The 122,330-nt window shown below is 39.7% G+C and overlaps 4 protein-coding genes across 8 annotated transcripts; 2 read left to right on the top strand and 2 right to left on the bottom strand.

The window, feature by feature from the left end:
• Window positions 1-3,800: 3,800 nt before the first annotated feature.
• Window positions 3,801-43,302, bottom strand: PRORP (protein only RNase P catalytic subunit). Its single transcript, XM_059849902.1, has 8 exons — window positions 43,191-43,302; window positions 41,281-42,685; window positions 40,147-40,194; window positions 38,663-38,795; window positions 28,258-28,365; window positions 6,719-6,867; window positions 5,899-6,094; window positions 3,801-4,192 (listed from the first exon to the last, which is right to left on the bottom strand). Exons 2-8 carry the CDS (start codon window positions 42,279-42,281, stop codon window positions 4,064-4,066), a joined length of 1,764 nt encoding a protein of 587 aa, XP_059705885.1. The 5' UTR covers window positions 42,282-42,685; window positions 43,191-43,302; the 3' UTR covers window positions 3,801-4,063.
• Window positions 43,303-43,336: 34 nt separating this feature from the next.
• Window positions 43,337-56,159, top strand: PPP2R3C (protein phosphatase 2 regulatory subunit B''gamma). 2 transcript variants are annotated; one of them, XM_059849909.1, is made up of 13 exons: window positions 43,337-43,511; window positions 44,190-44,317; window positions 45,406-45,510; window positions 46,096-46,208; window positions 46,994-47,091; window positions 48,633-48,703; window positions 49,427-49,559; window positions 50,653-50,708; window positions 50,781-50,856; window positions 51,462-51,598; window positions 53,192-53,329; window positions 54,958-55,017; window positions 55,717-56,159. In XM_059849909.1, the coding sequence occupies exons 1-13, from the start codon at window positions 43,463-43,465 to the stop codon at window positions 55,903-55,905; spliced, it is 1,353 nt and encodes a 450-aa protein (XP_059705892.1). In that variant the 5' UTR covers window positions 43,337-43,462; the 3' UTR covers window positions 55,906-56,159. The 2 variants fall into 2 exon arrangements, with proteins under 2 accessions (XP_059705892.1, XP_059705891.1); XM_059849908.1 differs by having other exon boundaries at window positions 43,420-43,438.
• Window positions 56,160-56,689: 530 nt separating this feature from the next.
• LOC132329146 (signal recognition particle subunit SRP54) lies at window positions 56,690-92,346 on the bottom strand. 4 transcript variants are annotated; one of them, XM_059849907.1, is made up of 17 exons: window positions 92,191-92,346; window positions 88,606-88,714; window positions 87,182-87,273; window positions 86,520-86,604; window positions 85,485-85,589; window positions 83,777-83,843; window positions 83,633-83,690; window positions 82,793-82,943; window positions 81,751-81,899; window positions 80,292-80,392; window positions 80,099-80,185; window positions 79,620-79,693; window positions 79,308-79,416; window positions 78,353-78,523; window positions 77,794-77,889; window positions 59,945-60,042; window positions 56,690-59,131 (listed from the first exon to the last, which is right to left on the bottom strand). In XM_059849907.1, exons 2-17 carry the CDS (start codon window positions 88,681-88,683, stop codon window positions 58,919-58,921), a joined length of 1,734 nt encoding a protein of 577 aa, XP_059705890.1. In that variant the 5' UTR covers window positions 88,684-88,714; window positions 92,191-92,346; the 3' UTR covers window positions 56,690-58,918. The 4 variants fall into 4 exon arrangements, with proteins under 4 accessions (XP_059705890.1, XP_059705887.1, XP_059705888.1 ...); XM_059849904.1 differs by lacking the exons at window positions 56,690-59,131; window positions 59,945-60,042 and adding an exon at window positions 76,703-77,166; XM_059849905.1 differs by lacking the exons at window positions 56,690-59,131; window positions 59,945-60,042; window positions 92,191-92,346 and adding exons at window positions 76,703-77,166; window positions 91,769-92,174.
• A 377-nt stretch (window positions 92,347-92,723) lies between these two features.
• On the top strand, window positions 92,724-113,896 carry LOC132329148 (uncharacterized). The gene is made up of 8 exons (XM_059849910.1): window positions 92,724-92,844; window positions 103,427-103,548; window positions 104,753-104,891; window positions 105,729-105,850; window positions 107,576-107,686; window positions 110,990-111,096; window positions 112,475-112,565; window positions 113,686-113,896. Exons 1-8 carry the CDS (start codon window positions 92,748-92,750, stop codon window positions 113,800-113,802), a joined length of 906 nt encoding a protein of 301 aa, XP_059705893.1. The 5' UTR covers window positions 92,724-92,747; the 3' UTR covers window positions 113,803-113,896.
• Window positions 113,897-122,330: the final 8,434 nt, after the last annotated feature.

Raw genomic sequence — 122,330 nt, 5'->3', positions numbered from 1 at the left:
GAATATAAGTCTTTTGCCTTTCAGCATCTTGGAGTTCCCCTGCTCTTTGTGGGAAGGCATTTTTTAAAAGCTGGTTATTAAAACAGTTGGAAAAGCTGCATTCTGGTATCCACAGCTCTACTTGGAACTTTTTATTAGGTTATTCTTTGTTGAAATAGCAGAATAAAGTTGGATTTTGTGTATGCCACACATTAAAAGTCTGTATTCTCAAATTTTTCAAAATACTTCTCCTTGTTTATTAATACAATGGAAGAATAATGTCCCGCTGTACATTACAAGACTCAGTCTGTCCCTTTTGTTAGGGAAGGGCTTTGCGGGCAGACACGGAAAGTTTGAAGGGTGCTGCAAGCACGGGAACACAGAACATAAACACGTATGACTGCGTCTGCTGGGTCAGAATGGAGCCAGTGCCATCCAATGCTCTCTTCAAATGTGGCCAAAAGGGGGATACCCAAGAATTTAAGACTAGAGAGAACCTTTGATGATACACTCCCTGAATCCTCTCCCAGTCTCCAGCCATCTGGAGAGAGTTCCCAAGGTAGGGAAAGTGTCAGGTTATTTAGGAACCCTTGCTGGTTCTCTTTCATGAACTTTCTGGTCTCCCCTTGAACCCACCTGTACTTCTTGAATCCACAACATGCCATGGCAAAGAGCTGGTCAGCATAACAACATGTCGTGTGATTTTACCCGAAACCTCACCTTTTATCTGAACCTTCTGTCTGCCAGTACCATTTGATGCTTTTGTACTGACACAGCCAATGATAGATCCCTAGGTGTTCCTTCCAGAACATTTGTGATTCTTATGACTTCTGTGTCTCTTAAGACCAGTTTCTCCAAGATGATGATCCATACCCTTACAGTTTTTCCATCTACAGAGCTCTTTGATTTTCTAGAATGATTTTTTTTTCCCCTGAGAAAAAGGGCATGAGAAAATCTAAGTAAGTATCAAGTGTTCAGCCTGATTGCCAAATAGTAGCGAAGAAAATCCTTACTTTTGGAATCAAAGATTCAGTATTTGAATTAGATAAAGGAAAGAGTAATAGTTGCTCAATACCATGGACATGACAGAGTGGAAGATATGCTACTTTCAGGATACAGCTTCCATAGTACAGCGTTGTTTCAGAAGAGCAATCATGCTTTTGGTTTAATGTTAAATCACTTCTGATGAGTATGGGTATGGAGTCAAATTCTGTGTTGCAGGATCCTGAGGAAAGCTGTTCTCACTGTCATCTTTTTAACATAGTAAGCAGTAAGTGGGAGATCTTGGAGGTGATAATAGCTGGAGTGCAGGCTGAATCAGTTCTTTCTCAACTCTATCTTGCCAGTGTGTCTGTCTCCATGGCACACAGCAAGCTAAGCTAAGGGCACATTCCTTCTGACTCCCATTGTCCTCACTCAGTGTGCAAATGGCAGTCAGTGTTTCTTTGGGGATACCAATTGCTGTACTGTTTGGAAGACTTGCCTTTCTGGCATTCAGCATGAACCCATCTGTGTAATAAATTACCTTGAATTTTTACTGTACCTCTATACAAATAGCAGTAGATGTCAAATAGATCTGCTATTTGTTACCGGCTTTGGTTTGGCTCTCACATTTATTTTTATTGCCAGTGAAACCCCCAGAATTCCTTTTAGATACTTGGAAGCAAATCCTCATATTCCTTGTTATCTTGAAATGCAGTATTTCAGTAATCTGAAATTTGAAGACTTAGAGCAACACAAAAGAAATGTTATTTCACAGATGTCCTAAATAAAATTCAAATACTTAACCTCAGAACTGAGCCTCTGGATACCATCTGCATCTATGTAACAGGTAGTATACACCTGTAGAAGTCTGTAGGGTCATCCCTAATGTTTCCTCTTTGGTTCCAGAAAGGCCGTTAATTCCCTGTAAGGATCTACAGAGAAGTGTATCAGCAGCAAACATAGAAAAAAGAAGTCACAAATCTGACATCAATGTTGCAATACCTTCCAATTGTAAATTCCATATTCTGTTCCATCATCCTCTAAATATACTAGTAATGGGTATTTAGGAGTGTTATTTTTAGAAGGCATTACAGTATCTCTCTAAGAACAGTTTTTGAGGTGAAACCCAAGTGATTGATTAGGGACATGTCTTGATTAAAAAGGAAGTAGAGGATGCATTTGTGACAGTTATATGTGGATATTATGCATGCCTGTTAATGACCAGGGTAAGGGAAAATATAAAATTCAAGGGCAATGAAATGGGTACCCTGAAGGTGCAGTTTCTGCTCAGCTAGGGCTGACCTAAGGCAGAGCTGCTGCAGGGACCCTCCTTCTGCAGGCTGACATTTGAACCCTGCTCCCACACAAGTACCAGTACTTGTGCCATGGTGCCAGTACTTGTGCCATGGTACTAGTTGAGAGCAACAATGCCAATTCTGACCTAGCCAAAACACAGTTTTAAGACCTGTCTCTGCATTGCTTTGGGCTGCACGACCATCAGAGCCAGGACCAAAGGAGGATTGAAACAGCACTGATTGACACCAGCTCAGGCCATGCCCAACTTCAAACAGGGGTGTGGGAGCCTCGAACAGGGTGGCAGCTGCTAACTAAGCAGTCCTGCACAGGAGCAGACACCTAATTTAAAAGCGGTATGTCCACTTTCAAGGTGATGTGGCACTTCTCTAACCTAAAGAATTATAAAAGCAATCTTCTGACAAATAAGTATTGAGGAATGAGAAAAGTAGATTCAATCCCTCTGCTTTTCCTGCTGGACTCCATAGGAGTTGTCATGTTTTTTCAGGAAAAGGGTGTGTGGTGAACACTACCAACAATATGATGAATTTAAAGCCAAGCTTTTATGTTACCTTAAGAGGCACCCAGCTCCTCTACACTTTCTGCACAGTGTGAAGGACACTTCTGATGACTGTATGCAAATCACACCCGCTGGTTTACAAACTCATACCAGAGGTAGAACATGTATCAGGACTGTCCTGGAAAAAAAATAGCAGGGAACATGCTGGTATGCTGAGTCCGGAGGGAGCTTGTCATGGGGCCTGCAAGAACTCAGAACTGTGAGTTCTATACAAAAAGATCTTAATGTTTCTTCTCCGTTTCAAACAGAGGATTTTTGTATGAGACAGATGTGACAAGCCCAGGATATTTCATCTGAGATTTATGTGGCATTTCTACGTTTTGGGGGGGAGAAAGGTTTGCACTAATGTTGTGAGTGCAATAAACAAACACATTTACCACACACACACTTACAAATAACTCAGAACAGTTTTACTGTGATTTATACTATTTGTTTCCTTTATAACCTGGGACAGATTTTATAGAAATGTACAAGAATGAATTTTGTCCTATTATTGTCTTTAAGAATTTCTAGCTATCCATTTATCCATTCTCATTTTAAAAATCCATGCATTTCCATCAGCAAACTATTGCAGTAATGCCAAATCCTGTCAGAAATGGCAAATTTAAGAGTGTGGAAGAGCCACAGAAAAAAGCCACATTCCACTGGTTCCTTCCTTATTCTTCCAAACAAATGATTGCTATATGTTCCTCTAACCAATCTGTTGCATTCTGTGTGATCAAACAAATTCTAATTTGAGTGAGGAAGTCTTAGTTCTGTGTGTGTCTGGTGAATGGTAAATGCACCATTGTCCCCCTTAGCTCCACTGAATAGAGGTAGACATTGTGCAACACTCATGCAAGCTCAGCACCACAAACTCTGAAGGTACTTTGCAAGTCGTGCTTGATTTCTTCAATGTACAGTTTATTTCAATGTAGATGAAAAGCTTGAGAATAAATAAAAGATAAAAATGCCCAAACTCTAATTCCAAGAGAAAAAGGCAAGTTTTAATTCAAATCACAAAAAATGCCTGTAAAAATGGAAATAATGGACATAATTCACCCCCACTGGACCACCGCTGATGTTAAGAGATGTATGCAGGAATGATTTTGTCAAAAGCAGTCACTCAGTTTTCTTTAGTAACACACCTCATAACTGCCCTGCTGAATTCTCCTAGCCAGCAACAGTTTAAAAAAAAAAAAAAAAAAAAAAAAAAGGCAGCTTCAGCTTATCCAGTTACATTCCTCATCATTTCTGGTGAATGCAGAGCCATTTTCTTGGTACTTGATATGAGTATTTTTCCTCAAAAACATCTTTATAGGGAATATGCCATGTATCACCTGTAGTCTGTACCACACAGTCGTAACGGAAAGCAGGCTGTTGGGAATAACAGAGAGAAAACATTTTAGACTTTGTACAAAGTATTACTAAAATATCAGAGTTACAGCTAGTTAGTTACAACCTCCAATGCTTACGTTAGAAGTCTCCACAGTTTTATCTCTTAACAATTCTCATTTTATTTTCCTATACAAAACAAATTCTGAATTTCAGTACTGAAGGAAAAACTAAACTATCTTCTAGTATTTTGTGGTCTAGGTGTCATTATAAATTCTGTCTTCAATCTGCACTAGATAATAATGATTTCAGGATAATGCACTCAATTACTAGAAATGACAAAATGATTGTTGTTCTGTTCAGTTAAATGAAATCACATGGGAATTACTCAGGATGTGGAGTTTATAGGCTTGAATGTAGGATTTAATGACATTACTGACATCTTGTATTTGTTCTCCCAGTGTCTCTCTTTATAGAGCTGACTTGCTCTGTCCCAAGGAGAAGTAAGAAAAGGAGATTTAAGAAAAGGGTTTATCACTAACACTTTCAGAAGCATCTGGTTGAACAAATATAATAAACAATCTTTCAGGTCTATTATGTTGCAGGTACACTAATTCAACATATATAAGACAAATACAAAAGAAACATTACTGGTTGGTAATTATGGTTCCCAGGACATACTATCACTCTATATGTATAGTCTTGGAAGTCTGCTTTACTTTGGTAGCTTCCAGAAAAACTTAGAAGACAGCTATGACTAGGAATATCAATCCCAAATCACTTGTATAGGAATTAAGATGTGAAAATTAGTAGTCCCTTTGTACAAGAGAAAGAAACAGCTAAAGCTTGTGGTAGCTTTAGCTCAGGTGACCCACCATTCATTATTTGGCTCTATAAGAAGTAATGTATGTATGGCAACAAAGAATGAAAGGCTCTCATTCTTACAAACTGGTATCTCTGTTTGTAATCATGAATGTTATTTTACAGTTTTAACCAGCAAAGAAAGAAAATGAATCTGCATAGGTGCAGTAATCCTTTAAGCAGGCAATAACAATACAGACAGAGCAGATAACAAAAGAACGGCATATAGAATGTCACATGATGGATTTTTCCCTAGAAAAACCTTAACAGCTGCATTCCTGTTAATGTACTGTTCACAAGGATACATATCTCCTAGACAATAAGAGTAGTATTCTGCCATAACATGACATTACTGCAGTTTCTGTAGCTGAATACTAACTATAAACCTGACTGTTATGGGCTTTCCCTCATGAAACTTTACACCTATGTCAGGTTACTATTATAGTGAATACTGAAATACCTGTATTTTTCAGCTTCTTTAAAATAAAGATGAAAGAAACTCTATTGTAAAATTGGAAGTATGATATTTTATAATAGTGCTGCAGAGAAGAATAGGGGTTTCAAAGTTTAAAATAAATTAAAACATTGGCACTCAGGGTTTACTGAGGCCAGTAATGGTTACAGAGTTTCCAGTACTGGGAATATTTGTATACATAAACTTTTATTTACATTTACATTTTAAACATTTAGGTAGCATTTCTTGGCTCTCTTATAGTTTTCTGGTTTGTGGCATGCTTTGTGAATCCAGTGGATTTTCAGTTATCATGAGCGCACTGGTTCAAATCCATTTCTTAGGCTTCAACAAGATATTTTGTCTTCCAGTTTGAAATAATCTATCTTCAATGAGTAAGTTCTGTGTGTTTTCTGACTGCAGTGGGAAAACTTACCAAAAAATTTATACCCCTTCCTTCTGCAGAAGGGAAGAACACTATCTGGTGCCCGCGCTGCCACTTGCGGAACAGGTGACGTGTCAGACTGTCGGAGAGACAAGCCTTGTGGTCCCGCAGGAAGTCTCTGCTAACAAACCTGCAATGCTTGCCTGAGCGGAGAGTGGCGTATAACAAGAAGGGATCATCTTCAGAGCTTCACAAAACAAATGGAAAGGACAGACGTCATTCACAAGGCAGTAAGTGTCTGCAGGAAGTGATTCAAATGCTGATCAAGATTTATTCATCAGCAACACTGAAAATTCCCACCACTACTCTAGTTCCCTGTAAAATAAAAAATTGTTTACCACAGGGCACCAAAAGCTCGAGCGCAATAAAAATTAATCAAGTGCTACTTAGAGCACTTTTTTCCTCTTCTCACAATCTGATAATAGAACAATATAATCTCCTGCCACGAAGTTTAACAATACTGTGCTATGTAGAACAAAACTGCTAAAACTCCACAGTGTACCCCCACACAGCAGCAGACCACAACTCTACACTGATGCCACCCGAAATGCTGTAGTTCAGGACACTATGCTCTTGGCAGTGATTTTCTCAGTCATAAATCATAATAAACCACACAGCTGTTGATATGATTCTAAGTGATGAAAGTCTCCCCAAAGCAACTTTTTATGTACTTTTGAAGCAAGTGTAGCAAGGGATGTGTTTCTTTCAAAGGCACAGATAGAGATACTAGTAATGGTACTAAAAGCTAGAGCAAAATGCACTTAAATCAGGTGTTGGTCTCTATTATATTGAGCCATTTTCTTCAACTTACATATTTTCAGCAAAGAAGAAGTCTGCCTTACTCTGCATCTCCTTCATAATTTCTCTTTTCCAGTTTGAAGAGTTTGTCAGCATATGTTTGCGACCCAGCACAAGCAACCGGGCATTCTCTTTTGCCAGGCGGTTGACAGCATCAAACAGCTGCAGAAAACAAAGCAAACCCAAAGATTTTCTTAGCTGTAAAAACAGAGTGACATGGAATACTTTCATGTGTGTCTCACCTAAAGGGACTTCTAGACTACTCTCATTCATACCATTCTTAACTGCAATGCAAATTAAGCAGAAAACTATTTTAATTCCCTAATCACAAATTTAAAAAGACACAACAAACCAGTTCATTGAAGGAAGATGCTCTCAACCACACAGAAAATACAGTGCTTTTATACTCCAGCTCTTGCAGTTCAAATGACATGAAGGACCTCGGGCAGAGTTGTATGTCAGAAGTTCCAAGTCAGCCGAGGGAAGTGAATCACGCTGGATTTAAGCGATACCCAGTGTGATCAGGGAGCACCGGGAGCCCTGAGCACATGGCCTCTCCAGCCCCACCTGCTGGAGCTGGAGACCTCCACGGCCCGCGCTGCCCTGTGGGGAGGCGGCGAGCAACACGACATGGAAATCCGTGACCTCGGGACTAAGGCTTTATGAAAACCACATCCAGATTAGCCGCCCGCTTGTGAACCAACATACCGGTGGTAAATTCACTTCAGAGAGACTTTTCAGCAGCCTCTCAGGACTGTGCCTCTTCTGCAACAAGTGCTTATCAGGACAGGCCCTTGTGCCTGGGACTTTCCCTCCCTGCTTCACCCAGACTGAGCTCAGGGAGGGCAAAGGTTCTGGCTTTCAGCATCCAGGTTATTGCCGTGGACTGCTCACAAAACAATGGCATTTCAGTTTGATCCAGAAAGACAGAAGAATTGTTTCTTGAGAGTCATGCATCTTTCATATTTGAAAGACAAGGACAGTATGCTCAATGACCAGGGAAAGGTATTTCCTAATTTTTACCTGCATTTGCTACCACTATTTGCCAATATATAATCTCCTGATCATTCTTTAATCCTTCCTGCTTTTCTAGCTACTTCCCTCTTCCTTGTTACTTTTTCTCCCTTTATTACCTTCAATTGCCCTTCTCCTTCTCTTGCTCTTTACCCTCCTTTCCTCCTATTTGTGATCCTTCTCATTTTTGGTAAAATTTGCTTTTGATTCAGGGGCTAGAAAGAATTATTCATGCAACTTTTGTGTGCCATTTTACAATATATTTAGTTTCATCTACCTGCAAGTACCAAGAGAAAAGGGTGGCCCTACTAAAGTCTTCTCTCAAGCTGCACAATCTCACTACTTCTCTTGTGTCAGATCCATATCACAGCTACACACGAGCTCACTGGTCCAACAAAAGACTTTTGTAAGGCTGAGCAGCAACCCAACAGATAGACTTCAGTCAGAGGTTCAATGACTGACGGGAACACATCACTGGAGGTGGTGAGGACAGGAAGTGTGGGACTGCCTTTGACAGGAAAGGACCTGCAGATGGCTCAAATGAAATATGCCATGAATCTGGATCTGAGATCTGGGAGAGGAAGCCGGAAGATTTTCTACATTAATTTTAACTGTTGAGCTGTAAGCTGCTGTAGTCAATATTGATTCTGAGGGACTAAAGGCTCTGTTTTCATACAGATACAGGACCTCGGTGCTAATGAAAAGCACAAACACCTAACAGTACCTATTGGAACTGACTTCCTGCTTCCAGGAGATCACACTGGATATTGGCTACACATGGGTACAATCTACTCTTCCCTGGTTGAAACAAACAAAATATAATGTGAGCAGGAAAAGGCCGAATGCAATAACTTCTCATGCACTGAACTAGTCCTGCGAATAGCTGGATTCAAATACCAAAGGAGAATTAAGTTGGTTAATCAGTGTTCATTAAAGCTAATTAAACTTAGGAATGTAGCTACTGCATCCACATTTCTGTACATTTTCATGTAGAGAAATCAACAGTGAAGAAATAATAACAATGGCTAACTTTAGCAAACCCTTACAAATTCTCAATGAAAATATTTTTTCTTTTTGCCTAATGTTTTGCTACAGTAAGGGAATGAACAAAAAAAATCACGTGAAAAAAAAAAAAAAGTTAAAAAACAGCAGCTCCAGATAGACTGGTCAATAGTAGCTATTCCCAAGTATTCTTGGATTCAGCTCCTGTAGGTCTTTCTTTCTGGAAGCTGTAACTAGTGGGAATTTGTTCCTGTTAGTCATGTGGACTTTCTTGTCCTACATATTATTAGCATATGAGGTTTTCTAGTGTGAAGTGCTTCTGGGAGAAAATTGAGAGGTTGGTATAAATTAGCTACAACAGTGGAAAAACTCAAAGGCTTAAAATGTAGTGAAATTAAAAGGAGTCAGCACTTTAAAATGTTGAAACTCTTGCTTACATAACAACCCTTTGTCCCTCCTCTATTTAACACAGAGATTAACCTTACTTCCACCACTAAAATACAGAAGATAGAAATTATTTTTGTTTTCGTAAGATAAAGATAATTTTGTTCTGCACACCCCCCTTACCTGACACAACTTCACTAAAGAGCCTTTTCTCTCACTTTAGGCTTGGGCACTTAATGGGGATGGTCTACAAGGAGTCACAGAACTTACATGGGGGGTTTCCTAAGTGTGCCTACTCCCACTCCTGGCTGCTTCTCAAGAAAGGAAGATGTGAGACACAGTAACACTTGTTTCAGTCACAGAGGAAAGTAACTGAACGTAATGGTGTTAATACAAAACCAGCAGTAGTGATCTCTCATTTAAAAAGTCAAGGGTATTTTATTAATCTAGTATTTCCAGTAGTTGCATGAGTGTGTAATGGAGCACAAGGAAGACAGATTAATTACTCTAACTCATACAAGGAACTATGAGCACAGCAGGATACAGCTTTCCTAAGACTTCACTGCCAGTCCCTTTCTGATCACTAGATCATGCTGTGCCATGTGTCCCCAGTTTCAAAGCTTAGCTTGAGGTAGCTTTCTCATTAGGTACTACTGGTAGATTCCCACTTGTGAAATGGGAAATCCCTATACACTGCTGCTGGGAGGCACACCACTCAGTGATTCAGCAAAAGGTGACTCACCCTTATACACACAGAGCATGAAGAAGTAACCACCAAAAATATTTAAATCACATTTTTTATGAATAAATCATGTTTGACATTGCTTAAACATTTGGGTTCACTAACTGCCATTTAAAAGCAAAACTCACCTACAGGTTATCTGCTAATAAGAGGAACAAACTGCTCTATTACTGCTCTTTTCACCTATTGCTAGTGCTGCCTCCCACCCAACCAAAGCAGTGAAACTGCAGAAGAAACCCCAACACAGACCACAGGTTCAGAGCTGCCATTGCTGTACTGTCCGGCAGGGCTGAGCATGATCATTGTCTCCAAAGTTTAGCCAGCAACTGGAGCCAGTCAAAAGAGGTGATTGTCCCACTTCACTTTTCACTGGTGTGGCCTCACCTTGAGTCCTGGGTACAGTTTTGGCTGCCACAATATTGAAAAGACAGTAAGCTGTTAGAGAGCATCCAAAGGAGAGCAATGAAGATGGTGGGCTGGAGGTGAAGCTATATGAGCAGCACAGAGGTCATTTGGTCTGTTCAGCCTGGAGGAGACTGAGGAGAGAACTCACTGCAGTTACAACTTCCTTGGCTGGAGGTGGGGGAAAGTGGAAGGGCAGGCACTGATCTCTTTGGTGACCAGTGATAGCACCCAAGGGAATGGCCTGAAACTGGGTAAGGGGAGGTTTAGACTGGACATTGGGAAAAGCTTCTTCACCCAGAGGGTGGTTGAGCACTGGAGCTCCCCAGGGAAGTGGTCATAGTACCAAGCCTGACAGAGTTCAAAAAGCAATTGGGCAACACTGTCAGGGACATGGTGCAATTCTTGGGGTGTCTTGCACAGGGCCAGGAGTTGAGACTTTGATGATCCTTGTAGGTCCCTTCCAACTCAGGGCATTCTATGATGCTATGAATGAATTCTTGTCACGAGTACATTTATTTGACTTAAGAGTTTCACCATTTTTGGTTACCTTTTTCCATACTGTAGATCAAGAAAATAAGCTCAATAAAAACCTCTTTACTTCAGTCCCACATACAGGAGAGACAAACAATGAGAAGCCAGAGATTTTTGCCACAGCCAGTTACTCAAGGAAGGTATGTGTGCTGCTTGCAAGAAAGGCTGGTAATTTCACCAAACCACATTCAAGATCATTACCACAGCACCAAATACAAATGCTTCTTATATTCTCTACATTATTATTGATGACACAGTGTAAATTAGTCTCAAGTCCTCTTAACTCAAATACAGGGGCAGTATACACGTTTCTCCATTTCTCTGGAGTTTATCTGTTCCTGATTAACACAGGCGTAGCTACTTCAAAGGGAAAGCAGTGATGGATGAATAAGTAACAGTCACTAAGATTAATCAACCTGGTTTACTTTCTGTTCTTTAGACAATCAGCAGGTGACTCTTGGGAATTATCCCTTACAACACCAAGGATCTCTGCAATACTGCAGAAATAATATTGCTGGGAATATTTGTATCCTGTGTTACAGTAAGACTATTGAAATTGATGTAACACATCATCATGCAAAACTCTACCAGTGACAGCTCTTCACACATCTGTGATGGCTATCACACAATGTTTAACGTGTTTTAACCTGTCTGCATTGACTCGGCACCTGGAATTGACTTATCCTCTCTTGACACATTCACTAGAGATATGTCTTAACTCCTTATCACAATTCATTAAAATTTGCAGTTCACTTTTAGATGTTAGCTTTTACTCTTAACAGTCAACACTATTATTCAAAGGCAGATTATTGGTTGAGCAGGAAAACTGTCGGAACTCAGGACATCCCTCTGGGAGTCCGGAGTTTCCTGGGACCCTTGCCAGGGGGCTCAGAGACCCTGGCACACAGGCCAGAACACCAGTGGGTTCGATTACGAACCACGGAGCAAATTGTCACCTTTATAGAAAGAGATAAAAGCCACAATAGTGTAAATAGTGTAAGAATAAAATAATTACAGAGTGTAAATGTAGGTTTTAGGATTTTTGGTATAGGGGTTTCTGGGGACAAGATGGAGGGATTTGGGCGTGTCTAGCCTTTCTTCTTCTTCTTCTCTACCTTCATCCTGTCTAGTGATGTTGGCACTTTTAGATTGGTCTAGAGTAGAAACCCACTGTCTAATATAGAGGATAGGTATTGGAAAATAACTGTAAATATTGTACACATAGTTTGTAGTATATAAAGATAACACTGCCCTGGGGGTGGGGGAGTGCCTCTGACTGTCCTGCTGAACCGATCTCGGTTGGACAGGGAGAAAGAATTTTATAGATAAGATGCAATAAACAACCTTGAGACCGAAGAAATGAAGAGCCCTGACTCCTTCTTCAAGCACCGGGCTGGGAAAAGAAACTTTCGAACTTTTCTCGGGGTCACTCTGACCAGCTAGAGAGAGAGATCCCGACAGAAAACTAAACCACAGAAGCAGATTCCCAAATTGATTTAATATAGATTGAGGATGGTACAGTAGCCTCAGTTTGCTCAGATGAGACAATACCTAAATACAGCTGTGCTACTTGCAGAGTAAGCCTGTATTCAGAGACTGAAGATGCTTTTGCAGCCAGGTCCAAACTGACTGGTACCAAGTGTGTACCCAGACACCTGATGCTCCTGCACAATCCAGTGCTCCCACTGCCTGGAGGACTTGGCTCAATTGTAACACTGGCTGAATGTAAGCACATTACTTTCAGGTCAAAACTGACTAGAGCAATACCCATGGACTGTGACCAAACTAATGAACCATCTTGAATCCTGAGTAGTGGGAAGAATGAAGCAGAGTAACTGTAAATATATTCAGATCAGATACAGAAGCATTAGCACAATTTATATTTTTCTGTATTCATGATGCCCTGGCTGTTATGCCAGTTATGGGGATATCTTTAATTACAACTCCATTTGAATTCAACTGAAGATGCAATCTGCTCAAGACAAACCCTGAAACAATTCTGAATGTAGGAGGAACATGTTTGTAAATAGTCTCTGACACTCCATTCTGCTATATTATAAACTGTAGGTAAAGTTTCCAATTTCAAACAATCTTGAAGAGCCACCCCTCTCTTTTATTCTACCGATGAGCTCAGAGAACACCACAATACAAACCAAAATTGTGCAAATCAATCTCAGATTTGGTAGGAGTATTATTATTTTCTCCTGTGCAAATAGGGCACGACAGGTGCCTATCCTTCCCAGCAGAGCCATATAAGAAAAAAAGTGCTTTGAAATAGGTATTTTCTATCTAATTACAGTCATATCCTGCTCTGTCTTATTCCCTAAAGGCACAAGTAATCTGATGGACAGTGAAGCAGTATTTCCTACAAGAATTAACAGAATCACAGTGGGATGCATGCAGAGAGTAAAGACATATACACACAATTTAAACATGGAATTTAAGTGTGTGTATGACATGATGGATGGGGAGGTAGGCGGGGGATCATCAGGTGGAAGAGCCATTAGCTTTCTGGAAGCTGGTGTTTTAGAAAGGATGTCATCTTTAAAAGATCTCAGCCACTTTGTCAGACATTACACCTGAGAAACCTTTTAGTGTCAACATTCATGATCAAACTTTTTGAATGTCTCTGCTTTTGAAAGGTAATATTTTTATCATGATGATATACAGATGAATGAAGTTCATCCACAAATAAAAAAATGAAAAATGGGTAGTGACAATAGTTACCATGCTATTAAATGAACAATGCAAAGAGCTCTAGAAATTATTACTAAAAAAGATATGGACATTTGAAGGAATTTCTGAATTTCATAGTATAAGTTGCAAAAGAGAAGAACTGGCAAATTGTTCTGACTCTTACAATTCAAGAAATACACAGACAAACAAATATTCTTCAAATATTGTCTAACTGCATTTTTGGAAGTTGAACACTGTAAGTTACTTCAGTGCCAGTCAAGTTTCTAAATTCAAAAGTTTTGTTAAGCAACTATAATACATTTTTCTTTCCCAATCACTTACTAAAAAATGTAATGTTGATTCAAATGTACAAGCAGACCCTTTGATGTTGTGTCAGCAGTTATGAAGTAGGAATAATGATGGAAGAGAAGGGGTGAATCTGAAATCCAAAGGAACATTCTTCTGGGTAGCAAGTGGGAAATGTCCAATTCACCATTAACTATAGCCAAGTACTAACAACTAACTTTTTCTACTTTAATTAAAACTTAACATGTTCTGTTGCAGTTGTGGGCTGGCAGTAAAGCCTTTTTGTTCATGAATTTGAATTTTCTGAACGTCTTCCTTTCTAGAATCATGTAAAAGGACAAAGGACAAAAAAAATTTGTCTTTTTATGATCTTCTCTGAGATGTTTTTTCTCCATAGCTTATATCACGGTACACTTTTATCTCTCCTCTTCATCATCTTCTTTCTTGTAAAAAAGAATAAATACCAAGGCCTTGACAATGCATAAGGGGCAGCTTATGTCTGGTTTTTATCCAGACATCTCCTGAGAAACTACTATTTTGTACCAAAACCTGAAGATTTACAAAACATTAAAAAGTCTCAACCCTCCACACCAAGAAGAGGAGTTAGATGATACGGCCTATCTGTGATTATACAAAAGTAGGAAAAGAAACATGTAAAACCTGAAAGTGTTCCCTTTGCATTTCCACATATCAATACTATCCTTTGTTCCCATCCTTGAATTCTTTCTGCTTGCACTGCTGTTTCTTTAACAGTATTTTCTTACTGATTACTACACATTGCTTCATTGCACCAATATTACACATACATCATCTTTATATTCTTGAGGAAGAAAGTCAAATAAAAATGAAAAGGTATGAGGTTTTACTTGTTCTTGCATAAGATTCAGATGTGAAACTTCACCTGTCAGAGCCACTGACTGTAAATGGAGTAATTTTCCCAACTGAAGCCCCAGCTTCAGGGGTCTGCCTTCTTTCACTGGAAATCCAGTCTTTGCAATTACATTGATACTCCTGCTTTTCTACTATGATCAGAGATACAAATTATACAAAGACTTTACGGAAATAAGGGAGTTTCTCCTACCATGTTTCATTTTTTTCATTTTAGAAACAATGTAAAAATGTAATCATCAGAAATGAACTAGAAACAATGTAGCTACTTCAAAGGGGCATTTGAGAGCCCAATGGAGCTGTGCCAGTCTTAAGATTTTCAGCGTGGGTCAGAAGCTATATTTAAGTACTGAAAATCCAAAATGTGAGCAGGATCTCTGGGTGGTGGTGGCAGCAGTGGCAACGGGATGTTGTGAAAATGAAAGCACAAGCTTGACTGATCCTTTCCATAGATAGGAAATAGGTCGGGGCAGGACTGAAATCGGCTTTGTCAGACTGAAACTGACAGTTTAAAAGGTACTAACACTTCAGCTCTCACCACTGTCCTATGCAGATGTCTGTACAGCGTGACTGACCTTGTCTGATGCTATGTGTTTTCCCCAGGTCCCAAAGTCCCAGACAGTACTTTTGTCCTTTGAGGAAAGGTCCTGCAGCAGCTGGGGACATCACTGTTACAGCAGGTATAGAAATGATGCTGTTATGGTATATTAAACCTATGCTTCTGCAGAGACATCCCACATTTTAATAAACTTGACAGTTCCAGAAACACTTTAACATAAAGACTATTTCTAAGCTCACAGACATCCAGACAGAATGACATGATAACCAAGGAAACATCAGTAAACTGACAACCTGCAGTTGAAAAATGCACCAGAGTACAACATGCAGCAAATATTTATAACACAATTTTCACACTGTATTTCTGCTGTTTCTCAGTAGTACTATTTTCCAGCTGCCTGCTATAGATTATTATACAGAGGTTACCTTCAAAACTTTTATACACCTTCAATTGTTTCAATAAGAACCTTTGCAGCTCTTAACACATAAATACATTAACAAACACTACCAAAATGAGTGGTGATTTCTCTGTGAAGGTCAGAAAGAGGAAAATTTTGTTTAATATGAAAAAGAACATATAAAATGTTCTTCTTCAACACTACAAAAATCAGCAGAAGCAAACTAAAGCACAAAGGTCTGAGATGGAGGAGCAGCTGTGTGGTCAGAGTCAGACCTATCTGCCCTAGGCCAACCATGAAACCAAAGCTTTCAGCAAGGAGGAACCTAGGAGGGAACCTGTTTATTGCTAAGAGCATAACTGGTATTTACCAGATTGGAAAAAGCTGAGGGGACTTTCACATCCATCAGCACACCTTGTACTGTAAGTACCACGAGGCAGAAGTGCAACTGTCCCAGTTGGATCAAGGCTTACCCTGGCAAGAAACTCACTGTTCCTACAAAACCAACAAAAATCTGATGCAGTGAAATGCAGCTGATGTAAAATGTGGGTCAGCATTATTTACCTTACACAGCCATTAGTTTTGATCATTGCAGACTGATGCCATTTTACTACTAGTAACACTGCCAGTAGTGTCCATGGCTGGACATCCTAGGTAGTGAAAGTCTGAAAGCCCATCATGATAGCTAAAGTCTACAAGATCTAATTTTTGTACTTTGATGCTTTTCATGTAAGTATATTGGTAGCAGTCTGCAATACTCAATAGCTAGACACTGGGCAGGCCACTGTTTTATCTGAAGTATTTTTCTTCAACTTTAAAGATACAGCAATTTGACAAATAGATTATACTGTCAGCTTCTACAAATTAATTATAGATGATATTTGGCATTTGTCTAAAGGCTTGGCCTCCTGGGAACAACCAGTTATTTGAAAAACTTTGTATACTTAGCCATTTTTTATCCATTGTCAAGAGAAACAAGTTTGAGAATATGAAAATATGACCACCAGAAAGGCTTGGGCAACAGAAGCCAAGTAAGAACCACTCCCAAGCCCCAGCCCTACTTCGTAAAAGGATCTATTTTCTAAAGTAACTTTTAGCTTGGGGACTCAGAATTACAGTTTCCAGGTATCTATACGACTACATCAGCCAGCACTTTTGATGAACTATATTGCACCTTGCCCTCTTTTGTCCCTTTCCATGGAAAAGATGCAGATACCCAGCTAGCAACTCTGGAGCATCCAGGACTGAACATCAGTGCTCGAGTTCCAAACAGAACTATAATTTCAGAAGTGTTTTGTTTACCAAATTTATCAGATAGCAAATGGTTAAAATTGTGTTTTATTACTGGTTATGTTAACTAGGCTGGTAGACTAAATAGGCTTGTGGAAATGAGAGTGGGTGGGATGACAAAAAAGAAATCCCTAACCTATAGCATTCAAATCTCTGAAAGCCCATTTGGGAATGCCCATTCAATGGAAAGTTAAGAGATTTCACTCTTAAAGGCATGATATGCAGATACATACACATAAACTAGAAGTGAAAATGTCAAAACCCTCCAATTCTTTAAGACACTTCCTCTCACTATTGAGATGTATGGCCATTCCACACAAACTGATTTACAGAGCACAGTGCAGTGTTTTACAGGGACATGGAGTACGTGACTTCTGATGATGAAAGCAGTGCAGTGACATTAATGATGGATGAGCCCAGGGTAACTACTCCTCACAAGGAGCACGGTAAATCACCATCAAATCAACCTCATTAAGACTGTCTGGTTCTCTCTATGATTACTTGCAACCCTCTTACTACTACTTCATTTTATTTATTCAAATGTGTGGCAATTTAGGGCTGTGGTAGAAGAAAACTCCTATCAATCAATCAATCAATCAATCAGTAGTACAGGCAGTATTCAAGAAATAGGTAGTCCAATGTTCTTTTCTTAAGCTTGCATTGAGTGTAGAAGCTCAAACTCCAAAGAACCACAGCTTTAACAAACACCTGCATCATACTTTACTTTTTTTTTCTAGTGTACAGTGTAAGCACTATCTAGTTTACCAAAGCATCACACAACTGGGAAATAAAAAAGGAGAGAAGGCACCAGCAAGGTTGATATTACCACACTGGTATACCATGTAAGTCAGGAGCAACTTCTGAATGACAACTACTTCAGAACCTGTGGAACTGAACAGGCTTTTAGCTGCTGTTAAGAGAGCTTATGGCACACACTGTACACAGCTTACTCAGCCATGTCAACTGGACTCCTTAAAAGCTCAAGAGTCAAAAATTCAAAATATTAGAGGTAGAAGAAATATCACTGCAGACTCACTGCTTCCTTTTTGTTGAGCATAGAAGCGAGCAGGTAAGTGGATAAATGCTGGACAATAAGGAAAGGCATAAGCATCACTAATACTTTCTGATTTATCTAAAAGGTATATTAACCATGTGAAAGGAGCACAGGTTCAGTTTTAACAGTCATTACAGGAAGCATTGTGCAAGGATAGGACAACACAGCAGCTGGAAATGGTAGAAACTATTCAGAAAAAATAGAAGAACGAATTAGTTCTTCATTAAACTGGTTGGAAATAGAGTACCTAATGTTTACATAATTTTGACAACTGCTTTAGCTTTTGAATCACTATAATTCAATGCATACTTCCAGCTAGAACTGTGAAAAGAACTATTCAGATCATTAAAGAACTGACCAGTGAATAATAAATCAGGAAGAAACAGCATCACAAGCTAGCACCTCTGGGTGAAAAGGAAAAATCAGTAGATGCATGTGAAGATTAGTAGTAAATATGTAAAATATTTGAAATAGAGAATTTCTCATTAGGAAAAAAGTTTCCTAACAATGATATGGGGCAAATAGTCACAATGCCAGAGATAAACCATTCAAAGTGATTTTAAAATGTCATTTTGGGGAATCATATTTAGAAATAATTACAGAATAGAAGATTTCAATGTTTATGGAGATCTACAGAAAAACGAGAACACCAACACAAATTATGCTTTATAAGGTTGTTTCTTCATCTAATGGTTTGCAAGTACTAATTTTTAAGATCTTGAGTTAGGCATTTTTCTTGAGGGATGGGAGTGAAGATTTCTATTGTATAACAGTTACTTTCCTGAGAACTTGAAGAACAGCAGCAGCAAAGGTAGACATAGTTATCTTATTATGTCCTTGGTACTGGTGCTCTTACTGCACTCCTGTTCCTCACATGATACCAAGCAACAAAATTGTTTCAAGTCTCAGAATGTACAATGCCAGCTTAATGGCACCGTCCTGGTAGCAGTCCTCAGAGAAGTGACAGATATCTGAATGAGATGTCCTCTTTATATTAACACAAGTGAACATATTAGTTTAATCTAATTTGATCTTATTTAAATTAACACCACACATAAAGGCAAAAGTCTGATTAGCATGGGGACTATTTTATTTCGAGCCTTAGGTTTTTTGCCTTGCCTCATTTCCCCTCCCTTATTTAGAAGAACTGCACAATGTACCCTTAAACAAAGTAAAAAGTAGCATAGGGCTAGCCTCTTCCCTTTTATGTCTGTATCTGATGTACAAAATCAATACCAGCAAAAGGTGAGGTTTGCATTAAGAAGTGTTTGATACAGAATGTCACCTTTTAATGGGCAACAGTATTTTGAGTAAGAAGAGTTCTTACCATTTTTCATAAGTTCAGTTTGAAACAGGAATTCTTGTCAATTGGTTTTAAGCAAGAATACTGCCAGCATGATTGTCATCCTCAGAATGGAATTTTAATTCTAGTGAAAACAGTCTCCCAGATTCAAATAGGAGTTCCTATTTCCATGTTTCAGACAACACAAAACAATCAGTTTATGAAGAGATTTAGATTAAAAGCTGTTTACAATTGTACTTGATTTTCTATGAGTCTAGATTAACAAAAATAAAATAACTTCAGTTTTAAACTTCATTGCAGGTTATAATAATTTAATAATCTCAATTTAATTATATTTACTTATACATAAATGTCTCTCCTAATCCTGCTTTACAAATAGAATACAACTAGAGAAAAAAAAACAAATGTAGCTTAACGGATTGTTGGATCATTAAACATGATGTCAATATGTGGAGATCCCTAGCAATAACATACTGTTTAAAAAACTAGGTTTTCATAGCTTCATTTATTAATCCAAATGGATTTAGGCTTTTGTTAGATTGTACCTTTTTGCATTCAGATAACACAACTTTCAAATATGTTTTCTTTCCTACTTTTACTAGAAATAGTTTATTAAATGTGAAAGCCAAGCGTGAACCAAAATTGGTTGCTTTTCAAATATATAAATAAATCCAGGTGTACATGAATGAACACAATCATTGTCCTGAGGATTACCTATGCTGCTTTTAAGATGACAGTGAAACCAGCACTTCTCACATCCAGATCAAATATTTGTTCCTTCAGAGGACTGGACTATAGTAACCCAGCCTTCACATTTTCTGGCCTGCTTCCCATAGCCTCTCACTACTAAGGAGACTTTTCATATGAAAATCACTTCTAAAGAAGCAGTTCAGTTCCCCAGAGACCAGGTTTCCAATTTGGAGGCCCAGCACACCTCTTACTGCCACACTGGTAACAATTCATGATTATGTGAAGCAGTTGAGCTGCCCAAAGAAAACCTCCATCTTCTAGGTTTCTAAGGGACAAAGTGAACACAGCAAGATAGAACCTCATCCAGTTCAGAAGACAAGTGCATTTGACTTTATCACCTAGATTTTAGACTTCTCTACAACATACACCAACCTGTTTGCTACAGTTACTAAGTTCACTGGGACATGAATCATCAAGGCAAGTTCACTCTGCCCTGCTGAATTTCAAGCTTATATTCCTAGTGATTAGAAGAATCTTATTATGAAAGATGTGATGCAAAGGTAGGAGTGGTGCTTGGGTGCTCCTGTACTTACATTAACTTTTGATTTGCTATTATCACCAAATACAAAGGTAAAAATCATAAACACCAGATGGAAACCAATAGAAATAATTAATTTAACCACATGGGCTTTTATTAATTTTTTAGCCAGAAACAAAGCCTGCAAATAATAATGGGAGGTGACAACAAGAAGAATCTGACTCTGAGAGAAAGTAACAGGAAGAACCTGTCAAATTGCCTGATAGTCAGATTTCTTTAACTTGATCAATTTCTGCTGCTCTATTCTCACCAGGAAACGCAAAACTAGAGTGGAAACCTCTGAAAAGAAAAATAATTGTTTACAGCCAACTGATGAGCCATTTACTCAGGGAATCCTGTCAGCTTCCCCTCCCCCATTTCACAATGTAGTGAATTTAAAAGTTTTGAGAAAGTTTGCCCTGTATTCACAAGTCTGACCTTGCGTTTCCCTTCTTAAGTTGTCCCAGCTACCTCCTACTCTCCTGTCCCAGTGCTGCAGAAGCAGTGAGGGACATTGGAGCACACTGATATGGGAAGAGCCAGACTTGGTGGTTCAAGGTGTGTAGGAAACACAGGCGTTTCCTGGGTGGAAGCATCCATGCCAACCAGTTGTAGGAGCACTTCTGGAACCTCTGACACATTGATGTCCAATACATCTGCACTTACAGTCTACAGGTATACAAAGCTGAATATATTAAATGCTCTCTTATTTCTCTTTTAGCCACAATCAGGAACTGCCAGGTTTCCAAAGAGCTGCAGGGAGAGGAGAACTTGCAGGCCAGGCCTTCCCTCTAGGTTTCACTGGCAACTGAGTCTATCTCCTTCAGCTCTCCTGGGATGTTTAACAGCCTTGTTCTTCTGCAGCTGGTGACCACAATTCTTGAGCTTGAGCTATGCTATTTTAGGATGGCCCCAACATAGAAAGAGAGGGGACAGATTTCAGCAGATTAGTATTGATCTCTGAGATGTGTCTTCAGGGGAGAACTGAGTTCTTCTGCTGGGAACTCAGCAGGAACTCACCAAGGAACCCCCAGAAATTAACTGATGAGATATGGATGCAATGCTGAATATTTCACTCATGAATCTCTAACACTAAAAATAGGGGAAGTTTCAAGAATACCCCTTACTGCTTGACCTTCTTTCTCTTCTAAGATCATGGTACACGGACAGTGAAGGTGATTTTCAATGAAAATACCAAAAATCTCCATCTTTACAGTTTGTGCAGTACTTACAGGAAATGAAAGTACAGGTCTAAAGAATGAAACACATGTTGCAAAGATAAAAATCTCTTCAATCTTGAGCAACAGGCCAAATGTTTTGTTATCATGGAAATGCAAACTTGAACCACCATTAGAAGACAGCGGGAAAAAAAAGAGATGGAAAAGGCTGAGAGCAAATGAACAAACACGTCTGACTGCTTTGTTGAGTGGTAAGACAAGAGGTGGTCGGAGGCAGAATTGATGAACTGTCACAGTATGACAAATAAGACCTCTGTTGGATGTATTGATTCTGAACAGAGAATGACTCATGGATCTACTTCATTCTTGCTTCATTTACAGACAGTAAAGTACTTGAACAAATCACAGATGCTGCCAAAGGAGTCAGAAAAGAAAAAAATTCTTTCCCATGGATGAGTTTTTGGGGTCAAATTTATTAATAACTGCTTGTTATGTAGGACAGCTCATGGAGTGGAGCTAATGTTTTGTACAAAGTATCACTGTCTCAACAACTGTACAGATGATTTTTTTTGCGTATTGCACGGTTAAGTCTGACTTGAAGACTCCAAAGATTCCCCCATGAAAACCTGAGCATACTAGTATGTGTACTTGTCAACTATACTTGTACGCACAGGAGCTGATTTTTCTGTGTGTCTCATGGCCTAAAAAATGGTTTAGTTACTGGAACTCGGGAGAGAAAGTTGTATTCACTACTTTTCTCAAACACTACAAGCTCCAATATGTTGTTTGCTCTCCTTGTTTCATCACAGAGGATTTATAGGCATTACACAGGGATTTCAAAGAAGCAAAATTATGTTTCAAAATTGATTTGAGTTATTAAGATAGATGCCCTGTTTTTATTTTTTTTCTTCATTTTAAAAGAGAACTCTTTTGAAGAGTTCTGGTTTTCTTGTCTTAATAATTGTCTTTATATTTGGAAAACAAGCCTTGCAAATTGAAACAGTACATACCAAAGCAATGGGTCTGAGCTGAATTCACGAAGTGTAATTCATCAAGGTTCTTTAATTCTGTGGCCAAAGTTGGTTTTTTTTTCAAAAATTTAACTGGATCATTCACCATTTTCCTGTAGACTACTATCCTATATCCTATTTTTCTCCCTTACCTTGATAAAACTTTTTTTCCACTACCAGCTTTCCTTTCAGGACTGCGACCTCTCTCTATCCACTCTTTTCTCTACTGCTAATGTAGCCAGGAGTCCAGCAATAACTATACAGAACTACTAGAATAACTAAAATTATAATGTCAGTTTTAAACCTTGAATCTTTCTGTTAAATATAATTTTAGACCTTTAACATACAGAAAAAGAAAATGCAGTAATATGATTACACACAAGTATCATTACTGCAAAATTCTTAGTCCCTTCCCCAGTTCAGATGGCAATCTCCACTCAACAAGCCTGCTGCTCTTTCCCAGGAAGAGACAAGAGACAGATGCAAAACGTGAGGTGTCCCCTGCACCTGCCACAGAGCACTCCCAATTACAGCAGCCACAGCTTGGCTTTTTGTGACAGCCTGTGAGAGGTGCACAGGGGCAGGTCTGGTGGCTTTCCTGGCAGGAGCTGACTGCTGCTTCAGGCCAGAGATGTGGTATGCTGGCTGCTGCCAGCAGACTGGGATGGGATGGGAAGGAACAGCAAGGATCTGGCTTCCTCAGCTATTCTACAGGCCTAATGCAATTTATATGAGAATTACAAAAACTCATGTAGTCCATTTATAGAAGTGCTGATTAAGTTTAGGAGGAACCACTTTGAATTATCTGCCAAGAGCAAAAGCTATTCCTTTCTGCATTGTCAGCCTTGAGTAACTCAGTCTGGAACTATTTTACCAATCGTTTAGATGTCTGAGTTTAATATAGAGATTAGAGAGGGTAAAGTTAGGGCAGAGCTGACCCCAACTGCCAAACTGCTTGAAGAAGGGAATAGTGAGTTAGCTTTGATCCAACACACATTTGAAATATATATTCAGTTACTTCTAACACCACATGGGTACAGCTAAAAAAAAGGACCTGGCTGCATATGTAATTTACAACATACCAAACTCATTGTAAATTAAGAATAGCAAAACACTCTTCAGACTGTTTTTGCAGATCATGCTCTCTCACCTCCCACCCTGGTCCTCCACACTCAGGGGTAGCTGAAGAACAGCAAAGTGTCTTCCCTCCCCTTCTGCAACCCAAGAGCAGTCTCTAGAGCCTAGCTATCCCGCTTGCACTGGGATTCCCTCTCATTTCAAAGGAATACTTCTGCAGAAAATTGTCATAATAGGAAAACATCCATTTAAGAACTATGTAACAGTTTGTTTAGTAGGAGAAATGGACAGTTAGTGTTTGGAAATTCCCTCTCTTGACCTTTACAAGGTGAAAGGTGAGAGCACTACAGAGAGTACCAAATGTGATTGTGTTGGGTAAGGATTTATGTAATTAGATACATCTGGAGGAAAGGATTAACTACACGTCATGACACAGCCTGAATCAACTTTGCTTAGTTAAATTGCCAGGAAATCTGTTTATAAGTCACATGTTTGCAGTACTGTGACTGACTCAGTCAGGCAAAACCCATCAGGTACAGTCTTATAGCAGCAGATGACAAGGCTGAACTATTTTAGACTTTAGGGAGGTTTGGCATTTTTTTCTATTGATTATATAGCAAAAATAATTTCCATTCTACAGTATCTTTTAAAAAGGAGTCAACTTTAATGTCTACTTTAATGTGCTACAGTAAGGAAGCAAAGGGTTGAAAGGAGGTGCTGTCTGGTGTTGCAGTTTTACAGTCACTATGTGTGCAGTGCCTTCAAATCAAATGGGCTCACCATTCCCTTGCCCTCAAAAATATTTAAAAAAGAAATTAAAAAAAAAAAAATCTTTTTTCCCATCTTCATGCTGCCTCCTTTTTTTTTTTTTTTTTTCAGGAACTGAGTAATTGATGCAGCCACATCATAATTTCTACCAGGAAACAGACCGAGAATAAAACCCACCTGGACAAAAGGGGCATTTGGGGATTATATTTACAAACCAAGAGTGTCATAAATCAGAGAAACTGCTACAGGATGTTCCAGCACATGTGTCAAGTCAATAATATTCATGATGATTTGCTAAGTGCTGGCTATGAGGACTGAAGTTGCCTGGGAAGTCACATATCTAGCTTTCTAGAATGTCAGAACACTTTGGGAATTAAATGAGTAAAAATTTTGCCTTCAACTTTTGCTTTTTTTCTGTCCCCTCTTATCCCTCAAGGTACCTGTGCCTTGCCACACAACCCAGCCACTCCCCAAGATGCCTAAGACATGGAATTACCAATGTTAGGCTGTTTGAAACAGAGAGGAAAATTTCATCAATGTATTCTTATTCTAATCATATGACTAAGAGTTAGCTAGAGTCTTGGTCTTCAGCAGAACAGCTGCAGTTCTGGAAGTTAAGTCATGAAGTTACACAGCACTTTTTATTAAATGTAAATTAAGACCAGAATGCATTTAAATTACCATGTTTTTGTCACATAAATTTTAGGCTTCTCTTGTGTTTTACAACACCCTTTATTTGCCATTCTCTCTAAATCCCATAAGGGACAGGTTCCAAAGAAACTAATAATTTGCAAATAGTAACACTTAGGAGTGTGTTAGAAATGCAGCAACAATCTCATTTTCTCTTTCAACCATGCTGCATACTAACTACATACTCTAACAGAAAAGTTTATAAAACAATATCCTGACTGGGTCTAACAGATGCAGTAATCAACCCTTGAAAAGGACACAGACTGATCCATACCTGGAGACTCAAAATAACTTAGCTTTTTGACAAGTTATATAATTAGCTCTTGACAGGCTGGACAGCTTTAACATAGGTCCTCAGAAACACTGCTCATTTACTACCTCTCTAGTCAGGCAGAAGTCACAGCATACCTCTCTTCAAAATGGGACTGTCATGCTACCCTAGACAGCCAGCTTGACCTCAGTTGCCCTCACTCTTGGTTTTTTCCATCCTTTGTGCTCTGCCTCCCACTTCTCTCACATTATTTCTCTTCTCCATCTTCTCAGTTCAGCACTGTGTTTCCCTGTGCAGACTGAGGAATTTCATAAGGCAGGCTGTAAATGCCCCATGTGTGCCACTCCACATTTTCCATTTGGCTGTCACAGGCATGAGGACAGGAGCCTCCAGAAGAGGACATTTTGTGGCAGAGCCAGCCCTCAAAGGACAGACTACAGCATTCCAGGAGGTCAGCATTCACAAATGGGAGACTGCTTGGCAGCAACACCATAAGCAGAAAAGCAACACATGAACAGATTACTGTGGCCTTTCCTTCCCTCATCTGAAAAGAGTCTGGAGACAGAAGAAAGGATTGCTCTGCTTTGCGGGTTTCTTTCTGTTTTTAGCAGTCTTGAAAAAAAAGAAAACAAGAAAGCATGCTTCTTGTTAGAAGGACCCAAAATAAGAACAAAAACATAGTCCTTTTTTGACATGTTACAACACAGAATTTCAGAGTCATGAAGAAATAAAACAAGATCTGCTAGCATCCAGAATGATCTCGCATTTAAGCTATGTTTCCACTTGGAAAAAACTATAAACTCTATAGTTAACACTGTAATTGTGTATAATGACATCTAGCATTAAAAAAATTAAAAGGATCTCAGTTAGTTGAGAGGATCAATGCTGGGGAAAGTCTTTAATAGTCCATGTGTCTAGAAGATTATTTCTTTTGGGAAGTGAAGCAGCTATTTTGTTGTTTAGAGTGCAAATATACACTTCCCATGCCAAAACAGGTACTATTCAGTGAGTATCTACAGGTCTATGGCAGAAATAATGGGCTTCTCCAATCTCTCATGTAATGACTCCACACTCCCAAAAAAGAGGATCCAGAAAACAGGAGCAGAAAAAGGCTGGCAGAAACCCCAATGATTAACTTTTTTTGTGCATGACAAAATGTAATAATTATTCACAGCAACCTAACTCAAAGGACAAGTAAATTTTAGCTAAGAGAACCCTCTTCTGGATAAGATGGGATGTTACTGTTTTGTTGTGTAGGAGGAAAAGGCAGGTCTTCCCAAAATCCTCCTAATCAGTAAACAGCTGATTAGGATTCAAGAGAAATTTGACCTGTGCCTATACGAAACAACCTAAATGAAAGTTGATGCCTCCACAGAATCTTCCTGGAGCTCTTTGGCACCATGGATCCCAAACTGCTTCCATGACAGCCCAAGCTAAGGAGAAACCCAAAGGCAATTTATGCTGTTCAGCATGCTAATACCTCCTAGTAAGATTTCTGATCAGAAATCAGGAGTAATTACCTGCCAAAATCAGGTTGGCTCTTTGCTCGATTGCCTCCAGTTTCTACAAACCATTCAGAATTCTGTTTAGAGCTCCCACAGTGGGAAAGGCATGCACTGAGGAAGGATATTCTTTTCCTCTCCTCATCTTTGGCAGCATAGATCTGTCTTTCTACATGTTAAAACATTTTGCCACTATGTTCTGCCTGGAATTCTTCTCAGATAATCAAAACTTCCTCCCTGATCCCACCCAAACAACTTGTCAACTTTTTTTGCTATTTTTGTAGTAAGTAAAGTGCTCTCTTTGTGAGACAGTATCTCATTAAACTACACTGCCACTCTGAAACACCTTTCAGCAAGTTTATCTAACCTCCCTAGCTCACTATTATCTACATAGATGAGTATACATTACTTCCTAACAATAGCTTTAAAGTAATTCTTAGAACAAAAATGTATTTCTTGTAATGAATGAAAGTGAATTTCTTCTTTTATTATCAAGCTCATTTATAAATTCATTTCAATTTTGAGAGTGAGAAGATTTAAATTCTGGCTTTGAAACATGTGTGAGCAGCTACTTTGCTGCTCCTAATTTAAAGTAAATTTGATTGACAAAAAACCCAAATAACCTTAAGCCAATTCTTAGTGAAGTGCTACAAGGGAGTATCAAGAATTCTCAAACATAGGCATTGACAAAAGAGCAAGATTTTTCTTCTCCAAATCAGATGGAAAGAACTGAAGCCAGTTTGAGCTATCCTTGTTAAACAGGACTCAAGTCTCAAAGCAATAGGAAATGAAATAATGTTGAAATGTGTACAGGATGTGGTTTGAACTAAGCAAGGGACTATTTTAATGACAACCTTTACCAGCATAACTATATTAGACTAAATTTTCTACACAGTAGATTTACCCAGTTCCCCCAAATCCCTATTACTATGAAAACTAACACAATCACACAGAGTTTGTATAATTACGTTATTATTGACACGTTAGCTGTACCTATAAACATTGAATATATGGGGAAATATATGACATTTTACAGCTAATACAGGCAAATATATAAGAAGAACCATCTTCCCACTAATAATTTTTAATTTGTGAAACTTAGATAACTCTTTGAACTTCATTGTAATGTGCGACAAAGTATTTGCTCATTTTCTCTAGAGGATAACTAATAATGAGGCACTCACTGTTTTACAATCAGTATAGACAAAACACTTAATGAATATTTAACCAGCACTTACATTTTCACACTGCATCCTTCTGGATTTTATGTGGGAAACATTGAGTCCATCAATAACAATATCAAACGGAAGTCGATTTTCAACAAATGTTTGAAAGGCCTCCAATTCCTGAAATAAATAAATAAACACAAGGGAATAATATGTTGAATTTAATAGAAAGAAATTCCATTCCATTTTTATTTAAAAAGGAAACAAAGCCCAAATGTCTCACTTTTCCTTTGTTGGCTACAGTTCACATCATTATTTGATTATTTCCTAAAACAACCACACCAAAAAAACCCACCCCATCTTTTAAGCCGTAAGTCTTACACTGGATACGTCCAATAAAACCATTACAACCAAAAATTATGTTACAACTGAAACCCAAATCTTTAGTTATCCAAATTTTCAAAATGACAATCTGAACTGTACACTTCTATAAAGATACATGCTATAGTCATTGTCACACAGCAGCTGCTGAACAAAGCAACTTTACAGTCCAGTAGATTGTTTCACCACTACTAGCTCTTAACATATCCAAATGAAAAATAATGATCATACTTAGGTTCTCTGAAAGAATTATGAAATCTCTGAATGCCAGTCAATATTTAAATAAACATCCACTTAGAAAGACAGTACTCCATCTGTGAGAAACACGTGGCTTTAAGGCTAAAACCATGAACTTTCTCACTAGGTCAGAAATGTAATGCACTGATTGAGCAAAACATCCAGTTTTTCCCTCATAAGGAAACCGCAACTACTTTAGGTTTGAGAGTCCATAAGAGAAGAACAGACTACAAAGCTATAATAAAATCTTCAGGAATTTCTCCATTGATTTTTGGGGAAAGATTTAGTAGTTTTTTTGCAGACACTTGCATAAGATTTGTACTTTTTGCTTCTGACTATTTTTAATAAGACCAAGAACTCTGCATTATCCTGATGGGCAGTGACCTAGTTGCATAAATTACCTTTCTAGTAACAAGTAAGATTTATTTATCACTGACAGAGTTTTCACAAACCAGGCTATAAATTAACTTTCATGGGAACTCAAAACAATTAATATTTCATGTCTTCTGCAAAGGATTCAAGAAGTACTCTTCTAATCTTGCCTTCTTCCATGTAGCAATATGGCAACATACATCTAAATAAAAGCCACTGCTTCAGCATCTAAAAACACACAGAGCATATACAATTCTTCCTTGGAGAAAGAAATGAAAGAAAGAATTCATTTTTCCAGAAAATACAACGCTGTCAGGCAGTAACAAATGATCACTTCAGATTTAGTTGGAATGCTTATGACAAATTATACTAGGAAAAGGGCTACTTGTACTAAGAGTACAAACCAAGCAAGATAAGATGGCTCACTCAGCTATTAAAATTTCAGGAATAATTTCCAGGCAAACAGAGGTGTACCAGTCAAAAGCACAGAGGAAAGAACATGGACATCACAAGGCTCAGTCTAACACCCCAGGAATCAATCACCTGTTATGTGATCTTTCATTACTCCATGGCTTAAATAAATGTTACTACTGAGAAAGTATAAAACGCTGGACAAGGAAATTATCATCTAAACCAAAAATAAATTGTTGGCACTTGTGACGTATTTTCCCCACTCCCCTGCCCTAATCTCAAGGTATTTTCCATTGTTGAATAAAAATTGTCGTTGCTATCTGACAAGGACACCAAGACACAGAAGGAAGTCACGAGGAACGGCAGTGGCAGGGATAGCACGTAGAAACAAGTGCAAAACCAAACAATAGATATTCCTGACTTCTGGGCTTACACCACCCATGGACCTGCCCATGGTTCAAAATCTGGTGAGTCATCACTGCCATACTGGGTGGCTGTCTGAAATGTGGGAGATGAAAAGAAGCAAAACACATGCAGCCCAAATGAAATTAAGATAGAAAAGCTCTGAGACAAAGAGGAGTGAAAAAAAAAAAAAAAAAAAAAAAAAAGGAAGCAGGTGAAACATGTGGTAAACATTCCAACACAGCATTATTTTCTCAGTGCTAACAATTGGCAACATTGTTTGAAGTAACATAGTTACAGTCAAGCCATTTTTAAGAAGCAAACTGTACAAGTAATCTTGTCTTTATGGACTCAGTTCAATACAAAACAAGCACTTTGAGAAGAGAATTTTTCAAGTGGTATTTTATTTCAAGTGGCAATGGTTATAGAGCAGTTCCTGAAAAGGTGGTTTTCCCTGATGGGCAGAGTAGACTGTATTCTTCAGGGAATACTATAGCATGAGCTGGGGAAGCAGCAGAGGGGTTCAGTAGGTCTGCACTCTCCTCTGTCCACTCTTGGCTTGGATCCCTCTCATCTCCCAGAAGAGCAGGTAGTGCAGGGCTGCCAGAAGGGTCCTCCTGAGAGACACAAGGAAAGGCTCAGCACTCCTCAGAAAGCCATCTGGCTCTCTGGGGTTTACTCCTGGAGCTGGGAGATGCTGCAGCTTTTCCAGTGTCATTCCTTTGGCCACTGCACATTTCTGCACCTTCTCCTCCTGTCCGTGCCTCCTGACATGCTGAACAGATGCCTGCCAGACAGCATGCCCTGCCAGCCTCCCAGAGCAGCTCAATTGTTTTGCTTCTCTATGCATAAACTGTGCAAAACAGGGAGGGAAGGTTTGCTGGTGGCAAGGAGTCTTATTCAGGCAGGGAAATGAGGAGTTAATAGCAAAGTGCAGAAGACAAATGGCCAACTTTAATTCATGTCACCAACTACAGAAGACTCCAATAAAAAGCCTCAGACAGACTAAAATCCCAAGGGTCAGTTCATTTTTTCCTTACCACCCATATCTCCCCAGCAATACATGAGAGTGTGTTCTTTCTTTTTTCAGAAAAAAACCCATTAAGAATGACAGAGAAGGTCTCCTCCCCTGAGAGACAGTTTTTGAGCTGCCATATTTCTCATCTTCTCTGGACACAGGAAAGGAAAAGGGCAAAGCCTGGAAATAAGCAGCAGGCTACCTCATCCAGACATAATACAAATGCCCAAAGACTTACATGGTAGGAGTGTACTGGGTCTGGCTGATCTGGAGTTAATGTTCCCCACAGCATTAAGGCCATGTCTCCAACATTCCCCCTTATCAGTAGGCTGGTGGTGGGCAAAATCTTGGGAGGGGACATCCCCAACACAGCTGAATCAACCTGACCAAAGGGATAGCCCATCCATATGACACCTCCTCAGAACAACATCCAAGAGAAAGACGGGGGCGAGTTGAGGGTGTTTATTATTATGACCTTTGTTTTCTGGAACAACTGCTATGCATACTGATGCTCTACTTCCCAGGGAGTGGCAGGACATCACTTGTCACTGAGAAGTGGAGAATAAATATTTTATTTTTCTTCACTTCTGCATGCAGTCTTTGCTCTTGCTTTAATAAACTGTCTCTATCCTGATTCACAGGTGTTTTCCCATTTCATACCCCTACACCTTGTCCTGTTGAGAGCAGTGATAGAGCAGCTTGGTGGGCACCTGGGGTCCAACCAAGGCCAACCCACTACAAAGAGAGAAAGCAGACAATTCAAATGATGCTGATCTTTTAAGGATTGGAATTTGTCACGATTTTATGCAGCTCTTACTTCAGCCACAGTAGTAAACAGATGATTCATCCACAGTTCCCTAAAGATATCTCCCTCATTAGCTAACTGTTGGAAGAAATTAAAGGCTTTCTTTCTAAGCAGTAAATGAAGCAGAGCACAGCTGCAGTTAGGGTACAACTAATCAAGTGAACCCAGACACAATGGCTATCAATGCAGTACAACGATGACATGAAGGTTACAAAATCCTAGGATATGCTGAGTTGGAAGGGACCCACAGGGATCACTGAGTCCAACTCTTAGCCCTGCACAGGACCATCCCCAAGAGTCAGGCTGGTTTAGGCAAAAATAAGCAAGCTATTCACAAAGGCTTACCCTTCCAAATGGAGACTGCAACACGGGATCCACACACACTTCAGGTGGCGTATGCCACAGGAGCATTTACTTGGAAACACCATGCTCAACAGGACAAGGGGCACTTCTGATGAATTCCTTCAATAAGCCAACAAGTAACAAAACACATCTCTCTCTCTCCTTCCCTCCCCACCCCTCTCCAGGTAAGAGCACCAAAATAAACACAGCAAACCCTACGCTGATTTCTAGATTGTTCTGACTGAGTTCTTCTCACAAAGTTTTTAAGGAAAAGTCCATCTTCCTTATGGCATTGAAAACATGACTCAAACTGAAGGAACTAAACTAAAACCACACTTTGTATTGCTTATTGATGTGACCCTCCATAAAGCTCAGGTTCTGCAGAGGAGTACAGCAGGGCTGTTACCTCACTGCAGGACTTCCCCACACACACAGCACAGCACTCACAGTGGCTCCAGTAATATCCTGTTTCACACCATGAACAAAAGAAAAGGGAATTTTAAAAAACCCACCTGATTTCATTCATTGCCTTACTGGGAAAACAGGGGAATGCCAACCATGCAACCTTTAAAAATGATACACTGCACCTTTTATTAAAAAATCTTTTCTTCACAAATGGATACACATTGACTAAATCAACTAAAAGAAAAAGCCAGCTATAACCAAATCCATGATGGAATTTATATTGATGTAAAGAATTTAAGAGCTTTTAAATACTTTATTGTCTAATCACTAGGGTGTGGGTGGCTCAAGTCCATTCATAACCTGGCAAAAGCACAAAGAGTTGCATTTTTTTCATATTCCACACCAGCTGGGTGGCTCATGCACTATTTCACCACCATCTAATACTGGTATGTACTGGCGCTGGCCCAGAAAGGGGTGTTGCCTGTTTCCACGTTCTCCCTTTCCTCAGCCATTCATTCCTGGCTTTGTTCCCTCACCTACCTATGCACACATCTTAGCACATGGAGAAAGACTCAAGTGGATGAACTTGGCCCATACAACAGTTTTTAGTCTCCACCAGTCCCTCTGCTGAGGTTACAACACAGAGGTCTGTCTTGGCATGAAAATGCAGCCAGGAAATGGAATGAGATTGGTAGCAGAGACTACTGGGATCACCTTTTCCCACATATAGCCCTGACTATGCTAACTGGCTAAATGATGAAACAACATTTTATGAAATGTAACTCTCAGCCTGGACTATTACAGCAAAGCAAGAGAGGTTGGTTGTAAAAAAACAGAACTATAGGAATTATCGTTTGAAAAAGCAAGCAAGGAAAAAATGACTAGTTTTGCTACCTTAATTCATTCATTTAAAGTTTTTTTTTAAAATAAGTGTACCTTCAGACTTCAAAATCTAGTTTACACAGCGAGAAGTATTTGAAAAAGCAGCAGTAATAAATATGAAAATAGTACTTTTTGGTAAGACAATACTATTTCAGCTTCTGTAAATATGTTCATAGATTTATAGAACAGAAATATAGAGTTCAAAAATAAGAATTAAAAAAATCCCACACTAAAACATTCAAATCACTGCAGCAAAGGCCATCTGTCACTTCCTCTGAACAATAAAGTTTTTGTTCACTTCAGGAATGATGGAGAGACACTAGTTATATTAAAAAATGCAAAACTACAATGCTCAACATAAATCTTTTCCAGAAGTCGCAATACTTTAAGCTTCGTACAGCAGAAAAAGCAGTGCTTCCTCTCTCATTTAATGACAACATCCCCAAGGAAACAGCAAATTCTGTTTAATAGAATATTATACTGCACTTAATTATAATGTAACTACCCCTATTATCAAACAGGGTGTACTTTAGAGAAGTGAAAACATTCAATTTTTAACAGTTTCATAAAACAACACGTTTGGGGTTGCTTTGTTTTCAGCAATGTTTCTTGGTATCAGAAGAAAAATACAGGAATGAACATTAAGCGTGAGAAATAAAATTCAGATTTCCAGCTGAAATCCAGTTCTTTTTTTAAGGCACCTTGGTGGACCACTCTTAAATCTATTTGCTGCTATGCCTGAGGGGTTTGAATATTTCCCCTACAGTTTCAAAGCTTGGAAATCCCCTTCAAACCCTTCTAAACAGGATGGCTTTTCTCAGTATTGTGTATGGTATCTCTGTGTACTCTGAGTTGCACACAATTTGTTTGGCCTCTGAGTTTACAAATAACCCACGAGTCAGGAACTCCTGCGGCTGTAGCCTTGGGAAGCACTGTCAGGAACAGGAAGGTGCTTGCAGGCACTCACTGTGATGTGCACGTGCACGGTGCTGCCCATTCACAGCCTCTGCCCACAGAAGGCACTGCCGGTGCAGGACTCAGCTAACATCCATGGGAACAGAGGAAGAGGAGGGAAATTGCACACTTATCCCGGGCTGTGGCATATATTGTGCCACATTCACAACAGGACTGACATATACCCAAAGCCCCCTTTGGGTCACTTAGGCCTTTGGGGCAAATCATGGAGTTGGAAAGAGAACCAAAGCTTTACAGAAAAAAAAAAAAAAAGTATCAATCTAAAAGGTAAGAGTTGGAGCTTAATGTTCAAGGTTCCTTGGAAATAACATTGCCTCATTCAGGTGCAAAAGAACACTAAGATGAATGGGCTACTTCCTCCTTGTCGTCCCCTTATGTGCTAGGAGAATATGTAAAATCCCTGCTTAGCACAGATCTAGTGTGGGAATTCACATGAGCACAAACCCATCTCTTCCTGCCTTCTTGACAGCACATACACATCTCCCATGAGCTTCCTTCCCACTGCACACCAGCCCTTTCAGGCTTATCAGAGGTATGTAGGAGCCACAAAGGGAATGAAATTACAGCATTTGCGTAAACACCCAGGAGCAGCTGCAACATGAAAGTCATCGCAGCAAAAGTTGATTCTGCCTCTCAGCACACCAATTATGTCCTCTCAGGCTCAATGACATAGCTCCCAATTAAATGCAGCCAGGGTAAACAAGCATCTGACAGAAAAATATCACGTAGAAATTTGGTACAAAAGGTGACAGTCTTATTATAACTGTTTCCTTTCTATGGCAGCCTGCAAGGTTACAGCTCGCTGTTTTAGATCATCATACGACATCCTAACAGACCTTCCAGAAGTGATGCAAAAGAATCTGAATTGATGCCTATTTTTAATGTGTAACATTTCCTTATCACAGATAATCAGTTTTATAGCTCAGGCAAGCCATCTTTTCAATATATTTGTAAACAGTGTTCACTACTATTCTGCTGTACAAACCTATGTTGTTTGATTTTCTTTCCTAAAACTAATTACAAAACAGACTTTTTTTTTTTTTAATCTCTGCACAACAAACTACTTTTGGGGCATCCTCAACAAACCAAGTCTTTGCTCCTCATTTTCTACTCTTATCACATTTATTCTTAAGAGACAGAAATAAAATAAAGCAATGATGCTGTTACAAAAGTAAGACAAATAACTATTCCTCTGTGAAGAAAAAAACAGATTCCAAAAGCACTTATATATTCAATTTGAAACACTGTTGGAAAAAAATATTTAGAGCTCAAAGCAACTCAAACTGTTTCCCTGATTAATCATTTCATTGCAGGAAATATAGATCCACTAAAGAAAACTAGTTAGGAGAAAAGAAGGAATACAAAGCTAAAGTTTCCTATTTGAATTACAGCCACTAGAAAAAAAGTGACTGACTGGAAAATTAAATTCCCCCCACCTTCTCAGATGTATTTACTCACATCCTTATTTCAGCCTCATCACCTAGTTCCCCTCTGGAAGCCCCTGGCTGCAGAACAAGTCACACAGTCTGACATGCCTAAAATGGGCAGCATATTTTCATCACATGTCTGCTTTCATAGCACAAAGGCAACTAAAAAGTCCCAATTTTATTTCTGGAAACATCATGATAGATCATGACATGTTGCCACTACCCCCACATCCATGTCCAAAATTCACTGAGGAAGCAGACTTTAAGCTGTACAAGCAACAGTAAACACACCAAGTTCATCTCCACTCAGGGATTACCTGCTGATACAGAACTGGAGTGAGATCAACTTGAAACTAAAAAGTAGGTGGCTCCAGCGTGATAAATGATAGAATTTCAGCTATAACACAGTCTAACAGAATCTACTGACATCAAAATTTAATATAGTGTATTGAGTCTTCGTTTCATTAGATTGTATGCATTTAATCAATCAGGCTCTCACACAGGTGGAACATAATTTCTACTACTCTTCAGCCTGTGTGTGAAGGTCCTGTTACCCAGAACTCCTTTCCTAAATCTCTCCACCTTCAACTGGTATTTCAAATCTAGCCCTGTCTACTTGACACATTTGAAATTTTCAGGCCATACAGTGTTCAATAAAACACAGCCTTTTGTTTATTTTATAATATTATAGAACACCAGTACCTATTAAATACTTAAAATGACTGCTACATTTTTAAGGAGAATTTTTTCTCCTGTACAATTTGCAGCTAGATCAGATCAAAAGTCCTGAACTGATAATAAGATCTATGTGGAAATTAGATGTCTGCACAATAGGCTGCATGTATTACAAATACCCCAAGACTGTTTAAAGTTTCTGCAACTGATAAACATGTTTAATGTCTGTGCCTGCAGAAAGCCTGAAGAATAAACCCGGTGTCCTCTTCCATATTTTCAAAACTGGTGAAGAACTGAGGTGCCTGCAGCAGCAAACGCCCAATCAATACTCAAAGATAAAGCAAACCTGCCCCAAGATGTGGTGTGGGCTCCATCTAGTGGGGCTCAGCTTTGGTCTGTATCACTACCACCAAATCTCCTATCTCCACACAATATGTGTCAGAAATAGAACCATGGAATCATTAAAGTTGGAAAAAACCCTCCAAAATCATTGAGTCCAACCTGTGACTGATCACCACCTAGTCAACTAGGCCACAGCACTCAGTGCCCCATACAGTTGTTTCTTGAACACCTCCAGAGACAGTGACTCTACCACCTCCCTGAGCAGCCCATTACATGTTTTACCACCCTTTCAGTCAAGAAATTCTTCTTCATGTTCAACTTCAACCTCCGTTGGCACAGCTTGATGTTAGGTCCTCTTGCCCTTTTGCCGGCTGCCTGGGAGAAGAGACCAACCCCCACCTGGCTGCAGCCTCCTTTCAAGTACTTGCAGAGAAAGTAGGGTCTCCCCTGAGTCTCATTTTCTCCAGGCTGAATAACCCCAGCTCCCTCAGTTGCTCCTCCTATGACCTACTCTCCAGACCCTTGACCAACTCCATTGTCCTTCTCTGGACATGCTCCAGCACCTCAATGCCCTTCTTGTGGTGAGGGACCCAGAACTGGATGCAGGATTAGAGATGTGGCCTCCCCAGTGCTCAGAACAGGGGGACAGTCACTGCCCCCTGGTGCTCCTGCTGGCCACACTATTTCTGATACAGGCCAGGATACCATTGACATTCTTGGTCACCTGGGCACACCCTGGATCATGTCCAGCTGCTGTCAAGCAGCACTGCCAGGTCCTTTTCTGCTGGGCAGTTTTCCAGCCACCTTGTCCCCAGCCTGTAGCACTGCCTGGGGTTATTGTGACAGAAGTCCAGGACCTGACATTTTGCCTTGCTGAGTTGGCCTTGACCCACTGATCCAGTCTATCCAGATCCATCAGCTGAACCTTTCTGCTTTCCAGCTCATAAACACTCCCACGCAACTTGGTATTGTCTACAAACTTGCTGAGGGTGTATTTGATCCCCTCGTCCAGATCATCAGCAAAGGTGTTAAACAGGACTGGTCCCAGCACTGAGCCCTGGGGAACCCCACTGGTGACCGGCTGCCAGCTGGGTGTAGCTCCTTTCACAGCCACTCTCTGGGCCTGAGCACCCAGACAGTCTCTCACCCAGGGGAGAGCATACCTGTCCAAGCCATGGGCTACCAGCTTCCCCAGGAGAATGCTGTGGGAGGCAGTGTCAAAAGCTTTACTGAAGTCATAGAACGGCAATATAGTGTAGCATCTGAAATTGCACCCTCTCATATGTTTACCATGACCTTTGAAAAGCTTGATACTGCATACTGTAATTATATATATGAAAGTATATCTTTAAAACTAAGGAGTAGTTGATAGGTTGGTGGGTTGTAAAAGGTGACAGAACAAAACTATAACCAGCTTTTGTACTTTTTTGCAAGCTCAAGATGTCTTATTTTGTTCTATTCACTGGATTTTATTCCATATTTAAAATTCAGCTTTCAGAAGATCAAAAGCTTTTAATTTTTAATGTAAAAACCCCCCATATTTTAATTATTTCAGCATCCATTAACAGCTGGCTGAAAATGTAAGAACAAATAAAATATGAAAGATGTTGAGATTTAGATGCAAATTATAAACACAACAAGATAAACACAGGATACTATAAACACACAGGACACTTCATGGCCTATCTAATCACATACCAACGTTTAAAGCAAAGGAAAAAAATTCTGGTGTTCTCAAAGTGCCTGTACATTACTTGTATATTATCCTTCTAGCCAATGAACCTGACAGTGTACGAGACCTACCTCTGGACTTGTCTTTCTAAAAGTGTCAGTTCCATGTATCACATCCTTTATTATTCTCTCACTGAGATGACTGTATTCCTCTTCGGTGAGGTTACTGTCCTCCAGCTGATGGTTGCAAACTGGGCATTGTCCACTGCAATAATAGTGAAACAAGAAAATAGAAAGAAAAAGGCTTTTAAATAAGAATTTCCTTAAATATTACTAACTTATCAAGTGTCTGTATATGAGCACAATTCTTTAAAAGAACCCCAACACAGTACAATCATCAGAAAATACGTTGTACTATTTCTGCGATGCAACCAAAGCCTACTAAAGTCACTAGCTATTATACTCTTTTTATTTTCTTGAAAGCATTTCAATTTATTCAAATACTTATCCAAGTAGGCTACCCCAAACTTGTTTTGGTTCAAAAGAAAGTGTTCTTATAGTTCTACCAAAATAACTACTATGGAACCACTTATCACCATTTTGTTCACAGATTCTTAACCCATGATAAAATGTGAGGTGATTTAAGTTAGTTTAGCTCTCAAAATATTTAACTGTTTACAGACAGTAAGACAAAAAACAGACTTACTTCTCAGTCAAGACAATTGACTTTAGAATTTTAGAACTCTTAAAGGCTGGAAAAGGCTGTCTAAAATACGATGAATTATTGTAACAGAGTACAGTACCACACACATTCTTACATAATAATAATTTATTTTATAGCAAACAACTCTTAGAAGAGTGAGCTATCCTGCTCTTTCAAGGGCTTCAAAAACTGTGGGCTCTGTATGTGCTTTTGCTTCACAGTATGCAACATAGTGTATTTTTATAAACCACCTAAAACTCCCATAATCCATTGGAGACATTCTCATAATTAATACATTTATAATTGCCAAATTGCTACAAAAGCATAAAACAAGATTTCAAATAGAATAACATTTAAATTAGCAGTTTACAGACATTAAGAAAACTGCACTGTAATAGAAACACACACCCAAATATACCTGTGAAAAATCTAAGAACCATTTTGTCTTCACTGAAAATGAGAAAGGGAGAAACCTTTCATTGGTACAAATTAACTACAGTGTGCAAATAGTATCAGTTTTCAAAAAGAGAAGATTTTACACACTAAAGCTGCTCTGCTATAGATCTTGTTAAACAACAGTATCATGAAGCCAACAAAAAAGAAAGCCCTTAAATTCTAAACAGGAGACAAATAAGCCACACAGTAAAATGGCACCTCTTATTTTTTACTGTGTTTTTCTGTCTTGGCTCTGCTAAGCATAATTCTTTTCCAAATGTGCATGCTGGGACTTGATCAATGTATGAGTTGGAAACTGGAGTTTGTGAAATCGTATTTCACAACAAAGGTTCATATTCTCAAGGACTGAAATACTTTTGTATATAAGGAAAGCCATTTTTAAAATATTTTTGAAGGAAGAGATCAGTATAGAGTAATCAAGACAATATCGCAGTTATAAATAGAATGTTGCATTTACCTGTCTTTAATTTTGGTCAGGCGTCCTCTCCAGTTCTCTCCCGGTAAACTAATATGTACAGAGGGAAAGATAAATAAAAAAATTAGGTAGGTTCTTATTGAACAACATCCAAATTACATGTCAGAATAATTATATTTTGGTCAACATTTAGAAATAAAAAAACCAAACAATCATCTACCTTACAAAGAAATGATATAAAAATCCACATTAATTTAGTAACGCCTGGAAATATTATATAAAGAACCAGCATTTAACAACATGCAAAAAATTAACACCATCAACCTCAGCAGTTTATGCTGTCCTCAAATTTTAAGAACCACACAAACAATAAGTGTGCATTGACAACTTCTAAGTTACTGCCCTACACATTCATAAGCCATTCCAATAATGGTAGTACATTCCCACTGCCACATTTTCCATCCAGGAAGACTAACATGTAAAAAGGCTCTGTAGCTCACATAAATCAAAGCCAACAGCTAAAAAATCACAGATGGGCTCACATCCATCCTCATGACAAATATGGAATGGGCTCAGGTGAACCTCATTGTGCCTGTGCACTGTAACTAGTTGTAATCTGCAGAGTCTGACAATCACTAGTCATAACAAACCATGTGACCAGCTAAATCCTGTGCTAAAACATAGAGCCTCCTATTAAGATTGTATAGAATACTAGGAGATGAACAAAGTCAATGAATTTAATCTTCATTTTACCTAGTGGAATTTGCTGCCTCTTTCCTTTAAAGAAAGAAACTACCTAACTTTCAACTAGCTTACTACTTCTACACTCCAATAAATTACAGGAAAAGGCCTCATACACCTGTCAATATTCCTTATCTAGCACCTCAGAAAGAGATGAAGTCAGCTATTTTGAATTGCTATGACCCAACATGATTTCCCAATTTTTGTACCAAGGAATAATATTTAACAGGTAAAAGAAAAGGTGAAATCAGTAAAAATTTTAAACTTTCACAGTAACTTAAGAGCAAAAATAAAATGCGTATTTTCATGACAACATGTCTCTTGTGGAGAAGCAAAAATCAAAATGAGATGTTGAAGGATCTCAGAGTTGATCTGTGGGATAATCTGAATCCCTCCTCCTCATGAACAGCATCTTGCTACTGAAACTTTATTTACCTTTCAAACCAAAGCTTTATACTCCGCATAAATGTTCTGTGGGGGTATATTTGGTTCTCTCTCAAATATAAGAGGATACCAAAGAGCTCTTTTTGCAATTCGGCACCTTTCACACCCCTGCTGTAGTCAAAAAACGACTGCAGGACATGCAAGGTTGGGACCACATCTTTAGCCAACATCTCACTGTACAGTTCAAAGGCGAGTTTCAATTCTTGGTGACGGCTGGCTGCTTTGATACAAGATTCATAGCACGTCCGTGAGGGAATCATAATCTTTTTTACTTCTTCCAAAACAGTCAAAGCCATTCTCCACTGATTTGAATTGCTCAACCCCCTGATTAGAAGGCTGTAAGCCCCACTTTCTAAAATCTTAAACCTGACTTTCATTATGTCGTACACATCACGGATTTCTGAAACCTGTCCCTGCTGGACACACAGTGTCAGGTATTTGACCAGCATGTTGTATGCAACGTCACCATTACGCTTTGCAAGGTGGGTCAGCAAGGACTTGGCCACATCAATGGGGCTGTTGCACCTGATCATACTGTTCAGCATCACCTCTTCAAATATTTCAGGTGATTGGAATTCTTCCCTTAGTTTGTTCCATTCCTCAGCCTGCAAAGGTTTTTCTGGAGGTTGTACAATGCTAAACTTATGCCTTGACACAACGTGACTCATTGACCATTTCTTTGCAGCTCCAACAGAGGAAGAAAAGTGGACTTTGCCTTCACGTGTTTCTTTAGTCTCCTCATCTGATCCTTTTCCTTCTTTGCAATCAATTTCAGACCTTTTCTTGGCAGGTAAGACATCAGTTTCTTTGGTGTCCACTGGTAAAGCAGTGCCGGAAGATGGCATAGAACTGAAATAGTTAATTTTTTCCCTATTAGGGATGCTGAAAGAGGCAGGAAACAGTTGCCGGCATCTTGATACAGGCCAGAACATGTGACATTTCCATAGCAAAGCCTGAAAACCCTGCTGACTAGTTTGAGAAAAGAGTGCCATCACAACACCAAACTGTCTCACTATTAGCTCACTGTATCTGATGAAGCTATAAAATGAAAAATACAGTTTGCATGGGGATGTTTACTAAGAGAAGCCCAAGGGCTGTCAAGCTGTATAAGCTTCTGTTTCCAAATGCTTATTCTGTGAATCCTTTTTGTCTCTTATGGACACAAACAATGGTAAAATCTTTTTTCACAAAAATCGGTCTTTTAGACTGTGAGGGCAATCATCCAAAATGAGGGTATCATTCTTTCTAGAGAAGATGTTTTACATATTCCTGTTTGTTGGTTACAGCAGTGATGTGTACAGTCAATGTTGTACACAGAAAGGCAACGTTGATGCAGCTACACAAAAAGCACGGGGTTTTTCTTCCTGTCTTTGTCCAGGTTAAGTCAGCAGATTTCCTAAAAATAAAAATAACACCACGACATCAAGACCTGCTCTGTGGTTTCCTGTGATATTTACATCTGCACGCTAGCAAACACGAAAATCAAGGTAGCTCAGGTGACGATTTCAGGTGAGAAATCCCAATCCTGATCCTTCAGGCAGCTCCAGGACGGGACTCCTACACTGCTTCCCTCACATTTTTCACCTGGTGACAAACTTCCATTTAACTTGATTCCTAATCCTAAATCCTTGGTAACGCAGTCGACAAAGAGGCAGAGCAACACCGCGGGCGGTAATTACACTGAAATGCCAGGGACACGTTAGATTACACAGGTAAATAGCGGGAGGTCCGCAGGCTGGTCCGCCTTACGGGGAAACTCCGCCGGGTCCCACGTCCCTCAGTCGCTGCCCCGCAGACCCAGCCCGGCCGTACCGCAGAAGCCACGGCTTTTGGGAAAGTCTTTCCCGCTCGCCCCTCTCTTCCCCATCCCCTCTCTCCCTCATCCCCCGCGAGGGGCCCACCTGACGCTGCGCGCGGCGGCCATGCGCGGCAGGCGTGTACCCCGCGGCCGGGCGAGCCAGCTTCCCATTGGCCCGGAAGCGCGTGGCGGGCCTGTGCCCGCGCGTTGAGCCAATCGCGTCTCAGCGGGCCGGACGACACGTGATCCGAGCGCCCCGGTAGGAGGGACGGGGCTTCTCCGCCATGTCGGGTGCGGGCAAGAAGCCGTGAAAGCCGGGGGCGCGTCGCGCAGGGCAGCGCGCATGCGCGGGTAGGCGGCAGCGGGCGCGTGCCGATGGACTGGGAGCGGAGGCTGCGGGCCCGCCTGGCCGCGCGCCGCGCGCGTGAGTGCTCCGGGAGCGGGATCGGGAGCGGGCGGGGAAGTGCCTGCAGTCACCAGCGGGGCTGGGGACAAGGCCGGCGGGGCGAGCGTCGGCCTCTCCGCTACTGCCGTACTTCGCCGCGTCCGGGCTGCCGCAGGGACCGGGCGGATCCCGGAGTTGCCCTGCGGAGAGCCAAACTCCCGCGGTGCAGGGTCGGGCGGTGAGGGCGGTGAGACTGCGCGGCCCGGCCCGGCACACGGCCCCGCCGCAGCCGCGGCTGGGAGCGCTTCGCTCGCGGGTGAGGCAGCCAGCGCTGGCGCAGGTGCGCGGTGGCAGCCCCGGGCCGGCACGGAAGGAGGTTTGAGGGGCGGCTCGCACCGCGCAGCTGTGTGTCAAACTGTGCTGCTGCTCTGCCAGGCATCCTCGCGGAGCTGCTGCGTGAGCTGCTCCACACCTTGCAGCGAATCGGGTGTGGGCAGTCTTTGAAAGAAGTGCTGTGACCGTACTCAAAATACTTATGGGGCGTATTCTTATGTAATTTTTGTAACTGGTCTGTGCTCCACTCATTTCCACCTCGTATTTGTGTTACCGAACATCACAACCAGATAAGCCTCAGTATTAACTCTATTTTTCAAGCCCCTTGTTACGTTAGAACTCTCTTTGGAGTACAGTGTGAACATTCTTTTCTGTGTCAATCAGCCAAAAAGAGTGAACAAGAGCTAAAGGATGAAGAAATGGAATTGTTCACAAAATATTACATGGAATGGAAAGGAGGGAAAAAAAGTGACAATGTGTCATATGCAAACATACCACGATTTTACTACAGGGTAAGTGAAGTATCCAGATAAACTTTTAACAAGAAGCTATTCTATGTTACAAAAAAAAGTTATTCTCACTCACAGGGACCCTGCAGTTTCAGAAGCTAAAGCAGATTGAAGTCTGAGTGATGTGAATTGCTTAGTCTAATTTTTTTGTTTTGTATAATTGTGAATTTCAGCAGCTTTAAATAAGTACTGAGAATCTTATCAGAGTCAGTGAAATGTTTTGCTAATCAGTCTGCTTGGTAAAGATAGGAAGCTGTCTTTCAGAGGCACTTAAAGTTCTAACTAAATTTTGACATACTGGTGTTACACGTATGTATCTTCTGTTTCCTGCTCAGACACGATGGGATGCTGCCTCATGAAATGGTGGGGCATTGGTCTTGCAGACTAGAGATGGATCTGTTGCTCACATAGTTGTGAGAATGAATCAGATCAGGATGGGAGCACATGTTGACATCTTGATATTGCTGGTACTCAACAACTTGACCACTCAGCTGCTGCCAAACTTCTCATGGTCACATGTTCCTTAAGGTCTCACGTTTCTTCCAAGGTAGTTCTCAAGTACCTGTGTTTCAGTTAATGGACACATGTGCAACTCTTCAAGTTCCAGTGGTGCTGTACAGTTTGGCACGTAAATATTGGCAGAATTTTCACACTAGGTGTTCTTTCAACTTATTTGTTGGCCAGACAAGTCTAGTAGACTTTCACACTTTGGAGAGTCAGGCCTACCACAAAACATAATGTTCTGTTTCTCCTGAGTAAAACACAACAGTAGATGTCTTTTATTTGTGAGCCCTCATACCTAGCAACCATGGGAAAGTGCTTACTCAATGGGTTATGTGGTATGAGGTACTTCTCTCTCTCTCCTGTTAAAGATATCCTCCTTTAGGTAAGTGGTTCATTATTGAGATGGTTTGAGACAGTATGCAAGTGACATCCCTTGCAGCAGAAGCAAGTTTGGTAGACTGGCTATCTTCTGTCATGTGAACAACTTCAATCAGAGTGTGTGACTCAAGACTACCTAGGAATACTTGCTGGATGTGTAGTTTTTGAATGCTCCTGTGCTGAAAATTAAAATGCCACAATGTTTCTAGCTGCCAGCTGAAGATGAGGTCTTGCTTCAGAAATTAAGAGAAGAATCTCGAGCTGTCTTTCTGCAAAGAAAAAGTAGAGAACTGTTGGATAATGAAGAGCTGCAGGTAGGAAAATAATTTCAGTATGTCTTGTAATGGCTTCTGAATGGATTTAGATTATCTCCTGTCAGAGTTTGATCTCCTTTCTGCCCACAGAATCTTGTGGTAAGGTGCTTTGTATTTGGGCACACAGTACTTGGTAAAGCTGAAGTGCTGCCTAGCCTTGGGCTGTAATGCCAGTGTGAAGCTTCCTCATTATGGTGTATGTGAGGATTAAATTGATGGCTTCCAGTTTTCCAGCACGTTGCAATGATTTCCCTGGTGGGCCCAGATGATAACATAAGTTCTGTTTATACGTCACTGAGACAGACTCCTAAGATGGATGATTTTATTATACTGCAAAGACAAAAGGGGTGTGACCCTAGAAATGCTAGTGAGGGTGGGAGAGTGTGCATGTGTTTATCATTTAGCTTTTAAGGGAATGAAGTCGCACACACTGACTTTTCTGGCTGAACCGACCATGTGTCCTGATTAACTGAGAGAACCTTGCATCAAGCCCACATTTTTGCTGAGTTTCTTAAATGCTGTATCTTAAGCACATTAACATCTCTAAAGAGATATCTCCTTAACCAAATATAAATGCCTTTTAAGAATCTATGGTTTCTACTGGACAAACATCAGACATCACCAATGATTGGGGAAGAAGCAATGATTAATTATGAGAACTTCTTGAAAGTTGGTGAAAAAGCTGGACCAAAATGCAAGTAAGGCTTTCTTCTCTTGTATGTGCTCATTTTGACTAAACCTAAGTGCTACTGTAACTTTCAGTTGCTAAAATAGATAGGAACAGTTTAATGGTGAGAAAAAGTCATATCCATGTTGTTACTGATGAACTGGTTACTTTACATCCTTGCAAAGGTGTTCTCTGCCTCTCTGATGTGACTTGTAATAGAGGTGCCTAAAACAATGCTAGTGCGTCCTTTTGAAGAAAATTTTTTATCGGTGTGAACGTTTTTAGATGTTAGTGGTCAGCAAACAGCACATTATGTAAATGAACTGGAAATCATGTCTCCAGTGATATTGCTCAACCTTTCCTAATATCTTCTGATGCAGAATTTCCTGCCAGATGTGCACAGTGTGCAGTGAGTGGTAGTTCTTTATGCTCCTTTTGGAGATGGCTGTTGTGCACATAGCTTTGTGATTGAAATTTGGGCAGAAGCCAATTATTTGTCAGTACTGGCAGTTTGTTTTATGTGCATATTGTTGTAGGAGATTGGAAGCTACCAAACACATTGTACTAAAAAGAAATTGAATAAAAGCTCTCAAAAGTTCTACATCACTGAAGACTCTCATGAGCAGAAGTAGCTGCTTTTTATTGAGTTTACTGTTGTTACTTGGTAGGATTCCACCTGATGAGTGTAATGTAGCATATTAACACATTCTGTGTTAAAACATTATTTTACAGGATCTGTAAATGTCAAATACTTAACTGGATCTGTCAGTGCAGTGTAATCAGATGCATAGAAGTAGCTTTGTGTTTGTTTTGCAGGCAATTCTTTACAGCAAAGATCTTTGCTAAATTACTCCATAATGATCCTTATGGGAGAATCTCTATCATGCAGTTCTTCAATTACGTCATGCGAAAGGGTTAGTGAGTGCTTCTTCTGTGTTAGTAGTTGTTTCATTTTAAGGCTTTTTCAGCTTTATTTGTTACTTGATGTTCCCTTCAATAGCAGTGAGATCTGTCCTTAACTACAAATGCTGGTTTTTTTTGAGGCTTGGGATGTTTTTCTTGTTACTAGAAGGTGGGAGTCCGTCATACCTCTGAAATCTGCCTCTCGCCAGTCGGAGATGTGCTTGATCTGTTTGTTGCATATATTGTAATTTTAATTTCCTTTATTCAGGCAATACTGTGAAGTGCAAAGCAGTACGGTTTCATGGCAGGTGCTATCTTAACTACTGTGCTGGGGCAGATAGCTTTGTTTGCAGTTTGTCCTTCTACAGTGCTGTCTATATTTTCTGTTTGTCAAATATGTCAGTATGTTTCTGTGCGTGTCACTTACCATGTTTGCAGCTATTTTTTACTATAAATAGCCACTTGGGCTGAAAAATGCCCTTTTTTTTAATATGTATTAGATGTTGTTTGAAAACACTAGGCTGGCTAGCAGAAAGGAAAATTGTCTCATAATCTTTTGCCCTGGCTACTGCATTCTTAGGTCTACTAAGCAGATCTAAGAGAACAGCACCTTTCTCTGGGCAGCTCAGCCTGCCTAACTTAAAATCTTGTGGTGCAGGGGATGAGAAATGTGTTGAGCAGGAAGCATGATGTGCAGGTGTGCACAGTATGCAAGAAATGAGTAATAGACCCATTTCCAGCAACAAACCCAAAAGCTGCAGGATAGGAGACTTCAGTCAGCACAGGAAAGATGTGAGCCTCTCGTGTGACCACAGGCTGAGAGAGTTGGGGTTGTCCAGCCTGGAGAAGAGAAGGCTCTGGGGGAGCCTTCATTGTGGACTTTCAGTACCTAAAGGGAGCATATAAAATGGAGAGAGTGACTTCTTAGCCAGGCAGATAGTGGTAGGTAGGACAATTCAGCTTTGCAGTAGGTAGGACAATACAGTTTTATATTAAAAGAGGAAACATTTAGTGTAGATGCTAGGAAGAAATACTTAGAGGGTGGTGAGGCACTGTAACAGATTGTCCAGAGAAGTTGTGGATGCACCATTCCTGGAAGTGTTCAAGGCCAGGTTGGATGGGGCTTTGAGCAATCTGATCTAGTGAGTGGCATCCCTGCCTGTAGCAGGGGGAGGTTGGAACTAGGTGATCTTTAAAGTTGCTTCTAATCCTAGCCATTCAATGATACACCAAATGAAATGTGGTGTCTGCTCAGCCATTTTTCACATCAGTTATTATAAGGCAGTTGTGACAATGGTGTATATTTATATTATAAATAGTATAAGTTTATGAAGTGTATATTTATAGTATACTGCAAATGACTCCTAAAAATTTAGAGACTGAAACAGTGTTTCTAAGCAGTACATGGCATGGCTTTGCTTAAAGCTCAGAAAATGGAGAGAGGCACTTAAAATCCAACTGCCTTGTGGCCTCTAGAATAACATCAAATTTTGGCATGAATTCAAAAGCCCCATAGGCTTCTTGCATTGTAATTCTGTTTTCTGTTTCACAGTATGGCTTCATCAGACTAGAATAGGTCTCAGTTTATATGATGTGGCAGGACAAGGCTACCTCAGAGAATCAGTAAGTAAATTCTTGATTAACTAAATGTCTCTCTTTAAATCAAATGACAGAGCATCAGAGAAATCCTTTTTTTTTTTTTTTTCTAGCCTTGTCTTGTGAAAGCTTATAACTTAGATTTGGGATGGGCACATTTGTTTGGATAAATTGCAATTCATTTATTCAAGAGATGTGGTGAGAGTGGTGCTAGCCTTTTAAATTTATGGGTAATTTTCTGAAAAAAAGATTGTATCTATAAAGATTTCATGTCATTAGCACTTTACTAGATTTAGTAGGATGTGATAAAAATCACAAATTATTCTTCAGTGAATTATTCTCCTGCTCTAAGGGGAAATAATATTATAAAATAAATAAAAATGTCCTAGTTACCACTCAAAGGAAAAAGATATATTAAAGAATATTAAGCAGTGGGATAATCCAATCAGGAGTTATGCTCCTGATATTTGAAAAAGGTACAGTGGAATGCATTTATATTTACATATAAATATCATCTACTTTGTTAAATTCTGATTTATTAATGGGTTGTTTCAGCCCTAGAATAATACATGCATGTATATAATCTGGGATTTCTTACACACAGAAGCTTTTTTACCTGCTTTCATGCTCTTTTCTGCATTGTTGCAGGATTGTATTTTTAACAAAATACACTTGAGAGCCAGGGAGGAATATAGCAAACATGGAACAATAGTAATGTTCAATGATTGTTTCCTTTATTTAATTCTGCAGGATTTAGAAAACTATATTTTGGAACTCATCCCTACTTTGCCACAACTGGATGGCTTAGAAAAATCTTTTTACTCCTTTTATGTCTGCACAGCAGTTAGGAAGTTCTTCTTCTTTCTGGATCCTCTCAGAACAGGTAGGTCTCTTAAAATGCTTCCACTGAAGCTACTAGTGTTTTCCAAGCAATATGTAGCTGTCCTGGTAGGCTTTTGTTCAGCATTGAAGATTATTCAAGAGCCACTGAAGACCATGGCACTTTATTGTGGTCTAATAATCTACTTTTACAGCTATTGAATTTCTGTGAGATACCTATCAGTTGAGGTACTATAGAGTTATCTCATAGAAACTGACAAATAAGATTCTGTTTCTTCATGATGAGCCATTAGCAGTAGCTAATTTTGTAAGTGTTTGGGGTGAATAGAAAACACAGCAACCAACAACACAACTGCTTGTCAGAACATGCACAGAGCTGTGAAAATGCTCAGGGATGGTTAGAGTGATGTGCTTTTCCTACACCATGTAGACCCACTAGAAAAGGTCTGCAGTTAGGTCTGATAATGCTTGTTGCAAGTGTAGCTCCCTCCTATGCCCTCGATTTAAGTCACAAACTGCATGTGTTTTCAAGGTCCAGCTGTGCCCCTTGTAAAGGTCAGAATTGTGTGGGCAGCAGCCTCTGACAGAGGTAATTACAAACGTTTGGAGAGGGTGGGTGGGAAGTTTTAAGTGCCGTTATTTTGCACAGCTGTTAGCACAGTGTCTGTGCACCAGTCAGAGCTGCACCAGCAGAAGTGCATTCTGCTACCTTGGCTTTGTGTCACAGCTGTAGTTTTGAAGGTGTAAGAATATCATGTCAATTAGGAGACTTACTATTTCATCAAATGTTTTAAGCATGCTTTCTTTGCATTTTTATTTTACATTTTGAGTACTTGATGTTGAACATTCACATTTTATTTTAATCTATTTTTCTGACATGTAAGGCTTCAGGATAGCTCCTGCCAATATCAGGCTAGTTTTGTCCAAACATTTTAAAAGGTATTTTATTTTGTCTCTGAAATTAGAGTCTTATCTTTGATGTTAGATATGGGTTTTGTTTAGCTTTTGTTTCTTTAAAGGGCATATTTTTCTGCTCCAAATCCTTCTTTCTTAAGTAGAACCACCTAAATGAGAATAGTCAAATGGATATGTTGGCTGAGCAACTGTTAAAAGGTATTTTCTTTTTCTTTCTGCAGGAAAGATAAAGATACAGGATATTTTAGCTTGCAGCTTCCTGGATGATTTACTAGAGGTAAAGATCTCTAATATATACTGTTGTATTTTAATTTACTCTTTCTGAATTCTAACTTTATGTTTCACTTAGTTAAGGGATGAAGAGCTTTCTAAAGAAAGTCAGGAAACAAATTGGTTTTCTGCTCCTTCTGCATTAAGAGTTTATGGTAGGTTCCTTTATATGCCAACACTTTTCTTCTCCTCTTTCTTGTATGACTTAGTCACATTATTAGTGCTATTTTTCCTCTGCTTTTGTCATGTTAAATCCTCCTGCTAACTTGTCTTTTCAAATCCTGTATTCACTCTTTCATTTTATCTTCCTGACTTTCTTTATAATTTTGGTTCTCCACCGTTGCTCTTTATTGTGGTTTTAAAATCTGTTGCACAAGGTACAAGATTCCTCTCTAACCTTCTCTTCTGGCTCCATTCATGCCTTTGCATCCTCTTTAGCTCTTTATTAATGCTAACAGCATATTTGTATAAAGTAATATGCTCTTAGCCTTCTGCTCCTCTCTCAGTATCCACAGCTATTAACTTATGTTAGAACTGCTGACAGTTCATTATGGGAATCCCACTTCCTCTCCCTCCATGTTCTGTACTTATTTCTGATGCTTTATGAATATGATTGTGAATCTAGTAAATTCTCACTTAACTGTGTCAATTTTATTATGGAAATTGGAAAATTTAGCTTTCAATATTTATTTTTCTCTGTTGAAAGAATTCTTTCCTGATAGAGGTATATTATGGTTTGCTTTTCTTATCTCCTTCCTAGGTCAGTACTTAAACCTTGATAAAGATCACAATGGCATGCTCAGCAAAGAAGAACTGTCCCGATATGGAACAGGGACTCTGACCAACATATTTTTGGATCGTGTCTTTCAGGAATGCTTAACTTATGATGGTGAAATGGTAATTACATGTTTTCCCTTTGTCCACAGCATAACATCTTTGGTTTATTGAGTTGAGAAATGTCTAATAGTCTGTATCTTTAAAGAGTAGCTTGAGGTGAAGAAACTTTTGTTTATCATTGTGCACACAAATGACAATGCAACATATTAGCAAATTAATTTTCTTAAGAGCAAGGTGTTTGTAATGTGGCCTAAAATAAATTACTTGTTTGAAAAAGCAGAGGTGATAGAGAATCCAGACAGCCTAGGATAAAGCCACTTGTAGATTCAGTTACAAAAGTGCATGTTGAAAAAATGTATAGATGCAGCAATATTTTTTAGTAAAATGTAATGCTTTAAAGAGAACCAAAGACAATGGCACACTTGAGATTAGTGCAAGTTAGCTAAGCTGTCAACTTCTTCATGAAGGCAACTCTGTTTTTCATTATTAGCTTTCCATAGCTGTGAAAAATGAGAAGTCTAACTAATCTAAAGTAACACCTTATATCCATATTTTTTGAAGCTTTACTTAATGTTCAGCCACAATTCTTGTCTGCAGTCAGATGACTGGAATGTGAAGTGATGAGTTACAAATTCACTATACAGCCCTTTTGCCACCTGAGCAGTCTTTTTGTTAGAATCACATAATTATTGAGGTCCTGAGGGATCCTCTTAATTGTTCTGTTCTGGACTTGCAACAGTAGGTTCATCTCCCTTGTATTGGGGAGACCAGGGCAGGACCCAGTGCCGGGATGTAGCATCAGCAGTGCTGAGTAGAGAAGGATCACTTCTCTCAGCTTGCCACCAAAGCGTTTCCTAATGCAGCTGAGGGTGCTGCCAGCAGCCTTTGCTGCAGGGGCCTGTTGCAAAGCTCATTTCTGATAGTCAGTCCCCAGCTCTACAGGTACATGGGGTTATCCCTCCCCAGATGCAGGATTTTGCCTTCCCTCTGTTGAACTCGGTGAGGCTCCTGTTAGCGCATTTTTCCAGGCTGTCAAGCTCCCTCTGAATGACAGCACAAGTCCCTGGTGTTACAGGTAAACAGGGTAATTGTACACACAGGGCTGTAGGATTTCTGTCCTTGTCACAGCTGTATCTTGATTGGAAAACCAAGAATCCATACTAAGGCAAAAGTGTGATATTTACTTGGAATGCTAACTAGTGTTTCTGGCACGTAATTTGCCAAACCACTGACTCTGGTTTAAGGATTATGTACATAATCGGCCATATAGTTCACTATTTGGTACCAGTAGACATTTAATTTATGATAATGAGAACATTTTATATGTTTTTTCTTCACAAGTTTGGTATGTTCAGCAGTTTAAAGATGATATACTAAACATTGTATAAAAGCATTTATATGGCATATTTCATTTGAATTTATGCTTGGAATGCTATTTTGCCTCTAAAGTGGCAGGATTTCCCGTTATTGGCAGAGTTTAAAAACTAACTTTTCTGTGCACATTAGTGGTAGCAGCCATTTTCTATTTCATGTTGTCTTTTTCAGAAAATAAACTGATCCCCTAGAATGAAATAGCTGCCAATTATAGAGTTCCTGCTTGCAAAATCAATTTAGAAAGAAGACTGTAATAAACGTGATTGTATCTACTTCTAGGACTATAAAACCTACCTGGACTTTGTGCTTGCATTAGAAAACAGAAAAGAGCCTGCAGCTCTGCAATATATTTTCAAACTGCTTGATATAGAGAACAAAGGACACCTGAATGTCTTTTCCCTTAATTATTTCTTTAGGGTAAGTCTCTTTATACAAGTAGGCCATTTTCTGTGTTTATAGTGTTATAGCCTATGTGCTTCTGCATGCAGATCTGCAGGAAATCACTTTAAATTACCTATAGCCACAGGCAGCTAGTAACGACTTCTAAGAAGATTTAATTTTCTTTTTTTTAAAGACTAAAATTGGAAAAATCTCAAAAGGTATTTTCAGTAGTTTATCTGCACTTGAAATTAACTGGTTTGATTTTGAGTAGAAAAAATATTTTCTATTGATTTGGGGTTTTTTTTAAATAATGAAAATAGTCCTAAGATTATGTGATGATTACCTGTTAAAATCTTTTATGAGAGTTCTAATTGATTATTGCCCATGGTTTTAATGTCAACTGTAACTGTAATACTGAAATTCACTAAAAGAAATGACGATAGTGAAATTTATTGATAGGCCTATACAGCTGTGGGATTTTTCATTCAGTGCTTTGCTTGCAAAAAGCTTATTGCATTTTTCATAGTGTGCATTTGTACCTGTTGCTTCCAGAATAGATTTAAACTAAGCTTAATTTTTTTTTAGTTGCTGTTAAAATTAGCATAAAATTGTCAAATCTTCCTCCCAACTGTTGTTTGTGTTGATGGGTTTTTGTTGTTTTGGATTTTTTTTCTTCTGACTAGTGGCGATTTTGGCTTGGAAAGGGGGCAGGTGTTTTGTTGTTTTGTCTTGTTTTCTCATCGATACCTGAGGTATCTTGGGAAGTGCTATGCAGTAAAATAGTATTTTTGCTGTGATGGTTCCAGCTGAGTTATGAGCTTTATGCTTTATCCATGTGCAGGATTCCCTCAGTAGTATCTATTCAGACACAGGGACAAGCACTCCAAAGTTTGTTATATGGATCTCTGTATTATAACTGTGAAAATAAATAATGTCAGTGCGCTTAGCTGTATGCTTGAAGGATGTAGAACAAGGTTCACACTTCAGAGAGTCAGTAAAGCATTCAGGCCTGCTCAAGGCAGGATCCTATACACACCTTCTTCCTGTATTGTAACGAGTCTTCTTTTGGACATGGAACGTTCTGAGTTTTCCTTGAAATCAGAGCAGTTCCTCTTGACTCTGTGAGTGATTGCTTTTCTGCCAGCATTAAGTGTGAATAGGTCTGCACCTACAGAGGCTGTGCTGACAAGGCTGTGCAGCTTGTGCTAGTGAAACAGTTTCGTTCACAGCTGTTACTTGCAGATGTAGGTTTGGTGATGCAGGTGTTTAAATAGTTGATTTGTCTTTCTGCTCATTGGTCATTTTCCTTATGTCTTTCCTTAGCCTATGTTGCATACTGTGTCAGAAATGTAGCCTTATGGTTCAAGTGTAATAATATCTTAAGTTTTGAGTGTTGAGGGACAATGTACAAATTGCTCAAACACTGGTCATAATGAAAGTGAGATTCATATCATACTTATTAAGAAGTGTGAACTTAGAGATGTATATCATTGATAAAGCCTTAACTCACCCCTGCCTCACATATGGAAGAAAAATTATTGCAAGCTGTACCATGAATGCTTTGTTAGAGGGCAATACAGCTTAAAATGCAGAAGCATTTAGTAACTTTCATACATTGTCAGCATAATACTGCACTAGCCATTCCTAACTTCTCTTTTTTCTAGGCTATTCAGGAACAAATGAAAATTCATGGACAAGAACCAGTTTCTTTTCAGGATGTCAAGGTTAGCTTTACCAAATGGAGTACTGTGTAAAATCTTTGAACAAGCATTTAGTAATTTAATTGTGTTACATCGTAATTTCTAGGTTGCTGTATATTTACTTGGAGAGTACTAGAAATGAGCTGACTTGTCCTACTCATAGGTTTGAAAATGCCTTTCTAGTCAGCAGTTGCTCTGTAAAATCACTGATGTGTTCTAGTAGTTTCCTTAATAATAGACAAATTACCTGTTAAAAACACGTTGCTGTTTCTTACACTTTAAAGTACTTGCTAAGTCCATTTTACACTTCTGAGGGTCATTCCCTGAGGGACAGGGGGCAGACTGGTGACTGAAACAAACAGCCTATAAGACTGATTACTGCCGACTGTGTATTTAGTTTCAGTACTTAAAGTACAAGAGCCTCTACAAAATTTAGCTTATACAAGTGAACTGAGATTCATTTTGCCACTTTGAGGCTGAAGCCTCTCCAGAAAAGCAAATTCTTACTTGAGATGTGGGAGCTGAGGACCCTGCTCAGAACTGTAGCCAATCAGTCAGTGTGCTTTGTATCTTAAACGCTTTGGGGCTTAACAGCTGCTTGTTGTGAATTGGTGTGGGTGGCACTAGTTACCCAAAGGTCATTCTGTATATGGTATAAAATAGCCATTATTCTGCTCATTAATGTGTGGGGCTTTTCTCCCAATTTTGACTTGTCTTTCATAGGATGAAATCTTTGATATGGTGAAGCCTAAGGACCCTTACAAAATCTCCCTTCAAGACTTGATCAATAGTAGTCAAGGAGACACTGTTACCAGCATTCTGATTGATCTGAATGGGTTCTGGACCTACGAGAACAGAGAGGTCCTTGTGGCCAGCGACAGTGACAGCACTGCTGATGTTGATGATACGTGACTTTGGATGGAGCAGGCTGTATCCACAGAGATCTCCATCTGAGGGGCCAACTGTTGTAAGCTGGGAACATTCATTATCTGAATTAATTCCTCTTCCATTTTACTTCTCTCCCTTCCTCCTTTGCCCTACATATGATGGAAAATGTAGTACTTACACAAATCACAGAATTGATTTCTGAAACCATAAAAGCAAGCACTGTTTAAGAGGCAAAAAGAAAGTTTTTTTTTTTCCCCAATAAATATTTTTGGACTTTTTTCATGTGTACCAAACCCTGTTCTTATTTAAATACCTTATTCTAAGTGTAAATTTAACCTGAAAGTAAGAATGTGGTTCTTGGGATCTGTATCCACTCAGCCATCCCAAGCCTCCCTCTCAATTCTGCATGGCTTCCTCTAATGACAGCACTGTTGAGCATTCTGTTGTGAAGGCAAAAGTTTTCAGTAAGAAGTAAAGAATTCAGGCCTTTTTCTTCTATGCATGACCAGCTTTAAGTGTGTAACAGGAAGGATAAGTAAATTATTGATCCATAGTTACCTAATTTTAAGAGGTTCATTAACAGAAATAAAACTGCACTAGCTTTAGATCTAGTTTAAACTAATCCAAACACCTGTACAGAGGCTTTCACCAAGTTAACCTCCTGTGCAAGTATTTTATGTAGTCTATCTTAATTGTACAACTGAGCTACAGCAGTAGCAGTTAAAGCTGTCAAACTCTCTTAATCCTTAAGAAAGCCACAGAAATATTTCAGCTTTCAGACAGAATTACAATAGCTCCAGGCCAGAAGTGTTTACAATCCTGCATTATTTATTAGTTTGAGGTAGTGCTGAACACACAACAGTCTAAGGAAGGGGTGGGGGTAAAATGATATTTTGAAATCTGGTGCCTGAATATTCCACCAGGATACGTGACTTAGTAAAGATGAAAATACTAAACAGGCACACACACCTGTGTACAGGCATAAAGTTTCAAAGACCACACAGTTTTAAAGGAAAATCCACAGCCAACTTCCAGTTCAAAAATTATATTAAATATAAAATAACCAATTAATGCATTTACAGAAAAATTAAACCAATATGAAAGCAACCACTTTCATACAGTTTGCAAAAAAGGAAGAATTAAGTTAAGGCACAGTGAGTAATATAGTATTTCATACAAAGAAGGCAGTGAGAGCATTTGTTATGCAACAAATAGCAGGGAAAGGAGGTAAAAAAAACCCAAAAACTGACATTAATTTATTGGAAGAAAAGCAAAGTATCCTTCAGCTGTAAAGGCATTGCTCAAGCTATCTGACATTTTCTTTCTTTGATGCTAATGAACTCCTTACAAGCTGGTTTTCTATATTCCCCAGGTGTTGAATCAAGCTCTCCCTTGCAGACATTCAGTGCAAAGTAGTGATTTTACACTCTGGTCAGCACCCTCTGTCTTACAATTCAGAAAAGGCAAAGAATGGAGTCTCAAAACAGATGGACTAGAGCTGATGATTGAATCCTCCTCCTTAGATTTGCTGTAGTACTGGAAAGCTACAGACAGATGAGAGGAAGAATTTGTGCTGTACAGGACATTAGTTCAGGCAGAGGGTCATCTGAAATATGCAATTAATTCCAGAAACTAAGAGCCAAGTTACCTGGCCTGTGGTGTTACATCAGGCTCCTTAGTTGGCAGTGGGAGCAAGGCCAGGGACATGTCATGATACCCAACAACCCCATTTCATTGAGGGCTATTTTTAACTTTTTTTTCATAAATCTGAAGGACAGAAGTAATGTTCTACGTGGCAAATAGTGCAGGTTCTCTGCTCCTTTACCTACAACAGTTGTCCACAGAAAATGTCTGGGGCAATGACATCTGATTATTGCAAAGTAAACCATTCACCTTTTACAAGCTACGGCTACAAGAGTCATTGCAGTAAAACAGTCTTAATTGGTATTAGATGGGGAGCTACCTGCACTTCATTTAGACAAAAATAAAAATTTCTGTTGTTGCAAGTGCAGTATCACAACACATATTTATTTAAGAGAAGGAAAGAGTCCTAAGTTTGGTTTTGTTGTTTCTAGTTATGTTCTGTGCTAACAGGATGAAAACCATCTGCAGTGGCACATCCCTTACTGGCAATTTAACATTCAACACACTGTTTGTTTAGGTTACTCAAGTACACAGACTTGTGTAATCGATGTCCAAAAAACTTCATAGTTCTAGCCTGGTACTACATAGAGTGTCCTGTGCACTTACTATCATTTAGCAAGACTTTAGGTTCTTTTCCAGACCACTGAGAGCATGCATTCAAGCACATGGGTCTCTTAAATTCTTGGACTTGAGAACATCCTACACCAATGCTAGTTCTGAACTTTGCTACAGCACTGGATGGAGCAGCTGAGCACTATTAGCCTCCGAGAGTGCTGGTGCTTGTTAGTAAGTTCTTAAGGATGCTTATAGCCTCCTGGAAAGTTGGGATTTTTTTACTTAAAAAACAAAAAGTCAGTGGACCCTTTAATCTAATTAACATTAGATCTAACATTTTTCTCTTGTGTTAACAACAGAAAAAAAAATACATGCATACAACAGTGACAATAAATAGGGGGAATAAGACTCTATTATAATTACTTTTGAGTTACAGGATATTAATTCCTATTAATCTATTCATAGAGAGCCAAGTTGCAAACAATGTGCAAATCAGGTATTTAGGAGCAGGAAACAGCACTGCCTCTGCAATCCACAGGTGTTAGAGACACCACAATTCAAAGAAAAGACATTTCTACTTACTTTACACAGAAATTAGCTCACACATTCAATTTCAGACCAAATGTTTGTAGTGCAATTTTCATGAAGTGCCAATTTGGCAGAATGCCTCAGCCTTTATTAGGCAGACTGACTGAACAGATATCGCCTAGCTCTCTCCTGATCAATAAGAATGGTAGGAGTTGTATTTCACTGAACAAGCATAATCCTATTTTCCTGTTTATAGGCAGATTGTGACACCTGACAGTTCCTATTTCCTACATTATATAGAGCTTTACACTTAAGGAGGGACAGGAACTACATCTTGTTTATTTTCCACAGTGGGCGGGCAATCTCCCTCATTTTCAAAGTTTACATTCACGAATGAAGAGCATGCTGTTGCTCCAGGCTGGTCTGTCTGGACAGGAGCTTCAGCTTGTGGCTTGTTCTGCTGTTCCTGATGCTGTCTTTCTGCTTCTTCTGACATCTTGTTTTCCTGTTCCTCCTCTTCCTCCTAGAAAGAGATAATCAGATTCATATGCTACTATTTACCACTTACTTAGATTAAGTCTTGCCATAAGAGCATAATAGTTACTATTACAAGGTAAGGACATTTGTTCCACTAGAAAACAGTCACTAGTTGATCATAAGATAAGGTACATTCCAGAACTCCACTCCCATTATAGAAAAAAAAAATCACCAAAAGTGAAGGATTAAACTGTGTTAAACACATAAAAAAGACACATATCTAGATAAGCAGTTTTAGTTAATAGCAATAGTGATAGGTCTACCTCCTCTAAAGCTTGTTCAGCTCTCAATTAAAAAAAAAATGTAATAAAGCTTTAAATATGTTTTCAATCTCTTCTAAAGAAAGATTATTAAGGGTTAGGTTATTTTGCCTAAAGCACTGGCTACCTATCAGTATTGTCCCGTTATGCTTTAGAACAAACGGTAACCTCGTGCTCAATTTACCCTTGAGACTCTGTTGCACAAGTTTTAGAGCTGGAAAGTGTACTGCTAGCAGCCCCCTTTTACAGTGCTCAGCAGCTGTCCATCCAACTTTCTCACAGTGTTGACTTAAGAATGCATGGCACAAGAGAAACAGAGCAGAGGTCAGCACCCACCCATTTCTAAGACTGATGAGCTGGACAGAAAAGGCTGATGGATAAGAAAGCATTAATCATGCATCAAATGAAAACTGGAGGCAAGCTGAAATTGAGGGTCTAAAGCTTCACTTTAATGCTAGAATACAAATTTTATCTTTTAGAATACCAGGGAAGACAAGTTGGGAGAAAAGGAGTGCAAGAACCCTAGCTCCCACGCATACCTCTCTCTTCATTCTGTAATACTCATCAATGGCATATTGGTATTTTGGTGTGCTTATTCCCAGAACAGATGCAATCTTTTCCCCCAGGAAATCACACACTAAAAAATAAAAGGAGGTTTACATAGGATTAGTATCTAGAAGAAAATTCTTGTACGCCGTTTTATTATAAAAATTATCACCATCTTTCCTGAATGGTTTTCTCTAGTCCTACTTCACTAACAAAAATCTGTGAGCTTAATCTCCTTATAGGTAATTATTAGCTGAATATACTAATAATTGTTCTTCAGGATAAAGAATGAACAAAAGGAGAAGAATATGAAATTCAATGAAAATGTATATGGTGATAGTGCTTGAATTCTGCTAGTTTCAACTTTGGATCTGTTTGTTTTGCTAGGAATCAGTTAAAGGGTAAGCCTTGAGCTGAACTTTAACTGAAAATTAAGGTTAGACAAAAGTACATGGGTACTAACTGTACTGGCAGTTCAATTGAGTGGTACTAGCAAACTAGACAGTATTTACTGACATAAGCATACTTCAAGTCAGTTTTAACAATGTTCCGTGTTATATACTAACGGATTAATAAAATATTTGTTTCAGCTGTCTCAATTTTCATGCTGTAGGCTACATTCAGTGCTACTTTGCTAAAACAGGTAGGGCACAGTCAAAAGTATGGAACAGAGGTAGGCTTGTGTCAGTCAGTTTCTTCACCATGGTGATGGCTGCAGGTAACACAGGTTGAGTAAAGGCAAGCAAGAAGTCGAATATTCTGCACTTCAAACTGTAAATCTGCCCCAAGGATGCAAATGAGTTAGTCATCTTCAGGGAAAAAAATAGAAGTCAGTCATTGACTACTTCAATGAACATTCAGAAAAACTAATTCTATAGATATCTTGGCATCCTGAGTGCTGTGCAAAAGACCAGTTCAAATTACAGAGGTAAGAGCCAAAACTAAAGTGCAAAGAAAGGACTGATCTTCAAATTCATAAAGGACTTCTAAAAACAGAAAAAGCAATATCTACCCTTGCATATGAAGAACAGATGCGTCAAGGAACTTAATTACACTGTACATTAGAGAAAAGGCCTTTCTAAAAATAAGGATAGGTTAATTAATACAACAGACTGCCAAAAATATAAAAATATTCAAAATTATGTGTACAATGACAGAAACTCCATAATATTTGTGGAAAAAAAAACAATAAAGATACTTTACCTTGGAAAGAACACAGACTATGACAAGCATTTTTAAAACTTGGCAAAATTTTAAGAGGTCCACGAGTCAAATAAATGACTGTGCAGTGAGTGTAAGACCCTTGACAACAGTCCTGTTTATTTTGTAACCTCAGAAGTTTATAGTACAGCACTCAACTAGATGTGTTCTTGGGATACTTTCTAGTTGTCTAGTTGTCTTCAGAAAAACTGTCAGTTTAGTCAGAAAAACACCAGCCAGCATTCTTTTCAGGTAGCATCACACAAAATGGCTCCATACAAAATCTAACAGAAAACCGATATATTCCCTTGCCAACATCAACCTATCTCCATATGAAGAAAAAGGGGGAAAAGTGTTCATCAAAAGAGTACTTTCTGCTCATTATTCCATGCAAGAATTGTTTATTAAAAGTAAAAAAAAAAAAATTTTAAAAGTGCCTAAAGCAGGAGAGTACATCTCCACAGATTTAACACAGTTCAATTCATCCTTCTGAAAAAAACAACAAGTAGAACACAAAGATGATTTACAGTGTGTCAACATGACTTGTGACTTTCAATATTCCCTTTCAATATTCCCTTTCTGCTTTACCCAAGAATTAAATAAAGCAATACCTGATAAGGTTGATGTGGCAACTCGCAGCATGTGAAACCACAAGTAGGGTCCCCATGTAAGTGTTGTCTGCAGGAACAAGAGCAGTATGAGTATGTACAGCTGTATGGCCACGGCACAAAATAACACATGCAAAACTGCAAATGGCTTGAGAAGAAAGACCTGCAATGTTTTCTGTTTTCCAGCTACTACCATGTTTTTGCTTTGAAATAAGTATAGACCAGACAAGGGAAGCAAAGTATCACCGTAAGATATAAATATAACCATGGTTTACCTTTGGGAAAATTTCTTTCATTGTTTTTTGTTTCCTGCTTCTAGACTTGGGAAATGACAAGCAGCCAACTCAATCCCCAACTAGAAAAAGCTTTCCACAACCTTCTGAATTCCATCAGGCCAAGAGGAGAAGTGAGTTTAACAAACTAGTCCCTCATTACAATAATGAGTGAACTGCAAAAGACTGTTTAAAAACAAACCAAACCTTCAAACCTCTGATGAAGACTTTAAAACATTTACAACCAAACAGGAATTATCCCTTGAAATTACACCTGGAAAACAAAGCCAGGAGCCCTGAGGGAGGGAGGGAGTTACAGCAGCTCGGAGGGAGCAATGGAGAGGCTGCCAAGCAAAGCACCTGGGCTGCTGTGAACCATGAGGAGCACAGCGCGAATAAACAGGACGCAGCTGGGGTCACCTCCAGCATTTGCAGGTGAGTGAGGAAGTTTCTCTGAAGAGCCTGCACACCAGGGCACACAACATGGGACATAAACATGAGGAACTGGAGATCTGTGTGCAGCTGCAGGGGTAGGATCTCATCAGGATCCCAGGGATGCAGTGAACGGACTGAATGCTGCTGTGGAGGGATACAAACTGTTTAGGAAGGACTGGCCAGGAAGACAAAAGGAATTGCTCTTTGCATGACTGGGGTGTATTCACAGCTACAGCAAAAATACCGCAGCCTCCACACAAACTGATACATAGATATATACATCGTAAATTAAAAACTTAAATTAATTATAAACTAATGGGTGTGCAAAGGCTATGCTTTTCTTTGAAGGAAGAGACTGTATCTGTTTAAAAAAAACCAAACAAAACCATGTAAAATAAAAAGGAAAAGGGGAAAAGCAGATTCCAAGCAAATGGGGAAAAAATTGTAGGCTTTCCCATTTGTGAAAAGGCAAATTCAGCTTTTACAGTGAACTAAAATATGTTTATAGTTAACAGGCTGTTGTATTCAGGCGAGCTCTTTGATACATATTTCCCCCAAAAAAGATCTCTGTAGAAGTACCTTTCTTCTGGAAAGTAGCAATTTAAAGTGTCAGCTTTTATAAAGTAAAACACATTAGCTCTACTCAGCTATGTAAGTATTTATAACCTGCTGCTAAGAACTGTTTGGTAGGAACCTTTTTCTATGATCTTATTTAACAGATATGTGTACAGGAACAACCAATATTATTGTAAATAATACAGCTACAGAAACTATCTGGTATAGCCTCAGTATGTATGTACATAAGCTACTAGACTTTGGTGCTTTCCAAACATCATCTCTACAAATCAGTGCAGCAAGAAATTGTCTGTCAAGCCACAAAATCAAGTTGGGCAGGCTGACAAAAAGCCAGATGCTATATATTTTTGGCAGTGGATATGGAAAATGTCCTGCCAAGGTAAAAGTGTAAGCAAAACCAGCTGCTATCCTACTTACACAAAAGCACCTCCAGCTCATTGATTATGTGCTCAGTTGGCAGAAAGGCTAACGAGGAGTTTGTTCAGTTGAGGAAGTCAAAAAAAGTGCTGGAAAAGCTTGTTGCCACAGGTGCAAATAATAGCACTGACAGGGCTCTGCACAATCCTTCGTGATGAGGTGACAGGGTTAAAAAGCATTCATGCAGGGTACAGGACAAACAAGGGCCTGCTGTGTGCTCTAAGAAAGAAGTTACAAGAGCCCCCATAATATTTCAGAGTGAAAAGACAAACTGAGCTTCAACGTGACAGAAGTAAGTCAGACCCAGAACATTCTAACAAGTTTGTGGTAACACAAACGTGGGTAACAGCTGAGGCTCAGCAGACACAGAGGTTCTGTTTCTTCTCTTCCCTCACCACACCTAAAATCAGTTTGGTACACTGGAAGCACTTCTAAGTTCAGCTTCGTGGGAACCTCTGCTTTCTGACAAAGCCCAAACAGACATTTCCACATCGCTGACAAGAAAGGCTTTGCCAGACTCCTCAGTTAAAAAAGTAACTTTCTTTCCAGCATCTCAAAAGGCAATATAAAACCATGAGAGAGGCTACTTCACAGCAAATGAACAGGACAAAGAAGATGGCTTGGAGAGTAAACCACCAGGAACAACCAGGAACAAGGGAGCACATCCAAGGAATCACCTTCCTTTTCCACACATTCCCCCTTTACCTCTTCAGGGTAAATCTGGGTGCCTTCCCAGAGCACCCTGGAGAGGGAAGCAGAAATGGCTAATGTGAGGCAAGAACTGGTACTGGGGAAACTAGAACTGTTCAAGTGCCATGAACAGGGCTCTAAAGCAATGGCTCAGTACAAATTAATCAAATTCATCCTTGACAGTGAAGTAGCTTTAATACACTGAGCTGGAAACTGGAAAACCATACCCATTCAGATCCTACAGACCTGCAGAACCACATACCCAGACACTGCATGTCAGCTTCCTTTGGCCAGCCAGAGAAGCCTTCATCTTCAGTCTTAAATCAACTCAAGGATGCAGCAATATTGTATTTCTTGACAGGAAGGGACAGTAGGAAACACATACACTGTTTATAGTATTTCTCCTGCAATCAGTCTCTTTAGTAGACGTTTCTACAATGTGTAATTAAATTACTCAGCTATCCTGACTTTATTTTGTTGTCAAAATGGAAAACATAATGGTTTTGACAACCGATTTTTAAATTACAAAAAATCTTAATGTACCATTTTAATTTAAATAGGAATGCACATAACAGATTCAATCACTGATAAAAAAGGGGCATCTGGCTCAATAAGAAAACATGATTTTGTTTCCTAGTGTGGGACTGCTGAAGGGAGCACACATGCTCTCTTGAATTTCTGAGTACACCATGTCCTAAACAATCCACATATGTATTTATTTTTGGCAGATTTTAGCCCTGATAATACTTAAACTTTCAAAGGTATGTAGGGTTTCTTTTTGTCAGAGAAAATGGCAAAATGAGAAAAAAAATAATATCCTGATTTAGGAAAAACAAAATCCTGTATTTGATAGTTAATATGCACCACCAAGTAGATACTTTTTCATTGTTTACTGTGCCAAGACAAAGTTTAAAGTAATTTGTTAATTAGTTTAATCAATGGCTGTTCAATGCTATAATAGGTTTTTTTGTGTAAGACCATGTAAAACTGTGGCATCTAAGATAAGCCAGTGAAAACAAGATCAGGAATGCACATCCCATACTCCATCAAGAGCTTCTACCATATTATGAGTTACTTGATCAGTGACTATTTTTTTCCTTCATCCTCAAATTCTTAAAAGAAAACCATAGTTTGACGGTCCTCAAGAGAGAAATTTTTGCTATTTGAAGTTAAAGCCCTTTTAACTACAGGATATCAAGATAACCTTCCTGCAAAGATGTGTTTCAATCTTTCTGAGCATTGAAGGTTAATAAAATCAAATCCCTCCTGGAGCTTTGTTGCAGATGTCTTCTTGGGATGGATTCCAAAGTTATCACACCAAAGTCATGCTGCTCACAGTTCCTCTGTGAAGACTTACACTCCAGCTTCTGCCCACTCATCTAATAGGTAAATGCAGCAAAGAGTTTACACCAAGTGTCCCTCCAGAAGGATTATCTTAATTAATACAAAATAAAGTTTTGGTGGACAAAAACAAAAAAAAATTATATACATATGACTGCAAACATCTACATTTTAGGGCAAAAGAATCAAAAATATATCTGTCCTATTAAAGCATTTGAATTTCAGGGTGAGAACATTCAGATAATAATGAATGCTATTATCTAAAAAATAACATCCTGTGTTCTGGATTAAAACACACAAAACACAATAGAATGGACACCCCAGTCCAACAATGTTAATGAACTGAGTGCTGACCTATTGAAGCACCAGAAGTTGTTTCAAAGAAAATTTAAAACCCAGCTCTTTTTGAGAAATGTTTTGTTATGAATAACAGGAATCCACCACACCAAGTGTTCTGGTTATGGTATTACCAGGATATATACATATTACTTTGCTTAGTAAGAAACACATTGGCATTGTCTGCTTAGCTTTAAAACACAATTAAACCAAGGTACTTACTGAAGACATTTCTTTACAACACAGCAATATATTTGTTTCCCTTAAACTCATTCAAAAACTGCCAGGATGCTAATACCAGCAGAGCTTTGAAATTTCATGGAGGAAAGTTTCTATTCAAAATATTGAATGTGCTTTTTCTGAAAATAAACTGGTCCAGAAACAGCTATTACTTGCAACATACTTTTTTGTATCCCAACTGAGATAACAAGTTTTAGACATGCTGGTCTCAGCAAACTGACTATTTAATTGCTTTTATAGAAATCCTACAAAAAAAACACACTTTAAAAGCAGCTGTTGGCTAAAACACCAAAGCTCAGCTTGGACTAACATTTCTTCAATTGTCTGGCTCAGCTGGGATACACAAAGCATGCAGGAGATAAAGTAAGCCTCACTTAATGGCAACCCCTGCTCTAATCAAGTTCATTCTGTCCGAGGTAAAAAGCAATACATAATAAGGCATAGAATGCTCCACAATAAACTACCCTGGTTTGGGGGGTCCTTTTCTTAAAAAATGCATTCAAAATTAAGGATTTAATAAACTATAAAAAGAGAATAATGCAATCTTAACTCCACCATACAATACTCTTTTTGGAAAGAAATCAATATTAGGAAAGAATCTGTATTACAGATCTGTAATTCAGATTCTGTAATACAAATCTGTATCACAGAAAAGAAATCTGTATTAGGAAAGGAGGGGAACAATCATGCAGCATTCCTGGCTGTTGTACACACTTGAGGGCTCTTTAGTTAAGTGTCCATTTGCACAGCAGCATGCATGTCTCTGCCCTCACAACACCTACACCAAGGCTTGTGAGCCTTCCGTCACTGCATCACCATGGAACTCTTCTACTGTCAGGAAATGGCACAAAAAATTACACACATCTTGTTCCCTGATCCTTGTAATTGGGAACAAAAATCTCTCAGACATCCACGGATATCTGACATGACTGCCTAGTGGGGAACAGACCTTACTCTGAAGATATCTGAATATTACCATAATAGTCAGTAAGTTTCACAGTTCCTGCACTTATTTGAGAAGAGCCTTAAGGAGGAAAAAACCACCTTAGTACCCAGCAAGGCAGCTTAACATCTTACTCATTGTTTGTGATTACAGTACAGTTCTTTTCCAACTATATAATTTGTGTGTATTTAATACTGATAATATCCTACCTGCTATCAGGCTAATGTTATTTTTTGTTGTATACAATAACTGCCTACCAAGAAAGAGGGCAATGCCATCCATCCATACAAAACGCATTGCAACAGCTCCACCTGTGGAACCCCCAATCCCACCTGAATTCCCATCATCTCACTGGAGCTTAATTCTCAATCCAGCTTTTTTCTTCTTCAAGATAAATTAATTTTACAGAGGGGAAGAGAGGTACTGCTTGGCAGTCAAAGCAAACCTCTTATCGTCCACCAGTTCTTCAGAAGAGCATAAGGATAAAGTCAAAATCTTCAGTCCCTTCAAGAAAGCCAAGCTCTCCCAGGATGGATACATGTACTAATAAATACAGGGTCTACTACTGTAGAGTAAATAGAAAGCTTCAACCACAACATTTCTTAATTATGGATTCCCAAACAATGGTGCAGGAGTCATTTCAACAGCAATTTCAAGTAGAAAGCAGGGCACTGTTTTCCAGGCATGCAAGGTCTCTTCTCTGAAGTGTGGGAACAAGCAGCTCCACACCAGTGTCTGCCTAGAGTGCACAGCCAGGCAGGATGAGGAGTCCTGCACAAAGCCATGGCTGCTGGCTGCCTGACCACACAGCAGCACATCAGGGAGGACCCAGCCAGTTTGGGAGCCTCCACCTCAGTACAGGCAGAGAGGGCCAAGAAAACTCTGTCAGCAGGCAGGGAATAGGACTGCAGACTCAATTTATTGAGGCAAGGATTGTTGCAGAAGGGTAGAGGTGGCTGGCACACAAGTTTCTGGGGTTGTCATAAAAGAAACATGAGACTGGGCACGTGGAGAGATGAAGAGCAGGATGTGGATCTTCTCTGGGACTGACTGCAAGGGAGGGAGCTGCTGCTGCCAGTGTTGGCACATGTGGCTGTAAGCTTTGCAATCACACTATCACTACAAAGTAGTTTATCAGACAAGCCAACAGAATAAAACCGGTGATATATTTCATTTTACCTCTAAGTACAGATCCACAATCATTGACAAAGAGGAAAATGCATTTTAGCAGCTACAATGCACACTACTGGCTTGAATTGTTGAGACTTCACTTGAATCTGGACAAATAAAAGGAAACTCCATTCACAGGCTGAGCAACATCTCAACAGCTTACAACACAGATGAACATTATTTACATGGACCAGGCAGGTCCTTTAAAATCTGGTTTTTATGTATCATGAATTACACCAGTCTTCCTTTACTTCTGCAAGTCATCTGTTTCTTTCCCTTGTATACTCTTTTAATTATATCAAATTGTTGTTATGGTGACCCTAAATTACCGGTTTAACTCTTCAGTGTCAACAAACGTAAGGAAAAAATGTCTGCCTTGTACTTTTTTTTTAAGCAACAGTATAAATCAAGGTATCTACTTGTATCTACAAGGCAAGTATTATTAGAAAGGGAAGTACAGGAGAGGACAAACTAGAACTGTGAAGATATTAAACCCATTTCTAATTAATAAGGCTACTTTAGTGGAGAAGAACTCCAGGACAAAACTTCCCAGTAATGCTTTTCCCAGATTTCTGAGTCTGTTAAGCCAATCAAATTATTAGAAATACTAAAGACTGTATCAGATTTGTGACACAAAAAAATTAAGTATAAAATGTTTACAGCTGCCCAGAAAACCAGAAGTAGCAATTTATCAAGTAAAATACCTACAGGATCTACAGGTGGCAACAGGTCTTTTTTCTCCTGTTCATCTTCCTCTTCATCTGTGCTATATTCTTCCATTGTTTCTCCACTTGCAAAATGAATAACCCTCCTTGGAATTTTCTTTTTCTTTCCTATGACACCCAGCTCCACATTCTCAAAGCCGCTTTCTCCCTTTGAAAGTTGCTATAAAGGAAAAAAAAAACATTATCTCGAGTGCATGCTTCTGGAACTGGAAAGTTCCCCCTTAACAAACTTCATGAGATATTTAAAATATTTTAGATTAATTAGCATTTACAGTGGACACTTATAAGAGCTTGCCTGTAGATAAAAGACTGAAACATTCTTGTTTACAGATATGTAAAAACTGATTCCTTCTCTAAAAGCAGGTTTCTTCTGGGGGGCATGTTTCATTAAATAATTTGATAAGCACAGAAAAGTCAATATTTATTAAATAAATATTTGATACTTATTGTTGGGCTTGGAATGACTATCTAATGAAATTAATCAAGTAGTTCACAGGCTGTAGCCGCCTCTTTGCAAGTTGAGACAGACACCTCTAACACAAAAGAGAACTGAATAAGGAAGCAGCCAGGCTCAAGCTTTAAAAAGATGCACGAAGGAATCTGCCCCGTGGGCCTTCATCAGCAACCATGATTAGTGCAAGGGAGCAGGGTAAAAGGACAACACTTAGTTTTGTGGCTAAGAACATAAAAAGGGAGAAGTACAATGTCTGGCTGTGTTCTCCAACTGCTCAATGCTACAATGCAGCCTTTGGGTCACAAGCACTAAGAATATTTACTTCTAGTTCAGAAGCCTGTCAGTAAATGTTTAGGCTAGTCTCTCCTGCATGCAGAGAATTTTAGTAAGGTTTTGTATAGCAGCTATCAAAACAGAGCCTTCATCTTCGTAGAGGCTTTAGATGTTGCTGCATCAAATGCACAAAACTATGCTGAAAACACTTCTGTCATATAGAGAAGGCCAGAGAGGTTAGGAAATGCCAACCACATGTTTTTAATGTAGCATGAAGGTTTTTAAAAATGCATGAGCTCATGTAATTTGAAACTGTATCATAAGGAATGACAGGCACAGTGTGTGCAGAATCCAGGTTGCATAAAATGCATTCCAATTTCCAGCTTCTTCCCTATAAAAACCTAATGATCTCCACAGAGCACACTTAAAAATTATAAATAAAATACATGTTTTATCACACAGCTAAGACATCCCTTAATCACTGCAAGTGCAGCATCACCATCCTCATCTCTCATGCTAGATTACACAACACAGCTTTGCAAGGCAAGCAGGCTTGGTTAGCCGGGAAAAACAGTGGGCATGGGAGAGAGAGGCAGCAGAGGGTCCTGGGGAGCAGAACTGCTTCCTTCATTCCAACCACGGATTCTTCTCACGGCCACAGAGAAGAGGGAGGCAGGCAGAGATCACGTGCTGAGCTCTACAGCGTGGAGAGGGAGTGCACCCATCCATCATCACTCGAGCCCTGTACCACTCTCCTCAAAACTGCAAGTCATCTCAGCTCCCCCAGCACCTCTTTGGCCAGGCTGGCACGATTCAGGCATTTTCCGGGAGGAGCAGAGCAGAATCCAGCGGCAAGTTTTCAATGGGGTAGTTCAGCTGAAACAGGATTGTATTTTCAGGCAGAATCACATTTTCATGTAGAAAGACAAAACTGACTATCTGGGGCCCAGTGCAATCTCTCTGCTGTCTATCAGCCTTGGGAACAGAGCAAAGCTACAAAAACACAAATGCTGAAAACAGTGAAGCAACCTGAGCCCAGGGAGCGCTGCCTGCTGCCATTATAAAAGTGCCACTTCCCGGGACTCGGCTCTGTGTCTTTTTGTGCAAAAAGCACCACAGAATCAGCTTTTCATGAACATTCCACACTCCTTTATTGGCATCATACAATGACACTGTTTTTATATTTAGGCACAGTACTGAAGAGCACTGTTTCTTGCAAACACATCATAAATATCACTGTGATTAATAATAGCAAGCAATGTGAGCCCCTCCTTAGAGTTCCTCTAAAAGCAGAGTCTCTTAATCTGATTTTGGCTCATTTAGTGCAAATGCTTCAAATATTTTAACTTTAAAAAAAATGTTGTTTAATATTTCAAGTTGTAAGAGCAAGCTTTAGTTCTCTGAACACCCATCCCACACTCACACTACCTACAGTAAGCAGCTCCACATAGCTGGTACCAGTAGAACATTTCAGAAAAATGTTTCAGTAGCTCAAGACAGCAAGGATTCCCCAATGAACAGTGAATCTAGTTCCCTTTGTAATCTGGCTCAAAGTCCCACATCAATAAATAAAATAATGCATGTCATCTGTTGTTTTGGTTATTACCCAGTCAACAAACATATGTGGGTTTTAGTCATCACTGGCCTTTCAAGTTCCACCTACAAAGCAATAAAAGCCAACTCCCCCAGGTACAAGCAGAAAGTTCAGCACCAACAAACTTTATCTTTCCAAAACTGTGGTAATGCAAACCTATTCTAGAGTTATCAGTTAGATTCACTTTATAGCTCAAATGTTACAGTATTTCTTGTTTGAGAATTTATACTTTTGATCTTCCTTTATGAGTCTGATCTTCTTTTCCAATTTAGGAAGTTTTTAAAAATATCTTTCTTCTAGTGCATGGCTCTAGTCAGGTTTCTGACCTCATTTTTTTTTTTCCACAGGCTCGTCCTTCTCTAACACATTATAAGGTCTTGAAAGACTCAGCATTTGTGGCCACGTCACAGAAGTATTTACTTTGGCTTCTATTCTGGCAAATATTAGACACCAAGGCTGGTCACTCTTGTGCTTTTGCCACACTAGCTAACACTCTTAAGGTACTCAGTAAACACTGTAAGGCAACTTCCCCTTTCTTTTAAATGTCCTCTTGGAATTTTTCTTGGCTTTATGGCACACATACAAACCTTGCCTGTCAGGCAGTCAGGATCTGAAGCTCATGTTTCTTGTTTACCCTCTTTACACCCACTCTACCTCACCCTCTGTCCAGAAACAGAGACAGAGCAGGGAATCTTTTGACAGTGCTGACAGAATATCCAGCACAATAGAATTTTAGTCCGCACATAAAATGCCAAAATAAACAAACTACAATCAAGGATAAGGTGTGCCTGGACACCTGCAGGCAAGCTGGGAGACCTGACACAAGTAGTATTAGGTGACGCAATAACATAAAGTTTCATGAAGGAGACAAGAAAAGTAAAATGAAATAAGGAGACCAGGCTATTGACTTTGGCCTCTTTTAACCCTGCATTTGACACTTAACCTGTCAAAAGCAGGAATCCTTGTAAGAGCTTATGACCCAAAGCACCAAAGTGTGTGATGCCCACTTTCCCAGAGAAAGACGGGTAATCCAATTTGACCACATCTACTGACCAGATACTGCTAGTCACTAGAAGGCTGGTAATAGCTAATGAAAAATATTTCTATTATGCTATCTTGTCTGTCTCACTGATTTTTTTTGATAATTTTCTGGCTAGGGTTCAGGGGGACGGAGGGGGTTGTTTAGGCTTGAGTGGTTTGGGTTTTTTTTTCACATTGCTTGTTTGACTTTCCACCCTTGCGTTTCAACTGAAATTAGACAGCACAAGTCTTTCAGAAACAAAAGACAAGATGACAGAGCCGGAGCACGACTATTAGAAAAGACACCCTCCCAAGAAGCCTTGGAAAGGGGCAGGGGCAGCGGCAGCGCCCACAGCACCGAGGGCGCAGCCGAGGCCGGTGCGAGGAGCGGCAGGACAGGCGAGCTCGCCTGGCTGCACTGTAATTAAGAGCTGCTGTCCCTGATCACCTCCCACGCCTTCGCCAACTTGACAGCACGGAGGGAAGTGGAAACCTGTCTCACTCAAATATTCATCAGGCTCGTTTGTCAGAGGCATTGTCCGCCGACGAGCAGGAGACACCGGAGACACGCGTGCCCGCCGCGCTGTCTGTAATTACAGCGCGCTGGATGGAAGGGCAGACTGGCTGACAGACAGACCGCCTCTCCGGCGGCAGGGCCACTGCACCCCACCGCCACAGCGGGCAACCGGGGGCTCCCCCAGCCCCGCGCACCCCCGGCACGTCAGGCCGCGGCCACCACCCACGCCCCGGCCGGACTCGCCGCGGCCTCGCCCCGCTCCGGAAGCGGCTGCGCCCGGGCCCCGCCGCCCGCCCGGAGCGACCGGGGAGCCGCCCGCCGGCCCCGCTCACCTGCTCGGGCTCCATGGCGCCGGCGGCGGGCGCGCAGTAGAGGGTGATGGCGGACAGCCCCTGTTCCATCCTCCCGCCCGCCGCGGCGCCGGGGGAGGGCGGCAGCGGGCCCGCCACGGCCCGGGGAGGCGAGCGCGGCCGGGCGGCACCGCCCGTCACACCGCCCGCCGGGGCGGTGCCTGCGGCCCGCGGGGCCGGCCGCGTACAGGAGCCAGCGCCCACCCGGCAGGGACTGGGGCGCCGCTGCCACCGGCTTCGGTCATTTCGCTTCTCTCCGCAGCCCGGCATTAACCGGAGGCGGGAGGGAGGCACGGGAGAGGCCAGGAGCGGCCGGGCTGCCAGGGACAGCCGTACTGCCACAGAGGCGGAAACATACCCTCACTGCGCTGAGGGAAAAGCACTCGTTCTGGGGCAACACACACATCATCTTCCCAAAATAGCGTGAAACCCTGCAAAATAATAGAATAGTAGTTTAAGAAGCAGATGGAGCTCCTTGACAGTAGTTAGGGGGCTTACTAGCCCAGGACCACCCTTGCTCAGCCTTGCAGGATTGGGTGTTGGTTCAGGCAACTCAGCCCTTAGTAAGGAAAGAGCCCTTGAACAGGAAAGAATTGCAAACCAGGAGTGCCCTGGCCCCTGGGCTGCGGCTGGGTGAGAAAATAACATCTATGCCCAGGAGGGTGGGAGAAGTGTTTGCCAGGTAAGAGGTTTGCTCAGCTGCTCCTGGAGAGAGGTGGGAGCCCTTCTGCCTCCAGTGCGTGCTGATCCCGGAAAAATGTACATTAGAAAATGTCAGCTACCAGTGAAAACAGCTGGAGGTGGAAGCATCTCAAACATTCTTTTTATGGGATTGAGAAGGGAGTAGTTTTAAATTTTTTTGGAGGGGGAGGGGGTGGAACCAATGGCTGTAACATGCACTTACATGACAGCAAGAGCCGTCTTGCAATCCTGCATCATTAAGAATAGTTTCCAAAAAATTACTCTCTCTAGCACAATATGGGCTCTTAGACATTTTCTTAGTCATATTATTAAAGAGCCCATGACAAAAGCCCAGGTAAAGTACAGACGCATCAGACTTACAATTGTACCAGCATAAGGCAGAAAATGTTCCTTGTAAAAAGGGCTGACAAACAATGTGTGATTACAGAAACAGAATGATTACAGAATGAAAGGTTAGACTATTATTTTAGACAGTACGGGGCTGCTTAAGGGATTACAACAAACATACATCACTTAAAGTTGCAAAGAAACAAACCAATGTTAGGATACATAAGTATTTCTTACCCTCAGCAGAGTATACATTCTGTTTCATGAAGGATTGGTTGGAATAGAGTAACAGCTCCTCAAGAGGAGCATTAAATCATCAACCAACCAACTTGCTTTCCTTCACCTCTGCTGTGGTTATAGCAGCTGTACAGTCAGATTGAACTTAATCCTTAAACCTTCCAGAACAATTGGCATTTACAACTTGGACAAGTTTAATAAATTTAGCACATTAATATTGAAAGTTCTATGGAAGGGTAAAGAGTTAACAAATAAAGCCATAACTGTTTGTGTGTGCTAATAGTTAATTGTCCAGCTTCTATCACACAGCTATCTATTGACCATCATAACCATTTCCTCTTAGCAGGCTGCTCAGCAGCAGCCTGAGCTCAAACAGCTCAGACAAAAGCTTTTCTGACAGCAGCAACAGCTTTCAGCAAGATCTACACTAGAAGACAGACCTCAATCTTCTAAGCATTGCCAGTGAATTTTGCTTGACTCTAGCTCTTCAAGGTTCTTGTATGCTGGACAAAATTTTTCTGTAGGCTTTTCTGAGATGCCATAGAAGATGAGGACAAAACCCCTAAAGCAAGAAAATGGTGCTGGGAGTGTTGTTACACATTTGCCGGGAGAGTTTTATTTGCATCAAGCTATCAAAGGCCATGTAAGTCACCAATTCATTTAGATGTGCTCTTATACAGTTGAGCTCTTGTTCTTAGTGCCTCCATCATGGATGTATTTTTTTTTCAAGACTTGAGATCCTCAAGCAATTTTTCTAAACAGCCTCCAAAGTATTTTCTACCTGGCTTGCTAAGGTAAGAGCAATATATACACTTTGTCCATTCCAGTATATATCTTAGAAATAACAATTAACACATCTTATACTTTAAAGGAAATGCATTCCCAACTTGCCCTTGTCTCTGCCAACACTCAGCTAGTGACAGCTCTCTTTGTATCTGGTTGCAGTTTTAGTACTTTGGAAATGGTGAACTAAAAGTTAAAACTAAATGTAGGCCACAAGCTGAAAATAGAGTTAAATTGTTGGTAACTTGACAGTCTGACTGAGCCAGTCCCGGAGCACAGTGCTTCACTGTTCATCCTCAATATCCCTATTCATGTTTGATTTCCATCAAAAGCATTAACCATCCACTCTCCCCTAGGGACTGCATTTCAAACCAAGATTTCATACTCTTTCCTGCATATTTTTGCATATTGCATTGGTTTATACTGCTCAAGAAGTGAAAATACTATAAAAAAGAAAAATCAGGTTTTAGTAAGGCATACCACTTCAGAAGCTGAGGAAAGCTCCCCAACAAGCTGGTGATATGCAAGGACTCATTATTTTGTTATATTTAAAATACAAAGATTCAAATTAACTGATCCTTGTGCAGATTAATGCTATGCATAAAATGCAGCACATTTAGGTAGATGGCATAATTGAAGATTTTTCAGCATCTTCCATATACTGAACACATACCATTAATCAAGCAGGAGATAGTTTCACATTTTAAACTACATTACAGCATAGCTCATGTTTTATTAGTGCAAGAGTCTAATTTCATATATTAGACATTCCCTGCTAGCTGCCATCTCAGAGAACTGGCTGACAGAGGGACCCACTTAAAATTACTGCATTTAACTTTTATCTAGATAACAGCAATAGGTGTCCATTTACACACTAGACACTGGACACTGCAGTATATTAAAATTTATAATACACCCTCTTACCCTAAGATAAGGATACAAGATCTTACCATATTTGCCAATATCTATGTTGGATTTCAAGGTTCATCTTGGTCTACCTAGCTTCTAAATTGTGCCTGTGGATTCTACTCTTTTTACACCAACAGAGTAAACTGAAATATTAAACTGCTACAGGAAATTAAGATCAGAATGTAGCTGAGTTGGGGCAGTATGCTCTGTTAAATACAGCTGTCTCTGTTTTAAAGTTCAGTACCAGCACAGAATTGCACCTAATATGCTTCAGAAATTAAAAACGAACTGCTTAACTGGCAGCCTGGTGTGAAGATTATCTTCAGCATACATGACAGTTTGGTATCTGCACACCTATATTTTTTCAGTTCCTTGATTCTTTGTGTATAGGGGAAGAACGAAGCAATTCTACACAACAAAGTCTTGTACAAACCTGAGTACAGCACATCCACATTCTAAAAATGCTCCACAGATGAGCACCAAAAGCACATTTTTAGGTACTGAGCTATTCTTATAGTATCTATGTCAAACATGAGTTACAACAGTCTTTAGAAAAAAAAACAAACTAAGAAAACAATCTCATTACACACTAATAGAACAGTTAAAAGGAACTGAAGACACAGGCCGTTCCCTTGTTTATAACCACTTAAATTTTATTTTACAGTATATTTGTGACATTTTATGTTACTATAACCAAAGATCAGGGTTGTTTACAAATATAATGGCTGCCATTTGATGTAAACGATTAAAAAGTGTCTCTAAATATTAAAATTTTACATCATGATTTTGTTTTATTAAATTGAATTGCTCTTTGTGCCATCAGTTATTAGTGGAGAGGAACTAATTTAAGCAAAAATAGTTTTCAGAAATTAGATGTAGAAACTGAGAAGCCTGGATAAGATTTCAAAAGACCACTCTCTCATCACTGTAAAAAGGAAGAAAGCAAATTCATTCACTGAAGTTGCAATGAAGAGTCAACCAAGTCCATTTGTATTAAGGCTTCTTTACATGTTATTGAATCCCATCATGCCTTTCATATTCCCAGCAGCACCTTGTTGAAATTGTCTCATCATTGACTGCAAACCTGCCATGCCACCTGCAGAAAAGAAGTGAGAACATGAATGTGTTAATGAACTCTGAAGCATGGCTCTCTTGCTTGAGGCATCATTACTGTACACACACTATTCCAGTAATATACAAAGGCAGAAGCCCAAACTGTCAAACCAGGTTGAAACAGCTATTGAAAATAAAGAATGGAGTGAGTAATTACAGAAAGGTCAGCAAAACACCAGGCTTTAAGTAGGTTTTAAGATAACTTGTGCATTAAGAACTAGACAGAAGAAAAAAACTTGATGGAATGACTATTATCAGTCAGTAAGATTCAGTTATGGGAGTCCTTATTTAAAGTTGCTCTTGTCAAATTTAATTACTTGAGCAAATCTTAGAAGAGAAGGGAAGTCTAGGAAGATTTGTTTTACCACAGACATCCTTTACCATTCTAAATACTCATTTTGAGAGCTGACTCCAAATGAATGACTAGATTAAGCACTGCTAAGTGCAAAATATTTGGACTCAACTTTCTGATTCTTGTTAGAAAACCCTAGAAATACTTAATACTGATATATAATGCAGATAGTCCCCCATGCCCTTCCTCACTTCTGTATCTCAAAGGCTCCACTATAATTGACAGTCCTCTCTTGAAGCTATAAAAGTCAGCACATACCCATATGATGAAGGACTCTTGGATCCATCATCTTTGCCATCTGCTGATTCAGTTTGGCCAGCTGAGATGGGTTTACGTTCTTGGACATATCACCACCTAAATAAAAAGAAAAGAGCAATCATAAGAAAGTGGATTAACAAATGGTGCTAGAAATAAAATAAATCCAAATGTTACCTCCTAATTCTAGATTCATATCCATAAGCCTGTTATTAGAAGTTACTACATCAGCCACTAAAAGTCCATTTAGGATCAACAGTCCCAGCAGTCCACAAACCAGACTGAAGTGTTAGTACTGTAGTAGTAATCAAATCTGCATTGATAGAAATACAGTAGCTTTCCTTGCTAAGTTACACACTGATATCATGAAGAACAGTGCAGCTCTTACCAGTGACATAAAAGAAATTTCAAACATTGTGAAAATGAGCAAGCTACAATTCACTTTCTCCTCTCCCTAATCAGTATTTTCTCATTTCCTCTTGTACACACATCAAGTGACCTCCCCCCTTAGTTAATAAATTTTAGAGTGGGGTTTTTGGTATTGGTTTGGGGTTTTTTTTACCTTTGAAAAGCCCTTTGATGCCTCCCATCTTTTTCACCATCTGTGCAAATTTAGTGTATTGGGTCAAAAGCTCCTGAACATCTCTGGTAGAAACACCAGAGCCTCTTGCTACTCTTTGGATTCTTCCTGGCTGCTTACTGAAAACTTTGGCACCATCTGTACTGTCAAGTTCTGCAATTACAGTGTGGAAAAGAAAAATCCATTGAGTCACTGACATTAAAAACTGTTACAATTGGGAACAAAAAGCAAACCTGTTTTCATTGTTGAGAATTTAATTTTGAGCCAGAGAATAAAAACTTTGTTTTAAAAGTGACAATGCAAAATTTTACATAATCACTGAGGCATAATATTCTAGGAAGTAATACAAAGAAGCTCTTATCTTCCTATGTTAATCACTGTGATAGAAAAAAAAGCTATATGAATAAATTATCATCTTGGGATATTTGGTCTTAAGCCATATTAATGAGTTTAGCACAAGGGTAAGAGCATACTACTAAAGGAATTCTAGGAGAACTAGAAACAACACTTTGAATTCCAGAGACTAGGCTATGTCACCAAGTAAATTTGAGGGTGAGTAGGAAAAAGACAGCAATGCCAGATTAAAGATTAACATACCTTATCAATTAACAAGTATAGCACTAATAATTTATGAACAGTTACAAGACAATGGATAAAAGTACATTGATTTCCAATAGAATGGAAATTATTTGAAATCCCACCTACTCTACACAAGACAGAGCAGCAACAGGCAAAGTATCTCTAGATATTTAGATTCATTAAGAAATCTGGAGACCCATGTACTCCTTGCGATTCCCAAGAATGTTAAATATTTGTCATTTTCTGTCACTGTACATGCTGCAATATGAATTTTTGTTTCCAGAAAGATCTCTCTAAATAAGCTTGCTCAACAATCAAGGAAAAAAAAAAAAAAAACAGAGGGTGAAATTTGTATTACCTTGATCATTCATACTGTCCATTATAGTCATGAGTTTCTTTAGCCTTGCCATTGATTCCTGTTCATTGCCTTTACTCATGAAGTCAGTTCCAAAACCAGGGATCATGCCCTTTTTTCAAGAATAAAAAAAAGCTGTGTCAGAATAGGCAAAGCTAAATTTAATTAAGCAGAACGAAATATAGACAGCAACTGTTAGTTCAGTAGTTGCATACTGCAGTAGGCAAATAATTTCACCTTTTTAAAAAAAGAACACAGATTATAACAAATTTCAATTAAGAGTTTTAAAATAAAATTATTTTGGGGATAACTAACCAAGATCTGACTGAATGGTCCCATTTTCATGATGTTTTGAAATTGTTCATACATATCTCTTAATGTAAATTGTCCTGAAGCACAAGAACAAAAGAAAAGTTAGCAGAAGTCACACCAGCATTTTGCTCTTACTCTCCTTTTTAAATTATTTTTTGTATTCATAAGGTAAATACTGTACTACATAGATAAGTAGATAAATAAACCTCTTCACATGGCTAAACAGTTTCAGATGGCACATGCTGAACCATTAAGCTAGTTTTTCTGCAGTTGTAGTCTGACAGACTTATTGTTTGAAAAACACAACTCAATTTACTTGGCTGCCACATTTACTGGAGAAAGAAAAACTATTTTTCACTGAACATGAACAAGTTGTTTGTCTACACACAGCACAAATTAACTCAGTGGTCTCTGTCACAGAGAACCTGCCATGGTCAGGTCACTGCAATGCCTCTGCTATTCAGGCCTGGGGAATAACTTACCATGTTTTAGCTTTTCTATGAGTGCTTCATTATCATCCAACTTTAACTCATTTACTTTATCTATCAATCCTTCAATATCACCCATACCTGGATAAAGAAAACAGATCTGAAATTAGCATTAAAAAAAATACACTTTGACTTTCCATTATCCAATTCTAAGCATCTTTTAAGTACAGTTGTACATTGGACATACCAAGCAGCTTGCTGATGAAAGGCTGTGTTTTGAAGGGTTCAAAGTCATCTATGTGCTCGCCAGTTCCAATAAAAATAATAGGACTCTTTGTGGCAGCAACTCTGTAATAAAATATATTTTATGAAATGGCCTCTCAAACACCATCCATCTTTTATACTATAATCAGCTAGGCACCATCAACACTATGCATTCTGTCTGAAGTATCTGCCTTACTCCTCAAACTATTAATGAAAAAACACCCACCACTTGGATGTTTAGCTCAGAGTAGTTAAAAAGATTTTTCTCTAATTAGTACTTTATAAAATACAAACTCTGTTTGGAAAAAAAACCAGAAATAGAATTTGCTAATTTTCATTGCTGAGTTTAAGAAACTTGAGAGGAAAGAAAGAAAAATAAATCATCTCTAGTTTATCCTAATACTGGGCTATTACTGATACATACACTGAACTAATGAAAATGTGGTCAGATGACATGCATTGTTTACAATTTCTTCAAGGTACCTCATACAAAAGACAATCTGATTTTCAACACAGGAAAAAGCTCAGACATAAGAAAACTCAGAACCTTTCCACCACACTGGCACTATCTTTTAGATAAAACTTAGCTTCCAGTCCACAGACAGTACAGAGCAAACACAACAGACTTAAAGCACACAAGCATACAACAACTTGAACAAGAGCAAAATAAAAATACCAAAAGCTTTAGTCTTCCAACATTATGCTATAAATAAAGCAAAATACATATGGCAATTTAGGAACTAACACTTTAGGTCAAAGACAGGCAGGGATTTAGCAAGTCAGGGTCAGTTATTTTGACTGTTTTGACAAAACATCTCAGCTCCAGACAAGCTGTATCATTGAAAGGCAGTTGAAACAATCATATAAGGCTGAAGATAAAATGTAGCATTTTCTGGTCAAAACTCTGCCAAGATACAGGACATGGAAAGTTCAACAAGAAAGGAATTTGGGTAAGTATGACCGCAGACAACTTTTCATCAAGTTTCTGGACACTGCCAATCCAGAAGTTCGATTTGCATTATAGTTTTAAGGTCACATATGATGAGGTACAGTTTTTGCCCCTTTGGAAAAAAAATCTCTTGAGATGCAAAACTCTTCATTTAAGTCATATCTATTGAGCCCAAATTTATCTTTCTGCAGGAATGCCTAGTACACAATAGGCAATGAATATTGCTTGATGCTGACTTCAGAAGACAAAAGTTTGACCTATGACAATACAAACTACTGTACTGAAAATACATCCTATCACTGAATGCTGATGTTAAGTATCATCAAGAGGTGATCCTGCCCACCAGTGGAAGGATATGAATCTAGGTGTGACTGTGACTAACTTAGATTCTATGCAGTGTGACAAGTGACATTGCACAGGACAGGTTTCTGCGATACACTAAGGCATTTCACAGCTGGCCAGATGTTAGACACTGTAATAGCACAGTACTTACGCACTAAGAGCTCCACCTCCTTTGGCATGTCCATCAAGCTTAGTAACAATAACAGAAGCTACATCTACTTTGTCTTTGAAAGCTTTAGCTTGAGCTTCACAAGCTTGGCCAATGGAAGCATCCATCACATAAACAATGTTATCTGGTTGCTAGGAGAAATGAGATACACAAAATAATAATTTCCTGCTTTACTAAAAAATGTTCATGCATTATTATATAATATAATAATATTATTATATAGGTTCAGTAGCAGAACTTACTGCAATAACAGTTTACAAGAGCTGTATGCTGGAGTTTGAAACAGGACCACTTTTATGAACAGTATTATCTAAGGACCATTTAAAAAATTCTCATGCTGAATGACTATATGATTTATCTACAACACAAAACATTATAATTTAATAGGTTTGTGCTTATTAGTTATGATTCAAGTGATTTTAGCCAGTATCTTGAGCCAATAAGATAATTAGTATCTACAGGCATTTAATAGTTAACATGTTCTATTTGGTTTTACATTCAGATTTTTAAGACATCCATTCCACTAAAAATAAGTTAGCCATTACCAGAAATTGTGTGGGAAGTGTCATATTGTCATGCAAGACCACAGAATCAGACAAATAGCCAGACTTTTTAAACCCATAGAAACAACAGCTTCATTTACATATCAAAACTGCTGAAAGTTATCCAATCATCTTCTCTGTCTCAGTGCAATTATTTGTGACAATCACAGAAAGTTTAGTATTCATAGTTAAAGGAAACCAGACCAGACTGGTTCTTTTATCTAGTTTTTCAATGCAAAGATCCTGAAAAGTTAAAGCAGGAATGGCAGTCTGGTTGTATGCAAGCATCCTTGAACAGAGTAGAAGAATTAAAATCATCACAAAACTAACAAGCACTGGTCATTCAGCCTTTGCTTATTCATATCTGTTTGTAATTTCTAATATCATCTAGGAGTTAAAGCACAATGCACACAAAACATTAGGATAAAGATGAATCAACTGTCATCAAACACCAAGTTACTGTATTTCTCAGAACTACTCACTATGGCATTAGCAACTTGTAACATTTCTTCAAACAAAGAGTCTTCTTGTTTGTGACGTCCACTTGTATCAACAATGATTATTTCAAAGTTTTCATTCTTAAATTTCTCCACACCTTCTGAGGCAATTATTACAGGATCCATTTCTGTATAACTGATCAAAAAGAGAAACAAAAAGATTCAGAATTTCATCATTTGACTATAAACTTGTTAACTGTAAGTCTATCTGGATTTCAAGGGGGAACTCCTTTTAAGTAAAGCAAAAATTGGTTACAACTATGTCTTCCTAAGCCATTTACCCTTACTGCTCAGTGAACTGAAGCACAAAGCCTGAAGTCTATCTCACCCGCTGGAAGCTGCAGTAAGTTCTACAAGACCCTCTCTCAAATAAGATTTAGCTGAGCATCTAGACCATACACCTTCAGTGAACCTTATGGGAAAGTTATTTACTGCTTTATAAAAAAACATTTCAGGTCCACCTTCATCTCTATTTGATAATAAAAATTAAGCATCCAAAAATTATATCCTTTAATCTGTGAGATACTTCCCAAAAATCTGGCCATGGCTGCTAAAAGTCTGTGAACTGCTATACATTGAGTTTACACAATAGGGAATTATTCCTGGACACCTGATCTGTTGGTACACTATCCTACCTGCTACTCCTGGCAATATACTGAACTGGACAGAATTTTCATCTGATCAGAGCAAGTATTAATCAGAACATATTATTAAAATGAAAGAAATTAGGCCATGCTAGATGGGGTTTAGTGCAAAATGTTCAGAACAGAACAATACATAACTGGTGTTGAATTGTTCTCCAAAGCGTTTCTGAATAATACTTACCTCCCATAAAAGGGAATTCTTGCTTTTGTGGCATTCTGCTTTAACTGGTCAAAAGCACCTGTAAGACAGGTATAGTCAAGGGACTACTTAAGGAAATCTTCAAATATTATTGATAGAGAATTACATCATTAAAGTCTGTGTTACCTGCTCTGTATGTGTCGGCACATATTAGACATGTCTTCCAGCCTTTCCTCTGATAGAAGTATGCTAACTGAAATGAAACCCAAAACAAGTAGTTACACCAAAGTCCCATTGACATGACACTTCTAACAGCCTGAAGTCACACACAGAGGACACAAACTCAAGCCAGCCCTTCTATAACTGAGGCCACAGAGTAAGACTGTTCATGGTTAGCATGGCCATTATTTAGAAAAGCATGTTATAAATAATTATTAATGGCACGATGAAAACACCTGTTTGATTCTGCTTCTCATTTCAATTTCTTGAAATGGCAATCTCTAGGAATGACTACAAATAACTTAAGTTTCCATTTTACTAACTCCCGAATTCTTCTTAGTCTTAATACTGCAGATTGGACTAGCATGTAGAAACTACCCAAAGCAATACTTCAGTATCAAGTACTATAATTGCTACATTTGAACTTGTACAGCTCTATGTTTCTGTACTTTCAGAGGAACAAAGATATTTCCGTTGAAAGGACATGTTTTAAAGTAGTGGACAGAATCCTTAACCTTCCTACAACACTCAGCTTCACTGGTGCTACATATATTCACAAAACACTGACCAAATACAAATGTTCAAAATAAAGTTCACCTACATAAGCACAAAGAAAGTCTTCTGAAATCAGAGCAGGCTATGCTGAAAATTTCACTCTATGTGCATCTCAAAAGGAGATGACAAAAAACAATGAAGATATGTCCTTTTTCCACAGGATAATTTCTCCTCACAACTTGGAATGTGTCAAGCTTTGTCCTGGGAAGAATGATGACTGAGCCAAGAGCTTATGGTTTAAGATAAAAGGGCAGATTAGTGAAGGTGATGCTGTTGTGGGTGTTTGTTACAGGCCACCTGATCAGAAAGAGCAAGTGGATGAGGCTTTCTGTGGGCAGCTTGAAGAAGCCTCAAAGTCTTAGGCCTTGGTTCTTGTGGGGGACTTTAACTACCCTGACATCTGCTGGAGAAGCAACACAGTGAAGCACAAACAGTCCAGGAGGTTCCTGGAAAATGGAAAGCAGAGATTACAACTTCCTGTCACAGGAAGGGGGCAATCCCACAACGAATGGTGTGCTGTTTGATCTTTAACAAACAGGTAAGGCCTTGTTGCAGAATGTGAACATATGTCAATTCAGAGCATTCTTTTTTTAGCCTTAAAAAAATACAAACACAAATTTCCTCAATGAATATGGGGCTGGAAGAGGTTTCACATCAACTTACACTTAACTGATACTTTGTATCTAATACAAAGGTCAAATTCCACTGTTTTTCTAAATAAGGAATGGCATGAACACCCATTCTTAGTATTTAGTCTTAAACCTAGAAAGTGAACTACAATATTGTGGTTTAACTAAGCACAAGGACAAATAAAAATTCTCTTATAGGGTATTGTTTCATCCAGAGTTCAGTTTAAAAATCTTTGAAGGAAGTCCTACAAGCCATAAATTGCCCCAAAAGAATATTACCTTCAACATTCATTTCATCTCAGAAACCCCTCTGCAAACGTATCTCTACATGGTAGTGAGTTAGAACTTTCCTTCTAACAAAACCAGCACAGATCACAAGCCAGTCCTACCTAAGGAGCCCAATGACCACCAGGACCAGAACTCCCCAAGCAAAAAAAAGTCACACCCAATAAACAAACCAAAAACCATGCAAAGAGATCTACTGCACCTACCTTTGAACAAGTTGTTGTTTTACCACTTCCTTGCAAACCAACAAACATTATAATATTCTGTTTTCCTTTGGTAGGTGTCCATGCCTTGACTCCAGGATCTACAAGCTAAAGAACAAAGAGTACCATAGATAGCAGAACCAAATCTCAAAAGCACAGAACAGTGGTGTCACAGTAATGCTAGGTGCCTGGTTTCATATCCAAAGGAGAAAAACAGTTTTTGCACAGTCTTATCTTAATTTGGCTTCGATTTTTGCTGATTTACAGTGAACAACAACAGCCCTTACAAGGTATCTATAGTATATAATTTTCTGCATAATAATTCTGCAACAACAACAGTGTTAATTTCTTTCTAACACTAAGCACAGTCAGGATGGCCTGTATATATGGCACAAGAATAACAACCAACACAGAAAGGTGACCTCCACCACTCTTGTCACTGCTCAGGATTGGCTTCCAGTGAGAATCCTACAGCACAGAAGGCTTTTTAGGGTTGCTGCCTCACTTGTGAAATGAGTAGAAGGTAGATACATTCCTGAGAGCCACCACATCTCTGGGCACAGACTACAAAAGAACAAATGACTACACTGTTAATTGAAAAGAGGGTAGAATACAGATACTCAAGTTCTGATTTGACCAAGCAGGCAGATTAATGAGGAATGTTGCACTGAGCTGCTGGGTTGTTATTTATCACTTTTCCAAAGGCTTATAAGTAGTTGGAACATTAGGCTAGCAAAGCTGTATTTTGGGACAACCAGAGGCAGTCTAGAAGCTAGCAGTACTTTACTCTTGTCTTTACATTTCATTTGAAGAATAAGAACAATTGAACTAAAAGCTTAAACTGAAGTTAGTGTGAGAAATGCCCAGGATGCAGTTTCAATGAGAACACTGCAGTTTGCAGTATTGCAGTTATGCTTTCACATCAGAAAACCTAACTGCAGGAACCACATAACCACCTAAAAGCTTGCCCTGCTACTGCACTAATTCCAAGCCCAGACTGTACAAGGAAAGTGATGCAATGCAGAATTTAAGTCCTACCTTAACAAGCTCTTTAAAGACTGCATGCTGGATCATTTTTCTTTTGTTAAGGCCAGATGCCATTTCTTCAAGATCAATTGCAGACCTGAGTTTGAGAAAAGCATGAAACACTAGCATAGCTCAAAGCATCACTTAAACCTAGTAATAAAGTTTTTTGAGCTGCAACAGCACCCTGATTTGTTCTGAGTTTTCAGATAGGATGTAATTAAGAAGTGACATGCACTGGAGACATTCTTATGCAGAGGACAAGAACAGGTTTCCAAAATTGATCTTTCAGACTTGCATTTACCTAAATTAATCTGAAAATAGGCAAAGTAACAGTGCTAGTCACATACACAGATTTATTTATAGCCAGCACAGAACATGTGAAGATGATGTATCTAGGAAGTAATGAAGAACTTGTTTATCAGATGACTCAACTGATGACAACAGATTTTTGAAACAAGCCTATGACAGCAATAAATGGCTAAATTTGACCAAAAGACTCTTTTGATGGAATTGGCTAAACATTTAGTTCAAACAGCTGTTTTCCTGTAAAAATAAACTGTGTGTTTCTAAAAAACCCCAAGATATTAGGTTATAAATTAATTGTTCTTTTGTAACCTCAAATTACAACTTTTACAAATATCAAAAGTTAAATGCATTTTGATTATTTCACTTACTTGACATTTTCTCTAAGTTGCTTCACAAGTTTGATATTAACATCAGCTTCCAGTAATGCTGTACATACTTCTTTTAACATAGCATTTAAAACCTTTGAAATATAAAAGAAAAATCAGAAAAATTGTTTTACAATACACAGAGATTAACTAGGCTGGTATTAGGTCAAAATAAGAATGTGAAAGTCTATTTATGATATAAGCATGGCTTTCACAAATTAAATGCATGTAATCCTATAATTAAATCAACTGTCACAAAAAAAAGTCTGTGCATTTATTCCTACATAAAAGCAATTTAAATCTGAAAGGGAAGGGTTCTCAATTGTAACAACTGCACACTATAGAACACCAACACAAAACACTTCCTACTGCATTATGGCCAACAGCTCATATGGCAGCAGGACTTCCTCTTGGTACTCCTTAGAGAGTACACCTAAAAAACCTCAGATCACAACACCATTTCTGTAACAGTATTCCCCAGCTAAAGATGGACACCCTGCTACCTGCATTTTCAGAAACTGGACTGCTGCTCTGACTGTGTGCCTTTTAGGCAAGCAGGTGCCTCAGCTGGAAACCCTGTTTATTCTGAGTTTTCAAAGCCTTGAACAGAAAGATTTTTCTGAAAGTAACACCTGCATAAATGGCCTCATTTTCACATCTTGAGCTCTTGCAGGATAACAGTTTCCATTGCTGAAAAAATTTAATTGGGCTGTATTTGATTCAATTAAGGATTTTTTGTCTCCTGGCAGAAGATACATTAGAACATTTTCTCTATGCATAAGCTTAACCCTACAGCTCTCAATGAGCCTATTTTTTAATTACTTTAAGCCACACATCTTTCCACCTGAAAAGAATTCCTAGTAATCTGTGTACTCAGAGACACTTTGAAACCATCACTTCAGTTAGTTTTCCATCTTGCATTGAACACCTATGACAGAACACACTGAGTTCTATTTGCAAACTCTTACTTAGAAAAAAACACAAGCCATACTAAGCCAAACAAAATTCCATTCCTCACAATTCAGACAGCAAAGCTTACATTTATTCTTCCACATTTCAGCTTCTAGCAGCCTAATACATATCTGCATAGTCTGCCTGTGCCCACACACACATAAATCAGAGCAGGGACCTACTTCCATCCAAACTTAGGCACCCACTGCCTCCACACAACACTAATCTCCCTAAATACAGCCACCAGGCTCAAGGACCCTTTGACCATGGGACCCACTACGTCTGAGGTGATGACCTACATATAAATCTAGTTTTAAGTTCTGGCAGTACTGTAAGGGGGTTAAATCCTTTAGTAGAAATTTTACTTGAAGGAAAAAGAAGTCTAGGTAGCCCACTTCAAGCTCCTCATCAGCCTGTGAGAACTTTTCCTCAGAACTTTTCCAGTGCTAGTGCCATCACCTTTGTACACTACATACCTCTTCATTGATGATTGTGGCATTGCTCAGTGAGCGCAATGCCGAAGTTATTTTTCTTCCAAGATCTGCCAGAACCATTTTGGCGGCTTCAAGTACAACTCAGAAGGATCTGGGAAAAAAAAATTAAAAATAAAATTTTAAACCAGTGGAAGCTATGCCTTCACAAATTAATTATTAACCAACTTTTGGGTAAGAATCCTGCTTTGCATTCCAGAAAGTGCACAAGTTTTACTTTTTAAGGTTATTTTTAGGAAATATTGTCCTGAAGTTAATTTTAGGCTATCCTGATGGCCTACTTAAAAAGAGAGATACCATACTTCAATTAGGAATGATTTCACTGTGTAGAATAAATGTGCATTGAATTCACCATGGAAAAAAAGAAACCAAACAGTCCAGATAGACTTCCAGAAAGAATACCAGCTGCTTTTTATCCTCTTATCAGCAATATGCTACATAACTGAATAAAATCAAGGAGAACAGCCTAGAAACACTACATCTTGCAAGGATAGTATGACCAGAAGCAAAATATTTTGCTAGCAAAATTCAACAATATCTATCAGTTGCATTTTATCCAGCTTTCATTAATCAAGCTGAATTTCCCATTTCAGTAACCCTACAAACATACTTGCATTTTAATAAGCAAAATTCATATTATAGTTTTTAATGGCTGTATTGGAAAAACAGACTATTTTTGCTCACTAGAAACACAAATCTCACATATAAGCCTAAACCATACCATAATTTACACTTAGAAAACCATAAAAAGTTAATTTCTGAAGGGTAAACATTCTAGTCAACATGCTAAACCACTCTACCCCCTATATTAGGTGGCAAGATATTCAGGAGAACAGAAGTAGAATCAGCAATCTAAAATTCTGATCAAGGGCAAATCAAAACTTGTCTGAAGAGCAAAAATTTGCAACACCACAGCTACTGCTGAAATGAAGTACTTCAAATACTTCTTGTTTATCTTCCACTTTCAGGGTTGCGTTCCTGTACTCAGCTGAAACTACTTCCTTGCTGATAGCCCAAACTGAAATCCCACATTTGAGCTCTTCCTTTCAGAACTGAATACCAAATTCTCAATAATGGGAGTCTCTGTAATCAAAACAGATCAGAGTTTCAAAGATTTTTGGGACTTCCCCCTGCCTCAAATGAGAAGAAAACATAGGAAAGGCCAGTCCATTTATTGAAATGTAGAATGCACTACTAGCTACATTCTGATTTGATTTAACAGACAGGGCATCACTGTGGCTAACAAAGCAGCCCACAATGTATACACACATTGAGATTTATCAGCTGCACAAACCCCAAAAAGCATGGTTTAAACAGTTTAAAATGTTTTAAAATGTGTTATTATTTATAAAAAATAAAAGATATATTCCAAAAGAGCTAAAACAAGGCTCCCGTGTAAGCCAGCCTCCAGACTGCTTTGTCTAATTGAGAGTTACTACTGTTACTGAAACTTGGGAGGTTAAACCAGCAACAAAATCCAAAAAACACCGGCCAGTCTAACCCACCCTCCCCTGATATTAAGGTCACAATGCAGAACAGTCTCCAGGAGCTTCAGAAGATGTAGGATAAATAAATCCCATGTAAGTACAGGAGTTGGGTATGGCAAATGACACAAATAAATATATTTATACATTTTAGATTTAATGCACATTGAATGTACAAGCAATGATATCCATTATAATGCCATCTCAATATTTATTTAAAAAATAAGTCTAAGGAACTCTGCCAGTAGAGTATTTGCAAACCAGTACACTAATAGAAATTGATGTCCGTTTTCTTACATTGCTGGAAGGGGACTTCTACATGTTAACCGAAGTGGTAAAACTCCAAGGCTTCCCTACAAGGCATACAAGTCATATTATTGCAAAATAATTCTAAAAAAGCATTATCAATGGGCTCTAACAAACAGTCTCAGCAAAACAGATGTTCAAAACGTCTTCCATGTCATTTTCTGTGATAATCACAATGTGTAAGAAAAAACAAAGCCCCCAAACCTTTAAAAATAGTGCTGCACCTCAGCAAGCTTTGAGCTGCTAAAATGACAACCAGTGACAGAACTTAACTATAACACTTGGATATATCAGCTAAAAAATTTGATAGGATGACCAACATACAGAAGTCATGTGAATACTCAATATTTAAAATTAGTTTCCAGAGTTCTAGAAACCTCCAAATACAGAAGGTTAATTACATGGTAATAAATGAACATTTCCTCTGCAGAATTCCAAAAGCTTCTTCCAACAGCCTTACAATTGGAATAATTCAAATCCCTTGCTAAGGAGATGAGTTTAAGCATTTTTATATGAACTGCTCTTACTAGCACATTAAGAAATCATAAGTCATCAGAATTTCTAAGGACTGCCAAGTACAGAAATTAAGAGAACTTGTGACACAGTCCATCCAAGTTGAGAGACACACTCCAGACAAAAAGACACGCAAGATGTTTTAGCAGGTAGCCAGCTTGGGCTGGCAGACAGCCAGAAGGGCATTAGCAGTAACTGCACTGCAGAAGGTGTGTGTGCTCAGCAGCCCTAGCTCTGGGCAGTTCACCCTGAATGCAGCACCCCACAGACACACAGAGCAGGGCTGGAAAGCCACTGAGCAAAGCCACGAGCTCTGCGCAGTCTGATCCCCTCCACCAGCAGCAGCCTGGGCACCTCCACACCGAGTTCCCTGGTCATGGTGCTGCTGCAGTCCTAAGAGCTCTGTGCTTCACCCACAAACGGGCACTCCAGGGATAAAGGGACAGCAGAAATAGTCGATGTCTTACTATGGCATAGCAAACCAGCAGTGAAGCAATTCTGGGGAGACAGAGTGCTCACCCCTGCCCACCCACCCAGCATAAACCTCCAAGCAAGTCGCTCTAGCTAAACTATATACATGGTTTTGAAAAAAAAAATAGGCTTAACAAGTAACCGCAGTTTAAACAGCTGCTTTAAAAGATATCAACTGTTTAAAAAGATAAGAAGCAAAAGGAACATTTGAAAACTGTACAATAAACTTGCACTACATGTATACATACATGGGTTAAGACCAACTGCAAGTCTAACACTGTAACAGAGAAGCGGCTGTTTCACAGTTGAGAATGCCTTGAGCTACTGCAGCTACGCTCAACCTCAACTTAGGAGTTTCCACCTTCTAAAATTACCCGGCTGACGACGGGAAGGCGCCCCCAAGGCAGCAGCAGGGAACGGCTGTCTCGCTTATGGCCCAATACCCTCGTTTTCACGGGAACAGTGATGAAGGCAGAGCCCGGTATATGTGCCCGGCCGCTGCCTTTGCCCTGGGCTGGCCAGGGACAGCGGGCGGACACCGGCTGGGCGAGTCCCGCCCCGGTGCTGTGGACGGCAGCGGCTGAGATCGGGAGGCCCAGAACTGCTCCGGCGGACTGAGGGCCGTGCCCGGCGCGGGCTGCCGCAGGACAGACCACCGCCGCTCCCCGGGGTCGGCAGGCACCGGTCCCTCCTCCTTCCCCGCTGGGACTGGGCCGGGGTCTCTCCGCGTCACGAAAAACCGCGGCGGGTCCCAGTCCCGCTTACGGAGCGCTACGACGGCACCGCGAGCACTAACCGGGAGCGCTGCGCGGGGCCCGCGGCGGAGCGTGCCCAGCCCAGCCCGCCGGGGCGAGGCCGCCCAGCGAGACTCCACTGAATCGCGATGAGTCGCGGCCGCCGCCGACCAGGGAAACGTCAGCACTGGCCGTCACCCCACAGGCCCCCGCTAGCTTCCGTTTCCGGGACCTGCGCGGCACCGCTGTATCGTTAAGGTGGCACCGTGTAAACGTCCGGCGCGCACCCCGCGCGGCACAGGCGGGAATTGCCCCGCGTCGCCTTAAAGCGGGGAGGGCGGGGCGACAGCGGGCGGGGCAGGGAGGGCAGAGCTCCTCCCCCGCGGCCACGCCGTCAGCGGGGGGCGGGGCCGGGCGCGGCGCCAAGCGGCAGCGCCAGCACCGCCGGGAGAGGGCGCCGAAGGGCGAGACCGAGCATGCGTAAAGGGCCCCTTCCGGTCGGTGTCGCGCTCCCGCATGCGCACGTGCGGATGGTTGGGCGCACGGAGGGCGTGGTCTGTCCTGCGGCGCGCACGTGCGTGAGGCGGCGCGCGTGGCGCCCCCCCGCGGCGGCGGCGCGATGGAGTTGGAGGCGGCGCGGCGCGCGGTGCTGGCGGCCGTGCGGGGCACGCGTGCCGCCGACCTGCCGCGCCTGCTGCACTGGATGCGCAACACCCGTAAGCGCCGCGCGGGGCCGCGCCCGTACCGCACCGCGCTGCGGCCCTGCGTCCGCCCGCACCCCCGCGGCCACGCCGGCGGGTCGGGCCCACGGCGCCGTGCGGCAGCCAGGGCCGGGGGAGGGGGGAGCGGACCCTGGGCGAGGGGCAGCGTGCCCGGGCCGGGGCGCCGCCCCCTTCCGGGGGCACGCGCTCTCAGGGTACCGGCGGGCGGCCTGTGCCGCTCGGCTCGGCTGGAGCAGAGTGCGACCGGTGCCGCCAGTCCTGCCCGGCTCCGGTCGGGGGCGGCCCCGCTCGCCCGTCCGGGGCTGCCGTGCCGTAGGCGCCGTGCCAGGGGCCGGCGGTGTCGCGGCGCGGGCGCGGCCGGCAGCGGGGCAGGACGGGCTGCGGGGTGACCCTCAAACCCTGCAGCGGCACAGGGCGTGCGGAGCCAGCCTGCTCCTGCCGCGCCGAGACGGCTTTGGGTCTTAGGCTTGTCTTGTGCAGCTTCGCACGTGTTCACAGCAGTCTTTCAGAAGTTTGGAAACAGCGGTTTGAGCTCATGTACAAACGCTGCTTTCCGCACTTGATGTCACCTTAAGTTAACATAGCCTTCTGTTTACTCCCTTGTTTACGCCTGGATGTAATTTCATCAGCGTGCTATATTCAAGCATTTTGTGACAGATGAAGAAAGGAAATACGGGTCATTGCAGAAGCTGTAAGTTTGTAACTGACCCCAAAGGATGACACGGAAAACCTCAACATAGGCAGTGCGTTAAAGCTGTAGTCACATAGTGCTGTGCTGAATAAAGTCTAAACGCTGCTTAGTCTCAGGGGGTATGTGCATTTTTCCATTGCAGATAGGAATCTGGAAGACCCCTCCAATTTTGTGTCGCAGTCTCAAGCATCAGTATATGTGTGTCCTGTTTATTAATGGTTGTCTCCTGGGATGGTAAACCTACCCCGATGATTGTTAGCAGAAATTCATCATATGATACAGTATTTCCTCGACAATGCCGTGCTTTGCTCGGGTTGTGTTTCTTGTTTGGGTCTTTGCTCCAGCACGTCCACTTTAGGGTGATAACAACTTCCTAAGCCAACACACAGGGAGCGTGGCACAAAGGCCAGCTCTGACACCAAGGACTTGTCCAGCTGTCTAGATACTTGGAGCTGCAAGCGCACTCACTGTTGCCTGTGGAGTGGGCCCTCTGCTGCGTTTATGGGAAGAGAACCAACTGGGAACAGCCTTTGCTGCCCGTGACAGGCATGCAGCCCTCCCACCCAAACAGGCTCTTTCGTAGGAGAGACATTGCCAAATGTTCCAGAGCACCTGGGAGTCAGCCTTCCAGACTAGAGCAGACATGGGCCTCCCTAGAACCTGAAGGCTGAATTTTGATGGAAGTAGTTAGTGTTACTTGCAATTAAACATTATTATTTTTTGTGTGTGTATGTACACATACTTCTGTGTATGTATATATCTACATCTGCATATGTCTGCGTGTGTGTACAGACATAATGCTAGAGCAATCCTCTATAAGCAGTACTGCATCCTTCCATTTTTGAGGTCTTGTCTGGACACTTCCTAAACAGTCCTTGGGTTACTGTAAATAATCTTGTTAGAAGTGGTTTTCTTCTATCCCATATGCTCTAATATGTAAAAGTCTCATTGAATTTCACATGGAATCATTCATATTGATTATTCACTTAACATAAATCATTGCAGCTCCTACACACTGTATTAGTTTGTGTGGTGTGCATATATAGCTTTCTCAGCTTCCTGACTCCTTTACAAATATAGTAAAGCACATGGGGGCTTACTAGTGAAACATGAAAACACTGAACTGTTTCAGTTAGGAAACTAATACTTACTGTTTTCTCTCTTTCAATTCTATGATCGTGTTTTACTTCTGTCATAGGAATTTTTAGCCAATGTTTTAGCATAGTTTATGTAGACTCCAAAATCCTTTGTCTGTGAATACATTTTAATATTTTTTTATGTTACAGCTTCCAAAACTTACCATAGATGGTTTCTGTGAAAAATAATATGCTATGGTCACTAGCCTTTATTATGATCTCTCAAATATTTTTTCTGAATGTTAATGATCTAGCTTTTTGCCTGGGTCTTTCAGTGAAAGGATTCATATATTCTTGCCTCATATTTGCTCTTCATAATTAAGATACAACCTAAAGATTAGATTAGGTTCCAAATCTTGAACTACTTTGTGTGTGTGGTACATATGAGCAATCTGTATCCTTCTATTTTTATACTGTTCACATCAATAGTGATTGCTGCTGCTTGACAATGTGCATCATCTTTAAACATAATCAGCTTTACAGTTGCCATTCAATGGCTTTTCAGCTCATATGCTGCAGATCAGGGAACAGAGTGGACAGGGCAATCAGAATCGAGCAGCTGAAGTAATGACTATAATTTCATTTCTGTAGTCTCCCTGTCAGGACATCTTCAGAATCTTTTTTGGTTTAGGATTCTTTGATTACAGGCTTGTGCTCTCATAATATCTTATGCTAATTTTCTCTTTAAAAAAAAATGCTCATTGTTAATATCCTGGCTGGATGCTATTATTTAATATTCTGAGAAATCAAGTTGTACTTTAGTCATCTGCATCCTTGGCATTTGCTTACATTTTTTGATTGTATTTTGTGAAGTGCTGGTGCAGTATAGAACTGTAGGCAACCATATTTGTTCCAAGGTGTGTCATTTAGAATGTGTGACTTAGGCTAATCTTATTTCCCTGATTGCCACATTTGTGGAGACATTTAGAGCCTGTAGAATTTGGCCTCATGCTAATGCTTGTAGAAGTTGCCAATGGAAAAATATCAATGTTTACCCAGTTCTTGTGCTCTCTCAAGGTGCTGCAGTCTCCCTCTCTAACATACATATATGTTTACATGTAGATATATGATAAAAGAGTGGAAATTAGAAAGCTTTATGCCTATGTGTAAAAACTTTTAATTGTTAAGCAATCAAGATATGTTTCACTGCCTCTTTGGGTCATTAACCTGTTCCTGTTTTTGTAATCTCTTTTGTCTGGATGGCTATGTCCTGCTTTATTTCTTTCACCCTGATGAGTACAGGACTAGAGTACAAGATCAGTATCTGTACCTTACTGGTTTTATTTTCTTGCAGCATTGGACAGTGAACAGAGGCATTTGTCCTGCAGGTCACCTTCCTATAGCTTTTTTGCATTTTACTCAGAGATGCCAATATTTTCTGTGATGTTCCCATCATAGTACTCTTGATGATGCTTCTCTTAGTACTGTTTCTCTGAGCTGCTTCTGTGGCTGCATACTGGTAGTAACTTTTAGTGTGGCTCTTTTTTTCCCCCTCAGAATTGTTGCATTTGAATAATTATACTGCTCATTTTAATACTGAGCTAGTCCTGTGATAATTAATAGTGCTTGGACTGAGGGTAGTGAGGAGCTGGTAGAGGTTTCTGCTGCTGTACCCTGAATACAGCTAGGGAATGTGGTGTTCTCTCTGTGCATAAAGAAGACTGTTTATGGGAGACATAAAAAGTTCCCAGATCTCTGTGCCACACAGAAATAAAAGCCTAGTCTTTGGTGATACAGGTGTAGTAGGGAAACAAACCTCTGATGAACAAAAGAAAAAGAAAGTGGTAGGGATGGGGAGATAATATTGTGAATGAAAACTAGGATAGGATAAATGGTAACAAAAATGGTATCTCCACAGCCAAACTGTTTTTCTGTGGGTGTCAGTTCCCTCCTCTCTTCCTGTATCCCATTCCTGTTTCTGTCAAGATGTTGAGCTAATACTTTTACCTCCAGCTGAGGAGAACTGGGCATGATTCCAGTGTTAGCTGGAGTCAGGCTTTTTCCTTCTTCACACCTCTCGCTGAATTAAAATGTACGTGCATTCTTAAAGTCCTGCATAAGGTGGATGCCTTTAGAATTAGTGTTGCTGCAAAGACAGTCTTATTTATTACTGTAACTTAGCTGTTGTTTTCTGACTCACACTGAAGGCATGAAATGTTACTGACAAACTTCCATGGAAGATACAAATTGATTTATAGTAAAGCGAGTTATCTTACCTAAAGTAAAGCCTTGCTTATTTTGAACTGAAAGAACATTGAACATATTCTCACTCCAATGATTTTTGACGAACCTCCCTTAGTAATTACAGGAGTGTAAGTGAATGAAAGATTCTATTCGTTTTTTCTATTTTTTTTTTCTTTTTCTTTTCTTATGAATGTGGGGTTTTTCGTTTTGAGAATTTTAGAAATTCCAAATCTTTATGTGTGATGGAAGAAGATGTTACTGTTTTAAAGCAGCTGCTTAGCAACACTGCTTGGCTGTTTCACAATCAGCCAGCTCTTCCCACACACTGCAGTGAGATGTACGTCATTTCACGGTGACTTGCATTCCAGCTTTTCTTTTGAGTTTGTCTTAGATCTTAAAGAAAATTAAATAATAAGAGTTGGAGAAAAGAACAGGAACCTTTGGTGTCTTAACTTTTTTATAATAGGATGATTAATGCTTTAATATCCTTTTGCAATAACCATGTTCCAGAAGTTCCGGCTAAGAAAACCTGGGTGAAGCCCAAGAGCTAATTCAAACCACTTGGGAAACCCCCCTGACAATCCCCCTCAGCTGGGTCCCAGCATTTGATGTAAAGCTGGGGCATATTCCCACTTGAGCCTCCACTGTCCAGATTTCTAAAATTTTCAGTAGGAGAAAAGGTTTCATTTGGTAAGAATGAATGCTGGAGGAGATAACCAGTGAATTGACCAAGCTATCTGTTTACCTGAGCAGCACCACAGGCATCAGGGGAAGTAAATAGAGGAATCTGAATCTTGAGTTTGAGATGGAAGTCACCAAACCACTCTACTTACGGGTAACTGCTGAATGCTTTTGCCGTTCTTAAAATGCATATTACAAAGGCTGTCTCTCAGTCAGTGTCAGTGAAGCACAGATAAGGTGATAAGACCCTTTATGCTTCTTGTGTTCTGTCATGGGGTCCAAGATTGAAATATTTTTCCGTCAGGGCTCAATCTTACTGTTGTGATACTAACTTCTAATTTTTTTTCAGTTCATGTAAACGTGTAGTCAAACACTCCTACAAACCGTTTCAAATCTATGCATTTCCTGAGAAACTTAAATATTATGCTAAGATTTAAAGTGATATACTGGTCTGAATTGCTGGTTGTTCCTGCAGTACTCAAAATATTCAGTATCAAGAGTATCACTCAAAATAGTAATTGAAAAATAGTCATTGCAAATCTTCTAATTTAAGGATAAACAACATATAATTAAGTAAATTTTTTTTTTTTTATGGATTCACTTATACTGGGAGCAAACCAGCTTTTTAAGAGTTTGGTGTACAATTTAGTCTTGTGACTTGAAAGTTGAGGGCAGTCAGTGCTGTAAATTCAGGTTTTTAACAGGCAGTGAGGGAGGAGTATCTGATAAAATCAACCTAACTGATTATGGAGGATGTGCTGCTTTAGTACAGTGTTCTGCCTACAAAAATAAACTTCTCATCATACTCTTAGGAGCAGACCAAGTGTGTCCAGCATTTTCTATCATGTACTTTATTATCTAGGAATTAGCATGTTCTCTGATAGGTAAAGTTATCAGATGATAATTTTCACAAGACAGGAAGAGGAAACAGGATAAGAAAAACTTGATTCTTTAAATGTTTCCTTTCAGTCTGCAGGTGAAACTAAAGTGGAATGAGTATCTTTAAAAAGGATGAAAATGTGGGTTTCTGCAATCTGACAAGTATAGTATGTGTTTTTGTGTATGTTATAAAGTAATTTGGTACAAGGCTTCATATCCAAATTTGTAGAAGTGATTTATTCAACTGAAATATCCTTTCAGAAGAGATAAAAATAGCATTGCATTTTCACATTAACATTTATTTGTTAAAATGATACTATACCAAAAATCTTTTCCACTGTTCTGTTTGATGGGATATTACCTATAATTGGATGAATCATCAACTGTGGGAATTGGCATTAATTTTCTTTGTTGTGACAAGTGATACTGGTGTGAGAGAGGTCTCAAGAATATAAAATACTTTTAAGTTGTTAGTCATTGAATCATAATAATGGTGGGGGAAACTAGGGATTGTGAAACAGTATGAGACTTACCTTGTTTAAAATTTAACCTCAAAGCTTCTTTCAATTAACTAGTGTAAAATACTTAAACTAATAAAATGAACTCTGGTTATATTTCTGTTGGAAAAAGCCAATTACTTTTTACCAATAACTATGTATGCTTTGGGACAGAAAGGATACTTACAGTTCCTGAGGTACTTGGTGTACTGAGGTCACATACTGCTTCTCAAATTATTTAGCCAAAAAGAGCAATATTAAAGTTTTAGGATTGTGTGCTGCTTCCTTGACTTGGTTCTCCAGTATTATTAAAACATGCTGAATTACTAAATTAACCTTGTTTTAAGTAACATGGCTGTTAATATTTGCTTTTCTCTTCTGTGAGTCGGAGTATATATCTAGAAGACCATGAGGTACTTGCTGCTATGGTTGCCTTTGCTAAATCCTCTTCTTTCCTCTCCTTCAGTGACATGTAATCTTCTGTTGTCATTTGGAAATCACACATTGCTTGTCTTCAATCCTGTATTTTGCAGTGCTGGGGTGTTCAGATGTTGGTGTAGCGGTGCTCTCTATCTGGCATGAGGCTTTGTGATGTTTTCTTAGCTTCTGTAGAAAGGCTGACTAGCACCAGGGTGATAATGAGGCTTTTTGCAACGTGTTAATTAAATTTTATAAATGCATGTTGAGTAAATCCAGTGGAACCGGTTTTTGAAGTAAAATACAAACACTATGCACTCAGACTTCCTCCATAAACAAATGATTGTGATTCATCTTGCAGTGTTTCATGAACTGTACGTTTCTTTCCTGGTTAGTTGTCTGTTCAATGAACACACGTTGGCTTGCACACTCTCCATTTCACGTTGTATACATTTCATGTATGTAACAGGTACTAAAATTATATATAAAATACTTTTTCTATTTTTGTTTCTTCTTTGAAGAGTCTTTTTAAGGCGATACTGAGATTCTCAAGAGTGAACAATTTGTTAAACACAAGGGTGGAGTTGATAAAACTGTACCAGCAGAGATGCATATTTTCATATTTGGCACTGGTGTTTCCTACTTGATGGCAATCTACAAATATTTACATACTGCAAAAGTAAATGAGTTATTGTTTTAGTTGTTGCTGTTTCTTGCTTTGACAGGAAGGAGTCCTGACTCTCCGTGTCAGAGTTCAGTCACAGACTGTACACACAGGTGTGGAGTGTTGCACACACAGCTTCTGCTCCAGCTGCCATTTTGTCATCTCGGGTGAGGTCTGTTCAGACCTCCTTCTCCTATTTTGTTCCTGCTTATTGTGCTTTAGAGTATTAACTGCTAGTTAGAAAGGAGCATTTCCATTTGTCATTTATTTTTCAGGGTCAGTGTTTCAACAGTTTTTTCTTTGAGCTGCATATGTGTTGTCCTTAGGACTTGTTTTGTACAGAGCATACAAGAACTCGTGTGTGTCATACTTTGTGTCACAAGGAGAGATCAGAGGGCCTTATGCAAGGTGGTCAGTGTTGTGACAGGTACTGCACAGATTGAACTCAGGGCAGGGAAGGGATATTATTCTGGGTTAGAGGAAGATGGATGTGCTGCCTGTGTCTCACTGAAGGTGTTGGAACACTGAATAGTCTGGAGGGCTATCTGTCACTAATGTTGGCCAGGAAAGGTCAGCCAGGACGTGAGGGAGCAGATCCTATTGACGCACTAGATCTGGGAGGAAGAGAGTTCTGTATTTGCGGTGTGAGGTGGCTGGTCTGGTGGTCTAGGAACACTTCCTGCATTTCATTAAATGCTATATATGAATTTGATACTCTTAACAGGCATTATAACAGCTGGATGAGCTCTCTTGCATAGTAATAGTATTGTTTTAAAGCAAGTGCCAGATGTAGAGGCTTATTGCCCACAGGCACCGATCTGTTCAGCTGCTAATATCAGCTTTCTACTCTCCTGTTCTGTCTCTACCATGACTTTTCCCCTTGCTCCTTCAGATGTTATCCACCTCAGCAAACTGGTGCCTTGGCACCCTGAAGGCATGTTGTGGTGCTGATGGTCTCGGTTAAGATTTGCCCACCTTCCCTTCCCATAATATCTTGGTTTACTTCTGTGCTGTGTCACATCCATAGAAATCTTCCCTGACCTGGTTGGAAAAGTCAGTGTGCTTCTGGGGTCTTCATAACAAATCTGCAAATTGTTGGATGGGCTGTGAGTTTAACAGGATGGGCGCTCATTAGAGGTTTCAAATTAAAATGCTGACAAGCTGGAGCTGCTGCATTGCACCTGTTGTGTTGGTGTTGCTGCTGTTGCAGCTGCTGCCTCTCTCTGTGTTCCTTGCTGCAAAGTGTGCATGTCTTTAGGAGCTGAAGTTCTGGAGAATCTAACTGTGAGCACTTTGGAGCAGTGAATTGCCTTCCTGAAGTATAACTACCAATGGTAATGGCCCATCAGGACTTTGGAGCATTACTACTGTATGTTTAATAAATTATAAACCAAATGTATTTTAAGGGAATACAGATAAAGTTTCTGCTGCTTACTACAGGGGATTCAGGGTTATCTGTTTGGGTCCATTTTCAGATGTGTTGAAAGAACCATTTACATTTGCAGTCTAAAGAAGAGAGCCTTTTGCACCAATGAATGATGCTTTCTTTAATCATATCGTTCTCACTACAGTGCTTAAGCAAAAACCATTTCAGAAATATTTAATAGTTTAAAGGTTTGCAGGTTTCTGATTCCTATACTAGCCTTAAAATTTCTCACTCTTTCTAGCATTTCCTTTGATCCACAGGAAAGATTAAATATATTAGCATAGAGAAACTTGTAGTGTATTTTGTAGATTTATTTTGAACCTGTTTTCCATCAAGCTTTTCTGTACTAATGTTCCCACCTGGAACAGCAAAGCTAACAAACATTGCCTTTTTTAAAAACACCTGTAAAAGCTGTCAGATTTTCTTTTTGTAAGTCATGGATGTACGTGTAAAAAAGCAGTCACTGCCCAACACGTTGGCAGTCTAAATAAAACAGGAAGCAAACCAGAAGAGGTGGAGAAGAGACATACATACTTGTCTCATTTTTAGACAAGACTCAATAAATGGGTTTGGTATATTTTTACAGGATTAGATTAGTGGTTGCTTTTTGGTGGTGGTGGTTGTGTTTACAGGTTTGTAGCTTTGACCTGAGATGTACCTTTGTTTAGAGCCAGTTCAACATCCTCAAAGCAGTGAGATGTTCAGACAAGAAGGAATTTCATCTAGTCCTTCTTTTGAGGAAAACATAGCAAGAAAAGAGCAGAATACGGGCATACAGGAGATCTTGTGCTGAATGCCAGTTAGGAACATCATACCCCTAACATGAAATTGGGGGATATAAGCAGGATGTTGGCTGCAGGATGTGAAAACTCTGGTAAGAGTGAGTAAACCTTTAGCTGGAGTTCTCAATACTGCAGGTCAGAAAGGATGAGAGAGTCCAGAAGATCCAAGTGGAAGCGTTGAGAATCCTCAGGAAAAAAAAAAACAAACCAGGAAGGGTCTGGATGGGCAAATCTTGGTTTTTCTTGGAAAGGAGACTGATGTGACACGTGATGAGTCTTCAGGGAAGTAAATAGTTGCTATATAATGGAAAGGAACAAAGTTTTATATTTCCATTGTGAGTGGGGCAGAAAATAGAAAGTAGTGGCAGAGGACATCTAAATCAGTAATTAAGAAGGGTTTTTCCTTTCTAATATTAAGGGTAATCAAGCACTGGAATAGATGGCTAAGGGTGGTTGTAGAGTCCCCAGCATTAACAGTCATTTTTAAAAGAGCAGTTTGAAGAAGTAATGACACTTACTAGTGATTGAGCCTTGGAAGAAGAAAGGATTACATGTCTTCACATGGTTTCCTTCTGAATCTTTTTTCTAGATGTCTTTAAAAAAATGTGCTGAAGTAATGCAGGAATATCCTGGAAAAATAGCAAAAATTTCCACTGTGGCTTTGCAAAAATGTATTGGTTTACATCCATTCCTATTTTCCTTCTCATTTGAAATATTTTGATAGTTTAGGTAATGTAAAATGTATCGTGAGTTGAACTGTTGAACTGTGCGTTATCCCCGATTTTTTTGTAAGTTTATTAGAAAGATCATACATATAAAAAGAAACTTGTATTAAAAAAAGAGCCTGCATTCAGGCAACTATTGAGTTTTGTAATTTCTCCAATAGTTCAAAAACATCTTTGATGTTTTTTATATCTTAAACTGAAACAATATCACTTTGGTGGCAGCCCAGATCATCATATGTGAGTTATAAATTTATAAATATGAAAATAATTTGAGATTTCAGAAAAGCGGTGTATTTGTTTTACGTGGCAAAGTTATTACAATCCAAATCTGTCATTGGTTGGAAAAGCTAACAAAGGCTGAAAAATGCACGTGAATAAAAAACCTTCTCCATCTGGTGTTGTTTATGTCTTGCAACTGTATTGTACTGGTCATCACTTAGTCCACATGATCTGCATATGATTGTTCAGGGGTTTTTGTTTGTCTTGATTTATAGATGACTTTGATGAGCTTGTGGTGAGTAACAATGATGTTGTGCTCAGAAATATCGCTGAAGATTTGCGGAATCATTTACCCATCGAGGCAATGTTCACTTCAGAGCATCAAGCTGTTCAGAAAGTAAGCTAATTGTTATGGTCTGCTTTTGCTGAACCACATCATTTATTCTGGTAGCGTTTTTAGCAGTAGTTCATAATAGAGAATGAACATGGATTGAAGTGTAGGAAATCTCAGTTTGGTTCTTAGGTCTGTTGCTCTATGTTTGCATGATTCCAAAAAAGTTCCTTCATAGTTTTTAATACTTTGATCATATGTTGTTTGGGATAGCTTTCATTCTGTGTGGTATGGCACCTGTCACAGTGATTCTTCAATGCTAGTGCCATTCTTCAATGCTAGTGCTCTAACAGCCCCCTTAAAGACAACAGGAACACAGGCCCAGTGTTTTGCTGTTGCCATTATGTGGGCAGCCCAGAGATGATATCCAGCTCTTTTCACATTCTCGTGGCTCAGAAACAGGTGGGCTGTGAGTCCTGTGGGAGGAGAGTGCACCTTTCCTGCTTGACCTGTCAGTATACAAGGAAAGTTAATGCATTTCCCAGAAAAGTGGTGTGTGGCTCTTCAGTGGGAGAAGTGGATTGGCCACATGCAGCAAGCCCGGAAAAGGGAGAAAAGATGAGTAGGTGGATGAAGATTATGCCCCTTGAAATGATGACAAGGCAAGCATCCCAACTGGTATACTTTTGATTGAAAGTGACTCCCATGTTAATTACTGGTGCTTCTAGATAGGGGCATAAGGCACAATGATGAAAAGAGTCAGTTGAGGCTGAGAAGCAGAATAGACCTTTCTGCTAAATTTAAGTTACATTCTCCTCATTAAAAGAGGAGAAAAAGCTTCCTTTACCCTGTATGTTCTCTATAGCCAAGCAAGCACTAAAGAGACAAAATTCACATTGAGCTCCCTACTCAGATATCAAAACCAGCCTGCTTTTGTTTGTCAACTACCACTTACTGGTTATCTCAGTGGAATTTGATAACCCAGTTTACATGCAGGATTTCTGTAGGGTTTTTTTTGTTTGTTTGTTTGGGGTTTTTTGGGTTTTTGTTTTTGTTTTGGTTTTTTGGTTGTTTGTTGTTTTTGTTTTTTTTTGTTTTGTTTGTTTGTTTTGTTTTTGTTTTGTTTGTTTTTTTTAATCGTTGCATAGGGAAAAGCATGGATCTCGGGGATTTTGGGAAAGGTAGGATGGTAGGATAGTTAACGTGTGACAGTGTAACTGAATTTAAGAGACTTGGTTATGCCTTTCTAAGGTTTTGTTCCTCTTCTCAGATACACCAGCATCCACTGCCCATGATTCATGTTGATGCATTCCTTTATGATGATGATGTTGTTGATTCATTGTGTGAGGAGGGGAAAATGAGTAGGAGCTACTGCACAGAGTGTGGCTCATACAAAACTGCATCTTTAGGTAAGTGCTCTTTTGGGAACATGAGAAACAAATTGAGTTTAACTAAACTGGTTTGTGCAGTGACTCAGCTGGACACGACAACATCCAGCTGATGGGGGACTTTGTCCAGACTTCTGCAATATACAGGCCAGAATTATTTCCCATAACCAATGGAAGGAGCGTCCTACACAAGTAAGTTGAATTAATTTGCAGTGTATGAGTGACAATTGTTGCCCACAAAAACTGGGCAGGTAAGAGGCAGTCTATGTACCACTGGAGAAGAAGATGCAAGAGGGAAGACAGTACTGTAGAGTCCATGCAGTAGCCTGGGTCTCCTCTCACATGCTGAAAAACAGTGGAAAGCACCATCTGTCTTAAAGCTTGTGTGTGGTGTGGTACAGATCAGTGCTGTTGCCAGTAGAGCACAGCCATTGAAGGAATGGTTTATATGGAGAACATTCCATTCATTGAAACTTTGGAGTTGAAATTAAAGCTATTAATATGTCTGCCCACAAAAAGTTTTGCACAAATTGTGTTTGCTACGTTTCCTTGTTCAGTTAAACAGTTCCAAGTTACTTTGTTTTGTATTCTTTAACATACGTTACTGTGCAGAAAAAGGTAATTCAGTTTCATGAAGGATTTCAAAATTCTCCATGTAAGGCAGGGAATCCTCAGACTTTGGACAGGCTGATTGGCTGATTACCTCTGATCTGCAAACCCTGCCCTAGTGCACTAGTGCAGGCAAGAAACCACACAAGTTTTCAGTGAAGATAATTCTTCAGGTTACTATTTCAATGGTTAATTACACAGTAGTTAGTACTGCCCACCCAACACCTTTGTTCTGTTCTTATTTCCCAGAGTTTATTTCGCATTCCTTTTCCCTCATGGAACTGAAGTTTCTTTATCACCATGTACTGCCTGACCTGACAGGAAAGGTAGTGGTTGACGTTGGCTCCAGGCTTGGTGCAGTGCTATTTGCGGTAACTTCCAGCACAGGAATTCATATTTTGTTACTGTGACAAACATTTTCCCTCTTTTCTGACTGCCTACTCTCATTACTCAATATTGGATGGGTCATTCTGAGAGGCACATCTGATCTGACTCTCTGAATAGTGTAATGTGCTGTTTACTAGCAATTTCAGTTCTTCCTCTGTTCCTCACAAGAGGGAATACAAATGATCTTGCTTATGGAGAGGAAAGTCTGTTGTCCAACAGAGAAGCATATTGCTGTCACACATGCTGCTCTTTTGCTCATTCCTGCTGTCTCTTTCAAAAGTGAGTTTGTCCTCTTATGTCTTGACCATGCCTATATATAGATTGGTTATGTTAAATTCCTTTATGAAGCTGATAAACTGTTAAAATATACAAGGGAAGACTTTGATATGAATTTGTCTCCAAAAACATATTGTCCTGCTCTGCATTTTAAAATGCACATAAAATACTTCATCGAGAAACTTGAGTGCAATTTTGATTGCTTTTGGCATGGCTGGTACAACATATGGCCAACAGCAATGCAAAACACACATTACTACTTTCTTAAAAAAGTCAATGTGTGTTTAGGGCTCAATCTTGCAAACACTTGAGCATGTGATTTTACTCATTTGAATAGTCTAATTTTGGGATCACTCAAAAGAGGAAAGTTACTCCCATTTGTAAATATTTGCAGCATTGGGTCCTTATATGGTAACACTTTGGCTAGGCTGAATTTTTTTTTTAAGTATTTAAATGCTTGTATTATAATAGTAGAAGATACTTTCAAAGCACTCTTTCAAAAAAGAGTTCTGCTTTGTAATATGGTCTTGCCTTGGAGGAGGGGTGACTTCACAGGTTGCTTTTCTACTCTCTGAGTAGAATGGTTTCAGATAACGTCAATAATGAAGTTATCATGTGGATAACTTCACGTGATATATGGATACAGGTGGATCTCAGATATTCCGTATCTTCAGCATTGATTGTCTTTGCCATTGTTGGCAAAGTGTAATTATTCTGCTCAGTGGAGACAGTGGCACTTAAAGCAGTATCTTTGTTAGGGCCCTGTATGCTCAAGTATTTGCACTTTTTTTCTCTAACATTTCCAGCAGCTTCCTCAAATTTTAGCCCAAAACTAAACTATTTTTTGGGCTTAATATTAAAGTCATAATTTAGCCTTTTTTTTTTTTTTTTGCATATATAGCTGTATGAAGCATCTGAAAATGTCAGTAATACAGTAACTTAGAGAAGCTGACAAAGACTTGGTATTAAAATATCCCACTATATTATTGGTATATTGTCCTCCATTTTCAGTCATTTTGACTCTCTTATGTCTCATGTTTTTGTTCTTTTCTCTTGATATTTTCTTCTTCAATTAAATTCAGGAGTCTTTTCCCCTCACACTGTTTTCATAATTTGTTTTGTACACCTTTTTTCTTTCTGAGACTATTTTCCATCCATTTTGCAGTTCAAGTGAACTTGGAGCTTTTCTTTTTTTTTTTTTTGATGTGTCATTTTAGATCTCTTACTAACATTTGTGAGGCTTTAGTAGGAATTGCCAAATCAGGAGCTTAGCTTTGAAAAGTATTTCACATCCACTGAAAGACATTTCTCAACTCACTATTTTAAAATGCTTCTCTAATCTTAACTCGTGTTTAATTCTCTTCTTTTTAAATGAAAATTTTGAACTTGTTTTAAAGTCATCGCAGTTACTAAATTTCCTTTTCCTGATGTAGGGTTATCTTTATAGCTCAGCTTCCCAGCTGTACGGAGTAGAAATGAATGCAGACTTTTGCCAGTTGCAAGAAATGATGATTACAAAGTATGAGTTCATTGACAGAATAAAGGTAACCAAATGTATGTTTTAGTTTTTGTATTTTTAACCACTGTGTACAAGGTATCAGGTTTAAGTGAGTGGCTGGTAAATCAGCATTCTGAGAAGTTTCTGCCTTTGCTTGTTTTGATCCTAAACAAAGGCTTTGCATTAGGAAAAAAAGACCTTACAGTAAAGAGGAAAAGGGAAATTATCAAATATTAATCACTTAGCCTTTTTCCTGACTGGACTTACCCATTGGCTCACACAAAACAGATAAATCTTAGCCAATTCTCCCAGTGAAATCAATTACATCATTGCCACTCATTTCTGTGAAACTGAGTGTATAAAGAATTTCTGTCACAAACACTAAAGTAAATGTCTCTGATTCACTTTTGTTAGCAGAAAAATGTTTGTAGGATTTGCAGATCTGTTTCTAAGGATACCTAAAGGACTTAGAATTATTCATATTTCCTTTCATAGAATGTCAGTGTATATGTACCTTCCACAAACAAAATGGGTTTCAGAGAAAGTGCTATCATTATGGGAATCACTTCCCTAGTTTCATTATGGGAATAGCTACTAATATTTTAAAGAGGAGAAAAAAAATCATTTCTGAATCAGACCCATTATTATGTTACCAGCCAAAGTTGGTAAGTAGAATATGCTGAATAGAATACTGGCTTTAATCCTGTGTTTAATGCATGTGCTCTGGAATGGAGTCACACGAACTGCTGAGTATGGTAATTTCTTGGGTGTTAAGGTAACCCAATTTTAACCTAGAAAGAAATAATGAACATATTTAACACAGGGTAAGCAGTAGCATTGGGTTGCTCAATTCAGTCACAGTTGCTGACAGTTTATCCATAACCTTTGGGTTTTGCGTATGTTTTATGTTCATAACACTTTACTGTGATGAAACTGAAAGTACAGTTAGGAGCTCTGTCAAGTTAATTCAGTGGAGCTGGAGATCTATAAGCTTGCTTTTCAGCCCTGTGTATTTTTTATTATAAGCTTTTATGTATTTTCTTCACACCTTGTAATTCTGCTGAAGTATTCATTTTGGAGCATAAAGATAAGATAATAGGTTTTCAAAGCAGTGCCGGAGGACTTAGCTATTTGAGTCTCATTAAATGCTAATTTAGTCATGTGACTCCTGTTATCACACTGCTTTGAACATTTCAATCTTATATTTTTATTTCACCCCCAAATGAATTCTCTGTAGAGGTACAGATCAGGTTGAAAAATTGTGAGAATCCAGATGCTGGTCATAATTCATGGCACAAGTTTGAAAAACATTTTAGAGACTCTTCTTAAATAGAGATTGTTTTTTTCAAGATATTCTGAATTTTTATTAAAATATGTTCCTAAAGGATAGCAAAGTGAAATGGTATCTTTAGTGGCTAAATCTCTGAGTGAACCTTGTGTTTCTTTGGTCAACACTTGGTTTAAGTACATAGAAGGTTGCTCAGCATCTTTTGCCATTTGAGGAAACATTTAGCTGCTGGGAGGAAAGTAAACAGTTCAGCAGATCTTAGGAAACTTGAGACCTCAATTCAGAAATTGACTGTAGTCATGAAAGGCTTGGTGTGTATTCCACTGAATGACAGGGCAGTTTTAAAATCAGTTGCTGCCTCATCTGTTGTGCCGGCCCACAGCCAAGCAGATCAGAGAACTGGTTCAGCTGAAACCAAACCCAGCAATATTGGGGTTTTGACTAGAGCAGTATCTGGGTCTGGCTCATTGTACAGCCAGACATGCTTATGTGGTCCCAAATTCCCCAAGAGGAATGAGGATATGCTTGGGGAGAATGAGTTGCTTAGGTCACTTTGGTCAGTGTGGTCACCTACTCTCTCTAAATGCAGAGTAATTTTAGGTCAAGTCTTAAGTCAGTCATTCAAGTCAAGGGAACATCAACATGCGTTCAAAGTTTTCCAGTAGTTTAAGCATCTTTCTGAATTGTGGTTTAAAATATTAGTACTGCCATTAATATCCTCTCCTGTGCATGGGGTTATTCTTCCCCAGGTGTAGGACCCTGCATTTGCCTTTGATGAGGTTCCTCCTCAGGAGGTTCCTCTCTGCCCATCCCTCCCTAGTATCAGCCACACCTCCCAGCTTTGTGTCATCAGTGAACTTACTGAGGAGGCTTGTCCCCTTCATCCAAGTTCATTTGTGGATAAATTAAACAATACTGGACCCCGTACTGAGCCTTGGGAGACACCAGTAGTGACAGGCCTTCAACTCTAGACCCTGTGCCACTGTTTATGACCGTCTGCTATCTAGCATTCAGTCAATTCTCAGTCCTCACTGTCCACTCATCCAGCCCTCACACCCTGAGTTTGCCTGTGGGGATGTTGTGAGAAACAGAGTTGAGAGCCTTGCTGAAGTCAAAGTAGACAAAATCCACTGATCTCCCCTCATCCGTGCAGGTAGTTGGTTCATCACAGAAGTCAATCAGCTTGGTTAAGAAGGACTTCAGTGAATACATGCTGACTATTACTTATCCCTTCAAAAGATATTCCAGTTTACATTTCTCATCAGATTTGGGATGCATAATAATAGAGGATCCTGAGTTGAAAAGGACCTACATGGATCATTGAGTCAGATTGATAAGATTACTCTGTCTTTAAGAGGAAATCAAACACATCAGAGTGTTAATGAGCACCCATATTCTCCTGTCTCACTTGTTTTGAAAAATGACATGATGTGCTAATATCCTTTTTGGTAGGTGAAGGTAGATGAAATCAAAACAGCTCTTCTTCTGCTGACTGGAGAGGCAGTTGTTTAGTAGGATCCTCCAGTGCTACTGAGCATCCTGCTTTTTCAACATTCCCAGTCCCAATATGCATTGTGAGAATTCAGCTGTCAAATCTGGGTCTGTAGTGTCTTTTCTAGCTATAATCCTTCAGTAACCCACTGACCCTGTGAGATGCCTTTTATTATCCTCAAAATAGCTTCAACTAGCTTAACTTCTTTCCTGAAATCACTGGACATTTGTGATAAAATACTGCAAAGTTAAATATAACAGCCAAATATAATACACCATCTCTTCTTTTATGGCACACAGTTCTAAACCAAAATTCAGATGTACTTTATTTTACTTAGCATCATTGATTGAGTATCTTAATTAGAAGAGTTAAATCTGATTTTAAAAAATTGAAAGGTTATTATGGTTGTGTATGTCAGTTTTATCTACTGTGAAGCCAGTGAAATACCTGTTTTTATGACTGGTTCAAAAGGGTGGTAGCAGCTGCTGTATTAGGCTGACAGGCTTCATGACTTCTCAAAGGCTGTATTTGTCTCTTAATTTATGCCTTGGGAAATTTCTCTCCTTCAGGTGGTTCATGCAGACATCTGTACTCAGCCCTCGCTTCTGCAGAAGGCTGATGTTGTTGTAATGAATAATGTCTTTGAATATTTTCTTGACAGACAGGAACAGGCCAGGTAAGCTCTGTGTCCAAACAAGTTACCTATTTCTTTGCAAATATCTATGTAACCCTGTGAATAATAGAAAACCTTAAGGTTGTGCTTTTTGAAGGCATATACATAATTTATATAAGGAAATTGTTTCATACCGTCTACTTCTAATTGTTATACTTAACTGCTGAGGTGTACTGGCAGTTGTTTATTGTTAAACCCACTAAACACTGCTGCTTTGTTTACCCAAACCTTGGTGTGAATCCTTGCACTGATATGTTAAAATAGTATCTTGCTGCTAAAGAACCTGAGATTACTGTATCAGCATAAAGCTTAATGTTTAGAAGTAAGAGTCACTGACTCGCTGATGTCAGAGCTTTAATATATACAGACTACAAAGCATGGTTCTGAATGATATTTCTAATAGAGATTTGTGAGGATGTGGTAGCAAACAAACACGTGGCTAAGGTTCTCTTTCAGGTACAAGGCACTCACAGATGAGCTTTTGCTAATCCAGCAGCATCCGTTTAAAGTGTAAATAACTTGATCATTGTAAGTTTAGAATGGGCAGTCAGAAAAAAGGAGTACCTGTGTCTCCACTTGGTCCCAGCCAAGTCTGTCATTCTCTACCAGCTTCAGCTAAGGCTTGCCCTGCTGCCCTGGATACCAGGTGATAATACCAACCAGACAGGCACAGAGTGGATGGGTGAAGGATAGTGGATGTTTCAAAATTCCAGGAGATATATTTCCAGGCACGGGACTGAGAATTCATTTGATTCTGTCATAACTTGGGAATAGTGGTTTAGTATTGCACTAATAGCATGAAGACAAATGACATTTGAAGAATGCTGGAAATTAAATTCTTTTTAGTCTGAATTGCTGTGCTGTGAGAAATGATCTTACTTGCAAAATCAAAAAAAAAAAAAAAGGGAATGCTGGGGGCTATATTTAAGTACTCTGATTACTAATGTCTTAAGAGAAGTACTTTGTCACGACTGTACATGAAGTATGTATGTCAAGGGTAGTTTGTTGTGAAGCTTAATAAAGGACTGCACTTCAGGACTGGATTTTCTTCAAACCAAAGGGGCCAAATGTAAATGTGTAATCCTTGTTCATAGTGAAAGTCTTGACTATACCAAATGATATGCATGTATGTATGAGAATTACAAAGTTACAAAATCTAATATAGTAAGACCATATATTCCCTGTGTTTTTAATCCAAAGCTTGGTTTAATTCCTGCAAATAGATTTGCTTAGATATTAATAATGACTCATAAGCATGTATTGCAAATCTTTAAGCTTATTCTACCTCTGGCCAATAAACTGCAAGTGTTAAGATTCATTGTATATCAAATATGTGTGTTTTTTCCTGAAAAAACTGGTCACCTACCTTTAAATGTTTCAGAGCTTGGGAGTTTATTGCTTGTAATGTAAGGAAAAGAGGGTCCTTATTAGTGACAGTTCCAAGTCTTGAGGAATCACTTTCAAAGCTCCAGGTAAGTTCCCTCAGCCTGTTTCAGTTGACACATTTTGTTATTTTCTGTTAAAGCGGCATTTCTGTAGTTGAAGTTAGCTGCTTGCTAGTATTGCTGTAAGGAGGGATATATAATTTTGTGCAGAGATTAAAAGGGGGAAGACTCAGGATTCTGTTTTGAGGTTGACCACCAGCACATCTCCCTGTACTTAGATTGTCCTTGTGTGAAAAGGCAAATCCCAGCCTCTGTCAGTAGGCTGCATGAATCATTGTATTAACATGTGTATTAATATAGCAGTATGAGCTTTTGGAAGTACAGATAAGTGAGAGATGTGGTCTCCCAACTAGCCTACCATCAGGCATCTTGAATCAGTTACATAGCTTTGAATTGCAGTTGGAAGCAAACATAATGACAGTTGCCTCTTTGAGAGATGTTGAATGCTTGTGCTGCTCTTGATGGGCCATGCTCTGCCCTCTGCCCGTTCTGCCATCGGTCATCTGTAGATCATGTGTGTGATACCTGGTCAAATTATGTGGCCTAGCTTTAGTTAGGAAACAAAACACTGATCAGACATGACAAGGTTATGTATTAAGTGACTTTCTCACAACACTAGTTAGTTTTAGAGAAATTGAATCACTTGTTGCCTGGATACTGATGGGTGAAGTAGCCCCAAGACCAGCAGTGGTGTCATTTGAACTTTTCTTGGAGCAGGCTGTAGTCTCATTTGAGAGCAGCTGAGAAGCCCTTTGTAGCCTTAATACAGTACTCCCTGTGTGTAAAACAAGAAAATACCTGTGATTCTTCCATAATACTGTTAGCTGCTTCCTCAGCACATCTGTCAGATTGTCACCCTCTGAATTAGGATGCTTGAGGCTTATACAAATGCATAAAGAAAGGCGGTTGTAATATGCTAACGAAATATCTAGACTATTGACTGAGATATTTTTTAAAGTTACCTTTATTATCTCCTATTTGAGTTAGAATGGCTTTTCCAGAAATTAATTTATCATTGCCATATAATTTGGAATGACTAATCTCTCATATTATGTCTTGCCTTCTTAATGTTGAAACTCCTTAACGTTGAAACTCCTGCTGTTTCTTAACATGGTGTTGATTTAAGGATCTGATTTCATTGTTTCAGACAGATGTACAGCTCAGTCAATGGGCTGAAGAGGTGCAGCTGAACTATGATTTGTATATGGAAAAGGATGTTGACAGAGAAGCGCTTGAACAGATTCATTTATACAAGATTCTCTAGTACCTGGAAAAATTTACTAGTATCCTTATGATAAATATTTTGGGCCTAAAATGAACTTGGATTGCTTTGTTTGAATAAATCAGGTCAAAATTGATATTGTGGTTAATTTGAGTGATATATGGGGTTTTTAATGAAAAAGTGTCTTTTGAAACAGGTTTTCTTACTGAGGCATTTTGTCTCAACAGGGTATTTTGACTTTTAACTAGGAGATATCCTCATGGTTTCTTTTTTGCAGAAATGTTAAAAAGAGCATCTATATAGTAACACTTAAAGAACTTTTGGTCATCAGTAGCATTATGCACTGCCAATGTTTGCTAAATATATCAAACCTACGAACAGTGAATCGTTATTGATGTGAATGATAAGAATGCATTTAGCATAATGTTACATAAAAGCTGTAGTGCTGTTTCATTTTGGTATAAAGCATTTATTCTTATCAGTAACAATATTTATTTATTAACAGCATTATCTTTGGTGTTCCTCCTATGGAATTTTTAGGTTTTCTCTTCAGGTTCTGCTTGATAACATGCCAGCAGATAGATTATCTGCTGGCATGTTATGAAGGAGGCAAGTTCATCCATTTAATTAGTTGTCCTTAAGGTGGGTGTTAGTATAAAATAATGAATGACACCAAGTAGCCATGGAGAATTAATACAGCAAATCCAGGATGATGGAACTCTTTTCCTGCACTTATTCTGTGGATGGTAGGAAGTGTAATAAGGGGTTAAGAAGCTGAAAATTCTGAACAGGTGTCATGGCTTAGCAGAGGCTTGGTGGTGGCGTAAAACACTGGAAATTCGTAACAGAACCTCCTCAGAGAGAAAAGATCCACATACGCCCACCACATTTATATTTAGATTTTACGTTCTAAGGATGTAAAGCTTTTAGTCAGCTGAAGAATGTTTTGGGTTTTAGCAAACATTAACAATCCCAAGTGCAAAAATACTAACTTCAGGAGTTTTGGACTAAGCGTGTTGTGAATTTAGAAGCATTGTTAAAAAGTTTGCTGCACAATTTATGTCTAGTGTAAATGGGAAAACATTAAATTGGATTTCAGTCTTCAAATGATGTACAGGTCTGTGACTTTGATAATATGTGCTGTAAGCAAAAAGGATCAGTGGCCTTTAGGCACTCACCAACTCAGTAAATAAATGGGACTGTAGAAAGGATAGTGAGTTTTAAGCAGTCTTACTTTCATGTCCTGTTCAGAGTGGATGAGAAATTTAACTTGAGTGATGCTGAACCACCGCTCAAATACTGTGTTGAATCTATTCTTCATGTGTTTAAAAATATAAAAAGATGGAAAGGTTTTCTTAAAACATTTATTTTATTGGTTACTTGGTTGTCAGTGAGACAAGTGCCCCTAGAAAAGAAGCCTAGGAGAGGCTAAGCAACAGCATGGAGGGGTAATGCAAGGCTAACAGATCTAATAAGGAGAGAATAAAAATGAAGAAATGCATGCGCAGTTCAGAATGAGGAAATGAGCACTCTAGTAATCAGTACAGTGGAAGCTGTGACTGAATTGGAGTATATAAATAGGCTGCTATAAAAGGAAAACTGAATGGGTCATAAAAAGCTACTTCATAACCCTACTACCATGTGAGAAGAAAACACCATGTTGGAATGTTTTTTACTTTTTCCAGAGGTCCTGAAAGATCTCCTGAACAGTTGTCAGGACTTGGGTCTCATGGTACTGGGTATGATCTGTGCCCTACACCTTGTTTGGGTAATATGGGAACTACAACTTTCATTGGAGTTGTTTCCCCCTCTTCATGCTGAGTCTTCAAATTCTTTTTTTGGGTGTTGATCTCAGATTAAAAAAATTTCAATAGACTGGAGCAGATCACCAGCATATTTAATGACATCTGTATCCTCTGACCGAAAATAGCATGTACGCATCTGGAGCTCATATGCAGCAGAGGGTGCAAAAGGGAAGCTCCCTCTGTCTTTTTTAGACATCAGGAGAATCTCAAGAGGTGAGTTCAAGCTGCTGAAGTGTGTGATTTCCTCTCCTGCCCTTGATGGGTCCTCGGTTCAAACACTGACACGTTCACTGAGAAGAGGTGGTGGTAATTGTTTGGTTTTATCAAACTCATATTAAGAGATGTATCTTCTCTGTCCTTTTAGAAGCCTCTTCTTAACTTGACTTCATAGGGCCAGACATCACAGGGCAATTCTTTAGGATGTTATGAGCTGCCTAATTCACCTACTGAAGAGCTAGAAACAACTAGTGTATCAAGAAGGTAGCAGCTGTCTCTTTTCCAGCTGGCCCCTTTCAGTCCTGTTACACATTCCCACACACAAGGGCAGCAAAGGTAAATTGTGATGTAGTTTGTAAAACCTTGTGTGAAAAGGAGCAAATCAGTCCTCCTCCTCCAAACAGGCTCAGAAGACCACAGATGTCAGCTGAAATCCTCCCAAGGGTGTGTCTTGCCTCAGCTAAGGTTTTGATTGCTCACCTTGAGGAAGCTGCCAGAGTATATTCAGCATGCTGAGTCCTTGTTCTTAGTTCTGCTGCTGCTGAATTGCCTGGTATTTGGCCAGTGATTGAACTTTTCCTTGGTGTCTACAGTGAAAATGAGAACAACAAATCCAAAATCAGAGCAAGGTTGTGAATTAATTGAATATGAATTGCTTTGAGATTGTCATGTGAAAAATGTTAAACAGTGCAACTCTTCTTTGTAAAGTGACCTAATTAAAAAAACCTGGAAGGCAAAGATAATACCAGTACCTCTCTGAAATACTTTCTGGCTCTTTCCTTCACCTGACAACATTGAAAAGGAAGCACAGATTAACCACAGTACAGTGTTGAAAATGCATAAATAATTGTTTCCTAGAGCTCTGTTTTTACACTTCCCTTGCAGTTAGCTGGCCCCTGGTGTTGGGAGGAAGGGAGAGGGGAGTATCTGGCACCCAGATTTTTGGGCCTGCTTGCAGGGCAGCCCTGTGACAGCTGCTGGAGATGTCACGGTGGCTGCCACAAGCTGCCAGCCCTCGCTGCTCTGCAGAGCTCTGGGGCTGCGCAGCTGGTGTGTGCTGCCACTGCCTGTGAAACACAGCTCTGTATGGCCTGACAGAGATCCCAACCCCTGCTGCAGCAGCAGTACACTGTGGTCATGAACAACTTGTGTATCACAAAATTTCACTTTTGTAGGCCTGAATTAGAAAAAATTAATGAGGGAGATGAATAATTGCAGCACTTATAATAGCCATGAGTTCCTGTCACACATGGAAAGCAGCTCTGCTATTCCTCAGTAGCATAACTTCCCATGCAGTACCCTGGTTTCTGCAGAAAGAGCCATCTGAAATTTGAACCCCTCAAGAACTAGAAGTAGTAGTAAAAGAAGTACTCTGAGTAGTAAAAGAAGAAAAAAAAATACTCTGGATCCATTGTAGTAGCACAAAAAAATGTCAAGCTATAAGAATGATAGATTCACTTTGCAGACAGGAAATGTTGCAAATATCTTTACTTCAGACTGTTTTCAAAAAATCACCAAATGCCTAGTGAGAACAGTCTGGCTCTCAAAGGAGTGTCATTTTCCATGTGCCTTTTTTCACAGTAAGCAATACTGGAAGGGGCTAATGGCCCATGCTTAGGAAAACTTGACAGTGGAGCAAGCTTAAAAAAACCCAAATCCAGCTCCTTCATTCCTCACCACCTGTATCCTCCTCTCTTTCCTAGGTTTCTCCTGTCTCTTGTCTCTTCTCAGCTGTCAGTGCCAGGACCAGCCCCTGGTGCAGCAGGAGCTGTACCTGAGTGTGTCTGCAGCCTGCACATTTTCACTGTTTCTGGAAGACAATAATAGAAAATGTGACTGGTAACTTCAGCTGAGCAGCTTCTAGGGTTCGCTGCAGGCTGGAGTAATGACAGAAGCATTTTTAAGGGGTTGCTTTGTACTCTCCAGGAATTCCTGGTGGGGACACCAGTGAAAAGAGCGGACCCTGCTCCATCTCATCTCTGAGGCCTCACAACAGACTCAGGCTCTGGCTGCCCCCTGCCCACCCTTGGTAAAGCAGGAGTTGACATGCACAATGCCAGTACTCTTTGCCAGCATTTTAACAAATGGCCTCTCATATGCCCTTGAGCTGTCACAAGCCCTCTGCAGTAGAGGGAGTTGTATTTGTAGAAATACGTGGGAGAAGAAGGCAGTGCTGCTTTTCCAACAAATGCATGTTAAATGCTCCTGCAAATGTCTATACTTCCACTGTTTCGTTATTTGAGAGCAGATTAAGGTGGCACAGTGTTTTGGGGAAGGAAGAGAGATGGAACATCATGCTTAAGTGCATATGATTTTTAAATTCCTTCACAGAAACTCTGTGCAGCTTGTATATCTTAAAAAATTGACATGTTTGTGTCACCCTAGGGGTGAGTCTTTTCCAACAGGAACAAGGTAGCAGGACACCAGAAGGCTTAGTTAGAACTGATCACCTCCAGTATCCCTTGTAGCTTGTAAGGTAGGAGTTCTCTATGTGAAGACATGCTGGAGTCATTCCCCATCTAAGGAAGAGATATTAAAACCCCAAACCCAGAAGTTCACTATTAGTTGTAAGTCTTCTGTACTAGGCATTTGCTTCCACCCTTTTTTGTGCTACATGACCTGTGTGATGTCCCAGCTCTTCCCACAGTTATGGTACTACTTTATCTGGAGACCCTGTCTTGGGGATTTTTGCATTCATGCTTCTCTGGAGACTCCTCTCCTTCCACTTTGTGGGACAGGAGAAGAAAACAGTTTTCATTCTTCATCATAGGTCCAGGTTCTCCTGATCTGCCCCTGTCTCTGTGAAAGGGGCTGTGATGGCTTACTCCATCACCTGGCTCAAGCCCCACCAAACACACCTGTGGGGCAGGTGGGGGAGAGGGAAGGTTCTGCATCTTTGCTCAGCTGTGCTTCCTGGGGTTTACCCAATCAGGGAAGACAGCCAGTCAAAACTGTCAGCCTGAGCTGGAAATAGCAAGGATGGGCAAAGTTGGGAGGAGATTTCATGCCAAAATTTGCAGTACAATAATTTACCGGAGTTACTAGCAGCCCCGACAGAAATCAGGCTCCAATTATGTGCAGTATTGTGTGAGCATATGTATTGTGTATGTGTGTGTATATATCCACCAACACAGTGAGACTCTACTTATCCTCAAGAGTCAGCTATGTACGCAAAGGTAGAGAAAGGAAATAATATTTCCTGTCTTCCTGATGGGGCATTGAATTTTGTGTGGTTATTGTGATTGTGTAAATGAGGTAATTGCACACACATGGTCTGCTGTAGGATTGCTGAGTACACTCTTCATGGTCAGTATTTTTAAGGACTTAAAATTGGGAGCATGAAAATACACAGCCGTTAAAATAAATAACCTCTATTTTAAAAATGACATTGAGAAGATAAGTAATACACAGTTTACTGCGAAGGGTGGTGGGGATGGTAAGGGACAGGAACAGAACATCACTGATGTCTTCCTGGCAAAACAATTTGAGACACAAGCACCAAGCTGACACACAGATAAACATTTTAAGGGCACTGGTGTAATGAAGAATTTGGGTGGAGCTGCCTGCTTCCAACTGCTTGAACAAAGAAACTAACAAAGAAAAAATTACTAATTTTAATAGTAAGCTAAACAGAAAGTTAACAAAACATCAGGCTTAGCATCTTAAAATGAGACTAAGCATGATGTTGTGGAAGCTAACTAGCTAGAATGAGACCAACTAGGGTTGGATGCTGAGGAGCAGTATTCTCTACTAGGGATCACAGATGCCTACATGTTTTCTTTCAGCCCTGTGTAAGGTGTACATGCTGAGAATGTAAGTAAACAAGTACATCAGCTTTGTAATTTTGAAAGCATTTTGAATAGTAAGTACATTTCAGTTAGGAGCTGTGGCAGTTAGGGAAAACAATTATTTGAGCTAGTAAGCTCAAGTAATCTTGAACTACTACTATGCTACAGATATGCACTAGGGCTGTCACTCTCAGAGGTCTATACAGGAGCATCTCGGGCATTTCCACTGATTCTTTCCCACTTGTGTAGTTAGAAAGACTGAACCAGTGACTGGTAGGTCATTGTCAGCTCTCCATTTTTGCCAGGGCAATAACCCAAAAGGTCATCAGCAAAAAAATCCAAACCAGAGCCAGGCAATGAGGGGGTTGCCAAGCATTCAAGGATTTTATGGTCAAAACTGCCGCATGTGTGAGCACAACATGTGGTGTTGCAATACTGAGAGTCTGTGTTTCTTAATGCACTTACTGAAATTAGTAAGGACCACCACTGTCTATTTAAAATCTCTGTGTCAGAGACTGACTCTCTACTTCAGTGTCATCATGGTGTCAGCCAAAAATTCTGAGGTGGCAGTAAGATTTGCTATGGAAGAATCCAAAATATGTACAGCTTTTGGCCCCCTTTTGGTAAGGGGCTGATTGAGGAGTACAGTACATGTTGTTGGCCTTTATTTATTTGTAATGACTCATATTTTGGACCTTATTCCTGTTTGTCTTTCAATGCCAAACAGAAATTACTATTTAGGTCAAGCTGCTGTGTGGTACTAATAGAAGCCGACATCAGTTTTGTCGATGGATTTCACAGCTATGCATTTTGCAGAGTGAAGTTCCCTCTCTAGGCTACTTCTGACATTTAGTTGTGATGGTGTTAATACCAGCTTCTAGTGCTGCCTCTGCCATTTTACTTGCACATGTTCAGCTGGGGAATATAGCTGGGAAGTTACCTTTCAGCTATAGCTTTTTTTTTCATGCAGACTCTGAACACACTATCTTCTGCTCCCACAACCAGCTTTCAGGCCACTTCATGCTGCTGCTGCAAGGTCCCAGTTCTTCCCTTTTCAGCTCTTCCTATGCACTGGTGTTATGCAGCCTCTTGCAATGTCCGTGGCTGCTGCCAGCTTTGCTACGTTCTGCTTCTTTTACAGGGTTGTTTCCTAACTCTGACTCCCCTGGCTCTTGCTTAATGCCTCCTGATGAGTGTCAGCTTTGGAGAGGAGCCTCAGCTCATGCCCTGAGGTTTTCAGCCTGTGTTCTGGTCCATGCCTCGACTCAGATGCTGGTGGGTCTCTGCAGTGAGGTTTGCTGCATTGCTGCCCTGGAACCAGTGCCTCAGGCATGCATGGAAATAGGAGGCCTGCTAGCTTAGGTGCCAGAAGGCTGGCACCAGGAAATGGGGCTGCTGCAAGTCTCTCATCCCTTCCCATCAGGTAACAGAGTGAATTGAAGTATGTCTGCAGTACAAAGCTGACACAATTTAGGAGCCACCATGACCCATTAGATGGTCTGTGGGAATTGTTAGATAAAATTAAAGAGGGGTGGGATTGGTTTGGCTGCCTGCTGGTAACCCTGTGTGTGCAAGACTTCAGTGAATTTCCTCCAGTTCTCATCATGTGAGTATTGGATCTCCACCTTCAGCTCTGAGCATTGAGATTTCTGAAGATGGATCTTTAAACCAATTTATGCACAAATGCTCAGACCCTGAGCTACAGCCAAAGATATGGGCCGAGAGAGAAAGTACAAAAATGGATTTAAGGCACCTTTGAATTTCTGCTTTATCTGTATTACTTTGCTTGCTCTGATTAAATAATCCTTTAACTTGCAGAATAGGCAAACATGAGCTGGTTAGCAGTCCTGGGGTCTCTACTTCTAGCTAATGTCTAGAGGGCTGAAAGTACCTCTTAAGGCTACTATTTTCTTCCTTTCCATCCTCAGATTTTTCTGCAGGTAAGAGGAACCCTAAAATCACTTGATTTTTTGTTCACTTTCTGAAGGAGCTGTGCTAACAGGAACAGCATGACTGAGCTCAGCCTGATAATTAGGTCTGGTTTTACTTAGATAACAAGAAGGTTTCTGTGAAATTTTCCAATCCCTTTCAAACTTACCCTCTTTTCCAGTACATGTATGATATAAAATCCAACAGTGCAAAAATTTTCTCTTCCTGGTTTTCAGTCTTGTTTTTGTGTTTGGTTTTGTTCAGTGGGGTTTTCTTACCTGGCCAATTGTTTCACCCAAACTTTGCAGGCAAAACAGTTGATGCCACCCTGAAACTCTCATAACAGAAGGATATTCTTACCACTTACTGCTTTGAGTTGATAGTCCTGCTCTGAATTAACAGAAGTTAGTTGCAGCACCCACATTTAATCATAACTGCGCATATGGTTTAGCTCTCACAGATAATAGGGATGAGTATTTAGTAGCTAGAAAGACGTATTTTACTGAGACTTCGAAGCAGACCATTCAACCAGAGCTAATGGCCTTTCAGTAATAAAGATGCATTTTATTTGACTGACTTGTAACCACAGTGATATGGTATCCAGACTTGGGATTATTCTTTCATCCTTCATGCAAGTGGCTGCAAAGGGCATGGAGGGAGTGGAGAAGACAGAGCTGGTCAGAAACTAATTCTGTCCCCTCCCCATGTAGGCCTTAATAGTAATGAAGGACCTTGGCAGAGAGGGGGAAGAGAGCGGACAAACATCCTGCATGTATGGATGACATTCCTGCTCACAGTCTAAATTAACTGTCAGAGATAATCTAGGCTCCAA

Source organism: Haemorhous mexicanus, chromosome 6 (assembly GCF_027477595.1).
Source record: "Haemorhous mexicanus isolate bHaeMex1 chromosome 6, bHaeMex1.pri, whole genome shotgun sequence".
Taxonomy (NCBI): Eukaryota; Metazoa; Chordata; class Aves; order Passeriformes; family Fringillidae; genus Haemorhous; species Haemorhous mexicanus.
This window is presented reverse-complemented; position numbering and strand designations above follow the sequence as displayed.

Excerpts from the sequence above, each read along its gene's own strand:
- PRORP (XM_059849902.1), bottom strand. The coding sequence starts at position 42,281 with ATGGCACTCTTTTCTCAAACTAGTCAGCAGGGTTTTCAGGCTTTGCTA. Across the intron at positions 38,796-40,146 it reads CTGACCAAAATTAAAGACAG|TGGACAATGCCCAGTTTGCA; the intron begins GTAAATGCAACA and ends CTATTATTGCAG. Across the intron at positions 6,868-28,257 it reads GAAGGATGCAGTGTGAAAAT|CTGTTTGATGCTGTCAACCG; the intron begins GTAAGTGCTGGT and ends TGTTTTCTGCAG.
- PPP2R3C (XM_059849909.1), top strand. The coding sequence starts at position 43,463 with ATGGACTGGGAGCGGAGGCTGCGGGCCCGCCTGGCCGCGCGCCGCGCG. Across the intron at positions 48,704-49,426 it reads AAGGCTACCTCAGAGAATCA|GATTTAGAAAACTATATTTT; the intron begins GTAAGTAAATTC and ends TTAATTCTGCAG. Across the intron at positions 53,330-54,957 it reads CCCTTAATTATTTCTTTAGG|GCTATTCAGGAACAAATGAA; the intron begins GTAAGTCTCTTT and ends TCTTTTTTCTAG.
- LOC132329146 (XM_059849907.1), bottom strand. The coding sequence starts at position 88,683 with ATGGTTCTGGCAGATCTTGGAAGAAAAATAACTTCGGCATTGCGCTCA. Across the intron at positions 87,274-88,605 it reads CCACAATCATCAATGAAGAG|GTTTTAAATGCTATGTTAAA; the intron begins GTATGTAGTGTA and ends TATATTTCAAAG. Across the intron at positions 85,590-86,519 it reads TCTTTAAAGAGCTTGTTAAG|CTTGTAGATCCTGGAGTCAA; the intron begins GTAGGACTTAAA and ends TTTGTTCTTTAG.
- LOC132329148 (XM_059849910.1), top strand. The coding sequence starts at position 92,748 with ATGGAGTTGGAGGCGGCGCGGCGCGCGGTGCTGGCGGCCGTGCGGGGC. Across the intron at positions 107,687-110,989 it reads AGTTCATTGACAGAATAAAG|GTGGTTCATGCAGACATCTG; the intron begins GTAACCAAATGT and ends TCTCTCCTTCAG. Across the intron at positions 112,566-113,685 it reads AATCACTTTCAAAGCTCCAG|ACAGATGTACAGCTCAGTCA; the intron begins GTAAGTTCCCTC and ends TCATTGTTTCAG.